Raw genomic sequence first — 144179 nt, forward strand, 5'->3', positions numbered from 1 at the left:
GTCTTAAACGAGGAACCAAGCAGGCTAAAAGGGGTCATGAAATAGCTATAGTGAGCAGAATTAAGGAGAATCCCAAAGTCTTAAATTCTTATATAAGAAGCAAGTGGGTACTAGGGAAAGGATTTGTCCACTAAAGGATAATGAAGGAAGACTGTGTGTCCAACCTGCGAGAATGGGTGAAATTCTGAATGATTACTTTGCATCAGTGTTCACCGATGAGGGGGACATGATGAATGTTGAGATTAGAGACAGAAGTTTGCTTACTCTGGATCACATTGACATAAATAAGGAAGATTTGATGGGTAGGCTAGAGGTTTTTAAGTTGGACGAATCCCCAGGACCGCATTGGATCTATCCCAGGTTGCTGAGGATGGCGAGAGAGTAAATAGCTGGGGCACTGACAGCTATCTTTGTCGCATCTTTAAACACAAGTAAGGTGCCAGAAGACTGGAGGGTTGCTCGTATTGTCCCCTACACAAGAAGGGATATTGCAGGTAACGACAGACCAATGAACCTGACGTCAGTGGTGGGAAAGTTGCTGGAGAAGCCACTGAAGGATAAAGCCTATTTATATTTAGAAAAGAATGGGCTTATCAGTGATAGGCAACATGGTTTTGTGCGGGTCAGATTGTGCCTTACCAACTTAATAGAGTTCTTTGAGGAAGTGACCAAGTTGATACCTGAAGTGCTATATATGTCATATGCATTGACTTTAGTAAGGCATTTGATGAACGAATAGAGAAAGTGAAATCACGTGGCGTGCAGGGTGTTCTAGCTAAGTGGATAAAGAACTGGCTCAGCAACAGGAGACAGAGAGTTGTAGTTGAAGGGATTTTCTCGAAATGGAGAAAGATGACCAGTGGTATTCCAAAGGGATCAGTGCTTGGATCACTGTTTTTTTTTTGTGAGACACAAATGATCTGGAAGTGGGAACCGTTGGTATGATCAGCAAGTTTGCAGATGACATGAAGATTGGTGAAGTAGCAGAAAGCATAGGGGATTGTCAAAGAATACAGGAGAATATAGATAGACTAGAGAGTTGGGTGGAGAAGTGGCAGATGGAGTTCAATCCAGGTAAATGTGAGGTGATGCATTTTGGGAAGTCTAATTCTCGAGCAAATAATACAGTAATTGGAAGAGCCTTGGGAAAAGTTATGACCAGAGAGATCTGGGAGTTCAGCTCCATTGTACCCTGAATATTGCTGTACAGGTGGGTAGAGTGGTCAAGAAGGCATATGGTATGCTTGCCTTCATCGTACAGGGTATTGAGTATAAGACCTGGCAGGTTATGTTAAAATTGTACACGACATTGGTTCGGCCGCATTTAGAATGCTGTGCAAATTTCTGGTTGCCACATTACGAAAAGGATGTGGGCGCCTTGGAGAGGGTGCAGAGAAGGTTTACAAAGATGTTGCCTGATATGGAAGATGCCAGCTATGAAGAGAGGTTGAGTAGGTTAGGTTTGTTTTCATTAGAAAAAAAGAGATTGAGGGGGGAACCTGATTGAGGTTGACAAAATCATGAAGGGTATAGGCAGGGTAGACATAGATAGCTTTCAAGGTAAGAGGGGAAATGTTTAAGTGGGATACACGCAGCTAGAACTTTACACAGAGGGTGGTAGATGCCTGCAACGCGTTGCCAGCAGAGTTAGTGGAGGCAGGCATGGTAGATTAATTTAAGATGCTTTTGGACAGATGCATAAGTAGGTGGGGAACGAGGGATACTTAGGCATTGGGCGATTGGTTTAGACAGTGGATTTGGATCGACCCAGGCTCGCAGGGTCGAAGGGCATGTTGCTGGGATGTAAATTTTCTTTGTTCTTTATCCTTCCAATGGTGGGTGGCGAGGGGGTGGCGGGGGGGGGGGGGGCAGTGTGACACACAATTGTGCACAATATTCCAAGAGTGGCCTAACCAATGTCCTCCACAGCCTCGACATAACCCTCCTTCTCCTATACTCAGAGGATTGGGAAAGTACTCAAAACTTAGAAAAGATAACCGGGAAAGAATGGAGGGACAAACCGTAATTTTGAGGGTCAGATTGGAAGCATCAACGCGTCGGGGCGGGGGTTGGGGATGGGGGAAGAAAGCAGAATGTGGTGGAGACAAGGCCGAGGAAGAACAGAGGATGCAAAACCGTTGCAGCCAGCTTGAAGATGCAATGAGGGATATTGCATGCACTTTTAACTGTTGGGTTTAATTGTGGGGACCCTGTTAATTTTAAAAGTAAAGGCAGAATTCCCAATTTCTGTCCTTCCGTCCCTCCGCATTCGGTAATTAACACACATACCTGAGTTTGCAAAGTCTGCTCTCTCTGGGATCACTCCAGTTGCTACAAGTGAAGAGATTGCCCCCTTCTCTCTCTCTGCCTCCGAGGTCGAGGATTTGCCCAGAGGAGGGAAATTCACTCTGAAACTGACAAAGCCACTTCGCGTTGTGACGTCATAATGGGCCGATGGTCAGGGCGAGGTCAACGGCAGAACCCGCACTACACCTGCTCCGGACGGACGGCCGGCTGGTCTGCACTGCGCCTGCGTTGGCCCTGCACTGTAACAGGAGGAGCGAGCAGTTTGCAAAAACCCCTTCCTTTCAGAGAAATCCTACAATGTGGAAGCAGGTCACTCGGCCCAACGAGTGCACACCCAGACGCACTCCCCTTCCCCTCTGCATTTATCTCTGACTAATGTACCTAACCTACACAACCCGAGACACTTATCGGTAATTTAGCATGGCAAACCCCAATACCTCGCACATGTGTTATTTCATACAACCAATATATCATAACCAGCACAACCTTGGGCACTATGGGTAATTTAGCATGGCCAATTCACCCTAACCTGCACATTCTGGTCAGTATTGATAGTTTCAGAGAGTAGAGTCAATTAAGAAAACGTCTGTTGTAGCATAGAACTTTGTTTCATTGTAGCTGCTTCTCTAGGTCCTCAGCGGTAATATTAAATCAAACTGAAATAAAACCTGAGCTGAGAGAACGGGCCTTTCCACTTTCATTGTACAACTATTTTAAAAAAAAAGGCTTCCCCTGAGTGTCTCTTCACTATTTTGGCACCACTGCCTTTTCAAACCCTTTTGAAAAAACAAAACAAGGACAACATAACAGGTTTCACACTGTAAGTAATCTAATCTAATGTAATAACACTGTTAAAGGGGCAGACTTGTCCCAATAGCATGGAGTCTGGGTTGTTGTTGAGACAGATGTCTTGAAGTTTATTAACAACACTTAATATTGCAAGCCCTCAGGCTGAGACACAGTGTGAGTTCTGTGCTTATTAAATGCATCACAAGAGTATAACATGACATGAGGATGACTGCATGATCACATATTGCACTGTGACTACTGAGGTGAAGGAAAACCCTTTGCAGTGGAATGTCATACATTGTGAGGTGATCCACCTGCCCGAAATGTGCATGTTCTTTCTGAGTCATGCAATGCTACAAGAGACTTCATCATCGTATCTTCAAAACGGAAGGAGACAGAATGCAAGTTTTAATCTTTCAAAATATCCGATGTTCTTCAATGGCCACAGCAGACTGCAGAATATTCCTCTCTTATGGAAGCAGGAATACAAAAGGCAGGAATGCATAGGCTGCTGGGTTTAACATCAGTCACGGTGGTGGGGGGGGGAGGAGGGGGGCGGGAATGGTAGGCCACTCCTGAGTACTACGTGCAGTTTTAGTCTCCTCACTTAAGAAAGCATGCACTGAAACTGGAGGCTGTGCAGAGGACGTTCATTAGTTGATTCCAGGGTTGAGATAGTTGGCTTATGAAGACAGTCCGAGTAAACAGTGATTATATTAATTGGAATTTAGAGGAATGATTTAGGATCTTATGGAAACATATAAATTTATGAAGGGAATAGATAAGACAGGCATAGAGAGGATTTTGCCACTGGTAGGTGAAACTGGGACAAAAGGGCATAGCCTCAAAATTAGGAGGAGCAAGTTTAGGACAGAAGTGTGAAAGAACCTCTTTACCCAGAGGGTTGTGAATCTGGAATTCCTTGCCCAGTGAAGTACTTGAGGCTTCCTCAGTAAATGCGATTAAAGCTAAGATAGATAAGTTTTTAAACAATGACGGAATTAAGGGTTATCGTGAGAGGATTCGTAAGTGGAGCTGAGGCCATGAAAGGATCAGCCACAATACTGAATGGTGGAATTGGCTCGAAGGACCAGACTGCCCATTTCTGCTCCTAGCTCTTATGGAACAGAGGAACCCCTTCTATTCCAGAAGTCTTTCGGCATGGTGCCACATTGATAGTCATCATTTCAAATAAGAGCTCATCTTGTTCAGGTCATTTAACAGTGTGGATTGAACATTGTTGAATGAACAGGAAAGAAAGTCGTCAAAACGTTTAGGGTTGTCAAGAGGTGATGAATGGAATACAATGCAAGGGCTTCAGGTTTTTTCCAATGTCTGTTCACAGTTTTGATGAAGGAAGCATGTGCAAAGGTTTTTAATTTAGTGATGGCCCAAAATTAGGTAGGAAACCGAAGTACAAACAGGGCAAAATGAATACATGAAGTGTTATTGACAGGTCAAGCAGGTTGGGAACATGCTAGTTAGGGGTTTAATGTCCAACTTAGCAGAAGCAATGGAAAAGCAGCACGGAGAGAGGCTGCAAAATCTCAGAAGTACAGAAGGATTCGGGCACATGATAAAGTTAGCACAAAAAGCACCCACAACGGATTAAGGCAGAAAATAAAATACTGTCGTTTGTGGTAAGGGAGTGGAACATAAAGTCAGGATGTTTTTCTCCATTTGTCAGTGGTTTTGGGGAGACCACCAGACTTGGTCTCTTCACTTAAGAAAGGATGTAAATACATCCAAAGTGGTTCAGACCTGATCTGCTCAATTTACAATTGGGGGCAAGGAGATGCCGAATTGGCTTTGCATCGGTTAGAGCTTAGAAGAATCAAATGATCTGATAGAGGTTTACAACATCCCGAGAGGACTTAATGTGAATGTGTGAATTCCTTTGTGCCAGAGCCTAGAAATCAATGGACACAGTTAACAAATAGGTGTCCTCTCATTCAAGGTAGGAGAGTTGTTTTTTTCACAGGAGTTCCCAAGACTTTGAAACTCACTTCTTCAGCGAGCAGCATTGTGGTTAGCACTGCTATCTCCCAGCATCAGCGACGCTGGTTCGGTTTCAGCCTCAGGCGACTGTCAGGGTGGTGTTTGTGCATTTTGCTCCCCCGTGTCTGCGTGGGTTTTCTCCGGGAGAGGCGGGGGGGGGGGGAGCTCTGGCTTTTTCTCATACTCCAAAAAATGTGCGGGTTAGGATGGATTGGCTGTCAGTAATGTAGAGTTACTGGAATGGAATACCGGGGTGGGGCGGTCAGTCTGTGTCATCTCGATGGGCTAAATGGCCTGCTTGCACACAAGAGGGATTCTAGAACTGCCTGGAATCTGTAACTGACCGGATGACACGTGTGCGCTTTCTTCTCACATTGTTTTTATTCAAGCTTGCAGAGTCATTTCCACAAGATGGCAACAAACTCCCCAAATAATAAAATATATCAGTTTTATATCCAGTTGTGTAAATTGAAGAACAGTTTACATATACCAATCAATATTATACACGTGTTTAAGGTTACCAATATTCAATTACAATTAATGGATTTGGATATTTCATTTGTCTTACCTGATTATATTCAACCAACTACAGCATCTAGACACTAGTCTAATTACAGCATTCAATGTCTACAGAGTACTTTTTTAATATCATGTACACTGACTTGTGACCTCCTCATTGTTATCGAAGTTCCTTATTTGTCTCACATCATCAATGTTTTGCTTTGTCGCATGTCTTCCTGGCTTTTTTGCAGTTAGCACCTTATATTCTGACCTGGTCAACATTTTACCCTCCAAATCTATACTGAGAATTTAATGAGAAACATCAGCGTGTGGTGAGTGTATGGAACTCACTACCTTAGTGAGTGGTCGGGGTGAAAAACATTATAATCAAGGGGAAGCAAGCCAACACGAACGAGTGTCACTGTCACCGGATTCACAACACAGTGAAATTAAAACATACAATATCCCTCAAAATGTCTCAACTATTCCGAACCAGACTTGATGAAGAACAGATATTGCACACAAAAGTTGTAATTTGAACAAAAATTAACAATTGTAAATACTGCAAATTTGCTAGGGCAAGGTTAAACAAGATAACTGAATTAATAGCAACGGGTTCAGCATATTGATCATGTCCCCCACTGTCTCATAGACAGAGACTTAAGGCGCAAATTAAAAGAGAAAATTTAAAAAAAGTACCCATGCAATGAAACAGTTTCCAACAATGGTTTGCCAACCCTTTTGGCAATTCTTGGACGATGAGTTATTTATAGGCACATAACTCTATATCAAACTCCGAAGTCATTGCTGAATGTGAACGGACGCCACGAAGTATTCACCTATTTCTTACAACTTGGGACTCATTCCCAGAAAGAGACAATAATTATTTAACTGGATAGAAAAAATACTAGAGTGAAACAGCGATTGCCAAAGCTTCCAAAATCAGCAGCCGGTCAGCAGCAATTTTCCTCTCTTTGTTTAAAAAGCGAATCAACAGTCTCTGTGGCTGGCTGCTTAAAAACAATCCTCTCTCGACTGACTAACTCAACAAAGTGGAGGTGGGTACTGCAGATTTTGGAGGTTAGAGTGCTGCTGGAAAAGCACAACTGGTCAGGCAGCATCTAAGGTGTATGAAAATCAACATTTTGGGCAAAAGCCCAACAAATAATCAGCTGCCACCCTGGACAAGGCAAAACACATTGAGCACATTGAAATCTTGGCGGATAGGTTCTTGATTGTGGATTCAATGTTACAAGGAGAAAGCAGGAGAGTGGGGTTGAGAAATTATCAGCTATGATTGAATGGTGGTATGGTCATAGAGTCAGGGAGATGTTTAGCACAGAAACAAACCTTTTGGTCCAACTCACCCATCCCAACCAGATACCCTAACCTAATCTAGTTCCGTTTGCCAGCAATTAGACCACATCCCTCCCAACTCTTCCTATTCATATGCCTTTTAAACATTATAATTATACCAGCATACACCACTTCCTCTGGCAGTTCATTCCATACACGCACCACTATTTGCGTGAAAATGTTGCGCCCTAAATCCCTTTTACATCTCATTCCTCTCACCAGACGCCTATGCTCCCTAGTTCTGGAAGCCCCCTACCATTGTCTATTTGCCCTATCCATGCCCCTCATGATTTTATAAACCTCCATAAGGTCAACCCTCAGCTTCTGACGCTCCAGTGAAAAAAAAGCCCCAACCTATTCAACATCTCCCTCTAGCTCAAACCCTGCAATCCCCAGCAACATCGTGGAAAATCTTGGTTGATAGAGAAGTCAACGTTTCGAGTGGAACACTTCTTCAGTCCTGAAAAAGGGTCAATACAGGAAACTCTGACTTCTCCACCAGCTGGTGCTGCCTGGCTTGCTGTGTTCTCCCAGCCTCGCACCTGCCTACTTTGGATTCCAACATCTGGAGCTTTCTTTTTGTCTCCAACGACTGGCAGAGCAGACTCGATGGGCCGAATGTCCTAACTTCTGCTCTGCTGGTCTTGTGGTCTCAAGTTTCTGCAGATCGTTTCAGTGGGGACGTGCAGCCTGGGGGCAACGAGCAGCAGCGCCAACTGGAAGCAAAGTGCATAGAACAATAGAATCCTGACAATGTGCAAACAGGCCCTTCGGCCCAACAAGTCCACACTGCCCCTCCGAAAATTAACCTACCCAGACGCGTTCTCCTACCCTATTACCCTACCTTTATCCATAAATGATGCATCACACGTGCACATCCCTGAACAATGCGGGCAATTTAGCTTCGCCAGTTCACCCTAACCTATACATCTTTGGACTGTGGGAGGAAACCAGTGCACTCAAAGGAAAGCCACGCAAACAATAGAGGGAGAACATGCAAACTCCACACAGACATTCAGTCCGAAGGTGGAATCGAGCTGTGTCCCTGAAGCTGTGAGACAGCAGTGCCAGCCGCTGAGTCACTGTGCCACCCCTGAGCACCGTGGCTTCCTACAGAAAACAAAACAAGATGCCCGCCAACTCTCTGACTGCACTCACTGTCAGAATGGGCAGAAGTTTCAATCCTGGGAGAGACCCACAGCAGCGACACCGGTGGAGTCTGATTGTTGGGATCACTGGTTGCCGCTGTGGGTGCCTCCGGACGTTGCAGGGCAACGTTAACATGTGCCCGTACTCGAGGCAGGTGAACAACCTCTTACCAACATGGACCCGCCAATGAATCATCAGGTGATAGGAGTGGGTTAACCCTCCCCATACTCGGGACAGCTGAAGGACCTCTCCCCAATGTGGAGTCACCGGTGGATCAGCAAGTGGGAAGAGAGAGTGAAGCCCATCCCGCGCTTGGGGCACAAGAACAGACTCTCCCCCTTATGCACACACCAGTGCATCTGGAGGTGTAAGCCCTGAGTGAAGCCGTTCCTGCATCTGGAGCAGGAGAAATGGATTTCCCTTGTGGTCCATCAGGTGGGAGGAGTGGTTCAGACTATTGCCGCAAATAGAGTGGGTGAACGGCCAGTCACAAGTGTGGACCCGCCAGTGGGAAGATTGGGTAAAGCCCTTCCTGCACATGGGACAGGTTGACCGCCAATCCCAGTGTGGACCTGCTGGTGGGACAGCAGGCAGGAGGCTTGGGTAAAACCCTTCCTGCACACGGGGCATGTGGACCGCCAGTCCTTGGTGTGGACCCGCCAGTGGGAAACCGGGTGGGAGGCTTGGGAAAGCTCTTCCCACACTCGGTGCAGGAGAACAGTCTCTCCCCAGTGTGATTGCACCCATAAGTCTCCAAGGCAAACGTGGCACGCACGTTGCTCCACTTCCACGGTTAGTCCACGTGGTGGCATTCCTCGGGTTTCTCCATGGCAGTAGCTGCAGCTGCGTGTGCAGGCCCTGCCCGCCGTGAATTCATGTTTCTAGGCCATATGAATGTTTCAGGCTCCACACTCAGTGCGCTGCAACGTTAGACTTTCTCATCCAGTCGTACTGATGCTGAAAACAGAAGGTGTAAGGATGGCAGCTGGCCTTGATGATAGAACATTCATGAGCCAGAATTGTGGTTCATAGTAATTGGTGATAGCTTTTTTTCGTGTTTCAGAGGGGAACAACAAATCTTTTTACTTGAATGTAAGCCCCCATGGCTACTATGTAACGTTTTAAACGTTTGTCTTTACATTTGTAGCCGGGAAAACTTTATAACAAGTTACAGTAAAATGACAACAGGCCACCTCTTCATGTCAAATAAAATAACAACTGATCGTTATTTGTTTTTCATGCGGACTTCACGCCTTTAAGTTATTCTAATGCGCACACCTTTTCCTCTATCTTGATGCGTCATGTCCATTTCCTCGTGCCAGTTGAACTTTTATTTCCCCTGGAAACTGTGTGATAATATTCAATCATGTGGACCATCCTATCAAACCAGGAGCATACATAACATTTTGTGTAACATAGAGGAATGTTTAATGGGAACAGGCATCAGCCATAATCCATTATTTTACACTTTTGTACCTTTCTTCCTACACTTCATTTTATGAAATGTTTCGAACGTGGTCTTTTTCTGGGAAGCTGTTTTTGTTTTCAAAACTAAAGTTGCTCTGCTTTGATGACTAATTGGAGCAATTACTCTTTTATCGGTCAAGTTCAATGCTCTATGTTCTCAGTGTGGCCATGCTGCTATGTTAACAATTTTACGTTGTCTTTTTTTTAGAGGGATCGTAAACGCATAGATTCTGAAATGCCCGGTGATATCTAGTTGAAGAAGCCTTTCAGTTTTAAAACAAACAATGAATGTTGAGTCGTCAGTTCTCCAAGCTCAGCTTTTCCCTGGTTTGGATTGCTTTGATTTTTCTTTAGCAATCTGAGTGTTCAGAACTGTTGGTCACTTGTTAGCTTTGAATCCAAAAGAAACTGCTACACGGAAGAAGGTGTTCCATGCTGAACCGCTCTGACATCTCACTCTCCTGTAATACCCTGTGTTTGGTTTAACCTTTCTTGCCAAGGGGTGCTTATGGGGATTGTTGCAGGAATTTGGAACAACATCAATAAATTGGTGGTCTGTTGAGTTTTTAAATAATTTAGTTAGTCTGTGTCTTTCGGTAAATGTGCAAATAAATTCTGATTCACTTAATACTATGTGGTTTGGCCAGCTGCATCACTCCTCGAACATCTTATCTACACCTGCTTAAAACGACGAGCAAAGTTAGGGCCTAAGCTGCCTTCTTGAAATGTTTTGACATGTTCTGGCCTGATCCATGACATGAGTGAGTGAAATGGCTCATGTCTTTTCCTGAACAGGCTTCTATTCCAACTGAGTATTTCTGAACAACAATTTACAACAGTGTCCTGTGACGTCTTGATCAGTAATTAAACTGAGAACCTATAATTTCACGAAACAATGGGGAAGAAAAACAACAAACAATAAGTGAACCAAGAAAACAAATTGTTTAATAATCTGAATTCGCTCTTACTGTCAGGGCCAAAACGTACTGACGGTAGCAAGCAGATTCCGGATTTTCTTGTTGTCTCCCAAAAGGTGTTTCCTTGAAAGCAATTAAACTCAACGCCCAATATTCTTTTCTGCGAATTCAACAAATTGTTTTGTCTGAAGTACAAGAAATTAACGCAGTGCAATGTTATGCAAGTATTTGCTTTCCAACCTTTGTTCGAAAGAATAGTGTAGTTATTCGATCAGCATTTGTGGAATAAATGATTTGAATATTATTGGAGACTGTGGCAGGGAAGGATGTACCATTCGCTGATAAACTGGTGTGACACTATTACTTTATAGGCAATGATAATCGAGGAAGAAAGAATGAGAAGTTGCCGCGAGGACATTGCACTTTTCACAGCTATAGGTGCTACATGCATCTTTGCTATTAATGAGTCAGTTTTGAAATTATATCGTTGTTATAATGCTGGAAACCGTGACAATGAGTTTGCAGACAAAGAAGACAAAATCCATGTTGTTGATTGGATATTCTGATTTTACCCTGGTTATTGAGGATCAGTATCAACATTGTACCAAACGGACCTTTCCTTGGAGGTGAAGAAGAAGTATAGGTCATGAATTAACATTTCATCGAGATGGTCGACAAAGCAGTGGGAGTTAGGAATGCAAAACTCGATTGCACCTTCTTGCATGTAAAAATCAATGGCAAGGACAACAAAAAAAAATCCCGGAAATGCATGAGAGAATCATATTTAGTTTAAAAATACAACATTCTGCTGGCTTTCGACTTTGGATTTTTATTGAATTCAAATTTCACTACTTTTCATGATGGCATTTAGCCACATGCCAGTACAGTATCATCAAGTCAAGGTTTTGCATTAATTGCTCAGTGACATCATAACTTCTTGGCAGCTGTGTAGTGCCACTTCTGTGTGTCTTCATCGAAATTTCACGTCACATAGCGGGAATGGAGCTCTGTTCATGGACATCCTTGAATGAGTGCACATGCAGTGTTTCGGGATGTCAACACAGACCGCCTTTCATTGATCAGTTATGGATTATGCTCAAACCACCTAACTCGGCAGGAAGGCCCTTATGTCAATAATTTTCTATTGAACAAATGCTAGTTGAACCAATGGGGCTACTTCTTATTTATATTTTATAAATAATAATGAAGCATATCTGATGTCATGGAATGGTCTATGGGCCTCCATCGTGAATGTATGTGCGACTTTTTAAAAGTCAAATATAACTTTTCAAAACAATAAAATTAAATTGTCAGCAACTTTATAAATATGTTTGATTCAATTAGAATCATTCATGTTAAAAAAAATTGACATTAAGTATATATTTCCATGAACTGCAGAGTTCACATTTCTGAAGAAATGCACGGATAACCAAAGAGCCTTATGTCTGCTATTTACTCCTATCCTTGCAGCGATTGGTGTTCGAGGTAAATCAAAGCAGTTAGGCACTGTTTGAGGTAATCACAGTTTTACTGACTCACTGCTGCATATCTTCGTTTCATTTTATAGCGACAGCTTATCTTTTAAAAGAAAAGCAATCACGTACTCGTCTTTAAGTTGACATACTTCCTACTTTTACTGTATCAGTTTTTACTGCTTTAAATGTGCAGGTTTCCAGTTTAAATTTTTTCTTCTTAGTGTTACATGTTCGCCCTTTGCCAGCATGACGTCAACTCTTCTGTACACGGTTTCTTCACATAACTAAGTTGTTTACATTAATGGTATTATCTGCTCTTGTCTCATCGCATTGCATTCCACAAATTGCACAACTGCTTATGTCAGCATATTTTTTTTATTGTTTTATTGTTTATTGCCCATTTAGAATGAGGAATTTGTCACTCGGTATCAACGTGAAAGTGAAGATGCACTGTTAATTACGCGTAAATGGATGTTTTGAAAGTAGCTCCCTATTTGAAATTATTGAATTCATATGTTGTTCCATGAAATTTAAAGTATAATCTTAAAAGCGACATTATCATGCTTAGCGGCAGTGTTTCTGCTTCTCGTCAGTAGATGAGGAAATTACCCTCTACGATTCAGACCTCAAATTCTGCCCCCTGCTGTGGTTCAACTCTGCAGGTTCAACCTGGTTTTACCAGGATATTGCCTGGTATAGTAGGGAAATCATATGAGGAAAGGCTGAGGCAATTGGGGTTGTTTTCATTGGAGAAAAGAAGGTTTAGGGGTGACTTGATAGAGGTGTACAAGATGATTAGTGGTTTAGATAGGGTTGACCGTGAGAACCTTTTTCCACGTATGGAGTCAGCTATTACGCGGGGGCATAGTTTCAAATTAAGGGGTGGTAGGTATAGGACAGATGTTAGGGGTAGGTTCTTAACTCAGTGAGTCGTGAGTTCATGGAATGCCCTGCCAGTAGCTGTTAGGGACTCTCCCTCTTCATGGGCATTTAAGCGGGCATTGGATAGGCATATGGAGGATAGTGGGCTAGTGTAGGTTAGGTGGGCTTGGATCGGCGCAACATCGAGGGCCAAAGGGCCTCTACTGCGCTGTATTTTTGTATGTTCTATGTAGTACGTGACTTCCCAACTGTGCTCCAGGAATAATCATGGAGACGTAACAATCGTAACAGCCACATTTCACATAAAGCTAACGACCCGTTCGTCTTTGTCTGCTTGAATACATTTTCGGGGGGAGAAGTTAACGTTTCGGGTATAATCCTTCTTCGGAATGGTTCTGAAGAAGGGTTTCAACCGAACGCCGACTTCTACACCGCCGGATGCTGCCTGGCCTGCAGTGTTCTTCCAGCCTCCTGCATTCCAAAATCTTCAGATTTTTTAAAACAAATCTCTGAATGCATTTTTGAACGGGTTCATTGCCACATGTTCGTAAGTGAAAAAGTTTGCCTTCCGGACTAGGAGCAGGGTGTTTCAGTCTCGTTTATTTTTTGTTTAATTTCTACAAATATTTGGCATATTCATCATTCTTATTAAGTTTCATGTCACAAATTCAGATCGGTATGTCAAGGATTAATGAACAGGCACAGTGTCAGCAAAGAAACCGCATAGGCTAGGAAAGTGATGGTTTTCGAATGTGTATTGGAGATTGATCTTAAGAAAACTACATAAAATCTGATTGTCTTTTGAATAGGTAGATTTTTATTTGCTATCCCAAACAGTCGTCCTCCTGACCTCCCATCTCCATCACACCAATCCCTAATAAAGCAAGCGGGTACACTTTCCCTCTTTTTCTGTATGCTCACCCTTTTCACTCTGTGTGTGTATGTTACAGCTAATACGGCGGCCATTGCGGTTCTGTCTCAAGGAAGATGCGGTCTCTCGAGATGTGTCACTCGGTCCCTGATGTCGTTGGCAGAATCCGATCTTCTTGTCATTTTTGCCGCCGTGATATTAAACAGGATTTGTGGTATTTACTTCCCAGTCAGTTTCCTTTCTATTACACCGTTATGCGGTTTCAGTGCTATGTTAAACATTGTCGCACTAGGCAGCTCCACCTGGCTAACAGTGGCTTTCACTTTTGATCGATTTATAGCTATTTGTTGCCAGAAGATGAAAGAAAACTGCGGCATATGTAATTGGAGTGGTTTTCATAGTGTGCTGTTTTATATGTTCTTTCCTGTATATCATATATGAACATAATTAACAGTACACCCTGGATTTGCAGCATTAAAATAATATTTTATACGTCATCAGCTTGGGTAGCATATGACCTGATTCTTCATACTTTAACGCCTTGCCTCGCATTCACGCTGATTCTGCTGCTCAATGCTCGGACTGTCAGACACATTTAAGTGGTCAGTCAAGCTCGCAGGAGACTACCGATCCAGAGCAATGGAGGTAACTGTGACCTTGAGATGGAGAACCGCAGAAAGTCTATTGTTTTACTCTTCGCCATCTTAGGGAACTTCATACTCCCATGGATTTGGGTTCTCATAACTTTCCTGTACGTCAGGACTGCGAGAGTCAGTTATTATTCCGGAAACAATTCCAACGAATTAAACTTTATTCTGGAAGAAATCGGAAGCATGTTTCAGCTTTTGAGTTCTTGTATCAACCCACTTTTTATGCTGGAACTCAGAGTAAATTCAGGGCAGACTTGAAGAGTGCCCTCAAATAGCTAAAGAGACTGATGTTAAACTTCAGCAAAAAACTGAAGGTATTCCCTTCTTAATAGAACTTGCTCATGCATCATCTCAGTGGTCCGATTCTCTATTTTTAGTGGGGACCTGTTACGTTAGGGTCATGAGTTTTTGGATATCCATTGAAATGTAGTATCAGATAACAAATGTCAGTGCCATTAAGCCCGTCCGGTCTATTTTGTGGTTCATTTGTATCATGTTTGATTTGTTTCTAAAAAATATTCTGCCATTGGAATTCAACATTGCTTCAAACTCATACGCAATTTTAAAAAAAATGTCAATCTTGTATTTCGAAATTCACTCTGACCATCACAGATATTGCGCCACCTCCAGTTACTCAATGCATTCATGCTATGGTTTATGCTATGGCCAATCTCACACTGTCTCATTCCCATTCTCTACTTTTCACTGTTTGATTAACTCTCTCCCTCGCTCCCTGTCTCTCTCTCTCACACACACAGCCACACACATGTTGTCCCCAGTTTCTCGACCTGATTATTGAAACTTTTGGTTCTACTTCACATTATGTTTCTCTCAGAAGTTTGTTTTACGTATCTGATTTACCGTTTCAGACAGATGGAACATCGTAAACACAAGAGGGGATAGGAAAGCAACAGAAGGATATGCGTCAAGTGCTGGGAAATGGGGTTAGTGTGGGCAGAGATTGTGGATGGCATGGACCAGTTTGGGCCAACAGGCTTGTCTCCGTGCTATAGGACCCTATGGCCAGAATCAAATTCAGTTTCCAACTGCGATGTAATACAGGAGTAAATTGCCGTTATGTTTTCAACTACTTCCGTTCGGGTCTGTGAAGCTGACATTGGGAGAAAAAACGATAAACCAGAATAGAAGGAAATTGACCCATCCTGTTGTGAATTGGGTAATGTCGGAAAATCTCAGTGTTTGCTCTCTCTCTGCCCTATCGAATCCTTCAAATGCGTTTAAAACGCCTTATGTACAACAAAATTAATCAAACGTCCACTGAAAAAAATGTTTCAGTGAATATAGATATGAAATTAAAATCTAACTATGGAGTAAATTAATGTTAACAAATCGCTGACAGATACGTCTCTGAATTTATTGTGTACATCATCCCGAGAGATTGCAGTGTTATAAGAAGACCTGCTAAGTGAGGAAATTACAATATAGGACACAGAATCTGTACCTTGTTCCTGTTGGCACATTGAAGTGAGAATAGAATGATAGGGAGGTTCATTGTTGGTTTAAGAGTTGCTGAGAACTGTATGGTTATAATGTTGTGGTATTGCTGTCAATTCATGGTCAGACACAACCTTTTCAAAGGAATGCATTGCATCTCCGGAGGACTTGTGGGGATGTTCACTGCTGCACCTGGGGATTCTTTATCGATTGTAGAATTTGGGTTGGACCGAAGCATATGGAAGTGGAGAAAAGGAATAGAATACAATAAAGTAGTTCTGGCTTGAAAAGAGAAGTAAGAACACTGAAGAAAATCAAGAAAACTTATTTAGCAGTCAACCCTGCAAACTGACAGATTCATGCAGCTGAACACCAAGGACAAATAGGCATGGTGGAAACTAATCTCGTCACAATACTGTAACAGTTTCTTATAAGTTGTGAGAACGTCTCAATTAATGCTCAGAGCGACATAAGCCTTTCATGTTCGGAAATGTGTGGTGAAAAAAATCATCAGTTTACTGTACTCATCAGAGAAAATATTTTAGTGTCAGGACTAAATATATTTGAGGGTGGAGGAAGAGTGAATTGTTTTGGGTAACATATAGAAATGTGATCTCAAAGATCATGTTACATTTGTGCGTTTTGAGCTCTGATACGGGTGTGTTTATTTGCCTGCGAGTGAGTGATCGTGAAGATGCTGCCTCTTTAAAAAAAGGCTATGTTGTTCTTGTTTTTGTTTCAAGAGGAGTCATAAAGCAGAGTTGCAGATTTATCTGGGAATCGTTACTTTGAATATTGGCAGGGAAGTGGCCACTTCTCCAAGTTCAGTTACTTCGAGTGTTTGAATTTACATTATACCAGGGAGGTGTTTACACGATGTTGCAGAGATTGCAAAAGTTTTATCAGTTGCAAAACAGTCGGTTGGGTTTTCAAATAAGTTATTCTAAATTCTCTTCTAATTTGTTTATAGTACTATCTATTCTCTATCATGCGAATAGATAGCATTATAAAACGACAGGAACGCTAAAATGTAAGTTGTATTATTGAATGTATCGGCAGTCAAGTAAATGAGGCTAAACAGCGATGAAAAGAAGAAAATACAAAAGTTAACTAGAAGATACGGGAACAGGAAATAGGATATTGTTATGGTTCTGTTCGCCGAGTTGGGAATTTGTGTTGCAGACGTTTCGTCCCCTGTCTAGGTGACATCCTCAGTGCTTGAGAACCTCCTGTGAAGCGCTTCTGTGATATTTCCTCCGGCATTTATAGTGATTTGTATATATCACTATAAATTACTATAAATGCCGGAGGAAACACCACAGAAGCGCTTCACAAGAGGCTCCCAAGCACTGAGGATGTCACCTAGACAGAGGACGAAACGTCTGCAACACAAATTCCCAGCTCGGCGAACAGAACCACAACATCGAGCACCCGAGCTACAAATCTTCTCCCAAACGAGGAAATAGGATATTTGAAAACAAACAAATGCATAAAATGTCTGGCACGGACATCATAAGCTGGATAATTAAGAACTGGCAGTGTCATATTAAGGATAAATCAGTTAGCATGCACAGTCTTAAAGTCAAATGCTGTAGGTTCTTGTGGTGCACTGGCAGTGTCTTTTTCGCAGTACCAGGACAGCCTGGGTTCCGGTCCCATCAGATCCTGAAGTGGGATATTATAACTGAATACATCAGTGAGAAATATGTTTGAAGATATAATACTTCAATGACGGCTTTCTGTCCGGAAATGCCAAGATTTACGCTTTTCAACTCTGTGTTCACTTTCACCAAGTCATTTTAAAGACTCTGGCGTCACGGTGCAGTATCATCTTGGTGATTAAGTTAGACATTTCTGCACCCTCTTATGCTGCTCCAAACAGCTATTTCTCCATAATTGCAGAAATGAGTGATACTCCAAGTTGTTCATCATCTCTGATCTTTTCATATGGTAATCGCAAATGCCCTTGTCAAAAAAAACAGCAGAAAAAATGTTGCTCTAAAGGTCTCGAAACAATTTCCAATTCACCAGTTAGAAATTGATTGCATGCACTGCAAATATTTATCTGGGGCATAGACCTCAGGCAGAAATACTTCGTTGACTTAGACTAATGGCATCGAGAATGAATTAGCACACTACTGGAACTCTGAATTGGTGACATTGTCTTAACCAGATATGTGGTGTATCGTGATGGACCAGGAGCAACATGTTTTGAGTATGTTGTCCAGCGCTCATTAATATCAAATAGTTCCCTGAGCCTACAATTTGGATACACTTGCAGTTTTTCTTTCATTTTTAGTCAAGTTATTGTTCCACACGCGTCTTATCGGAGTCTTAATAAGAAATCTTTTGCAATTGGTGTGCTGTTTCCAGAATCAATTTGCCGCTGATTCGGAAGACTTTGTACATAAAAAGCTGCCAATAATTTCCAGATGCATTATTAATTCTGATAGATGGCGGGATAGAAACATTCAGTGTCCTGACAATAGCATCTGTCTGTTTGCGATAGTAACGTATTGGAACCTTCATAAATACTTTCTTTGAGTGTAGGAAAGGCATTTTGTTTGTTTGATGTGTTTAGCTATTCCATCAATAGCATTTGCCCTGCCCATTGCAAGCGTTGGAGTTTATCAATTGCTTTATGAAGATTACCCACTGTGGGGTTTATAAGCAGCAAATAGCTACTCCGTGGGACAAGAGATTTTTTTCACTTTTTAACTCAAGATTGAACCTGATTTCCTGAGAATGTAGTTTTGGAATGAGTGTCTCTCAGTATTTTCTATTTCGCTCGATGCTGTACTTAATAATGCCTGACAGAATCTTAAAAATCGAGTTGAAGAACATTTTCTTGCTTTGGAATCATATTTGATGTTGCATCATAAGTAAGATTGCTGCTTTGAAAGGACAAAAATAAAGCTTGCACTTTCAACTTGTTGCAACAGGTCATGATTAGAAATGCATTCAATGGTGTGCTGGAATTAAGTATGAATTGGAGGTCCTGGTTTTGGTCTGGGATGTGCAAAGTTAAAAACTACACAACACCAGGTTATAGTCCAACAGCTTTATCTGGAAGCACTAGTTTCTGGAGTGCTGCTCCTTCATCATTTGATAGTGGGTTTGCTCCACAACTTTCTGATGAAGGAGCAACACTCCAGAAGCTAGTGCTTCCAGATAAACCTGTTAGACTATAACCTGGTGTTGTGTGATTTTTTTTTAACTTAGGTTAAAGTATAGAGACTGCTGTTCAGCAAGACACATCCGTGGTGCGGTTGCTGACTAGATCCAACTGACGCCTGTATGTAAAAGTTGTAGGGACGCTTCGTGGCATGCTCTTATAAGAAATAATGTGTCTTTAAATTAAGTTTGAAATTTCTTTAAGTTGTCACACCATAGATAAAGGGCCGATAGGATTTGTGCTCCAGAACCTGACCCTCTCCCAGAAAACTGTTCCATCTACCTGACAATATGGGAAATTGTCCAAGTATGTCCTACACATAAAACCGGATAATTAACGGCTCAGCATCTTCTCTCGATCATCAGTGAAATGATGAAAGTTGTCATAAACAACGCTATCAAGTAGCACCTGCTCAGCAATACCCTGCTCTGTTTGGGTTCCGCCAGGGCCACTCAGCTTCTGGCACCATTACAGACTTGGTCCAAACATGGACGAAAGAACTGACGACCACAGGTGATATGAGAGTGACATCCTGGCATCCAGGCCGCACTCAACCCAATGGCCCATCAATTCAGCCTAGCAAAACTGGAAAGAATGGTTATCATGAGGCACATTCTCAGTGTTTAGAGTCATACCTGCCACATCAGACAATTGTCACGTTTGTTGGAGGTCAGTCAAGTCAGTTCCTCTGCAAGAGTTTCTCAGATTAGGTTCCTCGGTCCAACCATCAGCTGCGTCATCAGTGACCTTCCATCCATTTTAAGGTCAGAAGTGGGGATGCTCACTGATGATTGCACAATGCTCCACACCATTCACGACTCCTCAGACACTGAAAAAGTCCGTGTCCAAATGGAACAAGAATTGGACATGATCAAGGCCTGGATTGACAACTGGCAACTAGCATTTGCACCAAAGATAGCCCATCAATGAATCCCCAATCCCGAACATCCTGGAGTGATCATTGATCAGAAACTCAACTGGACTCACGACATAAACGTAGTGGCTACAAGACCAGATCAGAGGCTATGAATACTGCGGCCTAACTCACCTCCAGACTCCTCAACGCCTTTATACCATCTGCAAGGCACACGTCAGGAGTGTGATGTCACACTTCCCACTTGCCTGGATGAGTGCACCCCCAACAACATTAAGGAAGCTTGAAACCAGCCAGGACAAAGCAGCTTCCTTGATTGGCACTGCATCAGGAAGTGGCCACTCCCTCCAAATCCAGTACTCAGTATAAGCAGTAGAAATTATCGACAAGATGCACTGCAGAAATTCACCTAACATCCTCAGATAGCACCTTCAAAACACACGGCCACTTCCACTTCCAAGGATAAGGGCAGCAAACATTTCCGAACACCAACACTTTAAAATTTTCCTTCAAGTCACTCACCATTCTGAGTTGCAAACATGTCAATGTCCCTTTACAGTCACTGCGACAAAATCCTGGAATTCCCTCCCTCTAATGGCATAGTTGGGATAATCTTCTGCAGGTGGACTACAGCAGTTTAAGAAGGTAGCTCACCACCACCTTCTCATGGGTAACGAGGGACGGGCAATAAATGCTTGCCAGGCAGTGAACCCCACATCATACAAAGTGAATAAATAAAAAAGGCTAATCACCAGGCATACAGTGCAGAAGGCTCCTGTGGCTCCACTCACAAGCCGGTTTTCTGTCTGGAATTTAGGAGGGTTTGGCATATCTAGAAAATGCAGAGAGGACTTTCCTTCTGGCATCCAAAACGGGCTGGTCGTACTGGAGGAAGGAAACAAGAAAGATGGAACAGTGGTGATAAGTGATTCATCAGTTAAAGGAGTAGGTCAGCGCTTCTGTGTTTCCAATTTAGTGTGTTGTCCCCCTGATGCTGCTGACTGGTTGTATTGCATCCTGAAGAGAAACAATAATAACGCAGAGGCCATGGCACGCATTAGTGACATAGCTAGTAATAGGGATAAGGCCTTGTATAACCAGTACGGGTAGCTACAATATCAATAAGTAAGATTCTGAAGGTTATAGTCTCAAGATCATACACAATCCCATGGGCTAATGAGCACAGAAATAGGAGGATACAGCAGATGGACGACTGGCCCAAGAATTGGGAGCGTTTTGATTCTAGATCACATGCATCATTTCTGGGGAAGGTGGGTTCTCTCCACGCAGACTAGAAAACTCGAATCAGAATGTGATCAGTTAACAGGTAGGACATGTGCTGTTGCGAGGAGTTTCACGTGTTTCAACAGAGTTCAAACTGAATTACCTCAATAGAAGCACAACATAAATTAGTAAATGAACCAAGGCAAAGCCATTTCAGCTGTGTCATGTCTCAAGCGTCAACGACGTGTATGGATGGCAGAAATATTAGAGCTAAAACAGACTGGTTGAGCATAGATTGACACAGAGAACTGCTTGATGAAATGACGCCCCAGACAAGTTTACACTCCAGCATACAGGGTCACCAGCCAAGGCAGAGGAGAGTACAAACACAGAGCTGGCGTCGCATTATTAGTTATCGATCCAGATACTGCACTAAGGAGGGGTCTATCATTGAAGTACTGTCAAAAGCGGCAGTCACACGGGTAGGAGTATATTATAGGCTCCTAGTCAGTGGCATTTGAGGATCATAAATGTTGCCAATTTATAATAGTTTTAAATTCCAAACTTCGGTAATTAAATCGGAAATTATTCTTTTTCCCCCAATATTAATTACGATCATAACAGTAGAAAGGGTTTAGTGAGGCCAGCTGTACTGAAATGTACATATGACCGCGTTTTGTGCAGATGGTCCTACAAGGAACAATACAGTTTGGACATCAATTTGGGGAATGGAGCTGTGCAGATGTTCGACGTGACAGTAAGGGAAAACGTTATTGATAGTGATCACAACACTATGGTATGGATAAAGGAGATGATTTTCGTAACAGAAATAAAGAGGGTTAACGGGCGGGAAGAGGAAACAATTCAATGCAAAGTTCAGCGTTCTGATCCCCCTATTCAAAACGATGTTCGCAGTTTTTCAATCGATATGCATGTGTTAGCTGGACAAACGTTATTCACCTCCAACCATTCTGAATGGGCATTCACAACAATCAGGGATATCCATCTCTAAAAATGCCCGGCATATTTGACGTGTAACTGAGTCCAAGGGTTTGCCTGGCCGTTCCCACGATGGTGGAGGTATTGCTGGCGGTAGGTTTTATCTTTGTTTTCACTCTGGGCACTGCACCACTGTAATGGAAAATAAACATTTATTGTGAAATCTATAAAAGCATAGGGAAACAAAGAAGTGAGGGCCGGACTTTGCAAAGCATTGCGGACAGATAGAAAAAAATGTAACGTTAAACCGACCTAACAGCAAGACTTACAAGGCCAGTAAGCTACCATATCAACAGTCAAGGAATGAGAAAAACACCTCCATGTACGGAAAGGAACTCGAATGTTCCAGACTCCTGGTCTTGAGGTGTTGATAAGGTGAAGTGAATTATGGTATAAAGGGAATATGTCAAAGCTATCAGGCGTCTTTCAGAGGTTAAAAATAAACTTTTTCTTGGCGCTTGCTAGCGTTTCAGTTAAATCGATTTAATTTTCATGACAGCCACCAACGCAGCAATGTCGATATTCAATACTGACCACCAGACGTAACGTCTTGCCAACAACTTCACCTTGGAAACCCATGGATGCTGCTGCTGGAGTTCAGCCAGTTTCTGCCGAGGATATTTTCTCAGGAGATTCACTCTTGCTCCCCATAGCAATATGCGGTCCTGCACGCTGATGTGACATTGCTGGGTCCCAAAAGTTTCAGTTGCAGTTGTGATGGCCCGATTGTTTCTCCCACTAACTCCAGCTGTTTTAGTTTTGGCAGGGCTTTTTTTTTAATGTGTGTGTGTACACATTCGGATATGGTCAGTGGCGAGTGGACGAATGGACCGAAAGTTTAAAAATATAATGGCCTCTTCCAGGGAGGTGGCACTGACGCTGTATCTGACAGTATAAGGCAGCTCAAGACACTCACAGCAACCAGTTGGCTCCTGGAGGGTCCTGCAACTTGTAATTCTAGGCACTGAGAATAAAGGCCAACAGCTGAATTCGACCAGAAGCTATGGGCGACACAGCTTTGTCTTCTTTACCTCGCACATCAGAAGTTTGTGGTCTGTTGTTATGCCAAGTTTAAGTCCGTAAACATATTGTTGGAAATTTATTACACCAAAGATGACAGCCAAACCTTTTCTATCTCAGCATATTTGAAATTAGCATCAGCCAAACCCAGGTAGCATATGCTGTTGGGTGATCCTCCCCATTGGGACACCTTCAGAATTCCTCACCATCATGCTTACTCCTCCACACACTCCCACGTTTTCGCGTTCAAAACCGCACACATTCCTCACCGTCATTCTCACCTCCACACATACTCGCCCACCATCACGCTCATTCTTCCACAAACTCCCCTGCTGTCACCTCACACTCCCACACATTTCCACACCATGACGCTCACTCGCCCACACATTCATGCAGCATCACAATCACACACCCACACACTCCCCCACCGTCATGGTCACTCGCCAGCACACTGTCCCACCGTCATCCTCACTCACCCATACATTCCCACATCATCACGCTCACTGTTCCCCACACATCCCCAAACTCCCGTGCACACTGCCCCACTGTCATCCTCACCCTCATGGACTCCCCCACTGTCACCCTCACTCACCCCCCCCCCACACACACACACACACACACACACCACCAGCGCCATGGTCACTTCCCCACACAGTCACCCACCGTAATGCTGACTCCCCTGCACATTCACCCACCATCATGCTCACTTCCCCGCACATTTATCCAAAGTCAAGCATACTTCCCCTACCTGCCTACCCATCAACCTCTCTCCCCTCACTTTAGCCAACTGTCATGTTCGGTATGGATTGAGAGAGAACAAGGGTGTTAAGATTACATGTGCCAAGGCCAGGTCCCAATGGATGGAGCGGATTTGAAAACAAGGACAGAGTGACTTAAAAGGAAATCCTGATCTCCGCTCCAAACCCCTCCCCTTCCCAGAGAACCAGAACTTGGAGCTGAATCTAGAACATAGAACATTAATGTGAATTACAGTCCTTCGGCCCTCGATGTCATGGCCATCTGTGAAACCATTCTGAACCCAATCTAACCTAAATTATTTCATTTTCATAAATCTGTTTATCAAACGTCTACTTAAATGCACTGAAAGTTGACTTCTACTGTTATAGACAGCACATTTCACGCCCCTACTACTCTATGAGTCTGCTTGTCTCCAGCTTAGATGCATCAACAGGAAGACAAACAACAATGTAATTCACTTTTGATTGACCATTTTTATTGTTCACAATTGAAGTGATAAATAAATTCAGTGGGATGGTGCCTTTTTTCACTGTCCCTTGACTTTAGAGAAACATTAAATGTGTCCCTGTTGCCTCCTGTGTGATAAGGTTGCATAAACCAGCATTACTCTCTCACTGTTTCAATAGCCACAGGCTGCCTCATTGCTGAAACAATGAACTGAAATGAGAAAAGCATGGATGGATTGATTAATGAGTGAATTTGATTGCTTGATGAATTTTGGTAAAGGGATACTTCAGTACATTCTTCAGCTGCTTTCTGAACTTTGTTTGGGTCACAGCATAAATTGCGGTGTTTGTGCAGCAACTGAGGAGCTGCAGCGTGAATCCCAATTTCCGCATAAAAGGATGGAGATACACAGACCGATAGCCAATCCACTTCATCTGTATCCATATAGAATATACCATTAACGTTGACCATAACAGTATGAAATTGGCCGAGATCACAAACAGTAAAATGATTGACATTCTTCGATTTCTCATTTCTGTGTCACACTGAACACCCTCGTTGGTGGGAGCCCGGAGTCTCCTGCGTGCTCTGCTGGTCACTAAAATGTGTCTGACCGTGAAAACATTGAGCAGCAGAATCAGGAGAAATGGGAGTGCTGGGTTTAGAACGTGGTGGAGGAACCTGATTGCGGCCCAGGCACGAGATTCAAGAACACCAATTCTTCCCTCACAAAACCAGGGGGAGTTCCACATCCCATATCGATCTGAGACCATGAAAAACCAGAAAATATTCTTTAAACAGCTCAGCACAGTTAGTGTTCCCAGAACCACAGCCACTGTTCTCTCACTGCAATATTTCCTTTTCAGCTTGTGGCAACCAATGGCCACAAATCTATCAAAGGTGAAAGCGACGGTGAACCAGACTGAACAGTCAGTGGCTGCATAAAGCAGAACAGCGTGAATATTACACAATGGGATGGACTCCAGGAAATAAAACTGTTCCTTATAAACAATGGGAATGTGTCTCAATATCAGGTCGAGTATAATGACCTGCATATCCGCCACTGCCATGGCCACTAGGTAACGTCTGACACATGGAGACAATCCACAATCTTTATAAAGCAAGACGTAGATCGTCATTACATTAACTGTGAGGAAGGAAAACAAACAAATTATGCATCAGCCTGGGGTCAAAATTCCCAGTTTGATGGAGGGCAGAGAAAGATTTTCAAACATGCCACTGTATTCAACGATGTACTGAAATAATTGGAGTTGAAATAACAAGTGGCATTTTCTGTGTTATTTCGAAAAATGTGATATAAGACAAAATCTACCCTCCCTCCCCAAACACACAGACAAATATGCTGAGAATAAATAGTTTCCAGAAAATTCCCATGCACTCAATCACTCAAGCATAGACACAGGTCACTTCTTTACAGTTCCTAAGACAGAGGTTGAAAACATTGCCGCCCTGAAGGATTCACTCCCAGCTCCTTGAACTCAAACAGAGTTTAGAACTTTCTGTCTTTTAGTCTAACTTGTATGTGACCCTCTATCACAAAGAAAGCTAAATACAGGGAAACTGTATCCACACCTTTAATTGCCTGAGGTGGCTTCAGAAGAGTGCCTTCTTCTCCCTGGAACGGGCTCTCACCCCTTGAGGATCCTATCCTTTGTTCACTTCACAGACGTCCAGCTTTTCACAAATATTATCAGTTAGAGAAAGGTCCAAGAAATGTCGGATATAGAATGTTCTATGGAATGCTGCTTGCAGAATGTTCTGGGAAATGTCATTTCTCGAATATTTTCGGGTATGTCAGTTATTGGATTCTCCAGGCAATTTGGCTATAGCATGTTCGAGGTAATAACGGGTAATAATGCTCCAGTAAATGTCTGTTGTACAATGTTCCACGGAATTCGGGGTATACAATGTTCTGGGGAATGTCCGGTACAGAATGTTCCATGGAATGTTGGGGATACAATGTTCTGGTGACTGTCAGGTATAAAATGTTCTGCAGAAAGTCGACTATGGAATATGATAGAGTCATAAAGACCCACAGCACAAAGGCCCGTCGGCCCATAACTTGTGGTGATTCTCACTCTGACTCACGATGGGAATCTCTCTCTAAAACCAATTCAACTGGCACTTTGTACACAAAAACAATAAGATGAAGACAATATCTCAAATTATTTGATGTAGGATCCTCTTTTACGAACATACAGATGTCATCCTTTACTCTGAGATCTCCCCCACCTCCTTTTCAGTTTTGTATCACACACCCAGCTGTAAAATGTTCTGGTTCTTCAGTTTTCAATATCGATCACCCATGTCACTCTAATGTCATTATAACATTACCAATTACCTCGATGAATGCACTGAATTCCTCTATCTGTTTTGAGAATACAAAGGACATTCAGATGGAGTTTAGTTCATTCAGTTTTTAAACCATTATTACTGATGTATTATCACCTATATTCCTCAATTTGACTGGTCAAGAAGCAGTCTGACAACGTCATACTCACATCATCAGTCCTGATGAGTAATGTTTCATGGAGCTCCATCACGCTCTCGGGGTATATCCTGTCCTACCAGCAGGACAGACCCACCGGTGGTGGAGACGCCATAGTATATTTTCAGGAAAGGCGTTCCACTGGAATTCCCCAATTTTATGAACCGGGAAATCTCATGGCAACAGATCAAAGATGGTGAAGAAAATGTCCTGATGGTGGACATCTCCTGCCCTCCACACACACTCGGTGATAAATCGGTTCCTCTCGATGTTGAAACAATTTGCAAGAAGCAAGAATGCAGAAAGTACTCCGGGTGTGATACTTCAAAGTCCATCCACAGGCCCACCACTGACTGAGAAGGGGAGGTGTCAAATACACTGCAGCCAAACTGTGGGAAATGATGGTTTAACCAACTAGAAGGAAGCATTCTCACCAAACTTCTCAGTGATGTATCTGTCACTAACAGCATCTGCAGGAGCACCCAGCATACAGGCCTCGTGGAGGGAAAGTCTCAGCTTCATACTGAAGATAGTGAAAATTGTATTACATTGAACTACCTCCTGCTTAGTTGGTCACACTTATAAAGGACTGAGCAACTAAAAACTGGACATCCATGAACAACAATCTTCAATGAAGATTATTACTTCTGATCTTCTGTTGGCGAGAGACATAGGTGAAGCAGCTGAAGATGTTTGTATTGATGAAGATACCCTGATGATCACCTGCAGAATAACCGGTACTGAAAAGATTTAGTTGTAAGGATGCTAATTGGAAAACAGTTTATCGGATGAATGTCCTATTCCTTCACACAATGCAACATCCTGATGATATCATGGTTCCATTCATCTTCACAGATAGGTGTTAAAGTCTTTTCTGAAGTGGTGAGTTGCTTCCATTCTCCCATTGTGCCTGTCTGTATGTTCTGATCATTGTGGGGCTTTTGTTGCTGGGTTGTGAAACTGTCCTGAAGGCTTTGAGATCTCTGTCATGTCCATGGGAGCTTGAAAGCATGTTCCATTGTCTGACCCAGTACGTGAGCTGCTCGGGAATTCTGGGTGCCCTGGTACAATTTGGCCAATTTGCCTTTGTGGGCCTATCGTGGGATAGCAAAGCTTTTCCCACAATTCCCTTTTTTGTGCTTAGGGGAGGGACGAGAAGGTGACAATGTATCCAGAGTCGGGGAGATTGTCAGGTGGGGGGTGGGTGCTCCGTATCGGACAGCTAGCTCTTAGCGTCCGAGTCTGGCCCAGCAGAGGCTATCCCGGTGCAGGGATCTGTGCTGGCTGAGTGGTGAGGGGGGCAGAGGATTGCACATAGGTGTTAGTAGCACAGGCAGATGGCCATGGCTAGCACTATAAGGCGGGTAATGATAGCAATGAGGCCTGTCCCCCATGACCCCAGATGGCGATGGCCAGCAAAAAAGAGCATACCTTTAAATTGTGGGTGACAGGTATAGGAGGGATATACGAGGTAGATTATTTTCTCAGGGAGTAATAACGTCGTGGAAGAGCCGGCCTGGACACGTCAACGTTGAGGACATTTATCTGTTAATTAGAAAAATATATGAGTGGTAAAGGAATAGTGTAGGTTAGATGGGCTTTAGAGTGATTTCACAGATCGGCAAAACTTTGAGGGCCGAAGCACCTGTACTGTGCTGTAAGGTTCTATGTTCCATGGTTTTGTTCAACCACATTGTTGGACGACCATAGATTTGACGTTTGGAGTAGCAGAAACGTCAACGGTTTCGATGAGGAGCCGTCGTCGTCTTTGCTGCTCCTCCAATGCTCTCTGACCTGCTCTGCCTTCCAGCTCCACTATTTATTGACTCTGACTTTCAGCATCTGAAGTTCTTCCCATCTCCAGTAGCCGTAAAGTTTCTTTACCAAAGGCCATGTGCGAATCGGCCTCAGTAAAATAATTCCTGATGCTTTATGACTGCCACGAGGGAAATAAAGTTTCATTCCAATTTTTGTCATTCGAATTTAAGTTCTGTCATTGCCTGCATTAGAATTTGAGGCTATGCCTTTTGAGTCACAACCTGTTTCACTGAATTACCCGTCCAGAGACATTATTACTCTGATATAGAGATCATGTTATGAAGTAACTGTAGAAAAAAGAATAAGTTTGTGATAAAAAAAGAGATGTCTCTGGAAGAATGGTTAGAAGACAACTGGAGATGTAAAAAGTGAAATTTACAAAGGGTCGATGATGATTAATTCAGCAACAGCACTGAGGCAGAGCTGGATAAAATGTAGACTTGAGGTTCTGAACAGACTTGTTCCTTCTTATATGTTTGTGACTCAGGAGTTTGAAATTCTTGGAAAGGAAATAGAGTTTGTGACTAAAAGTGAAGTTAATATTTTGTGTCTTTGCCGGATGGTGGAATGCCAAATATCCGTTCCCTCACCCACCTCCTCCGGTCATGTAGGAGGACCGGTATGACACGTGTGGAGATTTTAAAACATCAATGTCCCACCAGCGAGCAAGGAGCAATGTTCAGTGAAGGGCAGTTCTCACTTTAAACTGTCTGCCAAATCCGTTTCTAACTGGTACAATTTAAATGCCGTGGTCCTAAAGCCATTTCCCTGTTGTGATGAGTCAGTACGAATGGAATCCCCGTGGTCTTGGTGGGCAGGAGGGTGGGCCCACAATACGTCGTCTCGACCACCTCCCAGGAAGGACTCATGTAGCCACCCTGCTACACCTCCTCCTGTCGACAGTTCCGACACTGAAACTACTCTGTGATATTTACTGTTGTCCCCATTTGTCCTAACATCGTCAATAATCTTTGCTATATATGTCCAGGTCCCTCTTTACCCCGTCTATAAACGTACAGGCTATTGTATGTTGTCTGTCAAGCAAGCAGAGGGACATTAAGGGGATCAGAATGACTGGATATCGAGAGTGCGTTTACTTCAACGCAAAATGTATACCAGGTAAGACAGGTAAACCAAGGGCACAGATTACTGCATGAAATATGATGTTATTGCTGTTACGGAGACTTAGTTAATTAGGGATAGGACTGGCAGCTGGGACGAAAACACGAACAACAAGTATACGGGTGAATTGCATTGCTGATTAGGAATCACTTCAAAACATTTTTAAGGGAGGACACTTCGCAGGGATTTTACAGTGATGCATTATGGGTGTATCTCAGGAATACGAAGGTTGAAGTCATAATGTTGGGACTTTTCTGTCGAACTCCCAAAGGTCCATGGGAGATAGAGGGGCAGATATCTAGATAGATACGGGTCAGGTGTGAACAAAGCAGTTGAGTTATGATAGGTGATTTCAACGTTCCTATTATTGACTGGGATTCTCTCGGAGACAGGGACTCAGATTGAGAGCAATTTGTTAGATATGTCCAGGAGGTCTTTTTTGGACAGTACGTTGAAAATCCAAACAGCGAGGAGGCAACACTAGACGTGATATTAGGGAATGAGCCAGGACGGTTGATCATTGTTTCAGGAGGAGAGCATTTTTGGCTCAGTGACTATATTTCTAATGATTTTGAGTGATCATGGACGGCGTGGCCGTCGTGTGAGGGTGTTTACATGGGCAAGTGTAAATTACACCCACTTTAGATTGGAACTTGGGAATGTGGATTGGGAGAAGTCATTTGAGGGTACATCTACATCTGGCATGTGGGATGTTTTTGAAGACCAGTTCACTAAAGTGCAGGATAATAACGTCTCTGCAAAATTGAAGAATAGGAATAGGATTCAGGAACTGTGGATAACAAGGGAAATTGTAATCTTAGTCCAAAGGAAAGGGGAAGCATATGATAGGTCGAGAAAGCTACAAACTGAGGAAGTTCTTGAGGAGTATAGAGAAATTAGGAAGGAACTTAAATGTGGAATTAGGAAGACTAAAAGGGGCCATGAAATGTCTTTGTCAGACAGGGTCAAAGAGAATCTTAGGGTTTTAATACATTATTAGAAGAAAGGGCGTAGCAAGGAAAGAATAGGCCCACTTAAGGACAAAGGAGGGAACTTGTGCTTGGAGCCACGGGAATTGGGATAAATCCTTAATGAGTATTTTGTATCAGTATTCATTAAGGAGAATGACATGACTCATGTTAAGGTCAGGGATGACTGAACACTTTAGGGAATGTCAATATAGTGAAGGAAGAAGTTTTGGTATCCTTAATTGTATTAAGATAGACAGGTCCCCAGGACAAGGTAAGATCTATCCCAGGTTACTGCATGAGGCAAGGGAAGAAATAGTTGGGGCAATATCAGTATTTTTCACATCCTTATTGATTACAGATAAGGTTCAAGTGCATTGGAGATTAACCAACGTTGTTTTCTTCGTTAAGAAAAGGAAGCAGAGATAATCTAGAAAATTATAGTCCGGCAATCCTGACGTCTGTGATGGGGAAGCTCTTGGTGTAGATACAGAGGGACAAGGTACATGCACATTTGGAAAAAAATGGATTTGTTAGTGACAGGCCGCATGGTTTTGTCTCACAAACCTACCGAATGTTTGAAGAGGTGACAAGGATTATTAATGAGGGCAAGCCTGCAAGTGTGGTCAACTACGGACTTTATGTATAGCTTTAAATTTTGCAACTGGACGAGCCTCCAAGACTTCTTCTGGCAGCTCATTCCATACACAAACCACACTCACTGCGAAATGGTCTCTATTCACTATATCCTCCCGCTCATGATTTTAAAAACCACTACAAAGACATAAAACTTTAGATATGTTAGTGTGGGTTCTTCATATTGCACCATATAAGATCTTCAGAAGAGTCTATTAATAACAGACATGATGGACCTTTCCATGGTTATGGGAGACCAGAACTAAGAAAACAATTTTAAGAAAACAATGTTTTCCTTTTAACACAGACATTACGAAGTCAGGAACTTTTTGTGCAAAATTTAGGAGAACACACATAAGCATATTTTCAAATTATAAATTGCTCCAACATCGAGGAGGGAACCAGGATGGAGTCATACAATCCAAATACTTTTCAAGGATACCTCACATTGTCCAGTTTTGGATCGGATTAAATTATTGCATGTTTCAGCTAAGAAAAGGAGAAAATATAAACTGCCTGAAAATGAACAGCATGTTCCTCACTCTATTTAATTGTTTCTCCTGACAACAGCATATGCGAGGTGAAAACCCAACACTCAAATGCGTGGCTACAGGGATGGTGCAGGAGGGAGGGATTCCGGTATCTGGATAACTGGGGTTCATTCTGGCGAAGGTGGGACCTCTATAAACAGGATGGTCTCCACCTGAACCTGAGGGGCACCAGTATCCTTGGGGGGAGGTTTGCTGGTGTTCTTGGGCGAGGTTTAAACTAACTCTGCAGGGCATGGGAACCTAGACTGTAGTTTTAGGGTGCAGGACCTGGAGTGTAGGGAGGTTAGGAACATGACATCAATCTCAGAGGAGGGTGCCTGTAAACAGGGAATTGGCTTGAAATGTGTATACTTCAATGCAAGAAGTATACGAAATAAGGTAGGTGAACTTGCAGCGTGGGTTGATACCTGGGATTTCGATGTTGTGGCTATTACGGAGACATGGGTAGAACAGGGACAGAATTGGCTGTTGCAGGTTCCAGGGTTTAAATGTTTTAGTAGGGTCAGAGGTGGTGGTAAAGGAGGGGGAGGTGTGTCATTGCTTGTCAAAGATAGTATTGCAGCGGTGGAGAGGACGATGGATGAAGACTCGCCATCTGAGGTAGTTTGGGCTGTGGTTAGAAATAGGAACGGTGAGGTCACCCTGTTAGGAGTTTTCTACAGGCCTCCTGGTAGTCCTAGAGACGTAGAAGAAAGGATTGCGAGGATGATTCAGGAGAAGAGTGAAAGTAATAGGGTGATTGTTATGGGGAACTTTAACTTTCCAGATATTGACTGGGAAAGCTATAGCTCGAGTTCTTTAGATAGGTCGGTGTTTGTCCAATGTGTGCCGGAGGGTTTCCTGACACAATATGTAGACAGGCCAACAAGAGGTGAGGCCATACTGGATTTGGTTCTGGGTAACGAACCAGGCCAGGTGTTAGAATTGGAGGTAGGTGAGCACTTTGGGGACAGTGACCACAATTCGGTGACTTTTACTCTAGTGATGGAGAGGGATAAGTGTGCACTGCAGGGCAAGAGTTACAGCTGGGGGCAGGGAAATTATGATGCGGTGAGGCAAGACTTCGGATGCGTGGCTTGGAAAAGTAGGCTTCAAGGGAAGGGCGCAATTGATATGTGGAGCTTGTTCAAGCAGCAACTATTGAGTGTCCTTGATAAGTACGTACCTGTCAGGCAGGGAGGAAAGGGTCGTGTGAGGGAGCCGTGGTTTAATAAGGAATTGGAATCCCTTGTTAAAGGGAAGAGGGTGGCCTATGTAAAGATGAGGCGTGAAGGTTCAATTAGTGCGATTGAGAGTTATAAGGTAGCCAGGAAGGATCTGAAGATAGAGCTAAGAGCAGCAAGGAGGGGACATGAAAAGTCTTTAGTTGGTAGGATTAGGGAAAACCCAAAGGCTTTCTCTTTGTATGTCAGGAATAAAAGAATGACTCGGGTAGGAATAGGTCCAGTGAAGGATAGTAGTGGGAAGTTGCGTGTGGAGGCTGAAGAGATTGGGGAGACAGTGAATGAATACTTTTCGTCAGTATTCACTCAGGAACGGGACATTGTTGCCGTTGTGAATACTGAGTCACAATTAATTAGAATGGACGGCATTGAGGTATGTAGGGAAGAGGTGTTGGAAATTCTGGAAAGAGTGAAAATAGATAAGTCCCCTGGGCCTGATGGCATTTATCCTAGGATTCTCTGGGAAGCAAGGGAGGAGATTGCAGAGCCATTGGCCTTGATTTTTATGTCCTCGTTGTCTACAGGAGTAGTGACAGAAGACTGGAGGCTCGCAAATGTGGTTCCCTTGTTCAAGAAGGGGAGTAGGGATAACCCTAGTAACTATAGGCTGGTGATTCTCACTTCTGTTGTGGGCAAAGTCTTAGAGAGAATTGTAAGGGATAGGATTTATGAACATCTGGATAGGAATAATGTGATCAATGAAAGTCAGCATGGTTTTGTGAAGGGCAGGTCGTGCCTCACAAACCTTATTGAATTCTTTGAGAAGGTGACTAAGGAGGTGGACGAGGGTAAAGCGGTAGATGTGGTATATATGGATTTTAGTAAGGCGTTTGATAAGGTTCCCCATAGTAGGCTACTGCAACAAATACGGAGATATGTCATTGAGGGTGAGTTGGAGGTTTGGATTAGGAATTGGCTGGCTGGAAGAAGACAGAGGGTAGTAGTTGATGGTAAATGTTCATCTTGGAGTGCAGTTACTAGCGGTGTTCCACAAGGATCTGTTTTGGGACCATTGCTGTTTGTCATTTTTATAAATGACCTGGAGGAGGGGCTAGAAGGTTGGGTGAGCAAGTTTGCGGATGATATGAAAGTCGGTGGAGTTGTTGACCGTGAGGAAGGATGTGTCAGGTTACAGCGGGATATAAATAAGCTGCAGAGCTGGGCAGAAAGGTGGCAAATGAAGTTCAATGTAGGTAAGTGTGAGGTGATTCACTTTGGTAAGAGTAACAAAAAGATGGGGTTCTGGGCTAATGGTCGGATACTCGGTAGTGTGGATGAGCAGAGGGATCTTGGTGTCCATGTGCATAGATCTCTGAAAGTTGCCACCCAGGTAAATAGTGCGGTGAAGAAGGCATATGGTGTGCTGTCTTTTGTTGGTAGAGAAATTGAGTTCCGGAGTCCTGAGGTCATGTTGCAGTTGTATAAGACTCTGGTGCGGCCGCATCTGGAGTATTGCGTGCAGTTTTGGTCACCATACTATAGGAAGGATGTGGAGGCACTGGAACGGGTGCAGAGGAGGTTTACCAGGATGTTGCCTGGTATGGTAGGACGATCGTATGAGGAAAGGCTGAGGCGCTTGGGGCTGTTTTCATTAGAGAAAAGAAGGTTTTGGGGTGACTTGATAGAGGTGTACAAGATGATTAGGGGTTTCGATAGGGTTGACCATGAGAACCTTTTTCCACGTATGGAGTCAGCTATTACGAGGGGGCATAGTTTTAAATTAAGGGGTGGTAGGTATAGGACAGGTGTTAGGGGTAGCTTCTTTACTCAGCGAGTCATGAGTTCATGGAATGCCCTGCCAATAGCAGTGGTGGACTCTCCCTCTTTATGGGCATTTAAACGGGCATTGGATAGGCATATGGAGGATAGTGGACTAGTGTAGGTTAGGTGGGCTTGGATCGGCGCAACATCGAGGGCCAAAGGGCCTGTACTGCGCTGTATTTTTCTAGGTTCTATGTTCTATGTTCGATCTTTACCACGCGTGGAGGATTCCTGTGGACGATTCATTTGAATGCCCCCACTTCCTTCAGCTAAATCTAACTGTTCCAAGAAAAAAAACCATTGTCAACAGTTTGTGTGAGCAGAATAACCTTAGTGGTGAAATAGCATTTGTAACAATCTCATTTTTCATTTTTGCCATGAGTTTAACTATCATTTGGACAGCGATCTTTGCAGAGTTTACTTTTCTTTGTTTACCTTCAGACTCCGTGTCTCTGTGCGTGACCTTGTGTGTGCATCTGTGCCACTTTGTGTGAGTCTGTGCGTGCATCTGTATGCATGAACTTGTGTGTGACTCTGTGTATGTATGTGTTTGTGTGACTCGATGTATGTCAGTGTGGGACTCTGTGTGTGCGTGTGTTTCTGACTGCGTGAGTGTGTGTTTAATTCAGTGGGTATGTCTCTGCGTCACTTCAAATGTGTCTCTGTGTGCTTGATTGTGCGTCTGCATACGTATTTTATGTGATTTATTGCGTGTGTCTGTGTGCATAAATGTGTATGTGTCTGTGTGTAACTGTGTGTGTCTCTGTGCGTGTGTTTCAGTGCAATCACTCTATTGCCTAATATTTATGGAAGCTTGTCTGTTCATTCAGCTGTAGAGACAGAACCAATGTGTTCACATCACGAGACAGAGAAGGCCTGTGTCATTTTGTGAATACATGAGAGAACAGCACTCGAACACATCATGGATATGTCACTGACTCCTTTTCGGGAAGTTCCAGAATGAAACGAGTTCCCATCATGGACTTTGTCAGCACAGCCCTGTCAATATTTAGACTTGAGTGATGAGCAGAAATGTAATTTCGAAGAACTATTGGGAAAAAAGTGTTAAGATATGGAATTCATGGTAAGACAAGAATAGGTTCTCTACTTAATGCGGGCTTGGAGCACCCACTGAAAAGTGGCGAAGTAGTGACATGAGTATTGGAGAAACTCTCAGCCTCATGAATGAAGTTTGTCCTTGGTAACGATATAGCGTTGTCACAGGTATACGGGTTCCTGTTTTAAAAATTCAGTGGAAAACCAGGAAACTCTGGTATGACAGGAAGTATCTCCCAGTAATTTTCCTGATGGTGTGATATCAAGATCACAAATCTACTCGTTGAAGCAGGAGGGCAAATTAAAGTGTACAGGAAAGGAAGCTGACGTACAATTATCAGAAACCATATGAGATCAAATGGTTGAGAAAAAAAAGTTGCAGAGCACCTTGTTAATTTTAGTTCCGAGTCCATTTAGTTAAGAGTATTTGTCAAATTATAGGGAGCGATTAAATCGAGTGAGGGTGCTGGTATTAAAAGTAGCACAGCACATGATGAAACAGGAAGAATACAAAAAAAAATTGCAACTTTGCAAATAGAGATAAAAATGCTTGTGTTACTTCCAGTGATAGGCGAACCATGAAAAAATAATTAAGAGGGACTTTGCAAGTCGAAAGTAGATTAAATGAGGTGAATTATTTGATAAGAGCAGCAGATAGAAAAAAGTCACACACAGTGTATCATGGAAATATGTTCAAAAGTTACTTAGACAGGGAAGGAAAGCAACAGGAGAATGTGTTATTAGCTATAGAATAGAGCAAAGAACCACGTTCAGATGATTCTTAGTTGGACACTCCTCAATTTAAAGTGGACAATGAGGAAGTTCTCAAAAATTGGATAAATTATTGAATTACCTTCCATAGGAAAATCGAAATGAGCTAAAAGGGTTATAACTATTGCATCGGGAGGTATTTGGAATAAGCTAGGAAATACCAGTCTAATTATGCATGATGCAGATATCAGTAATGGTTTTCCAGTTAGCAATATCCTTATATACATGACCTACTAAAGGGCACCGGTACAAAAAGAGTTTGAACACATGTTCCATCACGATAAAATGGAAGCGTGTTACAGTGATTAAAGCTCACTGGTCGTAATGGTGACAAAACTACTTTGTACCCAACTGTAAATTGTGGACTATCACAAATTCAACGCACTTACAAAGTCTGATTCATACCCGATTCCATGTTTGAAGACTGTATTGAGAAGGTGTAGCAAGGAACCTCTATTTATAAGTTGGACTTACTCCAAAGCTACCAGCATTTATCTTTATCTGAAAGAGTGAACACATGTTTGGCTTTTGTGGACCGAATGGAATACCAATTTAAACTCGTGCAATTTGGTATGGGGGAAAATGTGCCAGCTACATCATTCCAGACTACACAATTGTGTGATGTACATCGATGACCTGGTAAGGTTTGCAACATTTATCAGAATTATTTGATTGACTACGCCAGGCATGCTTGGTATTAAACCTAGCAAAGAGTGAATTTGCCAAAGCGCATGTCATAGTCCTACACCACGTATTGGTCATAAACATATGGCTCAATGGAATGTGAAAAAAGGTTATGGGGGAGGGGGTCCACATACAGTTGATAAAGAGAGCATTGCAACGATTCCTGAGATTAAATCGGCTTCATTGCAAGTTCCTATCGAATTTTAGCAGTATGACTGCTTCATTGACTGACTTACGTAGGAAGTGCAGAAAATTTCAGGGGACGGCCGACTGTCAGAAGGCATTCGACACTGCGAAAGCTGTGTAATCCACTGGTCTAATGTTAGCCATATCAAATTATGCAAAACCATTCAAGGAGGCCATAGTTGAGAGTTGTGTGATTATCGATGCTGTACTCATTAGGGAAGAAAACAACAAGATCGAAAGACTCACCTGATACTTCTCCAGAAAATTGAATATTCATGAATATTCCAGAAGTGGGAAGGAAACATTAGGCTTGAATTTGGCGTAGCACCATAGCAGCATTTATATTGGCAGTAAGGTTTCTGAAATAATAGTATGTGCTCATCATAGCCCATTAAAGTTCTTGGAGAAAGTTCCAGGCTGTTTCGATGGAACTTATTATTGCAGCCTTTAAATTTGAAAATTGTACTTGTGGCAGGACAATAAAATATAACTGCTGACGCACTATTGAGAGTGATGAAGAAAGAGGGAGGCGTTTGGTGGCAGGAATAAACAGATTGAAATAGAATGTAGTAGTGAATGTTTGCACGCTTTGAGGCAAAGAAATAAGTACGTAGTTTAGCAAACGCATCGACTAAGACGGGGGATTGAAAAGCGAGGTTTTCCCTACATATTGATGATTCATTTTCATAAGGTGACGGATTTGATGATGTTGTCATTTTGAAAAGGGCATTTTGTCTTGGGTTTAACTGAAGAGAGATTGAAAACAGAGGTGTAGACTATCTACTTGAAGTAAACAACTTGAAAGGTCTTCCCGCTATTTTTGAAGTTGCAACAATTGAAGCAACCTGAATGGGTGTGCTGGCTCTCACGGATCCATATTTCTGGGTTGTGTTTATTTTTTTCAGTAACATCAGAAGTCTTTGTGGACTCAAAAGGGTTGGACCCATTTTAGCTAAGTGTTTCGTCCTCCCAGATTGGCAAACTACACGTGAAAATTTGTGAGAGAATTTAACTTTTTGCCAAAGAATGGTTTTGGAATGTTGCTATGTTGGTACAGTTAATTCGTAGTAGGTACTGCATGGTTTGTTCTGTTATTGTTTTTCAATGGATAAGTTATTCTAAATATTCTCTTTCCTTTGCTTGTATTTTAACTATAGTGTTTAAATAAATTATGTTTTGCTTAATGTCGAAATGTTGGACCAGTCACATCACATTGGGAACACGCACTTCACATCTACATTTAAAATAAGTTTTAAAAATTCTGTGATACCTTCTAAAATATTTTGGGGGGTCCAGTCCCTAAAACTGAGCGATAAAAAGTAGTGTGAAAACTATTTGGATTGAAGACAAATTATTTGAATCCATTATGAAGCAAATAATAACAAGATATTTGCAAAGACAAACCGCAATCGATCAGAGTCACCATGGTTTTATAAAGGATGAATCATGTTTGAAGTATTTGTTCGTGTCCATTAAAGATGCTACATGCCAAGTGAATAATGGGGGTCCTGCGGTCCTGCAGAAGTAATACATCTGGACTTCAAGACAAAATTGAATAATGTGCTGCACAAAAGATTCATCCACAATATGGGGTTAGAAGTAATTGATCAGCTTAGATAGAGGATTGGTGAGCCAACAAAATGCAGCAAGATGGAATAGTTAGGCCGTTTTATGGTTAGCAACATATGAGTGACACAGAGTTTCAAGCCCCAAGTATTTGCAATGTATTGCATTACATGGATGAGGGGATAGAAAATACTGCGGCCTAAACGTCAGATGACAGTAAAATAACTGGCAAAATCTATATCAATGATGTGGAGTGGTGGAACAGATGTATTGTAACTAATTTGGCGACGATTCTAAGTTAAGCAAGAATTTAAGTTAGGAAAAGAAGGTGCTGAACATGCAAATGGGCATAGTCAGGTAAAGTAATAGAACATAGAACACAGAACATAGAACATACAGTGCAGTACAGGGTATTCGGCCCTCGATGTCGTGCTGACCTGAGAAACAAACCTGACCCCCATCTAACACTACGATTCCGTTATCATCCCTATTTTTATCCAGTGACCACTGAAATGACTTTAATGCTTTTGTCCACTACTGTTGCAGGTACGATATTCCACGCCCTCTGAGTAAAGAACCTACCTCTGACATCTGGCCTATATGTACCATACCACAACTTAGAACTATTTTCCTTCACGCTAGCCATCACGATCAGGGGAAATTGGCTCTCACTACGCACACCTTTGAGTCCTCTGACTATCTTGGATGCATCTGTTAAGTCAGCTCTTAAACGTATTCTCTCCAACGAAAACAGCCTCTGATCTCTCAACAATTCCTCATATGACCTTCCTTCCATATTAGGCAACATCCTGGTAAATCTCCTCTGCACCCTTTCCAATGTTTCCATATTCTTCCCATAAAGCAGCGACGAGAATTGTACACGATGCTCTATGTGTGGCTGCAACAGAGTTTTGTACAGCTGCAGCATGACCTCATAGCTCCGAAACTCAATCCCTCTACTAATAACAGTTAACACATCGCATGCCTTCTTAACAACCCTACCAACCTGAGTACCAACTTTCAGAGATAGATGCAAATGGACACGTGATCACCATGCTCAACCACACTACCAAGAAGCTTACCATTAGCTCAAAACTCTGTATTCCTGTTATTCCTTCCAAAGTGAATCACCTCACACTTTCCAGCATTAAACTCCATTTGCCACCTCTCCGTGCTTCTCCATTTGCCCACTCTGCAGCTTATTTATGTCCCTGTGTAACTTGCACTGTCGTTCGGCACTGTCCACCACTCCACCGAATTTTGCATCATCTGCAATTTTACTAACACAAGCTCCATGCCCTCATCCAGGTCATTTGTAAAAATGACCAACAGTAGTTGCCCCACAAATCATCTTTGGGGTACACCACTGGTAACTGAACTCCAGGATGAGCATTTTTTATCAACCGCCCACTAGCTGTCTTCTTACAGCAAGTTAATTTCTGATCCAAACGACTAAATCACCCTAAATATCATGTCTCCGTATTTTCTACAATAGCCTAAAGCGGGGAATCTTATCAAGCGCTTTCCAGAAATCCATATTTACCACATAAAATCGTTTACCTCATCCATCATTTTGGTCACCTTTGCAAATAAATCAATGAGATTTGTAAGGCACAACCTGCCCTTCGCAAAACCGTGTTGGTTCTCCCTATTCAAATTATTCATTTCTAGATCATTTTAAATCCTATCTCTTATAATCCTTTCCAAAACGTTGCTCACAACAAAAGTAAAGCTCACTGGTTTGTAATTACCAATGTTGCCTTTATTCCCCATTTGAACATTTGCTTTCCTCCACTCTTCTGGCACTGTTTCTGAAGAACATGACGACATAATGATGAAAGCTAAAGGCTCTGCAATCTCCTCACTAGCTTCCTACGTAATCATAGAATAAATCGCATCTAGCCCAGGTGACTTATCTATTTCCGCTCTTTCCAGAATTGCTAACACCCCCTCCTTATGAACCTCCTTCCTGTCTGGTCTAGTAGCCTGAATCTCAGTATACTCCTCGACAACATTGTCATTTTTCCTGTGTGAATACTGACGAAAAATATTCAGTTAGTGCCTCGCCTACCTCTTCAGAAGTCAATGGGTAATAGTTTGGCAGGTAGAATATAACATAAATATAACATATAACCTGTCAATTTCTCTCAGAAAGAAATGAAGGCAGTATGTTACTGAAATTGAGACACATTGCGTTTACCAGAGGGTTCACTCTGTATCGTTAAGATATCAGAAGTGTTGCTTCGCCTCCGTGATGGTCTGCTCCCTGATGTTCATTGCGGCCCATTGTCCTCAAAACACATGCAATGTGTTGTTGTGGTTGGTTGGTGGTAGACAGTGCTGAGGGGGAGGGTGTATCAAGTCGATGGTCTTTATCCGAGGGGCCATGTTTATTCTCCGTAGAGACCCGAAGACGTTGGGACTGGCTGACTGCTTCTAAACGAAGAGACTTTGGCTGCTGCCAGGATAGTGGACATTCATTAATAACACGAACACATGCTTGTTCTTTTCCTTTTGCCACAAGCTATTTCAATGTATATAAGTCATCTTTAGCTCCAAATCAAAATTGATACAATAATAAATATAAATAATGAATAATCAGTAAGAGTTCCAACACAATGACCTTTCACATCATTTCACTCTGAATAATTTCTCCAGCACTGTTCCCTACTCATATTAGTCTCCTTCAATGCTTCCTTCCCTATATAGACTTATCTCCCTAGCATTTCTGGGAAATTATCTGTGTATTCTTCTATTAAGGCAGCAATAAGGTAGTTGTCGAACTGCTCTGTCATTTCCTAGTATCATTATCAGTTGAACTTATTTCAGACTGTTATAACGAAAAGGCTTGAAAAATGTTTCATCTTTTTTTCTTTCAGGCCTCTAGAAGATCCTGTACTCAAACTTCTTTGTTCCTTCCATATTTACTTCTCGTACTTCATTTTCACCCTCTTATACAACATCTTGGACCTTCTTTATTCAATTCTGTCCTGCTCCTAAGTTTCACGCATGCTACTTCCTCAAGTATCTTTATATGGCTTCTCTATGAAGCTAATACCATAATCAATTTCTTTTGTTCGTCATGGTTGGGCCAATATCCATTTTGGGCTATTTGTTCCAAAACAAATGTAACGCTGTTGCAATGTATACATGCATTCCTTAAATACCAACCATTGCCCATCCAATGTTGAGCATGCTAATGAAGTTATGTAGTCTATTTCAGCCAACGCACATGTTTGTGGTTTCCTTTTCTTTAGATTTAGATCATGTTTTTGGATCGAAACACATACGTTTCTATCCCAATGAACAATGATGTCGCATTATGTCACCCTTCCCTAAGCACGTCTCACAACGAGATTTTTAATTAACCCCTCACCATGACTGAAAACCAAATCTAAGATAATCTTTCTTGGTCTAAAACCCAACTTGTGGACACTCCAGAAATTGATTTTCACGGTATTATTAATTATGTGGTTTGCCAGTCTCTATGTAAATTGAAATGATGAGCACTGTACCATCCTAGTTGTATGCATCTCTAATTTCGTGTTATCTCCTACATCATTAGTACTGTTTGGAGACCAAAAAGAACTTCAATGATAGTATTTTGTCCCTGTCACTTCTTATTCGCACGCAGACAGATTCCAATGCAGATTTTTACACCATTGCATCAATTCCAACTTTATAGCACTCCAGGCCCCTCTCTGAAAAATTGTATACATCTTGATATGCTTGTTTTATCAGCCTTTGTTTGCTTTCTACTTTCCTATCTTTCATTTCCATCCGTGTTTCCCTGAATCCGGTCTCCCAGCTTTGGTTCCCATTTCCTTTCCACTCTGGTGTAAATCGTCCCCCACAGTCTGTCCCAGTGTCCCTGCAAGCATGTTGGTACTGTTGCTGCTGTGGTGCAAACTATGTGGATTGTACACATCCTAACTTCCCCTGAGTCATTCCCAGTCCCGAAAAATCGAAATCCCTACCTCTATTTAATCCCTCTAAGCAAACATGCAGCTTGTCTATTCTATTCCTTGGCTCAGTGATCAGGTATTTGCCGCTGGAATGAATGGCCTCTTTCCACGTGAAAAATTAAGTTCTCTTTTTTTTTGTCCTTCATGGTCTGCCGTGTGCGGCAACAACTGAAGGAATCGGAAGTCAATGAATTTTAGCAAGGCCTTCGACAAGGCTCTTCATGACAGACTGGCTAAAATGGTTTGATCACATGGAATGCATGGAAAACTACCTATTTCGCTGGAAGGTAGGAAATAGAGGGTGGCAGTGGGTCTTGCTTTTCGGACAGGAGGCCTTTGACCAGCGGTGGTGGATTCCGTGTTTTGTTTTGTTAGTTATAGAAATGATTTTAATGAGAATACAGGAAGAAAGGTTATAAAGTTTACAGGTGACACCAAAATTGGTGGAGTTCGGACAGGGAATAATGTTATCACAGAGTACAATGGGACCTTGATCAGATGGGCCAAATAGTGACAGTTTAATTCAGAAGAATGTGAGGTGTCACACTTCGAAAAACGTAAATCAGGGCAGAACTTATACGTTTAATGGTTAAATCATGGAAAGTTTTGCCAAACAAAGAGATCTTAGAGTGCAAGTTTATAGTTCCTTGGAGTTGGACAGGTTGTCCAGTAAACAGGGTAATGTAGCAGTCATTTGATATGCTTGACTTTATTGGTTAGGACAATGAATATAAAAGTTAGGAAGTCATGTTGCGTCTGGACAGGGCAATGTTTGAGGCACTTTTGTGTAATTTTGTTCTCCTGCCAAAAAAGGAAGTTGTGAAACTTGATAGGGTTCAGAAAAGATTATAAGGATATTGCCAGGTTCGGAGGGTGTGAGCTAAATGGAGACACTGAACCAGCTGGGGCGATTTTCACTGGAACGTCGGAGGCTGATGGGTAACTTTATAGAGGTTTTTAAAATCATGATGGGCATGGATAGGGCAAAGAGATAGGGCGTGGCACAAGTTAATGGGCACAAGTTAAAGGGGAAAAATTTGAATAAGAAGCCCTAATTCTGTGAAAGAGTCACTCGAGATAAAGCATTAATTCATAACTCTCTTCACAGATGCTGCTTGACCTGCTGAGCTTTCCCAGAAATTTTGTTTTTTGTTTCTGAATCACAGCATCCTCAATTCTTTCGGTTTTTATTAATGGATTGACAGCTTCTTCAGTACCTCTACATCTCAACATCACGGGAAATTATTGAACCACACACCTTCTGGAATCACTCTAAACCGGGAATACAAGGATAGGTCCGACCGCTCCCTTCAGAGGGAGAAAACATTGTACTTAATCATCCATCAAATATATCTTCCATCAACGAGTGGGCGACATTCTGGGAGTTGAAGAATTGTCACCCACTCCTGACTAGCAAGGTCTGGATCATAGAAGCTGAATGAAACTGTGATCCTAACAGCCACTGGCAGCACCGACCTCCACATGGTGTGAAGCTGCAGGCCGTGACACCGCTCCGTGACCAGTTCCTTGTTTTTTTTTCAGGGACCTTCGCACTCTGCTCCTGCGTTAAGTGCAGCTTGGAAAGCTGTTCTTGGAAAGCCTGGGGTGGTAATGGCAGATCGCTTTCCCTACCTGCATTCACTCCCTGGTTTCAGAGATTCCACTCTCTGCAGCTTCTGCTGCATTTCTTGATCGTGGTACAGACCCAGATTAGATTAGATAACTTACAGTGTGGAAACAGGCCTCAAAAGTCTACACCGACCCGCCGAAACGTAACCCACCCAGACCCATTCCCCTACATTACGGGCAATTTAGCATGGCCAATTCACCTGACCTGCAAATTTTTGGAATGTGGGAGGAAACCGGAGCAGACACGGGGAGAATGTGCAAACTCCACACAGAGTCGCCTGAGGCAGAACCCGGGTCTCTGGCACTATGAGGCAGCAGTGCTAACCACTGTGCCACCGTGCCTCACGTAAATGTTGTACCTACAGTCCCCATGCTCCATCCCGAGTTGGGAACCATATACTCCACTCGCCCAAGATGTCTCCGTCATTCACAGCACAACCTTCAGCAAACCATCCACAACACCTCCACTAAACCTTTTAAAAACAGGAGTCAGTCAGAAGCCTCTCAGCTTCAAGCTAGATGTCTGGTTGTTTACAATAATACCCAAGGGTCTTTGATGTTGTACTGACCACACGATCAGCTGAGAGGGACAAACACAGACATTCAGTAAGGCGGCACAGACCAAGTTTCGAAGATGTTAACCAAATCTTTTGAAACCCCCTATCCAACTTGGAGCACCATTTGTGACACGTCAGAATTTGAACAGCCTGACACGAAGCATTTCATGATTTCTGAGCTTCGCAGTGCCAGCATTCGATATACTAGAAACTGAAGAACCAAGGCCAGGGACAGACACAGAGTGACAGGAGATTCACATTTAAGATTCATTTAATTAGCTGAGACATGGTGTGTACATATGGACAAAAGGGAAGGGGTGTGGGACTACTTGGAGCATTCAATCACAAGAAGGAGAAGATCAACAAAGATATTGGCAGATTAGCTGAAATGGTTGGTTTGACCAAATTCTGAAGTTACGTCGCAGAAACAGCCCAAACATATGAACCGTGGACAAAATGACAGTCCAGCCTGGGGAAATATGCAAATTTTGCTCGTGTATTATTCAAAAAAATTGGACGACCTGGCGAGCAAGAGTACAATTGTTAACCTTTGCTAGTTTGTTAGAACTATACTTGCAGTAGATAACTGTCTCAATCGGCGAAATTTGTAGACTATGAAATGGGTGACAGTAAATGGTGATCCCACAACATTTTGTCTCTATTTCATCAGTAAAAGGCAAGGAGCGGTGCGTGTCTCTCACAGTGTGTGTGGGGGTGGGGGCGGGGGGGATGTGGGGTGGTGGGGGAGAGAGTGACAGAGAGACTGTAAAGAGAAAGGTGGAGAGAGAAGGAGAGGGAGAGATTTGGGAAATGGAGCATGACGGTGGTTTACGTGGAAATCGGTGTTTGAGAGGGAATACACATGAGGAAATCAACTTAAAGCTGAACAACCAGCAGAGGCTTGGGAATAGACAAAGCGAAATTGAAGGAGCTTTCATGGATAGATGTGATGTGGTGCTGAGAACATTAAAGTGAATGCATTGCCAGACTCAATAATAATATATGTGAGTGCACAGAGAAATGATAGATGGATGGGATTTGGTTTTGAGTTAGAATACGAGTCATGGAGCATTCAATCAGATTTGCTTCTGCACTTTTGAAGCTGGGGGTGTCAGAAGCAGATTACTGACAACATTAGGACTGCATTTCATAGCTCAATATTCAAATAGCAGATGGGATAAGCCACTGAAGTACATTCTGGAGGTGTCGGTCGTTAAAATTAGGAATGGTCATGTAATTGTGCCAGAAATCATTTCATGCCCAAAGGGATCACCACAGCTGTGATTCGTCTGTTTCAACCTCAGATATTGGCTGAATGAGATTGAGTCAGATGAAGGAAATAGAGATCACAACCAGTGATCTCCATGCTCACAAAATTTAAATAATAAGGGAAGTGATCAAACAATCGTGGTTAACAGCGGAAACTGAATAGGACAACAGAAAGTCTCGCAAGGGACACGGAGAGAGCTAACCCTGCCGCCCTAGAACATCTAGAACAATAACAGCAACAAGGATTGTAGAGTTATGATAATAACCATACTGCAGTTAAATATTGATTGTAGAAGTACTTTCTGGACAGTGAGACTTACCAGGGACACCAACGATAGCCAGGATCGGATAGTATAAATAATGAATAACCGTAAGTGTGTAATAGATCCGCGATGCTAATGACAGCCGGTCATAATACGTCACAATCATCCAAACAGCCCCAGAAAACTTCCTGTTCATTGTTATAACATTCCCGTCTGACGTTCTCAGATTCTGGTCCATTGTTGTAACATTCCAGTCTAGTTTTCTCAGATTATGATGTCTCCTCCCCCTCTGTCTGGAGCTGCTGATCCCTGTTAGTGCTGTCTGTGATGGTCCTGCTCATACAATTTTGATAACACATTGAACGGAGCTCAGTTATCATTAATAGATGGAACCCCCCTCCCCCCCCCCCCCCGCCCCCAATTGGATAAGTCGAATCCATGGAGACAGAAATTAATCACAGTCACAAAACAAACAGGTTCAGTTAACCCCTTCCTTACAACACTCCCTATAAAAGGGAAAATCTACTCAGTCTGGATAGAATGTATGAGGGTTGCTGAGGGATGAGTATATATATCTTTCAATCTTTTTAATTTTTCTTCCTTGATGTGGGAGAAAACTGTACGTACGTATGTGTCCCACCCTGTTCATATTCGAAGACAGGAATGAAATGTCAGACCAGCTACATAAAATGGCTTTGGGAAAATTTTCAGAGATCACAAACTAGGGGTAACAACTTTTATTGCTAATCACTTTGGTTAATGTTGCTTCTTATTTTAAAAACATCAAATCATCATTGAGAGCATTAAGGTTGCTACTCAGCAATACTGGTGGAGTAATTTTGTCCCCATTTCAGTATCAGAGAGGGATAGTATGAGTCCATTCAACCCACACTAACCTATTACCACTTGAAGAGGTAGAAAACTTGAATGTTGGCACATTTTGCAAAGGAAGTCATTCAAAACTTTGGGAATTGTTACTGCAGTTGCACACGTTATTACTGAGAGGACACTTGGAGTATATTGCATTGATTGTGCGAATGTAACTGAGAAGGGAGTGACCTCCGTATGATAGAGTTTACCGGCTGCTCATAATGCATGGACTGCTGTGTCATTTAATGGCTCAGTCCGGTTACAGAGGGAGACCAGAGTTCCTCAAACCTATTACAGAGGGACAGCAGGAGACCATTCAGCCTCTGGAGACTATTACAGAGGGACAGGAGTCGTCCATTCTGCCTCTTGAGCATCTTATGTAGGGAAAAGAGGAGGTATTTCAGCCTCTCGAGCCTGTTACACAGGAACAGGATGAGGCCATTCAGCTTCTCGGATTTGCCATACAAAAGCACAACTAGTCAGTTTGTTGTTCAACTGCAGCGAGGGAAACAAAAAATACTAATATATCATTCAGATTTTGAGACTAGTTTACAGAAACAAGAGAAAGGATTTCAATCAAGAGAAGCTGTAACGGAAGTGACGAGGCCATTCAGTCCCTCAGTCCGATTGCACAGGAGCAGCAGCAGACGAGACAACTATTGGAGCCTGTTACTCAGGAGCAAGAGGAGGATATCTGCTTTCGCAAATCTCGTACACAGGAACAGGAGGCAGTCATTCAATTTCTCGAGAGTGGGAGACAGGAAAATCTGGAGTCTAGTGATCCCCCAGGATCCTGTAACCCAGGAGCAGGAGGGGGTGACTCACTCCCCACCAGTATAGTATATTTGGAGAGAAGGGCAACGGGCTTGTTACAAACAGAAATGTATGTTACAATTGCATGAGCGGGCCATTCAATCCTGATTTCCCATTCAATAACATCATGGCTAACCTAATTTTGACTCCTCATTCCAATTTACAGAGATTCCCCTCTCTGCAGCCTCTGCTCCATTTGCTGGTCATGTTGCCAACTTAGATGCTTTATCTGCAGTTACCATTATTGACTCACAGAGAATGGGAAACGTAATTTTCTGGTCTTATAACGAAGAATGGTACAGCACAGGAACATATTCTATGGTCCTCCAAACCGACGCCAATCTATCTAAAGCTGCCAACTACTTTCTAATTATCTGTATCCCTTTGCTGCCAGTCCACTCATGAATCTGTCTCGATATATCTTAAAAGACGTTATCAATTCCGCCCATGTCACCTCCACTGGCAGCGCATTCGAGGCACTCACAAATCTCTGCGTGGAGAACTTTCCACGTATATCTGCACTAAACTTTTCGCCTCTCAATTTGAACTCGGGACTTAGAGAAAGGGAATCCCCCACTCCGGAAAATATTTCTTGCTATCTACCCTGTTACACTCTCTTGAGTTTGTCGGCCCTAATCGTTGCACCCACCTCCTTTTTTCCAACGAAAATAATCGTAATCTAATCATAACTATCGCACCTTTCCTCCCACCCCCCACCTCCCAAACAATACAAGGCAACATTCAGGCGAAATTCCTCTCTGCACTCTCTCCAAAACATCCACATGCTTTTGGTAATTTGGCAACCCCCAGAACTATATGCAGCATTCCAAATGTGGCCAAACCAAAACCTTACTCAACTGCAACCTGACCAGCCAACTGTTGTATTCATTATGCCTTCTTGTCACGAGACTGCCATTCGTTGCTATATTCAGGGAATAATGGACCCGAATCCCGAGATATCTCTGTACATTAATTTTCCCAGGACTTTTCCATTTACTACAGAGTTGCCTCTGAAATTGCATCTTCCAAACTGCATCACCTAGCATTTGCTTGGATTGAACTGCATCTGCTTTTTCTCTGCCCAATTCTCCAATTTATCTATAATCAGCTGTATTCTCTGACAGTTCCTTATGACACTATCTGATACTCCACCACTTTTAGTGTCTGCAAACTTCCTAATGAGGCAACCTACACATTCCTCCAAATCATTTATGCACATAACAAACAAGACGGTCTCAGCATGGATCCCTGTAGGACACCATTGGTCACAGGTCTCCATTTCGAGAAGCTCCCTTCCATTACTACTCTCTGACACTTGTTGCCGAACCAGTTCTCAATCCATCTAACTAGAACACCCTGTACCTCATGCGACTTCACTTTCTTCATCAGCCTTCCATGGTGAACATTATGAAACGCCGCCCTAAAGTCCACGTATCGGACAGTTACATCCCTTCCCTCATTAATCAACTTTGTCACCTCTTCATAGTAATCTATTGGGTTTTTAGGGCATGACCTTTCCTGCAACAAAACCATGCTGTCTATCAAAGGTAAGCCCATCTTCTTCCAAATAGGTACATACTCTATCCCACAGTATCTTCTCCAATAGCTTCCCTTCCCCTGATGTTAGGTCTGTGATTACCTGGATTATCCCTATTACCGTTCTTAAACAAGGGGAAATATTAGCAATTCTCCTGTCCTCTGGGACCTCCCCGGTTTTCAAGGATGTTGCAAAGATATCTGTTAAACCCTCAGCTATTACCTCTCTTCTTTCAATCAGTATCCTGGGACAGATCCTATTCTGACCTGGGGACTTGTCCACTTTAATGCCTTTTTGAATACACAACACTTCATTCCTCCTTATGTCAACTTTACCTCGAGTAAAGACAGATCTATACATGACCTCAACTCTGCCATGCCCCTATCCTCGAGGGAATACTGATGCAGAGTACTAATTATCAATTTCACCCATTTTCTCTTATTCTACTCATGTCTTTCCTCCTTTTTCCTTGAGTGGGCCAACCCTTTCCGGAGTTACCCTCTTGCTCCTTAAATTTTAATTAAAGGCTTTGGGGTTTTTCCTTCACCTTGCTCACTAAGGATATCTCATGTATGTTCGTACCAGCTTTAAGACAATCTCCAGGAAACCGTCCCCAACGTTTCCAATACTTTCCAAATCCAGAATGAATTCAAACGCCACTCAACTCCAAGTTAAAGCCCTTGCCTGAATTATTAACAGTCGTGTGGATTACTCATGTTCCTGAACACATGGTCAGCAGGGAATGGCTAACTCTGGCGTTCAGTGTTCAGGCACAGAACAAGTTTCAAAGGCGTGTCTCTTAGCTGCTGAAAACCCCATCCCCAACATGCAGCACACCAGGGCACTGGGAAGTAATCAAAAGCGTGAGCCTTTTTTTCTTATCGCTTCTAAGCTCCTTAACAATGGAACCCAATTCTCCAGGGAAAGATGCAGAACAATTATTCACATTACATCTGGGCAGCTATATAATGGACAACAAGTTGCAGAAACATCATTATAAACAAAGGTTTGGGACTAGTTGAAGGAGACACGCTTTAGAGTTGCCAATCACAATAATGAAAACATAAAATAAAACCATTGCCAGAACAGCTGAAATGCGTAGTTGTATCACATTCTTAACCCACCTCACAAATCTAGCCCAGACACCATAAATCCAGATGAAATATATGCTCAGCATGGATAAATTTGCGAGTGTAGTGTACTGCTCAATGCAACCTTGCAAGCTTTCCAGAGGGGAACAATGTACAAACCAGATCTGTACATTGATAGGTAAACCTGGAGCAGTTGTCTTCCCAGCATGTACACCAGTGTACACGACCACAGTGCACTGCTCAGTAACACTGTGTTAGATTGCTGTCCAGAGTGTAAAACGTGCAGCCCATGCTGGAAGATACCGGATGTGCAGCTCCCATTCATTTAGAGCTCAATTGTGCCATGGAAATGGCTGCTGTGGGTATGAATATCACTGTTAGAGAGAGAGGTCAAAGGGATCAGTTTAAATACCCACAAATGGGAGGGATGTTTGATATCGGTAGACGGGGGAGCCTGAGAGACAGTACTATGGAAAGATATGTCCACAGGTTTCAGAATGTTGAAGTGAAGACATTTCTATAACATCTTGAGGTATAGACCAGCTCCCAGGAATGATGGAAGAATGGGATATTGGTGTGAATTCAGGTAGAGTTGTAGAATTATACTGCGTAGAAACAGATCCATTGGTCCAATTCGTTCATGCTGACCAGACATGATAAATTAATCTGGTTCAATGCGGCAACATTTGCACAATAAACCTCTAAACACTTCCTATTCATGTATCCATCAGGATGGCTTATAAATGTTGTAATTATACTATCCTCCACCACTACCTCTGTCAGTTCGCTCCATAGAGACACCTCAGGCGACTGACTGTGTGGAGTTTGCACATTCTCCCCGGGTCCACGTGGGTTTCCTCTGGGTGCTTCCGTTTCCTCCCACAGTCCAAAAATGTGCAGGTTAGGTGAATTGGCCATGCTAAATTGCCCGTAGTGTTAGGGGCAGGGGTAAATGTAGGGGAATGGGTCTGGCCCGTTTGCGCTTCGGCGGGTTGGTGTTGACTTGTTGGGCCTAAGGGCCTGTTTCCACACTGTAAGTAATCTAACCTAATTATAATCTTAGGTCCATTTTATATCATTCCCCTCTCGTTCTAAATGTAGGTCCATTGATTCTGATCTCCCCTACCCGGGGAGCCATAGCCTCTTCAGCTTCCCCCATCGGTCAAACCCTTCAATCCGAGCAACATGCTTATAAATCTTTTCTGACCCCTTCTAAGTTTCACAACATCCTTCTTATAGCATGGACACTGGAACTGAAAGCAGTATTCCAAAAGTGACTTAACCAATGTCGTATACCGCCACACCATGACACCCAACGCCTCTCCTCAACGCACTGACCAAAAAAGGTAGACAAACGAAAAGCTTTCTTCACTATCCTGTATACCTGAGACTCCATTTTTCAGGAATTATGAAACTGCACTCCATGGTATATTTATTCAGTCAATATCCAGGATCTTCCCATTAAGTGTACAAGTTCTGCTGTGATATGCTTTTCGAAAATGCAGCATCTTACATTTATCCACATTAAACTGCCTCAGCCACACCTCAGTCTATTGGTCTATCTGATCAAGATTCCGTTGTAGGCTGTGGTAGCGTTTTTCCCTGTTCACTACGCCTTCAATTTTGCCATCATCTGCCAACTCATTAACCATCTGCTTAATATCCAAATCATTTCCATAAAGGACGAAAAGCAGTGGACCCAGCTTTGATCCTTGTGATACGCCACTGGTCACAGGTCTCTAGTCTGAAATGCAAACCTCCAGCACCCAGACTCCTGTCTTCAGACTAATTTCGTATCGAAGTGGGTAATTCTCCTCGTATTCCTTACGATTTAACTTTTTTTTCACCTGTCTATCATGCATTATTTTGTCAAACACCTTACTGAAGTTCATAAAGACAATATCCACCATTCTGCCTTCAATAATCCTCTTCGTCCCTTCTTCAAACAATTCGGTCAATTCAGTGACACACGATCTCCTGCGCTCAAAGCCGTTATGACGATCACTTAATGGCCCTTGCCACTCAAAATACATCAAAATACCCCTTCAACAACATGCACACTACAGATGAGAGGATCACTGGTTTTTGCTTCCCTGGAATTTTCTCTATCACCTTTCCTAAATAATGCTATCACGTGCCACTGGCCAACTCCAGTCTTCATGCACCTCATCTCTGACTATAGATGGTACAAAGATGATCTCTCAGCAAGGATAACCTACCTCGTCTGTAGGTTCCCAAAAATGCTTGCGGGTATACCTGATCAGGTCTGATGGATTTATCCATTTCTTAAGCTTTAAATGTCCAGTGCAGCATACTCTGCAATATGGACATTTTTACGGATATCGCTATTTATTTCCACAAGTTCTCTTCTATATTCCTGTCCACAGTAAACACTGTTTAGTATGGCACTAATCTCCAGTGGTTCCATACATAGGTGGCCTTGATGATTTTTGATGGGTCCTATACTCTCCCCAGTTACTCTTTTGTCCTTAATGTACTTGCATAATCCCTTTAGATTCTCCTTAACTCTATTTCCCAAAGCTATCTCATATCCCCATTTTCTCGCCTGATACTCCTTTTAAAATTCCCTCTGACCTACTGCCCTGCGAGGGATTCACAGGATCCATGCTGTCTACAACTGACAAATACTTTTTTTTCTTATTTTTGATCGGAACCTCAACTTCCCTCTTTACCTGCGAATATCTGCCCCAATCAACTTTTGAAAGTAGTTGTCCAATGACATTGGAGTTGTCCATCCTCCAATTTGGAAGTTTATTTTTTTTAGGTGCAGTTTACCTTTTTCCATTTCTATTTTTCAACAATTTAAATTCTGATCGCCCGACTCCCAAATTGCTCCCACGCTCACGCCTTTATCCCTTGCTCTGCCTTTTTTCGAAAATGTCAACTTATCGACTTTTCCTATGGATCAGAATTTGCTCTGCAGATTTGTGGGGAGTGGGGTCAGCACAGTCTTCGACTGCACTGAATCTAACAATAATTTGTCTCATTTTAATTTTCATTGAATATGACTGGGGGTCGTCTGCACGACGCTAAGTTAGTTTTTGCTGTTATTGTTTCAAACTCACCTCATTAACTACCTACCCGAACCTATGGTGGCCGTCTCATTTAATGCTAGCTCCATTTACCCATCAATTATGGCTGGAGGTACTGGCCATCGCATGGATACTCCTGGATATTCCATGATCCCTGGCACTGGTGCCATGTTCAAAACAACAATGGGCATATTGCCGAGCTTTCTGAGTTGGAAACTGCTCTGTGCAGTTTGTCCTGAGTCTGTCAAATAAGGGGCAATTGCACTACATTTTGTCGACAGTGGCAGAGAGATCCTGGTGAATGAGCTGGTACAGAGGGAAACCATTCTCTTCCCAGAAGGGTCTACACCACCAGACCCATCGAGCATGGTCTGAGTTCACCACCCAGAACAGTGTAGTATCTGCAGTCTGAAAAAAATGCCCCGCAATACAGGACAAGCATCGATAACCTTCCCCGCTGTATCAGGATAAGTTTCACTGTGTTCCTCAGATGCTGCCTGACCTACTGTGCTTTTCCAGCACGACTCTGTCTTCATGTTGGTCCGACAGAGTGCTTAGTGCCGTGACTGCATGTGAGTTTGTGAATTACATTCGTGAATATCAAGTCGTTAATTCCGGTGAGCTGCTGCTCTCTGAGTGTGGCTGTCGATGACCCCCTAGTGGTCAGAGCGGTCTTGTCAGTTCCAATTTTTTTTAAATGTATGGGAGAGCAGCCAGTGGGTGGAGGTGGTGTGGGGGGGCGTGGAGGGTGTCGTTTCTTGTCTTCTTGGTGTTGCTTGTCCACAAAGCACCTATTGAGGAATCTGTGGGGGTATCCGTTTTAGCAAAGGCAGGTATTCTTCCTCTCCTCGCAGTTCTGGTTTGCTGCGGTGTGTTGCTCTCTTCAACAGGGTCCTAATCCAGCTCCTCTGGCGGGTGGTCGTGCTGTTGTTGTAGTAATTTTGGATCTGATCGCTGTGTGTGTCATATGTGCATTTCTGTTGTGTATTCACCATTCTGTGTCCTTGTAACAATGACATCTCGCAATGGGAGTTGGTTGTTCTCCTCCTTTGTAATAAATTTGATTCCAGTGAAAATGCTGTTTATCTTCTGGGGTGTGTCCTCGATTTCAGTTGTTTTGATTATCATAAAGATGTCGTCCACACACCTGGCCAATAGATTGGATTTGATCTGCAGGACGGCTGTCTGTTCGGAATTTTGCATTCCTGCTTCAGCTATGAGCCCCATAGGTGTCCCAGTGACTTGCACATGTACCTGGCTGTTGAAGATGAAACGCATGGTCAGACACAGTTTTAATGTGGTGCCTTTATTGATGGTCTTATAGTCGGTTTGTCTGTTCTTGTTGTTCAAGAGTTTAGCTATGGTTCTTTAGCTAAAGTTATGTAAATTGGTAAAAAGTGCCATAATGGCGAAGGAGACCATAATCTCACATTTGTCAATTTTCCTGTTTCGATGTTTCCAGAAATTCCTGTGATTAGTATATGGAGGGCGTGGCTCCATTAATGAGGAACCTTCGTTGTAGTTCCTTGGCATGTATGTGCGAAGGCATTCTTAGTAGGGACAGAATGGATCTGAGGGGGGGGGGGTGTCAGGTTTATGTATCTTTGCGAGCCCGTAGAATTGCAGGGTGTTCGTACCTTATGGTTTCAAATTTTGTAAGTTCTTTTTTGTTGTGATTCCATTCCATGGCAAGTTCTGTCCTGTGTTATTTCTGTTAGCTACTACTGCTGTCGGGTCTGATTCGCTCCGTTGGTATGCGTGGTATCTGCGAACAGTTTCTCAGCCTTTGGGATGTCACGTGCTCTGTCTATTACCAGTGTCATTCGGCCCTTGTCAGCTGGTGCTATTACTATGTTTGTGTTCTTTCTCAGTCTTTCAAGGGATTTTCTCTCCTTTGTATTCAAAGTGTTCGTTTATCTTCTTGTTGTCACCGCGGGTGCCATGGTTTGTCTGAGGAGGTGCTGCATTTCATCTTTCACTCCGTTTGTTTTCAATGTGCATTCTGGTGCTGCTAAGAAGGTGGTCTTTGTTGCGTCCCTGTAATTGTAATTGCGTCCTCTCACTAGTACGGCTTTCTCGGTGTCTGATAGTTGTCCCTTTAGTATGTTTCTCACACAAGTGTCTGTTAGTTTGTTTTCTTTGGTTTGTGTTAGATTGGTTACTTTTTCATATCGTGTGGTTCTTTTCTTATATCTGCTTCTGTACTCTCCAATAGTGATGGCCTGTTGGAACTTCGCAGTCCACTACTGATTAGTTAAATTTATTATTAATTACCTTTGGCACATAAATTTATCATTGCTATCTGAGAAATCTGTTGTGGGCATCTGTTATCATGACTTGTATCATCCTGCAGCCATTTTGTCTGGCTGTCTCTTGAGCTTGTAGGTTGGTGATTGTTGTTTTATAATTGATATTGAGTGGTAATATCTGGTCTCTTAAGCATCCGTGAAGAAAGCAGAGATTCTTGTTGGTTGCGCTAAGGTGGTTGGCATCGCTTTCCCATTTTCTTGCTTGTTTGAGTGTATCTCGCTTGCAGATGTTTAAGGTCATCAACAACGAGTTAATGATTGTCTGCGTTCGCCTCCATCTCTCTGTGTGTGACGGGTCTGACAGTCTCTGTGATGTTTGAAATAATACAACACCCGGCTGGCCTGCACATTCTACTGCATCAACAGCGGTGGAGTGTGTCAACCATCAGGGCTTGTGTCTGGGAGGGAGAGAGGGAGGGAAGCAGTTCATAGCAACATCCAAATGACAATGCGCGCGCCCGCACACACACAGACACAGGGAGGATTGCAATTTGACTGAAGCCCGCTCAGAGTGGAGCTTGGTCATGTCGAGAAAATGCAGCTCGATCTGCAATGTGGAAATGATTTCTTCTTGACTATTCGTGATAAAGAATATACAAACAGCATTTCCACTGCAACTTTATCCAAGCGACGCTGAGTGAATGATTTTTCTAAGATGAGATGAATTGCATTGCAGTGTTCTTTATCTTGCAATGTTGTGCAATGTACACTTAGATATTATAAGTGTGAAAGTATTGATAAGTCTTGAAATAGACATGACAGTGGTGGTGATATCTCAGGAACAATATCGCTAGGTCTACGGAAAATGCTCTGTACTCCCAAAGACATCTTTTTATGAACAACGAAACAGACGTGCAATCAGAAAGATTTACCATATTTGACATATATTTAAAAAGAAAGAAATCTGCCTATTGTGCTGTGTTGTGTGGTGGCCAGAAAAGGGAGGCGTTGCACGATTTGAAACACAACAGGAACCGAAAGGGGGATCAAAGGTGGCGATCGGTTTTGATCCCAAATTTAATGAATTTAGACCAAAAACAATAGAGACTGCATTTCACAAAGCTGCAGAAAGAGATACTCACACACGGATGTACGTATACCAACAGACACAATGCATACGGATGTGGTTACTTACAAACGGACATCCAACTGTTGCCTGCATTTCAGTTTTTGATTTTCCTTCTTTCCTCCTCTTCTAAAAACTACCTAATAAAGAGTGGTCATCAAAGGAAGTGGATTTGAGGGGGTTTCGAGCGGTGGTGACGTCATCAAAGACAGCATGGCTACAGAATAGCTAGTCCGGTGAAGACTGGCTTGGGACTCTCACTTCTGTGTGAAGCGGGACCTTGGTGGAAGGCGTGGGTTGCTGTAACCCCGAGTGGACCACTCATGACAACAGTGTAACCCAGAGTGTGTCTCTGACAGTGACGTGGCCTGGGTTGGTCTAGCACAGCGTGAGCCCCTAACAGCGATATGGTTTGGGCTACTGTAGACTGGGTTGGGGACCTTACATGGACATGGTGGGAGTTGGTTTAGCCTGCAGTGGGATTGTGATAGTGGTATGCTGTTGGCTTATGGAGCGGCGAGAGGGCCGCTGGCAGCGTTATGGAATGGGCTGGTGTGAGCCTGGAATGAATCTTTGGCTTCAGTGTGGCATGGGAAGCTGGATACTGGAGTTGGCCCCTGAGTGTGACATGGCATGGGCTACTGTAACCCAGAGTGGGCCGCTGGCAATTACATTGTGTGGGCTGGTGCTGCCCAGAATGGGCCCCTGAGAGCGTCACAGTGTGGGCTGGAGTTGCTCAGTGTGAGAGCCAACAGTGACATGGTGCTAGCTGGTGCTGCCCAGAGTAGAACCGTGAAAGCGACATGGTGTGGGCGTGTGAACCCAGAAAGGGCCAGTGACAGTAACATGATATTGGCTGGTGCAGCCCAAAGTGGGCCACTGACAGTGATAGGGTGTGGGCTCGTGTAGCAAAGAATGAACCCATGAGGGCGATTTCATGTGGTCTGCTGTCATCAAGAGTGGGGCTTGGGCAGTGACTTGGTGTGTGGAGTGGTAAAGCTCGGAGTGGACACTTGACAGCAACATGGAGTGGGCTAGTGTAGCCCGGAGTGAGCTTCTGACAGCGACATGGGGTGGGCTGGTGCACCATACAGGGGAACCCTGACAGCAATATGGCGTGAGCTAGTGTAGTACAGAGAATGCCTCTGTCAGAGGCATAGCGTGGGCTCGTGCAGCCTGGAGGGTCCCACTGAAAGTGACGTGGTTTGTGCTATTGTAGTTTGGAGGAGGATCTGAAGAGTGACATGGTGTTAGCTGGTACAGTCCAGAGTGGGACCCTAAGAGTGACACGGTGTGGGCTGGTCTCACCTAGAATGTGCCCCTGACAGCGACATGGTATTGGCTGGTGCAGCCCAGAATTGGCCGCTGGCTTTTGTACGCTGTGAGCAGGTGTAATCTGGAGTCGGCCCATTAGCGTGAGAGGGGAGACCTGACAGTGACATGTTGTGCTCTGGTGCAGCTTGGAGTGAGCCACTGACAGTGACATGGCGTGGGCTGATGTAGCACAGGGTAGGCCTCGTTCAGTGACAGAACATGATGGGGGAATGGGAACACACTTTAAGTGTGAGGGAGGGAGGAGAGAACATGTCAATCAGAATGTAGTGGGAATGGAGAGAGGTGAGAGAAAGAGAGAGAGACCAATAATAAGTATACTATTTTCGATATTGGTGAGACGGGGGCAATTTACCTGGATTAAGCAAAGGAGTACAGGTCTCCGGCACTCAGCTTGTTCCTGTTGCTCAGAAGGGAAAGGGGAGAGTAGTACAGCATTAGACACTGGGGACTCCATAGTTGGGGGGCAGATAGGAGATTCTGTGGAAACGAGAGAGACTCGTGTTTGGAGTGTTGCCTCTCAGGTGGCAGGGTCTGTGATGTCTCTCATCATGTTTTAGGGGTCCTTAAGATGGGGGAGGGGAGCAGCCAAATGTCGTTATACACATAGGCACCAACAATATAGAAAGTAAAGGGATGGGTTGTAATGCAAAATGCAACGAGCTAGTGTGGAACCTTAGAGCTGGAATAAACATAGTTGTTATCTCTATTTTGTTACCCGTGCCATGTGCTATGGAGGAGAACAATAGCGAGAGAGCATTTGAACACGCGGCTCCAGGGATAATGCAGGAGGGAGGGAAGCGAATGCCTAGACAATTGGGGCTCATTCTAGAGCATCTGGGAGCTTTACTAACGGAATAGTCTACACCTGAACTAGAGTGGTAATAATATCCTGGGGGAAATGTGCTAATGCTCTTTGGTAGGGGTTAACCTAACTCAGCAGGGTGAATGAGAACCAGAATTGTAGCTCCAGTGTACTGTAGGTTGATTAATGAGGTCATGAATAAGGCTTCAAGATCGCAGGAATTCACGGGCAGGAAGGTGGCTTGAAGTGTATTTACTTCAATGCCAGGAGCATCCGGAATTAGGTGGGTGAACTTGCATCATGGGTTGATAAATGGGACTTCAATGTTGTGGCCATTTTCGAGACAAGGATGGAGCAGAGACAGAAATGGTTGCTGCTGATTCCGGAATTTAGATGTTTCGGTAAGAACAGGGAAGATTTTACAACAGAAGGAGATGCGGCATTGTTAGTCAAAGACTAGAATAGGCAGAAAGTAAATTTGATGATGACTCATCCACTGAGGTAATATGGGCTGAAATTCGAAACAGGAATGTAGGGGTCACCTTGATGCAAGTTTCTTATAAGCCTCCGAAAAGTTCCAGAGACGTAGAGAAAAGGATTGCAAAGATAATACTGGATAGAAGCAAAAGTAACAGGGTAGATGTTATTGGAGTCTTTAACTTTCCAAATATTGACTGAAACGTCATATAGTCCGAGAGCTTTAGATAGCCAATGTGGGTTGAATGGTTTCCTGACACAGAATATAGATAGACCAACAAGAAGCGAGGCCACATTGCACTTTTTACTGGGTGATGAACCAAGCCAGAATTTAGATTTGGATAGAGGAGCACAATTGGATTAAGTTTACATTGGAGATGGAAATGTATGGCCACAAACCGCAGAACAAAAGTTATAGCTGCAAGAAAATAAAATATGATGCCATTAGGCAAGATTTACGATGCATATGATGGGAAAGAGAGCTGCAGGGCAAAAGCACAATTGAAATGTGAAGTTTGCTAAACCATGACATACTGCATCTCCCTGATAAGTATGTACCTGAAACCCAGGGAGGAATTAGTCGAGCTCTTGTCATGTTGAAGAAATGGGCTTTCATAAAGATGAGGCATAAAGGCTCAGTTGGGACGCTTGAGTGTTTCAAGTTAGCCAGAAAGGACCGAAACAGAGAGCTAAAAAACACCCAAAAGCGAACATGAGAATCTTTGGCAGGAAGGATCAAGGAAACGCTTAAGTGTTCTATAGGTCTGTCAGGAATAAAAGAGTGCCTAGAGAATGATAAGGACCAAACAAGGACAGTCGTGGGAAGTTGTGTGTGGAGTCCGAACAGATAGGTGAGGCGCAAAATGAATATTTTTCATCACTATTCCCATAGGAAAAAGACAATGCTATCGAGGAGAACGCTGATATCTCGGCAAATAGACGAGATGGGAATGAGGCTAATCAGGAAGACGTGTTAGAAATTGTGGGAAGTTTGAAACGATGTAGAACGCCTGGGACGAATGTGATTTATCCTAGGATTCTCATGAAGCTAGGGAGGAGATTGCAGAGCATTTGGCTTTCATCTTTATGTTTTAATTGTTGACAGGAAAAGTGTCAGAAGACTGCAGGACAGACAATGTCCCCTTGATCAAAAAGGGGAGTAGAGACAACTCTGGTCATTATAGAGCAGTGAGCCTTACTTTGGTTGTGGGTAAATTGTTGGAAATGATCGTAAGAGATAAAATTTATAATCTTGTCAGAAGAAATAATTTCATTAGGGATAGTCAACACAGTTTTGTGAAGGGTAGTCCACTCCTCACAAACCTCATTGAGTTCCTTGACTTGGTGACAAAACAGGTTGATGAGCGTAAAGCAGTTGATATGGTGTATATGGATTTCAATCAGCCATTTTATTAGGTTCCCCACGGTAGGCTATTGCAGCCAATATGAGGGCAGGGGATTGAGGGTAATGTAGCTGTTTGGATCAGAAGTTGGTTAGCTGAAAGGAGACAGAAGCTGGTGGTTGATAAGAAATGTTCATCCTGGAGTTTATTTAATATTGGTGTACCACAAGGATCTCTTTTGGGACCACTGCTGTTTGTCATTATTATAAATGACCTGGATGAGTGCGTAGAAGGATGGCTTAGTAAATTTGCGAATGACAGTAAGGTTGGTAGAGTTGTGGATAGTGCTGAAGGATGTTGCAGGTTTCAGAGGGACGAAGACAAGCTGCAGAGTTGGGCTGAGAGGTGGGAAATGGTGGGTAATACGGAGAAGTGCAAGGTGATTCACTTTGAAGGACCAGCAAGAATAAAGATGTCCATGTATGTAGATCCGTGAAAGTTGCCACGCAGGTTGATAGGGTTGTTAAGAAGCCACACGGGCTGGCCAGTTTTAGTGTAAGAGGTATTGAGTTTCGGAGACACAAGGTCATCTTGCAGTAGTGTAAAACTCTTCTGCGACCGCGCTTGAAGTATTGCATACTGTTTGGTCACCAAATTTTCGGAAACATATGGAAGCTTTGGAGAGGTTTCAGAGGAGGTTTACCACCATGTCACCTGGTAAGGAGGGATGGCTGAGGGACTTGAGGCCATTCTCGTTAGAGAGAAGAAGGTTGACAGGTGGCTTATTGAGACAAAAAAGGTAATCAGAGAGTTAGGTAGGGTGGACAGTGAGAGCTTTTTTCCTCCAATGGTGATGGCTAGCACGAGAGGACATAACTTCAAATTGAGGGGTGACAGATGTCAGACTTAGTTTATATACTCAGAAAGTAGTAAGGGCTGGAATGCACTGCCTGCAACTGTAGTAGACTCGCAAAGATTAAGGGTATTTCAATGGTCATTGGATAGATATATAGATGAAAATGGCATAGTGTAGGATAGATGGGCTTCAGATTGGTTCCACAGGTCGGCATAACATCGGGGGCCAAAGGGCCTGTACGGCACTGTAATGTTCCATGTTCTACTATGACTCGTCTGGGAAACATTAACTGCATCATTGTGCAGTCCAAGCCAGTAAAAATGTTTTTATGTTTTAATTTGTGTTTTCCTCACTCCGAAATGACCCTCAAGTGGTAGCTCGTGCACAACTCACAACACATCCTTTCTGTCCCTCACAGGGAATACAATAAAATGAACTTTTACTCATTTCTTAGAACATAGAATATAGAACAATACAGCACAGAACAGGCCCTTCGGCCCACGATGTTGTGCCGATCATTTGTCCTAGCTTAAGCACCCATCCATGTACCTATCCAATTGCCACTTAAAGGTCACCAAAGATTCTGACTCTACCACTCCCACAGGCAGCGCATTCCATGCCCCCACCACTCTCTGGGTAAAGAACCCACCCCTGAAATCTCCCCTATACCTTCCACCCTTCACCTTAAATTTATGTCCCCTTGTAACACTCTGTTATCCCCGGGGAAAAAGTTTCTGACTGTCTACTCTATCTCTTCCTCTGATCATCTTATAAACCTCGATCAAGTCACCCCTCATCCTTCGCCGTTCCAATGAGAAAAGGCCTAGCATTCTCAACCTATACGAGGACGACCTGTTCTCCATTCCAGGCAACATCCTGGTAAATCTTCTCTGCACCCTCTCCAAAGCTTCCACGTCTTTCCTAAAGTGAGGCGACCAGAACTGCACACAGTACTCCAAATGTGACCTAACCAAAGTCCTGTACAGTTGCAACATCACTTCACGACTCTTGAATTCAATCCCTCCGCTAATGAACGCTAATACACCATAGGCCTTCTTACAAGCTCTATCCACCTGAGTGGCAACTTTCAAAGACCTATGAACATAGACCCCAAGATCCCTCTGTTCCTCCACCTCACTAAGAACCCTACCGTTAACCCTGTATTCCGCATTCTTATTTGTCTTTCCAAAATGGACAACCTCACACTTGGCAGGGTTGAACTCCATCTGCCACTCCTCAGCCCAGCACTGCATCATATCCAAGTCCCTTTGCAGCCGACAAGAGCCCTCCTCACTATCCACAACTCCACCAATCTTCGTATCATCTGCAAATTTACTGACCCACCCTTCGACTCCCTCATCCAAGTCATTAATAAAAATTACGAACAGCAGAGGACCCAGAACTGATCCCTGCGGAACTCCACTTGTAACTGGGCTCCAGGCTGATTATTTACCATCTACCAGCACTCTCTGACTTCGACCGGTTAGCCAGTTTTTCGATCCAATTGGCCACATTTCCCTCTATCCCATGCCTCCTGACTTTCCGCATAAGCCTACCATGGGAACCTTATCAAATGCCTTACTAAAATCCATGTACACGACATCCACTGCTCTACCCTCATCCACATGTTTGGTCACCTCCTCAAAGAATTCAATCAGACTTGTAAGGCAAGACCTACCCTTCACAAATCCGTGCTGGCTGCCCCAATCAAGCAGTGCCTTTCCAGATACTCATAAATCCTATCCCTCAGTACCCTTTCCATTACTTTACCTACCACCGAAGTAAGACTAACTGGCCTGTAATTCCCGGGGTTATCCCTATTCCCTTTTTTGAACGGGGCACAACATTCGCCACTCTCCAGTCCCCTGGTACCACCCCCGTTGACAGTGAAGATGAAAAGATCATTGCCAAAGGTACTGCAATTTCCTCTCTTGCTTCCCACATAATCCTCGGATATATCCCATCGGGCCCGGGGGACTTGTCTATCCTCAAGTTGTTCAAAATGTCCAACACATCTTCCTTCCTAACATGTATCTCCTCTAGCTTACCAGTCCGTTTCACACTCTCCTCTTCAACAATACGGTTCCTCTCATTCTTAAATACTGAAGAAAAGTACTCATTCAAGACCTCTCCTATCTCTCCCGACTCAATACACAGTCTCCCACTACTGTCCTTGATCGGACCTACCCTCGTTCTCGTCATTCTCATGTTTCTCACATACGCATAAAATGCCTTTGGGTTATCCTTGATCCTATCCGCCAGAGATTTTTCATGCCCTCTCTTGGCTCTCCTAATCCCTTTCTTCAGCTCCCTTCTGGCTATCCTGTATCCCTCCACTGCTCTGTCTGAACCCTGTTTCCTCAACCTTATGTAAGCCTCCTTCTTCCTCTTTACAAGACATTCAACCTCCCTCGTCAACCAAGGTTCCTCACACGACCATTTCTTTCCTGACTGACCGATACATACATATCAAGGACACGTCGTATCTGTTCCTTGAAAAAGTTCCACATTTCCACGACATTCTTCCCCGACATGCTATGCTCCCAACTTATGCTTCTCAGATCCTGTCTTACAGCATCGTAATTCCCCTTCCCCCAATTGTAAAACCTACCCTGTTGCACGCACCTATCTCTCTCCATAACCAAGGTGAAAGTCACAGAATTGTGGTCACCATCACCAAACTGTTCACCCACTAACAAGCCCATCACTTGTCCCAGTTCATTACCGAGTACCAAATCCAATATGGCCTCCCCTCTGGTCGGACAATCTACATACTGTGTTAGAAAAGCTTCCTGGACACACTGAACAAACACCGCCCCTTCAATTTACTTGATCTAAAGAGCTTCCAATCAATATTTGGGAAGTTGAAATCGCCCATGACTACTACCCTGTGGCTTTGCACCTTTCCAAAATCTGTTTCCCAATCTGTTTCTCCACATCTCTGCTGCTATTGGGGGGCCTATAGTAAACATCCAACAAGGTGACTGCACCTTTCCTATTTCTGACTTCAGCCCATACTACCTCTAAAGGCAGATCCCCCTCGAACTGCCTTTCTGCAGCTGTTATACCATTTCTAATTAGCAACGCCACCCCCCCCCCTCCTTTTTTACCACCCTCCCTAATCTTACTGAAACATCTGTAACCAGGAACCTCCAACAACCATTCCTGTCCCTCTTCTATCCACGTTTCCGTGATGGCCACAACATCGTAGTCCCAGAAGTTCACCGACCTTATTTCTGATACTCCTTGCGTTGAAGTATACGCACTTGAACCCATCTCTGTGTCCGCTTTCTCTTATCTGCCTGAATATGTGATTGCGTCCATTTTCTCATTTAGACATCAATTTTAAGGCAATAATATTCAGGAATACATTTGGAGTCCTTCTCTGTACATGCCATTTGATACAACTGTTTTCACTTTTCATGGTGCTGCTGTACGTCAAATTATTCATCTGAGCTAAAGATGTCAACTATTTGTTTCTGCTTTCTCTCAGCCGTCTGGTCAAGCAGGGTCTCTGCTAATTTCATATCAACTTTCGTATCTGTACTCTTTGATCTCTCATGTTTCAACTGGTGACTTTGTGACCTCATTACCACACAGTCACGAAAAATCCAAGGATGTATGTCCTGCAATTGTTCAGTTGCCTGAGCTTTCATTCGTGTTTCAAGTTCCGTCGCTAGCACTCCTACTGGTTAAATGGCTAGACTGTTAGCAAGGACAAATTGTATTCCTGAAGCTGACAGTTTGTCCAGTACTCCTACCACTACTTCCCCACTCTTGTCTGAACTCTAACCGCACATAATATATTTGAGCACCTTTGTCTCACCGTGAATTCCCATTACCAGTACCTTTTCTGGCAATAGTTCTTCAGACGTACATGTCTCCTCATCTTTCAGCATCACAGACTGAGAGGATCCTGTGTCTCTTATTATTATAATCTCTTTACCTGCTGCTCCTGGCCTGTACAAATAAACTTTAACTTCGCAAGTATGTATTTTTAAGAAGGTCCTCCTTAATCAACCTCGATCAGCTTGTACATTTTGGTGCAACTTTGTAGCCTCCACTGTGCTTTCTGCTACTGTTCCTTATACATGCACTTAAGATGGCTTTCTTCACCTCCTCATACCCCGCAGTGATAGTGATTTGAGAACCTCACCAGTTCTACCTACAAGTTTTGATTGGATCAACAAAACCCACATGGTCACTGGCCACTGCATTTGCTTCGCCACTTTTTCAAAGGAGATGAAAAAAACTTCCACATCTTACTCACCAAACTTAGGCAATTCTTGAATATTTTTAAACAGTTTCGCAACAGGTGGTTAATGGAAATGTTCATTTTGGCGTTGAGTTACCAATGATGTGTCGCACGGATCTGCTTTGGCCACTGCTGTTTGTCATTATCATAAATGACATGGACGAGGGCATTGATGGATGGATGAGTAAATTTGCAGATGACACTAAAATCGGTGGAGTTGTGTCCAATGCAGAAGGATGTTGCAGATTACAGAAGGGCTGCATAGCTGGACTAAGAGGTAGTAAATGCAGTTTGAAGTGGAGAAGTGTGAGGTAATGAACTTTTGAAGAAGTAACAGGAATAGAGTGTACTAGACTAATGTTAACATTCTTGGCAGTGTGTATGAGCAGAGAGATCTCAGTGTCCATTGGAATAGATCCCTTAAAGATGCAACCCAGGTTGATAGGATTGTTAAGAAGGTATGTGGTGTGTTAGCTTTTATTGTTAAAGCGATTGAATTTTGGAGCCATGCGGATATCTTGCAGCTGTACAAAACTCTAGTTCTGCCACATTTGGAGTATTGCATACACTTCTGTTCACCACATTATGTGAAGATGTGGACGCTTTGGAAGGGGTGCAGAGGAGATTTAACAGGATGTTGTCTGGTATGGAGGAAAGATCTTTGAGGAGAAGTTGAGGGACTTGAAGCTGTCTTCGTTAGAGAGAAGCAAGTAAAAAAGGTGACTCAATAAAAACATTCAAGATGATCAGAGGATTACGTAGGGTCAACAGTGAAAGACTTTTTCCTCGGATGATGATGGCTAGCACGAGGGGACAGAGCTTTAAATTGACGTGATAGATATAGGGCAAATTTTAGATTTAGTTCCTTTACTCAGATCGTAGTAAGGGCGTGGAATGCCTTGCCTGCAACAATAATTGCCTTGCCAACTTTAAGTGCATTTCAATGGTTACTGGATAAATATATGGAAATAATGGAATAGTGCAGGTTAGATGGACTTCAGATTGGGTTCACAGTTTGGCACAATTCCAAAGGGTCTGTATTGCGTTGTATTGTTCTATGTTCTACATACACGACACGTCGGTTCGTCGCATTGCCTCGAGGTTGGCAAAAACAATAAATTCAAACTCAGTTGGGTTTTCGCATCCTGAGACATAACTTAAACTACTGGTTAATTTCGAATTGTTGTGTAAAAAGCATCCAACGCCCAGGTATCATTTTCAAAGCCAAACACTACAAATTTCAATTCTCCAGTACACTCAGAGACTGCTTGCTAGATACATGAGAGGTGCTTGGAAACAATCAGTGCAAAACAGCATTCACTTTCATAACACTATCACCACATAGAATCGTAGAATAGAGAAGATGCCCATCGCGTCTGCACTGCCAAGCACTGATCCAACTGTTTTATAAAGTTTCTGAGGTTACCTGCCTCAACCTCCCTCCAAGGTAGTGCATTCTAGATGCATACCACCCTCTGTACAAAAAAAGATGCATACCACCAATTCTCTCTTAACGTCTTGCCTTTTAGTTTACAAGTATGTCCCCTTGTTCTTGATCCTCTAAATAAGGGAAACAGCTGCTGTATACTCAACTTCTCTATACGCGCTCTTATACACCTCCACGAGGTTCTCCCTCAAACTTCCTTGGTCAAACGAAAAGACCAAGCAAGACACCTCCCTTCATAGTTTGAGGTCTTCCTTGTTTTGACACTTCTGAATTGCATTGTCTCACATTCATCGGTGTTAAATTTCATTAGCAATTGATCCTTCTATCAGAACCATCTGTCAAAATCCTCTCGTAACTTGATGCTTTCCTCCTCACTGTGAACCAACGAGCTAACCTTTGTATCATACACAACACTATTTATATTCTTATCATGAGCCTCAGGTTCATGAGCCATTAGCACAAATACTGGGAAAAGTGGGATCTACAGAAAGGGGATTGTCTCCATCTGAACTGCAATGGGACAGGTGTTCTTGCCAACTCAAAAACTGGATAAGTAGCCAGGATTTTAAACTGAATTGTGGGGCAAGGGATACCATTTTAAAAAAAAGGTGGGCGGCACGGTGGCACAGTGGTTAGCACTGCTGCCTCACAGCGCCAGAGACCTGGGTTCAATTCCCGACTCAGGCGACTGACTGTGTGGAGTTTGCACGTTCTCACTGTGTCGGCGTGGGTTTCCTCCGGGTGCTCCGGTTTCCTCCCACAGTCCAAAGATGTGCAGGTCAGGTGAATTGGCCATGCTAAATTGCCCGTAGTGTTAGGTAAGGGGTAAATGTTGGGGTGGGTTGTGCTTCGGCGGGGCGATGTGGACTTGTTGGGCCGAAGGGCCTGTTTACACACTGTAAGTAATGTAATCATCCCAGACATTCTCACCATCATCATTTATGAATATCACAATCAAACCATGTTCTTCCTATTCTCCAGATGTTATTCACCAAAGATGAATTGATCAGTCCAATCTTAACTTTTTTCCTTATTTTAGTGAATTTATAGAATGATGCAGTTGAGGGTTTTTTTTATAGAAGAGCCAAAAGTAACATTTGGGATATGGGGCAGAATTTACCTTTCATACTCTGCCCTCTGCATGTTTTATTCATAAGGCTTGTACGTCATTAATGGTGGACTCGATTGTGACACGTTGTACTGAACATTTCATGTGGACCTGAAACACGCTGTTTGTAACATTTTCATTTGCAGGTTAGGCACAGATTCATTCATTAGCTTTGTTTGAAAGTGCAAGAGTGATGAGGATAAAGATTCAATTAAATTCAAAATTATAGACACTCTATAAAGGATCAAATCATATTTTCATCTCTACCTTAAATTGGAAGTTTGCAATTGGGACAAGCACTTACTGTTCCTTATATTGTAAAAGAAAGTTTGAAACAAAAACGAGGCAATGCACTACAGGAGCAAAGCATGTCATCTTCACTTGAGTTGATACAGAAAAGCAGAATGAATGGACAATGTTAACAAGAATAAAGTGTAAGAAAAACAGATCAGAAATCTTTTCTTAATTTTTTGTTTCACCGCTGATCAATTTCTCTTCTCCAAATACACATTTTTCCATGTCACTGATATGTCATCTCCCACACTTCCTCTTTCCTACTTTTTCCTTCCACTCCTACTTCCCTTGACATGCCCCTTCCGCTGTTACATCCCCGTCCACTGACCAACAATTCACACTCCACTTCTGTCACACCACTTCCCGTTTACTCACACATTCCCGACTATCCCTTTCCCTTTTTGCTCTCCAGGTGTTTGACGGAAGCTGCTGCTTTCTCTATTGCTATAGGCATCACTGAATGATGAGGCTTGAACAAGCATTGTCCAATAGGAAGAGCGAATAGCGTGTTTACCGCTGTCTGATGCACCATGAACGGGATGATATATTCCCCAAAGTACATTACGGAGCTTCTTTCTATCCCTGTGTCACAGCGCTTAACTAAACAGCCTCATCACAAATATAACAAACGCCTCATAACAAAATTGGAGGTGCTTGCATCAATTTTCTTTTAAACATAATGAGTCAGTGAGCACATTGTTCAAACAAACAATGTTCTTGTCTTCTGCTCTTTGTCATTTTAGCTGATGCCCCATTGTCAACTGAGTTGAGATCAGAGTTACTTCCCTTGCCATTAATGTCGTACATGACTGAGTATGGTATCAAGGATACTGAACAAAATTTTGATCAATATTAATCTTCAACTGATATAAATTAGAATAAAAACGACTTTCTCTAACAGCAAACATTAAACCAGCAGGATCACCAATCCCTGCTCATTGTCTTCCATAACACTCTCCATCCCGATTAATTTGCTGTTCCTTCACTGTTATTTGCGAAAACATTTCGAATTCCATTACAAACAGCTCTGTGTGTACTTGCACTAATTCAACAGAATAGGGTCGAGAATGCAATAATCCAGTGGTAATGGGGATGACAAGTAAACTCTGCCCCTGCTAGTGCTTTCCAAAACCCATGGAAGATTATGCCCTGTTAAAAATGCCAATAGACTTTATGTTTTCATAGTTTGGTCTAAAGTCTGAAAAAGATAAGGCCTTGCTAGTTGCACGTAACCTCATCGACCTCAGCAGCATGATATGACATTAAAGTAACAAGCCTCAGAATTTTTATTCATTTACTTTCACAGGATTGATCGTGCAATGCCAACGCCACTGAGTTCAATATTTCCATGGCAAGTTATCACAATACAACATGTCATCGATATTAGGGACATTTCATACAGGACACTTTATGATTTTTCATTTAATGCCCTTAACCAAATTCTTGTGGATCCATCTGCAATGGTCGCTCCGATGTTCGAGATTCAGGTCAAATAATGTTTTACAGACCAGAAAGTGAAGGGAATTGGAGAAACTCAGCAGGTCTGACAGCATTGGAGGAATTAACTTTTTGGAGTCCAGTATTCCTTTTTTACACAACACGTTCACATCAGTCTCGATACGTTACCACTATTTCACTCTACAGATGTTTCCAATCTGATGCATATCACACTGAGCTGCCTTAACGACTTTACGTTTGAATGAAATTTCGAGTTGGTACTCTGATTACACAATATGTAGCACCATTTGAGACTCCACAGGCACAAAGAAATCTCTGGCCTAACACTGTAAAAGATCAGCCACATGGAACACATTTTATGTAACAGAACATCTCAACATCCTTCAGGAGAGTTTGCAAAATAAACATTGGGCACCGACACATTGAATGGTATTCCCTTGAATGCCGAAAATTTGGATTGCAGGGCAAGCTTTGAACAAATATTAAAATGGAGAGAGGCAGACTGGTTGAGGGATGGAATATCAGAAATTCCTGCTCAGGCAAGGCCATAGTGGAATAATGAGAGTCTGTGATGCTAAAGAGGGCAGAATGAGTGGAACACAGGTATCTCAGAGTGAGGGAGTGCAGGTAACAGAGGCAGGGAGCAACGGAGTCCAAGGTGCAGATATCACAGAGAGTTACAGACTGATCAAGAGGGATTTTTGCTTTTTTTATCTGGAGAAAATTTCCTATTCATAGAAGCAGTAGCTTAGTGGGATTATCAGCAGACTATTAAACCAGAGACCCAGGTAATGTTCGGAGGATCTGGTTATGAATTCCATATGACAGAAGATGCAATTTGACTTTGGAATTTGATGGCGGCATTACCTTACACTGAAAGACTGAAGAGACTCAGCTTGTATACCCTTGAGTTTAGAAGACTGAGAGGGGATCTGATTGAGACATATAAGATTATGAAAGGATTGGACACTCTGGCAGCAGGAAACATGTTTCCGCTGATGGGTGAGTGCCGAACCAGAGGACACAGCTTAAAAATAAGGGGTAGACCAATTAAGACAGAGATGAGGAGAAACTTCTTCACCCAGAGAGTGGTGGCTGTGTGGAATGCTCTGCCCCAGAGAGCATTGGAGGCCCAGTCTCTCGATTCATTTAAGAAAGAGTTGGATCGAGCTCTCAAAAATAGTGGAATCAAGGGTTATGGAGGTAAGGCAGGAAGAGGATACTGATTAGGAATGATCAGCCATGATCATATTGAATGGCGGTGCAGGCTCGAAGGACTGAATGGCCTGCCCCTGCACCTATTGTCTATTGTCTATTGACTTAAATGAAAATCTGGAATTAAAAGACTAACTATGACCTGTTTGATTGTGACAGGGACCTATCTGATGACAGCAAGAACTGTTAACAATATCAGTCAATGGGAGGCGGTTGGATGCTCGGCAATTGAGTGGGAAAATGGTCAAGAGTCGAGTGGTTGGTACTCATGGACACGAGGAGCTCCCAGGGTAGGAGAAAGTTGACTATTCAGGACTCAGACAAGGTGGAACCTCAGAGACAGTTTCAGGGAAAGGAGGGACATGGAAGAGACACCTGCTCAGATTATCTCAATTTGAATGACAAAGAAGCTCAATGAGCTCCTTACTACAAGTTCGAGGAGAGAGAAAGGTGAACTTTTCAAAAGGAACTGCGAAGGACACTAGAAAGTGTTAGTAAGCTGGGTGTTTACCTCAAATTTGATATAATTGACTTTTTGTCCCATTATAAACATCTGAAACCAAGCTAGAATTTCCACAAGGTCAATTGAGGAAGACTACAATGAATCAAATTGGATGCTGGATATGATTAACAGCAAATTCCAACTCCTTCAGTGATGGAAGTTACACAGGCAGTTATGTAGTTAACGTGGTGTTGTAATGCATACCCAGTATCATATAACAGGCCTCCAGTAACAGATAATGATAGTGCGTTGTGACAGGTTAGCCGAGTCACTGGTACATGAGCTCATGCTGAAGATGATGAGATGGTAATGTGATAGGTTAAGTGTAATGGAGGGAACCGGTGTGGCAGACGGTGATTAGAAAGATAAAGCAAGCCAGCATGACGGGCTATGCTAATGTTATCCAATAAGCGCTGGAAGAACAACTGTATAAGTTGCAGGAGAACAAAGAGCCTGTGGGCAGCCAGGGAAGACACTTAGCTGGCTCCCACAGCTTTGATTTTGCAAGATTAAAGTTTAATTTAGTGAAGGATTTTCTGTGTCTCCTGGTAATTCTTTATAAAACATTGAGTGATTCTTCCACAACACAGTCAGAGGGAGATCACTTCAATGAGTACTTACAAGTTAGAAATAGGTTTTATATAGTGTGTTTAACATAAAGTGCATTTATTTCACTGTCATCCCGAACAGTTATCCATTCAACTGAGCTGGAGTTCATTAACTTCAGTGGAAACCTGTCCCAGTGGATATCATTTTGTTATCAATTACAAAACTAATTAAGTTCTTTGACATAGCTCCATATCAGGTGGGACTTGAAACAAAATCTTCTGGCTGAGACTATAAAGCAGGGAGATGTCCACAGTAAAAACCAGGCACTGTCATTTCTCATGAATACGCTGGTGTTTCAGCAGACTGGATTTCACAATGTATCTCTTCCCACAGTCTGTGCCTCTACCTTCTGAGAGATCGCTGTTGTTTTAACACGTTGGATTTATGAGAAAACCTTTCCCATTGTGTGAGCAGGTGAATGGTCACTCCCCAGTGTGGATCCGTTGGTGTTTAATGAGGTTGGACGATGGCTTGCACCCACACCCACAGTGAGAGCACATGGTCTCTCGTCACTGTGAGCATGTTGTTGGGATATCAATGCCCCAGAGTTTTTAAAACACCTCCCACATTCTGAGCATTTCAAAGATCTGTTCTCTGTGTGAAGTTGCTGGGGTTTCAGCAAGGTGGATGATCGAGTGAACCCTTTCCCATCCTTGGAACAGATGAATGACCTTTCTCCGCTGTGGCTGTATTTATACTGTGACAGGGCAGATGATCTGCTGAAGATTTGGGACGAGAAGGGATTCCCGTACTTCTCGTACGTCCCCGACCACCAAGGTAATACTTAAAGGTCCCTTTTCTTACCTTGGTCTGTGCACAAGAGATACCTGGTTGAATCCGCGCGTCCGTATCCCGTGGCAATACCTGGCAACCACTACCGTTGCCTATCCCGGTCACTTGCCTGACCGAACTTCCTGCCCCATGTTTGTGCACCTTGTCCCGCAGCAATTCCCCGGATAGATCCACCTGGCAACAGTGACAACTGCTACCTACCCTGGTTGATCGGGTTCGCATAACCCGGTCGCCCAGAAGCCCGGTTCCCCGGATATATCCAACAGGCAGCCACCCGGATACATCCACCTGGCAACGGTAACAACCGCTACCTACCCTGGTTGATGTGTTCGCCTAACCCGGTCGCCCAGAACCCCAGTTCCCCGGATACCCGGATACATCTGACTGGCAGCAACTGCCGCTGCCGGCCTCCCGGATATATCCACCTGGCAATAGTATCTACGGCTACCCACCCTGGCTGACCGGATTCGCCTATTCCAGTTGCCAGCACCCCGGGTCCCCGGATATATCAGACTGGCAGCAACTACTCCTGCCGACCCCGGTCGCCCAGAATAATCTTTTAAGACTTTCTTACCCAGGTCTTGTGCACACAAGAGTCACCCGACCGAACCTGTCGCGTCTGCCCATCTTGTTTCCAGGGTCTCTCAGTCCGGATCACGCTCGCCCAAAGCCGCCGCGGCAACAAGGGGAAACTAGAGATCGCCGAAATCAGCGAGGTGCACCTTCTCCGTTTCTCCAAAAATGCCGAGTGACCAGAGCTTGGGATCCCAGAACGAGCCCCCAAATCTGTTAGAAACAAATTTAATAAAATTTAGACGAGACCACCTAAACTGGAAACAAGACAATTTATTCTACGATCTTGCAAGAAAGGGCATCAAATGCAGAAACAATTGAGCAAATTAGAACTCAGGTTAGTGTACAGTTATACCCTATGAGCTGAGTGAGGTCATCCCTCCAGACTCCTAATTACCCAATCTCTCTTACTGTACCATACCACTGCCCAGCTGCGCTCCACCCTTATTACTTCCCCCTTCCCCAGGTTGGCAACCTTCCTCTCTGTAAGTGCTGACACACACATTATTTTTTCGACAGTACATCAAGATCTGGTTTAACATCTTGTATCAATTCTGCTGGTACACTCCATTTCTGCTGGTACATTCCATCCTCGGACATTTCATTAACTTGTATCATTTTGTATAGCCCAAGCATTTCCGTTGTCTCAGCTTTTTGCTGAAAACATAATTTTTAAAAAGAACTTATTTGCTATAATAATTAATATTTATTTAACCACAATTATACACTGAAAAGTAGAGATACTCTTCCCTAAATACCTGCAGAGTTAATAGTTCTCTTGCTGTACCCCTTTTCTGTATGTTTTTTCTATATCTGCAAAAACAACACTTTTCCCCATTTCTAACAAGCTCAAACTAAGTCTCATTCAATCTGTTCTGTGCCTGTGGAAAGGATGTTCTCTGTTTTGACAGGGTTAACATACCTTCTGTTTGTTAGAAGCAGCTGGTCACACTTAGTTTTGTACTGAGGAAATATGACTTTGTCTTCGTCATTTAAATATTTGCTTGGCGGAACACAGAAGATTTTTCACCTCTAAATCAATATAAGCCACGTTAGGCAAGATTAAACAGATCAGTGTGGCAGACAGTTAATAATCATTTGGGTATTTTTAAACCTGGCAATTCAAACAGAACCAGGTTTCAATTCTACTCTTTCCCCGAGTTGCACACGTCTCCTTTTCTTTTAATTGCAACTTTCTGACAATTCGGTGAGATCCAGAACTAACATCTGCACACCTCCAAGAATGGGAATTCCCGAAGCAGCTGCTATGCTGACATACACCAACAGCAAGCTGCCAATACACTAAGTGTTGATGGAAAGAACAAGGGACGCTATGTCTAATGTTTTACTCGAAACGTCAAGTCTGTTCACTCTAATACGTATCCTTTATAAGATTGTCACAAAATTATGGTCTGTACTTCCATTCTTCACTGCCCAACATCAACAAACAGCATGAAACAGAAGCCAAACATTTAATTCCCTCAGTGTTTAGGGGATTGCAAACCCCAAGAATGTCCCACAGCAGCTTCTTCCCGCTCTGTCTCCCTCAGCAGGCCCCCACACAGCCCGAGAAAGGCCTCTCTGTTCCCCCCAGCCCGCTCACTCCAAGTTCCGGGACCAGTTCCTGCTCCGCTCGGCCTCTTACAAATAGCCCCCGGTTCTCCCTGAACTCACCCCGAATCAATCCCGGTCTCGGAGCCCCCTCTGTGTCCCAGGCTCCCATCCCGATGTGCTCTGGAAGGAGCCTGCTGTTCCCTCGCTTCCCTGGGCGCTGATCTCTCCATTGCGGTCTGTTTCAAACAAACCTCTTGCACTCACTGAGTAAATGCTCCTCAATGGCAGCGCTGGGGGAGGAGCAGTCAGCTATGGGGAAGGGGCAGCATCGCGCATGCGCTGCTTCAGGATGCAGGAATAAATCATTCGCATTAAATCGACAGTGATAGCAGCTGTGCTAAACCCCAGACCCAGTATTGGGGATTAGGGTCAAAGCACAAATATTACTTCCAAAACAAAAGAAGAGACTAAATAAGCGTGGATTGTTTTCTCTCGAGCTGGGAAGCATAAATGAGGGCTCATGATTTTGGTGTAAAATGTTATGAGGCGTATGGACAGGGTGAATAAAGAGAAGCTGTTTCCCGTGTTTGAAGATCAATCACAAGTGGTGATTGGGTTAGGATATGGTAAGGGTAAGGACTCTCACTATGATGGAGTGTAAGGGGTAAAGATATAGAGGCTATTGTGGGTGCAGACTCGATGACTGAAGTGTTTTTCTGTGCTGTATGAATATATCTGTGTCAGCTGTTGCTCTGCGTATCTCAGAGTATAGTTATTAATCTGTACATGTCAGTCTCTGGTTTATTACTGCATTTATCATACGCCACATGTCAAAGCTTTTGTACTGTGTATGTGAGAATCTAGTTATCAACCTACAACTTTCATACAGCCTTTCATACACTCTGATCAGATACCCGAGACTGACCAAATCTCATTTGTTAGCATTTGACACATTTCCCTTTATATCCTTCCTGTTCATTTACCCATCCAGGTTACTTTTAAATGTTGTAATTGTTCCCAACCTTCATCAAATCCTCTGGAAGCTCATTCCATATGGACATCACCCCCTGCATGAAAGGTTGTCCCTTAGGTCATTTCAAATCTTTGCCCTCTCACCTTAAACCTATGCCCTCTATGCTCCACCACTCGAGGAGAAAGACCTTGGCTTTTCATTCTATCGATGCCCCTCATGATTTTATAAGCAGCTGTAAAAATCACCCTCAGCTTCCGATCCTCCACAGAAGAAAAAGCCCCAGCCTATTCAGCCTCTCCTGATAGTTCAAACCCTCTAGTCCTGGTAACATCTCTGTCAATATTTTTTGCACCCTCTTAAGATTAACAACATTTTTCCTATAGCCGCGTGACCAGAATTGTATGCAGTCCGCTAAAACTACCCTAACCAATGTCCTGTGCAGCCCTAACATGATATCCCAGCTCCTAAACTCGATATGCTTACTAAAGAAGGCAAGCATGCCAAACTCCTTTTTTCCACAATCTGTTATACCTGCCACTCCACTTTCAACCAGCAATTCATATGCACCTGTAGGTCTTATTGTTTGGCAACACTCGCCAGGCTCCTACCATTAACTGTGTAAGTCCTGCCCTATTTTGAGCAATGAGAATATATGTGTAACTATCATTCACTCCCTGTCAGCCTCTGCAATGTGAATATGTGAGAGCAGCTTCGTCAGTTTCTGCTGTGTGACTGTGAGAGTGAAGTCCTTAATCTGTACGAACCACTTTCTACTCTTGCGTACCAATTTGGCTTAATTCTCTGGCAGCCACTAATATTCTCCGTGACTGCGGTTTATTCCGTGAGAGAAGGAATGAGATGTTTAATTAACATATAGGGATGGTTTTGAAATGTGAAATAAAGAGATTAATTGCAGATTGCAGTTCTTGGCGCTTGGTTTTGTTTCTGCCAGTTCGTCAGGTCCAGAAAAAAAAGGTAGAAAGAAACAGATGGGATTCGGCAAATGAATGAGCGAAAGAGATTGTCTGAAGTATACATTTGTAACCTAATTAACAGGTATTGGTGGATTCTCCTCTGAACAACGTCCTCATTCTTATACAGCATTCTTTTATGCAAAACATACTCCGTTACTTGTGAATCGGCGGGCTTTTCAAATTGGAAAGAAAGCTGGTTAGCATTTGGCGCTGGCTTCGAGAGAAGAGAACGTGCCCTCTCTTCTCTGCCTCTTGGGAACATATTAAACACCAGTGAATCTATTTTTCAGTTTACTGCTATTTGCTCAAGTTACTCTCTATTTGATTATTCCGGGAGCTACAAGCCCCAGTTGGCGTGTAAGCCCTGAGTTTCATCATTGGGAAACAAAATAAGTTCCCTTTCTCTTACAGACCCACGTGTAGATACATTACACACTGATTTCTCAACTTACAAAACTCCGCGGAATTCTGTTGGGTTGCAGAATGTTGTAAATGGGGCTTTCTGCTTCTGTTAGAAGCTTTCAAAATGAACCGAGATCAAACCAGAACAGTGGCCGGACTGGAATAGTTAATGTGGAGCTTTTGCAACAAGGGAGTACGATATTAAAATAATATCTAAAGGCGGTGTTCGTTATTAATGCGCTCCTGGCGAAGAACGTTCATGTAATCCTGACAGGGCTGAATGAGGGCATTCGGCCCATCGAGTCTGAACCTCCCCTCCAAAGAGCATCTCGGATCCTTCAAACAGCCTATGGGCTCACTTCTCCTAAAGAGAGACTGTGTGAACTGTACTTTTATAATCTAAAAGCAAATTAACGATGAATTACGAAAGCATTATTTTCTATAAAACTCCCTTCTCTCATCTCCATCTCGGCGGGATGCCCAAATCTGAACGAAAACGGATGATGATTTCCCGCCTGCCTTCTCAGCAATGATCAGATAGTAGTCATGATTCGGAGATGCCTGTGTTGGACTGGGGTGTACAAAGTTAAAAATCACACAACACCAAGTTATACTCCAACAGGTTTAATTGAAAGCAGTAGCTTTCGGAGCGCTGCTCCTTCATGGCAACCACGTGATGAAGGGGCTTCGCTTTGAAAGTTAGTGCTTCCAATTAAACCTGTTGGACTACAACCTGGTGTTGTGTGATTTTTAACAATGATCATATAGTTACAGCTGGTGGGAACGCCAAGGGAGATAATTAGGAGAGAGGGTCTTTAATCCGGAATACTCCACTACCTTCGTAGATGATGTACAAATTTCATTGCAATATGTATTCTTTTCACTGCCGCTGAATGGGAATAACTCCCCGGCTATGCATTACTCACTGATGTTTAACATGCTCGCTTTCTCTCTCGGAATAAAAAAGACTGTGTCGAAAAATTGACTCACTGGTGAGTCAATGTTTTTGAAGATGCAAATTAGGAAAGGGAGTAAGGTATGATCGTTTGGAATATATTTTTGTAATGGCAAAAACAAATCACCGAATAAGAATTCACACATTCTCCTCTGGCATTTTGGCGGGCTTTTCAATTCGAAATAAAAGCGGCCGATCTCTTGGCGCCAAATCTTCTCTCGCACCTTCTGCACAGCAAGCCATGTTAACATCACGATAAACAATGAGGAGAGAGGGCTTTTGTTGGGGGAATTCCTAATTATGTAGTAAAATTACAAATCTCTAATATCGTATTATAATAAATTCTGCGATCACCAAAGACCTCGGTCGCTGTATTTTCATTGTCGCTGACTGACTCCAAATCAATACTTTACTCAATCCCCATTTACTTGTTCCTTTCATAATAACAATACTAATGCAACCCATCGTTTCCTGCTCTCTCTGGATGGTTTAGTGGCTCTGAAAAGAGCCGTTGTGTTTCTCTCTCTCTCTCGGGGTGCATGTGCCGGGCCGGCCAGGCTCCGTTTAGGCTCCCCGCGGATCCGGCGGGCCAGCTGGATATCTTTGGGCATGATGGTGACCCGCTTGGCGTGGATGGCGCACAGGTTGGTGTCCTCAAACAACCCCACCAGGTAAGCCTCGCTGGCCTCCTGCAGGGCCATCACCGCCGAGCTCTGGAAGCGCAGGTCGGTCTTGAAGTCCTGAGCGATCTCTCGCACCAAGCGCTAGAAGGGCAGTTTGCGGATCAGCAGCTCGGTGGATTTCTGGTAGCGGCGGATCTCCCGCAGAGCCACCGTGCCGGGCCTGTAGCGATGAGGCTTCTTCACTCCGCCCGTGGCCGGAGCGCTCTTGCGGGCCGCTTTGGTCGCCAGCTGTTTGCGGGGAGCTTTCCCTCCGGTGGATTTGCGCGCTGTCTGCTTGGTCCTGGCCATTCTCTCCAACTCTCTGTAACACACACACAGGCTGCTGCTGTCAATGCTGAGGCTGCGGCGGTGCTGCCTGTTTTCGGGAATAGAGAGCCCGCCCTAGAGCTGGGATTGGATACAGCCCTGTCCCTCAGCCCACAGAGAAACAGCTCCGGAAGGCACAGAAAAGGCAGGAAAAGAATTGTTGGAATCTGATTGGGTAACGTGAAATGACAGTTGGTCAGTTTGAAAATTCCCGCCGAATTCACCCTCACAAAACTTGAGATTAAATTAACCATTAAAACGCAAAACATCACCCGTCTGCAACGAAGATAAAAAGTAATATTTTATAGTAATTATTTAAAACCGAGTTAGCTGTCAGCGCGGACAGGAGGCGGAATCATTGCCTGATCTGTCTGTAACAGGCAGGAGGAAAGGCGGGGTTTAAAACAGCCCAGGCAAACTGAACAACCGAACTTGTACCGGCCGTGAATCAATCTAAATAACCCCGCCGATTTAAGCATCTTAACATCAGTGTACACCGATAAAAGGACAGATCACTTTCGCTTTGGCCTTGCCTTTAGCCGGTTTGCTGAGGGGTTTGGGGGTTTTAGGGCCCTTGGCCTTTTTCACCTTCTTCACGGGAGTCCGTTTCTTTGGCGCTGTTTTGCTCACCACTTTCTTTGGCGGTGCCGTCTTCTTGCCACTCGCTTTCTTGGCTGGGGATTTCTTGACTGTCGCTTTCTTGGCCGGGGATTTCTTCGCTGTCGCCTTCTTGGCCGGTGATTTCTTCACGGCCGGTTTTTTGGCGGCCGCTGATGTTCCCGCCTTCTTTCCCGCTTTTGCCTTGACTGGATTCTTTGGGAGTTTGAAGGAGCCGGAGACGCCATGGCCCTTGACCAGAACAAGGGAGCCGTTCGCCAGGCACCTCCTGATACTCATCTTGATCTGTGCCTTTCGCTTCTCTCGATCCCGCTTCTCTCCAGCCCCTTCTTTACAGCGGACAGAGAACCCCCTTTGCGATCCTTCATATCCCCGACAACCTTCAGAATCAGCTCTCCCAACCCGGGACCGGGTGTTTTTTTCCTGGGAGCCGCTGCCTTCTTCTTGGGAGCCTTGGCTTTGGTGGGAGCGGATGCTGGAGGAGCCGTTTCGGCGGCTGCACTGTCGCTCATGTTGAGAACTCTGCGCTGAATCTCTCTCTGGGTCGGTCTGAACTGGGTCAGCAATGAAGCTGCTGGGGGCGGCACTGAGCAACTTCAAGGCAGCGAGCGGACGGCGCAGGGACAACCCGCCGTCAGCTCCCTGCTCTTGCTGCCTCTCTGTGTTTCTCTAACGGCCTAAACTCTCCGATTGCTCTGAAATTCCGCATCTCCAGAGAGCCAGGCTCGATCGCTCCTCACCCTGACACTGGAAGGTTTACGGCCGAAAATTTTTCACTCGAATTGACGGCTCCGTTGTCGAGTTAAACGCACTTTGCTGCTGCACTGATCGCGGTTTCTGAGCTGAACGGTGACATTGTCGCTACTTTTAGACCGAAATCTTGAAACTTACAAATATATTGATTTGAATTCTACCTTTGGGGTTTAGAAGGGGAGCAGAGGGATAACCTGAATTGTAAATATTTTTGAGTTATGTAAGAGAGACTTGGAAATATCATAATATTCGCGGACACACAAACACAGTTACGTTAAACTCACCGTCCGCCCTTTTCCGACAGTCTCTCTGACACAATATTCACACTCACACAGTCACACGCCAGAAATATCACCAAATGTAAGTGTGGAAGGATAGAATTTCAGTCTTTGCTCCGGTATCCAGGGAGTTACTTGTAGTTTTTCTCCTCAGTAACTGTTATACTCTCATCAGCTCTATTGTTTACATCCTCAAAGATGGCCAGTCGGTTTGTCAAGCTTAGAAGACAGAAGTGTGCACTGGAATAGGCCCTTCATGTTCATGCTATCTCGAGCAGATCCTGAATACTGTTTTGTCAAATGCTTCACAATTGAAGCTTTCATTTTGATTTTTCTCTGCAGGCTGACTGGTCTATACTTCACAATTTTATACCTACCTCCCTTTTCCATTGGATTGCTTACACTAGCTCGCCCCCAATCTGTGTAAATTATTGCAGAGTTTATAGAATATTGGAACATGACCACCACCGCATCCAGGCAAAAGTGAGGAATGCAGATGCTGGAAACCAGAGTTTAGATCAGAGTAGTGCTGGAAAAGCAGAGCAGGTCAGGAAGCATCCGAGGAGCAGGAAAATCGATGTTTCGGACAAAAGCCCTTCACCAGGAATCACCACTGCATCCAGTACAACTCAGCCCATTACATTAAATACTCTGTGACGTAGATGATCAAGACCTGGTTTTCCCAACCTTCAATCCTACCCACTGTCCCAACATCATTTCTCAAATAATACTGATTTGGTTCAGTTTTTCCCTCTCAGTAAACTCCCCATTACTACTGTATTAGTTGTTGAACAGTTGAACATTTGTGAACAGAGAACAACATTATGTTAGAGATTTTTGAGACGTTTTTGTTCCCCATTTTAAACTCTGCTTTTTAATGTTGTAAGTGACAACATTACAACCTTTTTCTCCCTTTACACATTTATTTTTGCTTCAACAGTTATTTTTTCTTTCATGGCTTCTGCAACATTACTGTTTTCTTCATTTGCTCTTTGTTAGTCAAATCCCTTTTCCCTGCCATTGGCTGAATTTAGATCTGTTTGCAGCCTTCACATCTTTCACTACATATCTTCCCAAATTTTAAGCCTTTCCTTTGAACCAAAAATTATCTTGAATAGCCGTTTCAAGTTTCACAACATCCTTTCCATAGGAGAGAAACCAGAATTGCACATAATATTCCAAAAGTGGCTTAACCAATGTTCTGTACACTCACAATGTATTCATACTCAAAGCTGTGACCAGTAAGGGAAAACATATAAATGCCTTTTTTACTATCCATCTAACTATAACTCTACTTTCAAGTAACAATGAATCTGCATTCCAACGTCTCTTAGTTCAGCAACACTCCACAGGACCTTAATATTAAGTGTGTAAGTCCTGCCCTGATTTGCCTTTGCAAATTGTTGCACCTCATATTGATTTAAATTGAACTCAATATGCCACTCCTGGGTCCAATCGCCCAACTGATAGAGGTCCTGCTGTATTCTGAGGTAGCCTTCTTTGCAGCCCACTACACCTCCAATTTTTGTGGAATCTGCAAACCTATTAACAATAGGTGCAACTTCACATCCAAATCATTCATAATAATGTGGAGGTGCTAGTGTTGGACCGAGGTGTGCAAAGTTAAAAATGACACAACACCAGGTTATAGTCCAACAGGTTTATTTGGAAGTACAAGCATTCAGAGCATCGACACCTGACGGAGGAGCAGCACTCTGAAAGCTTGTACTTCCAAATAAACCTGTTGGGACGATAACCTGGTGTTGTCATTTTTTAACTAAAATCATTTATATAAATGATGAAAAGCAGTGGACCCAGCAGTGATTCTTGTAGCACATCACTTGTCACAGGCCTCCAGTCTGAAAAGCATCCCTCCACCACCACCCTCTGTCTTCTACCTTCAAACAAGTTCTGTATCCAAATGGTGAGTTCTCCCTGCATTCCATGTGATCGAATCTTGCTAATCAATTTCCCATGGGGAAAGTACCTTGTCAAATGTCTTACTGAAGGCCATTTAGATCACATCCACTACTGTGCCTTTATCAGTCTTCTTCCTTACCAATTCAAAAAAACTTAGTTGAGTTAGTGATACATGACTTCCCACGCAGAAAGCCATGTTGACTACCCCTAAAATAATCCTGGCCTTTCAAAAAGATGTAAATCCTGTCTCTCAGAATCGTCTCAACTGTGTGCCTACTGTTGATGTTACGCTCACTGTTCAGTAGTTCCCTGGTTTTGCCTTACCACCATTCTTAAACAGTGGCACCACGTTGGCCAACCTCCAGTCTTTTTGCACCTCAACTGTGAGTATTGATGGTACAAATATCTCAGCAAGGGGCCCAACAATCACTTCCCTAGCTTATCACGTGTTCTATGATACACTTGATCAGGTGCTCGTGCTTTATATAACTTTTATGTTTAAAAACATCCAGCAGCACCTCCTCTGTATTATGAACATTTTTCAAGATGTCACCATCTATTTCCCACATTCTACATCTTCCATTTCCTTCTCCTCAGTAAGCACTTTTGCTTAGTATCTCCCACATTTCCTGTTGTTCCACACATAGGCTGCCCTGCTAATCTTTGCTGGGCCCTTTTGTCCTTCATGTATTCATAAAATCTGTTTAAATTCTCCTTTACAATATTTGCCAAGATAACTTATGTCTCATTTTTGCCCTCCTGATTTCCATCTTAAGTTTTTCCCTATTGCCTTTATACTCTTTGAAGGATTCAGTCAACCTCTACTGTATTTAACTAATATATGCTTCCTTCTCATTCGGACCAAAACCTCAACTTCTTTTCTCACCCAGCATTTCCTACACTTACCAGTCATGCCTTTCATTCTAACAGGAACATACTGTCTCTGGACCCTCGTTTCCTCATTGTTGAAGGCTTCCCATTTTCCAGCCATCCCGTTGCCTGTGAATATCTGCCCTCAGTCAACTTTTGAAGGTTTTTTTAGATTAGATTACTTACAGTGTGGAAACAGGCCCTTCGGCCCAACAAGTCCACACCGACCCGTTGAAGCGCAACCCACCCAGACCCATTCCCCTACATTTACCCCTTCATCTAACACTACGGGCAATTTAACTTGGCCAATTCACCTAACCTGCACATTTTTGGACTGTGGGAGGAAACCGGAGCACCCGGAGGAAACTCACGCAGACACAGGGAGAACGTGCAAACTCCACACAGAGAGTCACCTGAGGCGGGAATTGAACCCGGGTCTCTGGCGCTGTGAGGCAGCAGTGCTAACCACTGTGTCACCGTGCCGCCCACTAAGGTTCTTGCATTATACTCTCAAAATTGGCCTTCTTCCAAATTAGAAATGTAACATTGAGATCTGGTATATCCTTTTCAACAACAGTACTAAATAATGGTCACTGGCCCCAAAATGCTCCCCCACTGACATATAATTATATCCCAAGTGTAGGTCAAGTTTTGCACCTTGGCTAGAATCAGGAAATGTTCTTGTGCACACTTAAGGAATTCCTCTTTGTTGAAACCATTAACAAAATGGCAGTCCCAATCTATGTTTGGAATGTTAAAATCCATCACCATAACCACACCAGTATTCTTGCAGATCTAAGATCTCCTTACAAATGTATTTCTCAATTTCCTCATGACTTTTGGAGTGTCTACAGGTCCAATCCCAATAAGATGATCAAACCCTTTCTTATTTCTCAGTTTCACCCAAGTAATTCCCAGGAAAATCCTCCCTAAGTATATCTGTAAACGTATCTCTTAGCAAACACGTCACTCCCCATTTTCTCTTACTGCCCGCCTCCCCCAATCCTTTGATTCCTGGAACATTAAGCTGCAGTTGTGTCCATCCCCGAACCATGTCTCTGTAATTGCTATGATATCCCATTTTCCTAACCATTTCCTGGGATCATCCTTCTTCCCTGTTAGGCCTCTTGTATTGCAATAAACACAGTTTTATTGATGAATCCGAAGTCATTCTCTGCTATGTTCCTGCCTGCCCTGACTGTTTGACTTGTCAACTATACCAGTCTCAGATCGATCCCTTTCCTCACTATCTCCCTGGTTCCTGCCCCCACACCTTACTAGTTTAATCCGTCCCCAATAGCTCCAGGAAATGTCCCTGCCAGTATATTAGACCCCTTCCAATTCAGCTTTTTATACAAGTCACGTCTTCCCCAGAAGTGATTCCAATGATCCAAAAATGTGAACCCTTCTCCCCTGCACCAGCTCCTGAGTTGGGCATTACCTTACTCTATCATCCTACTCTCCTACCCTCACTCGCTCGGAGCAGTGGGAGTAATCTACTTATTACTACCAGAGAGGACCTCCTTTCTAAATTCTTGCCTCTTCCTTTTTCTTCCTTTGGAATCTAATCCTTTCCCCTTCCTATGTAATTAGTTCCAGTGTTTACTCTGGCTGGTCCCTCTCGCTTTTGTGAATATCGTGCACTCTCTCCAAGATATCCTTGATCCTGGCACCAAGGAGGCAACACACTATTCTGATTTCTCGCTGTCGGCCGGAGAGACGTCTGTCTGACAAAGAGATTCGAGTTTTGTAATTTGTAAAAGGAGGACCTTCCAAATCGCGACTACTTCCATCTAAACGAATTAGGGAAGCTTATGTAGGGGAACAACGCCTTGATATCGGACAAGTTCCCCTCCAAGGCAGTCACCATGCTGATTTGGAAAAAAAACCGCTTTCTTTCACTGTCACTGGATCAAGATCCTGGAATTCCCTGTTCATGGCATTGTGGGCAGCACATGGACAACAGCTGTTCCAGAAGGTGGCTCACCACCGCCTTCTCAAAGGGATGGAGAATAAATGATAGGCTCAGACAGCGACATCCACGTTCCAGGAGTGAATAAACAAAAACAGCTGGGGTCTCTCATTGTGGCATACAATACATTACAAGGTTTCTGTCTGCAGCATACATGACACTAAAATCTGTCATCCACGATAAACTAAATCGAGTGCCACCTGGTCTGACTTTTGCACAGGCCTCTTGACCCAGAAATAAGATCTGACACTGTGATTCAAGACTCTCTCCATCAGTTATTTTCTGCCTTCATAAGAATGGTCCACTTATTCCATCTCTCTATATGATACTTTGGGCAAGGAATTAATATTTGTGGTTGAGGGTCACCAGGATTAAATACCACAGTTAACATTCGATCTGACCATATGTTGTCGAATGGGGGAGCACTGGGGATGGGTTGAGTGGTCGCCAGTTTCTCTGCCCCCTGATCAGGTTGTGAGAGAGCCGGAGGGAGGAGTTATTAACATGACCCGGGAATGAGCACCATTAGAACATAGAACATAGAACAATACAGCACAGAACAGGCCCTTCGGCCCACGATGTTGTGCCGAATCTCTAACCTAGATTAAGTACCCATCCATGTACCTATCCAAATGCCGCTTAAAGGTCGCCAATGATTCCGACTCTACCACTCCCACGGGCAGCGCGTTCCATGCCCCCACCACTCTCTGGGCAAAGAATCCACCCCTGACATCTCCCCTATACCTTCCACCCTTCACCTTAAATTTATGTCCCCTTGTAACACTCTGTTGTACCCGGGGAAAAAAGTTTCTGACTGTCTACTCTATCTATTCCTCTGATCATCTTATAAACCTCTATCAAGTCACCCCTCATCCTTGGCCGTTCCAACGAGAAAAGGCCGAGAACTCTCAAACTATCCTCGTACGACTTCCTCTCCATTCGAGGCAACATCCTGGTAAATCTTCTCTGCACCCTCTCCAAAGCTTCCACATCTTTCCTAAAGTGAGGCGACCAGAACTGCACACAGTACTCCAACTGTGGCCTAACCAAAGTCCTGTACAGCTGCAACATCACTTCACGACTCTTGAATTCAATCCCTCTGCTAATGAACGATAATACTCCATAGGCCTTCTTACAAACTCTATCCACCTGAGTGGCAACCTTCAAAGATCTATGTACATAGACCCCTCTGTTCCTCCACCTGACTTAGAACCCTACCATTAACCCTGTATTCCGCATTCTTATTTGTTCTTCCAAAATGGACAACCTCACACTTGGCAGGTATGAACTCCATCTGCCACTCCTCAGCCCAGCTCTGCATCATATCTAAGTCCCTCTGCAGCCGACAACAGCCCTCCTCACTGTCCACAACTCCACCTATCTTCGTATCATCTGCAAATTTACTGACACACCCTTCGACTCCCTCATCTAAGTCATTAATAAAAATTACAAACAGCAGAGGATCCAGAACTGATCCCTGCGGAACTCCACTTGTAACTGGGCTCCAGGCTGAATATTTACCATCTACCACCACTCTCTGCCTTCGACCGGTTAGCCAGTTTTCTATCCAATTGGCCAAATTTCCCTCTATCCCATGCCTCCTGACTTTCCGCATAAGCCTACCATGGGGAACCTTATCAAATGCCTTACTAAAATCCATGTACACTACATCCACTGCTCTACCCTCATCCACATGCTTGGTCACCTCCTCGAAGAATTCAGTAAGACTTGTAAGGCAAGACCTACCCTTCACAAATCCGTGCTGGAGCTTCATAACGGGAGAATGTCCCAGCTTGAAACGTTCTCTGCCCTTTCCCCCACCGCCCCAGTTCCTTTGGTCAAACTGGGAGAAAAGGGAATTAAGGAAATGACCAATTGATGTTTGTTTCTGGGTGGCATTCGAAAAAGCAGCACATGCGCAATGACTGTTCCTGACCAGAGGAGCGCATGCGTGAGGCCCTCCCCCAGCGCTGCCATTGAGGAGCATTTACTCAGTGAGTGCAAGAGGTTTGTTTGAAACAGACCGCAATGGAGAGATCAGCGCCCAGGGAAGCGAGGGAACAGCAGGCTCCTTCCAGCAGCACATCGGGATGGGAGCCTGGGACACAGAGGGGGCTCCGAGACCGGGATTGATTCGGGGTGAGTTCAGGGAGAACCGGGGGCTGTTTGTAAGAGGCCGAGCGGAGCAGGAACTGGTCCCGGAACTTGGAGTGAGCGGGCTGGGGGGAAGAGAGAGGCCTTTCTTGGGCTGTGTGGAGCCCTGCTGAGGGAGACAGAGCGGGAAGAACCTGCTGTGGGACAGTCTTGTGGGATTTAATCCCCTAAACACTGATGGGAATTCATTGTTTGGCTTCTATTTCACGCTGGAAATGTGTTGCTGGAAAAGCGCAGCAGGTCAGGCAGCATCCAGGGAACAGGAGAATCGACGTTTCAGGCATAAGCCCTTCTTCAGGAAACTTCAGATTCCTGAAGAAGGGCTTATGCCCGAAACGTCGATTCTCCTGTTCCCTGGATGCTGCATGACCTGCTGCGCTTTTCCAGCAACACATTTCCAGCTCTGATCTCCAGCATCTGCAGACCTCACTTTCTCCTTCTATTTCACGCTGTTTGTTGCGAATAGACATTTAAATAAAGGACAGTAGAATCAGATGTGATAATCCTGTGAAGGGTAAATATAGCAGGCACCGGATAAATGTCTCCAACTATGTGAAATCGTTCCCAGTATTTGTTTTTCAACAGTTAGCACATCAGTGATAGCTTGACTTTGAACTGTGGAATCATTACATCTGTGGAGCTGTGCACATGTTGCTTAGTTTATTTTTATCTCAGTAAAATGTTTTGGAAATCGAGAAACAGAAAAAGATTGGAAGGAGCTCAAGGCTCGAGTGGAACCAGGATCAGCTCTGTTCACCTCACCCTGTTCAAAAACAAAAAATTATAATGATCATGACCTGAATTGATTATTTGATGTCTTCCTACTCAGCTGCTAGTGATGTACCGGAGCTCTCTCTTTTGTCTTTCTCCAGGCAAATATTTGATGGATCAATCCAAGGGTGACCAGCTGCTTCTCACACCCAGCAGGTATGTTACCACTGTCAGAGAGGAGAAGGTCCTTTCCTCTGTCTGAATGGATTGAGTCAGATGCACATTGAGCTCCATTTCCAGAAGTATACATTCAATCTAAGAGTTAAACACAACTGACGATATATAAATCGATAATATTTTGCCCTGTTCTCAGTGCTTAGCACCTCAGTGATAGCTAATTCCATTATTCAAAGCTAATTATCATTCATAAGATGAGAAGCAGGTTAGACTGTATGCTTATAATAAATATGTATTTATGAGCTGCATTAAATTCTTATGTAGATTTGGCATTTTTAAAGTTACAATCAATTAGAACAAACCGTTCATGGTGTTACATGGCTATAACAAATATATATAAATATGAAGTGTATATTTGAGTGCAGATATAGTAGCAATGTTGGACAACTGAGCAGGACAAAATTATTCTTTTGATAAACAGTTGTCCTGTACAAAGACAATAATCAAACAATGTAAATTTCAAATGAAGCTCTTGTCAAGCCTGATCGACAGAGGATGCTTAATGCTCATTCACATATGTACATACACATCTGTGCCTGTCTCTGTCTTTCTCATTCTCACTCTCAGCCTGGTGTTGATGAAAACACACTTTATGCACCTTTCCATTCTGGTTGAGGGCCTGAGTAATGCAGAAGCATTTCCAGATTTTTTAAATGTATGAAACACTGATTGATAAGACATTAAACCCACCTCATAAAGTGTATCAGATCAAAACATGCAGAACTGGAATCACATAAAGACATATAGACCACTCTTCAAGGTGATACAGATTGGCAGCACAACAGAAAACTCACTCACACTCAGCCAGTTAATGGTAAAAGGGGAAAAAAATGCAATTTCGGCCCACAACTACTTCCAGCTATGGACGGTCATAAATTGACTGACCTAATTATTAATCGCTTCAGAAGATGTTAGTATTAGTTACATTATTGCAGTGCCCAGCAGCAACTGCCAAAGGCTACTGCACACAAAATGTAAAAAGAAAACTGAGATTAAATACAATAAAATTCAGATTCTTGGCAAAGATAAGTATTGAAACAACATTAATCCCTCAATCACACAGGTTTATCAAATATTATTGGGGTTTATCCTACACCCTGCTGAAATAAACACCACTGAACAAAGAAAGAGAATGGCATCCGTATACGCAACTTGTCACTGTTGCACACAGAGCAAAACTGGCACGATAGGTATTCAAAGGCCGATAACTGCAGAACTAATCTCAAATTGGCATTTACACCGAGACATTGGCAGTGAGTGAATGAAGATTAGAATCCCAACAATTCGTGGAAACTCGTATGGAGAACAGATAAAGAATAGAATGTCCCAGTGCAGACACAACAGGCTGAATGGTTGTGTCATAAATCACAAAATGCATAAGGGATTAAGGCCCAATTTCAACACCCTAAACACTATCATCACAGATTGAATCACCGTCAAAGATTTTCTTTTTTCTAATTCATTCATGGGATGGGGGCATTTATTGCCCATCCCTAACTACCCATGCAGCTACATTGATGTGGGTGTGGAGTCACATGCAGGCCAGACAAGGGAAGGATGGCAGTTTCCTTCATGGACATTACTTGAACCAGATGTGTTTTTCTGGCAATCAACAATAGATTCATGGACATCATTAGACTCTTAGAATATTATTGGCTGCCAGAGAATTGAGCAATTTTGGTATATAACAGTTGAAAGTGACTGGAACTCATTGAGAACTTAAGTCTCACAGTCACACAGCAGAAACTGGCATGTATAGATCAATTCCTAAATTCATACATGGACAGCAGAAAGTGACATGTATACTTCAAATCCTAAACTCTCGTATGGACACAACCAAAACTGACAGGCATCGATTGATGTCTGCTCTCACATATTCACATTGCAGCAAATACAATGGAGAGAACAATAATCATGCACACACACACGACAGGTATGTCGTATGATAACTAGACTAACACATTCGCATAGCAAAACCTGACAGGTACAATATGATAAATGAATTTACACATTTATAAACAAGAAATTGATAGATGCAAATTAATAACTGCACTCTCAGATGCACAGAGCAGAATCTGACAGGGACAGGTTGGTTAATAACTCACACATGCAGGTGGCAGTAAATTCCAGAGAAAGATTGATAACTACACTCTCATATTCATAAAGCAAAAACTGACAGGAATAGATTGATTATTCTCCCAATTTCAAATCACATAAATTGACATGTACACTTTGATAACGACTCTCACATATTCACAGAGAAGAAACTGACAGGCAGAGATTGATAACAAAACAAACATTAGTGGAAAATTCACAGGTCTGGCAGCATTTCAGTCTAGTAACCAGTCTTCAGAACTGATGGTGGCAAAGATAATGCACACAATGTGGTCTCCTCAATGTTGGGGAAACTGAGTAGATTGGGTGTCCACTGTGCAGAGTACCTACATTCTGTCCAGACAAAATGTTCCCTCGCCAAGATCTCTGTCTCAGGCTTGCTGCAGTCTCCAGTGAAGCTCAGTGCAAGCTGGAAGAAGGGCACCTCAACAGCCTTCTGGACTCAATATGGAGTTCATCAGCCAAAGGGCTTGAACTCTCCCATGTCATTACCCAAAACCCCATATATCCAGCCTTATTAACATAAAATCTGCAATTATACACCACCAATTGTTAGCCACGAACAGGCCCTATTATTAATAGGCTATTCACCCACTTAGTCTGGCAGTTATCCACTCCTTTGTCTGTCCTACTGTTCTTCTCTTTCTTTGGACTCTATCTCGATCTATCTTTTACTCGTCAGCCTTCCACCCATCCTATCTTCTGTATAAAAACTAATATTTTCCTAGCTGCCCCCAGAAAATACAGATGTTTGAAAACACCACCCAACAAACTCAAGAACAGCTTCTCTGCTGTTATCAGACATTTGAATGGGCTGCTCAAATTTTAGGGCGTAAGTGGGTACTGTAGATGCTGGAGATTAGTCGAGATTAGAGTGGTGCTGGAAAAGAACAGCAGGTCAGGCAGTATCCAAGGAGCAGGAAAATTCGGACATTCCTGATGAAAGGTTTTTGCCTGAAACATCGTTTTTCCTGCTGCTCGGATACTGCTTGATCTGCTGTGCTTTTCCAGCACCAATCTAATCTCGCTCAAATTTTAATGTTAAGCTCTCTCTCTCTCTTTGCAGCTTTTATACTGTATTGCAGATTCTGTTGTATTACCCTGATGCATTTTGTGTGATATTATCTGCTTGTAAAGTGCACAAAGCAATACTTTCCATTGTATCTCAGTGCATGTTACAATAATAAATCAGATCAAATCAAATGGATAACTACACTCAGAGCAGAATCTGAGAGGTACAGGTTGATAACTACAGTCACACAAACTGACAGGAAAAGATGAATAAATACACTCAAACACTGACATTACAGAGCCTGACAGGGAAAGATTGATAACTAAACTCTCACATTCACAAAGCAGAAACTGATAGCGACAGGTGAAAACTCAGCTCTCACATTCATATAGTAGAAACTGGAAGGATTGACACAAACATATTCACCAGGCAGAAACTGACAGCTACACATTGACAACTATATTTATGTATTCACACAGCAGAGTCTGAAAGATACAGATTGACAGTTACACTCACTTTGACAAAGAAGAAAATGACAGGTAGAGAATGATAACTGTACTCCCACATTCACATCGCTGACACTGACAACTACAGTTTGATTAATACACCCACATTCACAGAGCAGAAGCTGATGGCTACTGATCAATAACTGTATTCACATATTGACAGGATAGAAACTGACAGGGACAGATTGGTATTTACATTGTCATATCGACATAGTAGAAACAGATTTACAATGACACTCTGGTGTCAAATAGCAAAACCTGACAGATACTGTTTGATAATTGCTCTCCCATATTGATACAGCTTAAACTAACAGTTAGAGATGAATATCCACATTCTCACAGAATAAACTGATGGGTACAAATTGATGACTGCATTTCATATTCATACAGCAGAAACTGACAGGTAGAGACTAATATCGAAACTCGCATTCTCATAGCTGAAACTGACAGGTATACTGTCAGACACACAGCAGAAACTGTTAGGGATAGATTGGTAAAGCAAACACGCACATTTGCAGGGCAGAAACAGACAGGTATATATAGATAACTAAACTCGCATATCCACATCGGAGAAACACATCGGGACTGATACTATTTATTAAAAATGTATGAAATGTACTTATGAACCAGTCCCTGGCAGTTTCCTCTATGTGGATACACAAGTTCAGTTATCAATCTGCCCGTGTAAATTTATTCTATGTGAATGTATGAGTGTAGTTATCAGTCTGTCCCTGTTTGTCTCTGTGATGAGAAAATGTAAATATATTTACCAGAGAGTGACAGGGATAGATTGATAACTGCATTCACATGCATATTTACAGTTTGATAATTGCACTCAGATATTCACAGAGCAGCATTTAACAGGTACATCTTGATAATTGTCCTCACACATTCACTGAGCAGGAACTGACAGCTATGGATAAATAAGGAATCTTTCATATCCAGGAACGCACTTGCATTAAATTATCACATTTGTAGAGGTGCTGGTTGGTATCTGGTTCTCAGTGAATTGGTATAGATTTTCTTCATACAGTCACCAAAAAGCAGGTCAGGCCAAGAATAGAATCAGCCCTGTGGTCCTGTTGGAATTGTTGTCTTGAAGGAAAAACAGCCTAATGATTATTAAATTATTACATTGACTTAATGTTGATTTACAAACGATGTCTCTTCTGTCTTCCTCCAGGTAATTACTTGAAGGACCAAGACAGTGTAATATGTCCTTAGTACAAAGCCAAGTGTGATCAGTTCCTTCTAACAAACAGCAGGTATGTTACCACAGTCAGATTGAATAACATTCTTTCCATAGTTACAGAGCAGATTGAATTAGACACACATTGATTCAATTTCCAGAGAGAAATTTTCAAATCAAGAGTCAAATATCATGGAGGAATTACATTTTTTTTTCCATTACAGTGACCCTCCTGATTTTATAAACCTCTATAAGGTCACCTCTCAGCCTCCAACACTCCATGGCAAACAGGCCCAGCCTCTTCAGCCTCTCCCTTTCACTCAAACACTCCAACCCTGGCAACAATCAGGTAAATCTTTTCTGAATGTTTCAAGTTTCACAACATCCATCCAATAGGAAGGAGACCAGAATTGCACACAATATTCCAAAAGTGGCTCAACCAATTACCTGCACAGCTGTAACGTTCTTCTTCATTATCCTATCGACCGGCGACTCCACTTTCAAGGAACTATGAACGTGCACTCCATGGTCTCTTTGTTCAGCAATACTCCCCGGGACCTTACCATTCAGTGTATAACCCCTGCTTTGATGTGCCTTTCCAAAGTGAAGCGCCTCAAACTTATCTGAATTAAACTCCATCTGCCACTGGTCAGCCCAGTGGCCCATCTGATCATGATCCTGTTGTAATCTGAGAGAACCTTCTTTGCTGTCCACTACATCGCCAATTTTTGTGTCATCTGCAAACCTTTATGTTCACATTCAAATCATTTATAAAAATAAGGAAAAGCAGTGAACCCAGCACCGATCCTTGTGGCACACAGCTGATCACAATCTCCAGTCTGAAAGGTAGCCCTCCACAACCACCTTCTATCTTCCATGTTCAAGTGAATTCTGTGTCCAAATTGCTAGTTCACCCCCCTGATTTTCATGTGATCTAACTTTGCTAACCAGTCTACAATGAGGAAACTTGTCAAACATCTTACTGAAGTCCATATTGATCACATACACTACTCTACCCTCATCAATCTTCGAGTCAAAGAGATGTACTGCACAGAAACAGACCCTTCGGTCCAAATCATCCAAGCCAACCAGATATCCCAACCCAAACTAGTCCCACCTGCCAGCACTCGGCCCATATCCCTCCAAACCCTTGCTGTTCATATATGCATTCAGACGCTTTTTAAAAGTTGCAGTTGTACTAGCCTCCACCACATCCTCTGGCAGCTCATTCCATACATGTACCATACATGTGGAAACCTTGCCACTTAGGTTTCTTTTATATATTTTCCATCTCATCCTAAACCTATGGCCACTACTTCTGGACTCCCCCACCCCAGGGAACATAACTTGTCTATTTATTCTATCCATGTCCCTCATAATTTTATAAACCTCTACAAGGTCACCCCTCAGTCTCTGATCTCCAGGGAAAACAGCCCCAGCCTATTCAACTTCTCCCTGTAACTCAAATCCTCCAACCATGGCAATATCCATGTAAATCCTTCATGAACCCTTTGAAGTTTCACAACATCCTTCTGATAGGAAGGAAACCAGAATTGTATGCAATATTCCAACAGCGGTCTAACCAATGTCCTGTATAGCTGCAACATGTACTCAATTCTCTGACCAATAAAGAAAAGCATATCGAACGCCTTCTTCAATATCCCATCTAGCTGTGACCCTACTTTCAAGGAACTATGCATGTGCACTCCGAAGTCTCTTTGTTCAACAACACTCCCTAGGACCTTACCATTAAGTGTATCAGTCCTACTAAGATTTGCTTTCCCAAAACACAGCACCTCGCATTTATCTGAATTAAACTCCATCTGCCACTCCTCAGCCATTGGCCCATCTGATCAAATCCTGTTGGTAATCTGAGGTAACCTTCTTCGCTGTCCACTACACTTCCAATTTTGGTGTCTTACCTCCATTACCCACATCCAAATCACTTATGAAAATGATGAAAAGTAGTGGACCCAGCACCGATCCTTGTTTCACTCCACTGGTCCAATGCCTCCAGTCTTAAAAAACCCCGAAGAAGGGCTGATGGCCGAAACGTCGATTCTCCTGTTCCCTGGATGCTGCCTGACCTGCTGCGTTTTTCCAGCAACACATTTTCAGCTCTGATCTCCAGCATCTGCAGACCTCACTTTCTCCCCTCAAAACAACCCTCCACTAAGGTCCTCTGTCTTTTACCTTTGAGCCAGTTCTGTATCTAAAATGGCTCGTTCTCCCAGTATTCCATGAGATCTAACCTTGCTAACCAGTCTTCCATGTGGAAATCCTCTTTGTTACTTCCGAAACCTCAATGGAGTTCGTGAGTCATGGTTTTCCACGCACAAAACGATGTTCACTGTCCAGAATCAGTCCTTGCCTTTCAAAATGCATGTAAATTCTGTCCCTCAGGATTCCCTCCACCATCTTGCCCAACACAGATGGCAGGCTTACCAGCCTAAAGGTCCCTGACCTTTCCTTGCCACCTTTCTTAAATAGTGGCACCACGTTAGCCAAACTTTAGTTTTCCTGCGTCTCACCTGTAACTATCAATGATAAAAAATATCTTGGCAAGGGACACAGCAATCACTTCCGTATCCTCCCACAGAGTTCTAGGGTATGCCTGATCAGGTCCTGGGGATTTATCCACTTTTGTGCATTTTAAGACATCCAGGACTACTTTGTGTAATATAGACATCATTTAGGATGGCACCATCTATTTCCCCACATTCTATAATCTCCATGTGCTTCTCCACATTAAACAGTGAAGCAAAATACTCATTTAATATCTCCCCCATCTTCTGTGGCTCCACACAAAGGCCTTCTTGCTGATCTTTGAGGGACCCTAATCTCTCCCTCGTTACACTTTTGTCCTTAAATGTGTTCATAAAATCCCTTGGGATGCTCCTTAACCATATTTGCCAAAGCTAACTCATGTCCCCTTTTTGCCATCCTAATTTCCCTCTTAAGTATACTCCTACTGCCTTTTCCTCTTCTAAGGACTCACTCGATCTCTGCTATCTATACCTGACATTTGCTTCCTTCTTTCTCTAGACCAAAACCTCAATTTCTCCATTATCCAGCATTCCCTAAACATTCCGGACTTGCTGTTCACTCTAACAGGAACAGACTGTCACTGGACTCTCGTTATCTCATTTTGAAGGTTTCCCATTTTCCAGCCATCACTTTACCTGTGAACATCTGTTACTAATCAGCTTTTGGAAGTTCTTACCTAATATTGTCAAGCCCATTGACATTTACACCATTTTTCAAGAAGTTTAGACTGAATTGTTATCTGAAATATATGCCCATTAAGGCATTAAATTTACATTTAATGTGACTTTTTTAGAGTTAAAGTCAAGATGGAAAAGCAAATCAGACCGTAACATCATTTCAAAAAGCATATATAACATGGATGTTAAATACAGAGATAGAAGCAAACCAGACAAAAGTCACCAATGTACAGGATGCAACAGTGTTATTAAGTTTATTAGTGTTTGGGCAGGCAGAGTTAACCCTTTAATGAATAGTTGTCACAAATAGTGACATGACCATTAAATAATGTGAATGCCAAACACCCATTGTGCCCCAAGCCTGACAAATAAAACTACGGATGCTAGAGTCTGGAAACAAAAGGAGAAATTGCTGGGAAAAAACTCTGTCTGGCAGCATGTGTGAAGAGAAAGCAGAGTTAATGTTTTCGGACCAGTAACTGTTATTCAGAACTGAGCTTCTCCAGGAATTTCTGTTTTTATTCCTGACAATATAGAATAATTACTGCAGGCACACACATCAGACACATACACACACACAGCAACTGACTTAATTCAGAATTAGTTCAAAATACAAACACAATGGCTGCAGAGCAGGACTAACAGTTAAGGAGTTCCATATGTATTGCAGGCAACAGGAAATGATCCAATCGAGATGAATATCACTCTCACATGGAGTCATTGTGGTCTGCAGCAGTCAGAAACATCCAGCTAACAACTCTACTCCCATTCAGACAGCATCCCATTTCCATCAATGTATCATGGTGGCAGAGGAGCTGCCATTCCCACCTTTAGCACAACATCATTCTCCATTTCTCCAACTTGCAGGAACAGATTTTCTTTATGACTCTATCTTCATCAAAAAGGCTTCTTGTGCCATTGTTTCGTAGTAACTTTCATTTTCTACAATGAAATTCCTATGAAGTCTGATATAAGACACAAGAACACTCAATACCCTTTTCTCAAATACTCAATGTGATCACATAATCGTAATTTGAAACAATGGAGTAGGAAAGATTTAGTGAGATAATAGAACATAGAACATGACAGTGCAGTATACTATTGCATTTAAATGTCCATACAATTGGTGAGTCTACTACAGTTCCAGGCAGAACGTTCCATGCCTCTACTACTCTGAGTAAAGAAACTACCTCTGACATCTGTCTTATATTTATCGTCCCTCAATTTAAAGTGATGTCCACTGGTGCTAGCCATCACCATCGGAGGAGTAAGGCTCTCACTGCCCACACTATCTAACCCTCTGATTATTTTGTGTGTCTCTGTGAAGTCACTTCTCAACCTTCTTCTCTCTAATGAAGCCTCATGTCCCTCAACCTTTCTTCATAAGGCATTCCCTCCAGACCAGGCAACGGCCCAGTAAATCATCTATGAACCCTTTCCAAAGCTTCCACATCCTTACTGTGATGTGGGGACAAGAACTGGATGCAACTTTCCAAGTGCGGCCACACCAGAGTTTTGTAGAGCTGCAGCATGACCTCATGGTTCCAAAATTCAATCCCTCTCCCAATAAAAGCTAACCACCGTATGCCTTCTTAACAACCCTATCAACCTGGGTGGCAGCTTTCAAGGATCTATGTACATGTACACAGAGATCTCTCTGCTCATCTACACTACCAAGAACATTACCATTAGACCAGTACTCCTTCCAAAGTGAATCATCTCAAACGTTTCCACATTAAACTCCATTTGCCACCTCTCAGCCCAACTCTGCAGCTTATCTATGTACCTGTGTAACCTGCAACATCCTTCAGCATTGTCCGCAACTCCACTGACGTTAGTATCATCCACAAATTTGCAAATCCATCTTTCTACACCCTCACCCAAAACAGATCCTTGTGGTACACCACTAGTAACTGAACTCCAGGAATGAACATTTCCCATCAGCTACCACCCTCTGTCTTCTTTCAGCTCACCAATTTCTGAACCAAACCGCTAAATCACCCTCAATCCCATGCCTCCATATTTTGTGCAATAGCCTACAGTTGGGAACCTTACTGAAAACATCTAATCAAACACTTTACTGAAATCCATATACACTGCATCAACTGCTTTACCCTCTTCCACCTGTTTGGTCACCTTCTCAAAGAACTCAATAAGGTTTGTGAGGCATGACCGACCCTTCACAAACCATATTGGCTATTCCTAATCAACTTATTTCTATTGAGATGATTATAAATCCTGTCTATTCTAGCCTTTTCCAACATTTTATCCACAACCGAAGAAAGGCTCACTGATCTGTAATTACCAGGGTGGACTCTATTCCCCTTCTTGAACAAACGGACAACATTTGCTATCTTCCGGTCTTCTGGCAATATTCCTGTAGACTATGACGACATAAAGATCAAAGCCCAAGGCTCTGCAATCTACTCCCTGGCTTCCCAGAGAATCCTAGAATAAATCCCATCTGGCCCAGGGGGTTATCTATTTACACACTTTCCAGAATTGCTAAATGTCCTCCTTGTGAACCTATCTCCCATCTAGTCTAGTAGCCTGTAACTCAGTATTCTCGTCGACAACATTGTCTTTTTCCAGTGTGAATACCGATTTTAAAAAGTATTCATTTTGCACTTCTCCTATCTCCTAGGACTCCATGCACAACTTCCCACTCCTGTCCATGATTGACCCGAATCTAATTCTAGTCATTCTTTTGTTCCTGATATAGCTATAGAAAGCTTTAGGATTTTCTTTGATCCTGTCTGCCAAAGACTTCTCTTGTCCCCTCCTGGCTCCTTTTAGTTCTCTCTTTAGGTCATTCCTGGCTAGCTTGTAACTCTGAGCGCCCTAACTGTGCCTTCACATCTCATCGTAACATAAGCTTTCTTCCTCTTGACAAGAGATCAACTTCCTTAGTAAACCACGGCTCCCTCACTCATCCACTTCCTCCCTGCCTGACAGGTACATAGTAATCAAGGACACGCAGTAGCTGTTCCTTGAATAAGCTCCACATTTCAATTGTGCCTATCCCCTGCAGTTTCCTTTCCCATCCTATTCATCATAAATCTCACCTAATTGCATCATAATTTTCCCCCAGTTATAAATCTTGCCCTGCAGTACATACCTATCCCTTTCCTTCACTAAAGTAAACATAACTGAATTGTGGTCACTCTCACCAAAGTGCTCACCTACCTCCAAATCTAACATCTGGCCGGGTTCATTACCCAGTACCAAAATCCATTGTGGCCTGTCTACATACTGTGTCAGGAAACCGTTTTGCACACATTGGACAAAAAACTGATCCATCTGAAGTACTCAAATTATAGTATTTCCATTCAATACTTTGAAAGTTAAAGTCCTCCATAACAACTACCCTGTTACACTCACTCCTATCCAGAATCATCTTTCAAGCCTTTCCTCCACATTTCTGGAACTATTCTGAGGCCTATAGAAAACTCCTAACAGGGTGACCTTTCCTCTCCTGTTTCTAACCTCAGCCCAGATGAGTCCTCAAACATCCTTTCTGCCACCATAATACTGTCCTTGACTAACAATGCCACACCTCCCCCTCTTCTACTATCTTCTTTGTTCTTACGGAAATATAAAAATCCCAGAATCTATGACAACCATTCCTGTCCCTGCTCGATCCATGTCTCCAAAATGGCAAACCCATGCTTCAAGTTCACCACCTTATTCCGGATGCTCCTGATGTTGAAGTAGACACACTTCAAACCACCTTCGTGCTTGCCAGTGCTCACATGCAACATTGAAGCGATATGTCTGACCTTACTATGCTTAACCCCTGGACACAGTAACCACAATTTAGGTTCCTATCCCCCTACTGAATTCATTTAAACCCTCCCGAGGAGCATTAGCAAACTTCCCCCAGGATATTCGTACTACTTTGCTTCAGGTATAGACCACCATGTTTGTAGAAGTCTCACCTCCCCAATTATCCAGGTATCCGAAATGCTCCCTCCCACACTATCCCTTTCATCACGTGTTCAACCTCTCTCTCTCTCTCTCTCTCTCTCTGCACTTCCCCCTCCCACCCAAGATCTGAGACATCTTGAACCCTTGCACCTGGGAGGCAACACGCCAACCATGAGTCTCTCTTGTTCCCACAGAACTTCCTAACTATGGAGAACCCAATGACAAATGCACTCTTCCACCCCCCCCCCCAAGCAACGGGGACAGACTCTGTGCCAGAGACCCACTGATAAGTTCTCTTCCCCCCCCACCCCCCCCCCCAGCCCATCAACAGTATCCAAAACAGTATATTTGTTCTTAAGGGGAATGGCCACAGGGGCTCCCTGCACTGTCTGCTGATTCCCTTTCTGTCCCCCGACTGTAACCCATTGGCCATTTTACTTGTACTTAAGGTGTGACTATGTCTTGGTAACTCCCCACAAGATAACGCAGATTACTAAAGCTGCTCATTTTGCTTTTTACGAGAAGAATTCAAAAGTTTCATTCTTCAAAAAATTTAGTTTGGTTCTTCCAATTTCCACCACTGCATGAGAGAAAATCATTACTTCCTCCTCCTCTCTGTAGAGCCACACAAGTGTCCCAATGATGGTGAGTACCATCACAATACAGTGCAGGGTAATTAACACCTACCTTTACTTCAACAGTCTTCAAGTAATTATATCACTGTGCACTGACAAAAAAAATACTCATTCTGACCTTGATCATGTAGGTCAGTGGGCCAAGAAGTGACAGATACAGATACATTTAGATACATGTGAGGTGTTAGATTTTGATTAAGACAAACCAGGGCAGAACTTATACACTTAATGGTGGGGCCTTGGCAAGTGTTGCTGAACAAAGAGACCGAGGGTTGCAGCTTGAACCCTTGCACCTGGGAGATTTTCTTGAAAGTAGAGCCACAGGTAGACAGGACGGTGAAGAAAGCGTTTGGCAAGCTTTCCTTCATTCGTCAGAACATTTCGTGTAGGAGTTGGGATGTCATCTGGTGGCTGTACAGGACATTAAGTGATGCCATTTTTATGAGATTGCATACAACGCTCATCACCCTTCTCCAGGAAGGATGTTGTTAAACTTTAGATGCTGCAGAAAAGAGTTACAAGGATGTTATAGCGATATAGAGTCATACAGCATAGAAACAGACCCTTCAGCCTACCATGTCCATGATGTCCAACAAACACCAAAAACTGCATTCATCCTATTTATCTGCACTTGGCCAAGAGCTGACTATGCCCTGGTTTCATTAGGTCATATCCTAATGCTGCTTAAATGCTGTGAGAGTATTCCATCACACTCTCAGGCAGCATATTACAAACTTTACCCACCAGCTAGGTCAAAATATTTTTCTCAGATATCCTCTAAACTGCTTTCTCCACAACTTCAACTTTTACCCTCTGGTCTTAGGCACATCTACTAACGGGAGAAAGATTCTCACAATCTACTCTGTCTGCATCTTGCATAATTTAGTATATCTCAGTCAGATCCTCCCTCAATGTCCTCTGCTCCAAGCAAACCAAACCCAGCTCATACGGTCTCCCCTTTTAACAGAGACTTTCTAACCCACTGCATCCTCTCCAGTCAATCCCATCGTTCTAATTGTGTGGCAATCAGAACTGCACACAGTATTTGATCTGTTTTATAAATGTGGAATAAGACTTCCTTGCTCTTATATTTGACAGCTCCGGGAAGCATTCTGTATGCCGCCTTCAGCAGCCTGTCTGCCTGTGCTGACCACTTCTGTGATCTATAGACTTGTACACCAAGGTACCTTTGTTCCTCAGTATTCCCTCGGGACCAATCCTTCATTGTGTAATTCTTTCCCTTATTAGACTTCCCAAAATACATTACCTCACATTTATCAGGATTAAATTCCATCTGTCATTGCAGTGCCCAAAGTCCTCATACTGTAGCCTGAGACCATCCCCCTCACTGTCAACAACACCACCAACTTTCATGTCATAGAGCAAAGAACAATACAGCACAGAACAGGCCCTTTGCACACCAAGACTGCACTGAAACATTTAATACTTCCACATGAAAAAGTCATCTGCAGGCATACTAATTATACATTCACATCCAATTGTTAATATGTACATAACAAGCAGCAAGGGTCCCAGCACTGATCTCTGTGATACACCACTGGTCACAGGCTTCCAATCACAAACACAACCTTCCACCATCATAGTTTGCATCCTGTCTGCAAGCTCATTTCAGATCCAGTTTGCTTAAGACTCCAAGTGCCAATCTTGGACCAGTCTTTTATATGGGACTTTGTCAAAGGCTGTCGGGGTGGCCTGTACCAGGCCAGATAGAGTAGCCCATGTCTGTTAACACAAACTGGTATGTAAGTGTAAAGTAGAATTAAACAGCAGGTTGTGAAACAGAATGGCAGGCAGAATCTAAGCTTTACAGCCCACTCACACAATAAGGTAAAATGATACCATTGATGAAGCCACTCCAAGGACCCAGCCTGTTCCAATTTGAAACAGTTCTGACAAGCAGACCGAAGGTCCGGTAAATGAGTAACTCCAGCCACATTAAATGAAAGGGTAATTGTCCCAGTTACTGAACAGACACCAGGTGCTAGTTGCAGCCCATTAATGCCCAAAACAGCTAAAGGTATCTTAAAGTATGTAGTTTCTTGAAATAAGTTGGAATATTAAGAATTAGGTTCTCGTAAAGAGACGTAGCATCATCTCGATAGTTTCCAGCATGAAAAATAGGTGCATAATACTAAAGCATAAAGGGGAAAAGAAGCATTTAAACCTGGAAGTGAAGGTTAGTTACTTTAGGTAATGACTTCTCTTATGCCCCGATCACAATAGATTGCTCACAGCCCATTAATCACAAAGTGCTAACAGTTGGGGCAAATAAATTACTTCACACTTTGTAACTAGCTTTTTATAATAAAACTTAAAATTACAAGTCTATGGCAAGTAAGTCAAAACAAACTGTCCTTTGTTTTTTCTTCATATATTCCCCACTGTCCTAATTATATCAGAGGAGTAATTGAACTTGATAAAATGGAATACAATGAATAACAGCATTCAAACTGTCCTGAGAGACAAGCTAGCCTGAGAGAAACCTGAAGGTGTATCGCACATAACTTTGGAATAAGAATGAATAGGATGCATAGAAAGATCACAAAGCCAAGAGATTACAATGTCCGCTAAACTCTGAGAGGTCAGGGGATCCTGGGGCAGTCCATAGAAATGCCCATCATTGATTAGGTATCTCATTGAATAGGATATGCAAAGTAAGAGAGAGGAACATCGTAATAAAGTTGTATGTGATTGTTATCAGAAAGTTTATTAAAAATATTGCTTTTTATTGTAAAATCAGAGTGTGTCATAGACCTCTGTTCTGAGGCCAGTCTCGGAGGACAGTCTTTTGTCCTCTCGGAGGCCGTCTGCCTGCACTAACCTCCTACCACTTGCCTGAATACTGCCTGCCTGCTGAGTCTTTCATCCCCGGTTGGGGGTTATGCTCCGACAAAGGCCTGACTGAAGTGCATGTAAACCACATCATCTGCTCTACTCTCATCAGTATGCTTCATTGCCAGGACTGGGGGTTTTGAGTTATAGCGAAAGGCTGAACAGGCTGTTGCTTTGTTCCCTGGACAGTCGGAGAATGAGGTGTGACCTTTGTACAGGTTGTGAAAATCATGATAGACATGATAGGGTGATAGCCAAGGTCTTTTTCCGAGTATGAGTGCGTGCAAAAATAGAGGGCACAGGTTTAATTTGAGGAGAAAGGATTTAAAAAGGGGTTAGTTTATCACATAGAGGGTGGTGCTTGTGTGGAATGAGCTACCAGAGGAAGTGGAGATGGTAGGTACAATTACAACCTTTTATAGGCACCTGGATATGTACAAGAATAGGAACAGTTTAGAGGGATATGCACCAAGTGCTGGCGAATGGGACTAGCCATGGTGTTCAGGTGCCAGCATTGCACTGGGGTGGACAATGTTACAAATCACACAACACCAGTTTCTCAGACAACAGGTTTATTTGAAAGCACTAGCTTTCAGTGCACTGCTCCTTCATCGCTCTGAAAGCTGGTGCTCCCACATAAACCTGTTGTACTATAACCTGGTGTCGTGAGATCTTAATTTAAATGGGACTAGGTCATATCAGGATCTCTGGTCAGCAACAACAGCTTGGACCAAAGGATCTGTTTCTGTGCTGTAAAACTGTGTGACTCTCTGATGGCCACACCTTGATTATTCCCAGTTAGACTCCGCACTATCAGAGTTGCAAAAGTCCATTGCTTTTACCTCCTTGACTCTAAAGAACAGCACAGAACCAGCACATTGTATTCAGGTTTCACTTGTCTGTGAATCCTACAGATACAGTCAAAGAAAATAAGATCTTTCCCATTCACTTCAGGAAACATGAACTGAAAACTCTCTCCTTTGCTAACCGGCTGTTCACTTGACAGCAAACATTTAAACTGCTCAGTAACACAATGCAGGAAGATTGAAGCAGGATTAATCGAGTGTGGGCATCCTTCCTGTATCATAACAACTGTTTCTTTCAAAAATCTTTGACACAGTGGCTCAGTAGTTAGCACTGTTGCCTCACAGCATCAGAGTCCCGGGTTCGATTGCAACTTCGGGTGACTATCTGTGTGGAGTTTGCACATTCTCCCTGTGTCTGCGTGGGTTTCCTCCGGGTGCTCCGGTTTCCTCCCACAGTCCAAAGATGTGCAGGTCAGGTGAATTGGCCATGCTTAAGTTGTCAATTAGGTGCATAGTTCAGAGGGAAACGATGTTTGGGTGGGTTACTCTTCGGAGGGTCGGTGTGGACCTGTTGGGCTGAAGGGCCTGTTTCCACACTGTAGGTTATCTAATCTAATCTAAATATCAATGCATGTACACAACAGCACGCGTAGTCAACATTAAATGTTAGTTGAAAAATGTGATGCTGGAAAAACACATCAGGCCAGGCAGCATCCGAGGAGCAGGAGAATCGACGTTTCGGGCATAAGCCCTTTAGGAATCCTGAAGAAGGGCTTATGCCTGAAACGTCGATTCTCCTGCTCCTCGGATGCTGCCTGGCCTGATGTGTTTTTCCAGCATCACATTTTTCAACTCTGGTCTTCAGCACCTGCAGTCCTCACTTTCTCCTAATTAAATGTTAGTTTCCAAGTTCCTCACTAGTCAATATGGCTCTCATCTGTTCACAGTCTGTCACATCTGAGCAGAGTTTTGAAGGACAATAAGCTGTATTCACAGGCCTATTGAATAGCACAGACTGACAGGTAGAGAATACTTCCCAAATACACAAACCGTATAAGTAAATGGAAGAAACAAGATGAGTTCTGCACTCACAGAACTTACCATCGAATAAAAGTTGTGGAAATTATCCAAACTGCTTTAGAGTGTGAGAGACTGACAATAGTCTAAAAAGTCTCATTTTCATTTACAGTACATAGAATTTCTCCAGTATAGATAGAGGTCATTCAGCCCATCGGCCTGCAACAACTCGCCAAAGCACATCCCACCCAGATATAGACCCCACCCTACCCCCATAACCACATCTTTACCATAGTTAACCCACCTAGTCTGAGCATTGCTGAATATTGCAGGGCAATTTACAATGACTAATCCAGCTAACTTGCACATGTTTGGACTGTGAAAGGAAACTAGAGCACCAAGAGGGAACTGTTATGAAGATGTAGGTGTACTGTACCTTTAAGAAAGTTATCAGCCAGTAGAACTATCGGACATCACCAAGTGTTCCGAAAAAAGACAAAGTAACATTTAGTCAAAGAACCCAAGTAGCTGTTTGCCTGGAGACAAAAACATTTGAATTCAACCAAATGTTTGAATCCCGAAAATATCAAATTCCAATCCAGTCTGAATTGAGTATATTAACAATCTTAAAAGCCAATGATACATGTGAAGCTCTGGAGGTATAAGACTGGGTAAAATTGAACAGTTAGGAGGCGAATTGCCAAGCCACCAAGCATGTAAAAAGACTCCCTGAAAATTAGCTCTCTGAAAGGTACTTTATCGATCAGTGACCTGTGAAGCACAATCTTCAAGAAGAACAAAAGACAACCCGAATACAGAAAAGTACCAAAAGCTGCCTGGTTTTGAGATAAACTGTTTTGTTTTGTAAATCTTTATCAGGACTTCTCTCGGACGAGTATTATAGAAGATAGGTTAGAGGAAGGAGTTGTAAATACTTGTTAGTTAATCACTCTCTGTTATATTTTAATAAATAAAGCTGTTAATCTTTATTTTAATTGGTTCTAGGCCTGTCACATTTTCACAGATTACTGCATGGGATAAATCTTTTCAGTGTTGCTGGTTTTAAATTAGCAAAGGGGTTTACCCCATGTCGTATCAAAACCAATGCAGACATGGGGAACATGTCTGTGTGCAATTTGCACAATGAGCCAAGGCTGGAATTGAAACTGGGTCCCTGCACCAGTGTGCCACCATGTTACCCTGACATGGATGGCAATAGATAAAATCTTATTCATGTTGAGCAACAGAGACTTGAAGTAAAAACTGCTCCTGCAGTTTCTGGCAAGTGTCATGTTAAACAGAGCCAAATATTATAAGTATACTCATTTACTCACAGCACACACACTGAAAGGTACTTTCAAATGCACTCATCCATTCATTTAGTTGAAACTGTCAGGTACAGATTGAAAACTGCACTCAAACATTCACATTGGAGAAACTGACAGGTATAGATTTAAAACAAAGTTCTCATATTCTTTAGAAAAACATTTTGATAACACTCATATTCTCAGAGCTGATAAAAATGTCACTGACTTCTCATTTTTCTTATTGCCTTCTGCGTTGAGACATTTAAACTGGCACAAGCCTGAAAGAAATTAATAACTAGTGTATATACCCTGCAATTGCTTGACAAATGGAAGGCATCACTCAGCTTTCACTTTATCTCTAACTTACTGTGTGCTCGCAGATCACATACTGACAGATTCAATTGTGACATAACAGGGATGGAGTAAAAAAAATCATTTGATCTGAACGTTAGAAATATTGAGATATTTGCTGTCTCACATGCCAGTGATTGACAGGAACTGAGTAAAAACAAGATTAGAAACAACAAACTGGCAGTTACAGAATGAAATACGGAGTCAGATGCAAAACAATGAATTGTTAGGATACAATGCAGCTATCCACTGGTGAGAAACTGACATGAACAGTGTGACATCAGCAGTAACATTGTTATTGCCAGTTTCTGCAATGTACAAGATATTGTCCCTTACCAAATGCTGCAGTTATAAATACAAACTTACTGTCAATGCGCAGAAGCTGATATTCAAAGGATATGGGTGTGGAGGGGAAGGAGCCCTGCCTGAGACTGTCCAAAGTGGTGTTTGGTCACACTCAAAATTGTAGATACTAAATGAGAAACATTCTTATGTCAATGACTGACACCTCCAGAGTAAAAACAACAGATTACACTTCAGAAGGTTTGAGTTACGGTCCAGTAACATACTGACATGTAAAGACTGTGAAATAGGGTAAACAAAAATGCTTTATCTCCCAGAAATTGATAGACACGGATTGGAGGAACATTTCCAAGTGGCAGGCAAATGGTGTAAAGTGTTACCGCTTCCATCAGTGTTTGGTGGATACAGAATAAACCTGTCTTGAAGTAACACTAATTGACTGTTACACAGAGGACCAGAGCCTCAATGGACAGGTGTTGAATTCATGCCAAATGTCTAAATAAGGATTCGATAGATACAAAGTTAAAGAGACACATATATAACATGCTAACGGTTGCTGGTTAACAGGCATTCGTATGAGACTGAGAAATGTTCTCAATCCCTGAGTGAAAGTTCAATACTCTTAAATAAAAACTGCAGCAACGTGGTTCTGATACACTGTAGTTACTTGCAAAGCACACAGTTACAGATCGGTCTCTGGGCCCACAGTTCGCAATCAAGTTCTCAGAAATATATTAATCCCACAGTAAAGACAGAGACTTTCAACCCGTGACTCAAGAAAAGTTTTAAATAGGGACTTTCTTTCATCTCTCTCCAACTCCATCAACTCCAAACCTAGAAAACAGTCACATTCTTAGAATCCCTACAGTGTAGAATTAGGCACTTCGGCCCAACAAGTCCACACTGATCCTCCGAAGAATAATCTACCCAGACCCATTCCCCATTATTCTGCATTTACCCCTGATTGATGCACCCAACCGACACATCCCGGAACATTACGGGCAGTTAGCATGGCCAATCACCTCCCTGCACGTCTTTGAATTGTGAGAGAAAAACTGAGCACCCGGAGGAAACCCACTCAGACACGGGGAGAATGTGCAAATTCCACACAGTCAGTCGCCCAAAACTGGAATCGAAGCAGGGTCCCTGGCGGGTGAGGCAGCAGTGCTAACCACTGAGAATGGCGGGAAGCTGTGTTAATTCCAGCGCAGACAGAGGACCAGAAACAGACATGCGGAACTAGAAACACACCCTTCCACTCCCACATCATCACAACAAGGAACAAAAGGAAACTGAGCCAATACCACAGTCACTTTCTGTGTCACAGACATGAAACAAATCTCGCTCAGTCAGACTGACAGGAACAGAATCACCATCCACTGCACATTTCGTTGCAGATTCTGACAGATCCACATTGGATCCCACTTTACCCAATCACAGAGACTGAGTGTGTGGGAACGATTCCTTGTAAACTACCCAATCAGAAACCAGGCTTTCCCCCATCCCTCATTAGCATTGATGACGTCGTCAGGCTATAAAAAGGGAGCTCCGAGCCCGCTTTCCCTTATTCTGTGTCTGAGAGTGAGCGGCGCTATGGCTGATGAGAAGAAAGCACAGCAAGCCTCCAAGAAGGGCGCGAAGAAAATCATCAAGAAGGCGCCAGCGAAGGGCGGCAAGAAGAGGAAGCGTTCCAGGAAAGAAAGTTACTCCATCTATATCTACAAAGTGATGAAACAGGTTCACCCCGACACCGGCATCTCCTCCAAGGCCATGAGCATCATGAACTCGTTCGTCAACGATATTTTCGAGCGCATCGCGGGGGAGGCTTCCCGCCTGGCCCATTACAACAAGCGCAGCACCATCAGCTCCCGGGAGATCCAGACCGCCGTGCGGCTGCTGCTGCCCGGGGAGCTGGCCAAGCACGCCGTGTCGGAGGGTACAAAGGCGGTGACCAAGTACACCAGCTCCAAGTGAAGGACCGCATTGTACTGAGACAAACACATCCACAACCCAAAGGCTCTTTTAAGAGCCACCTGCAACTTCCCAGTGAGAGCTGAATCCTTTTTTTTAAGTTTGGTTAGTTTTAGTTTACATATGATTCGTCACAAGATAATTTTATTTCTAGTGCTATATTTGTTTATATAAGAGCTTTGCAAACTAATGAGATATGGCGGGGGGAAGATAGCAGAAACAGCCTCTTCTCTGTCTGTGGAGAGTGGGCCGATTAAACGTCAGTGAGTCATTTTTTATCTTGTTTATTTAACGTTGGTAAAAGCCCTGGTAGAATGTCAATACTTATTTTCACACCTTGCAAACAACCACCTAATGAAGGAGTAGCGCTCCGAAAGCTAGTGCTTCCAAATCAGCCTGTTAGACTATAACCTGGTGTTATGTGATTTTTAACTTGGCAAACAATACATACTTGTCCACATCTTTCATCGCATGCATTTTACCATCTGATTTTTAAAAAATATTTGCAATGCGCGGGTATAATCTGATTTTTCAAAATACAAAAACTTTCTGCTGTCAGTGAGAGGTTTTCAAAGGGAACCGAGAGAACACCAAAACAGCTGCCGGATTGAAATGTGATGATTTTGCTGAATCTGAGAGCGAGAGCAATAAGGGAGGACAGCTTTAAAATATCGTCTAAACACCGTGTTCGTAATCGACACTGAGCCGGAAGAATGTTGTGTGCTGCTGTATCAGCATGCCGGGGTGTTATTGAAATGTGAAGTGAGAAGTCAAGTGCGGACTGCAGTGTTTGGCTTGTATCGTTTCAGCTTCTTAAGGCTTAGAAAATTACCCACTCAAGATCAGAAATGGACGGATACCGGTCGGCAAATGAGGGAGAGACAGATCGAGTGAAATATACATTTTTAAACTAAAAGTAAATTAAGACACGACTATTTTATAAAAACTTCCTCCGTTTTTGTACTTCATTTTTCAATATAAAACACACTCCTTTGTTTGTAAATTGGCGGGCATTTCAAATTGGAGAAAAGCGGTTGATAATTTAGCGCCAGTACTTTCCGCCCTCCACCCCGTGCCCCCTCCGGATTCGGGAATGAGGCAGATATCTGATTGGGAATTGGAACAACATTAGGACGGGCTGGACAATGGGACCAATCAGAAACGGCCGCCCCACCATTCCTCCCGAAGGTATAAGAGGCCGCAATGTGGGCGGAGTGCAGCATTCTCTCTGAAAGTGGTGGTGAAAATGTCTGGAAGAGGAAAGGGCAGTGGGAAAGCTCGCTCCAAGGCGAAGTCTCGGTCGTCCCGGGCTGGCCTGCAGTTCCCGGTGGGCCGTGTTCACAGGCTCCTGAGAAAGGGTAACTATGCTGAGCGTGTGGGTGCCGGAGCGCCGGTCTATCTGGCTGCGGTGCTGGAGTATCTGACGGCTGAGATCCTGGAGCTGGCCGGCAACGCGGCCCGGGACAACAAGAAGACCCGCATCATCCCCAGGCACCTGCAGCTGGCCGTGCGCAACGACGAGGAGCTCAACAAGCTGCTGGGAGGGGTGACCATCGCTCAGGGCGGGGTGCTGCCTAATATCCAGGCCGTGCTGCTGCCCAAGAAATCCGCCGCTGCTGGATCTGCTAAAAAGTGAAGAGAGTATTCTTGAATCTGACAACCCAAAGGCTCTTTTAAGAGCCACTCACAGCATCTGTAAAAGGAGCTACACTGTCATCTCTGTCAGGTTTATTTTACTTTTAACGTGGATAAGCTTGAACTTTGAACCTGAGATCGGTCAATTACTATTGCCTTGTTGTTGAATACTTGTGGTTTGGAGATACTGATGTTGGACTGGGGTGTATAAAATTAAAAACCAGGTTTATTTGTATGCACTAGTTTTCATCACGTGCTTGTAGAATGTAAGATCGTAAGGTTCCGTAATTTAGACACTGTCCCCATGACTTGTCCTACCTGCCTATCTTCTTTTCCACCTACCCACTCCACCCTCTCCTCCCTAACCTATCACCTTCATCCCCTCCCCCACTCACCTATTGTACTCCATGCTACTTTCTCCCCACCCCCCTCTTGCTTATCTCTCCACGCTTCAGGCTCTCTACCTTTATTCCTGATGAAGGGCTTTTGCCCGAAATGTCGATTTCGCTGCTCCTTGGGTGCTGCCTGAACTGCTGTGCTCTTCCAGCACCACTAATCCAGAATCCGTGATTTAGATGTTTCAGTAAGATCAAAGAAATTGGCAAAAGAGATGGGGGTGGGTAGTATGCGTTGGGATTAGAAACAGGAATGGAGAGGTCACACTGGGAGTTATCTATAGGCCTCTCATTAGTTTCAGAGATTTAAAGGAAAGGATAGTAAAGATGATTCTCAATAACAGCAAGAGTGACAGTAGTTGTTATGGAGGACTTCAATTTCCCAAATATTGACTGGGAATACTATCGTTCAAGTACTTTAGATGGGTTAGTTTTTGTCCATTGTGTGCAAAAGGGTCTTCTGCCACAGTATGTAGACAGGTCAACAGGGGACAAAACCACATTGGATTTGGTACTGGGTCATGAACCTGGCCAGGTGTTAGATTTGGAAGTAGCTGAGCACTTTGGTAATGATCACACTTCGGTTATGTTTAGCGATGGAATACGTATACACCAGAGGGCAAGAGCTACAGCTGGGGGGAAGCCACTTACAATGTGATTAGACAAGATTTAGTATGCATAGCATGGGGAAGGAAACTGCAAGGGATAGGCACATTAGAAATGTGGAGCTTCTTCAAGGAACAGCTACTCTGTGCCCTTGATAAGTATGTAACTGTCAGGCAGGGATGAAATTGTCGAGTCCATCAACCTTGGTTTACTAAGGAAGTTGAACTGCTTGTCAAGAGGAAGAAGGCAGCTTATGTTCGATGAGAAGTGAAGGCTCAGTTCAGGCAATTGAGTGTTACAAGGTAACGAGGAAAGAACTAAAAAGAGAGCTAAGATGAGTGAGGAGGGGGCCTGAGAAGTTGTTGGTGGGTAGGATCAGGGAAAGCCCTAAAGACTTGTACAGGCATATAAGGGATAAAAGAATCACTAGTCAGTTTAGGGCCAATCAAGAACAGTAGTAGGAGTTGTGTGTGGAGTCAGAGGAAATAAGGGAAACGCTAAATAATCATTTTTTCGTCAGTATTCACACTGGAAAATGACAATTTTGTCAAGGAGAATGCTGAGAAACATTTGCAAGACGAGTTGGGATCCAGTTTCATAAGGAGGAGGTACTAGAAATTTTGAAAAGTGTGAAAATACATAAATGCCTTGAGCCAGATGGGATTTATCGTAGGATTCTCTTGGAAGCCACGGAGGAGATTGCCGAGAGTTTGACTTTGATCTTTGTCATCATTGTCTACAATAATAGCACCAGAAGACTGGAGATAGCAAATGGTGTTCCCTTGTTCAAGAAGGAGAGTAGAGTAGACACCACCCTGGTAATTACAGACCAGTGACCCTTAGTTTGGTTGTCAGCAAAGTGTTGGTAAAGGCTAGAAGAGATAGGACTTTTAATTATCTTGAAAGGAATATGTTGGTTAGGGATAGTCAACACGGTTTTGTGAAGGTAAGTTGTGCCTCACAAACCTTGAGAAGGTGACCATACGGGTGGATGAGGGGATGTGTATGTGGCTTTTGATAAGGCGTTTGCTAAGGTAGCCACTGCGGAGGCATAGGATTTAGGGCAATTTAATGGTTTCAATCAGAAATTGGCTAGCTGAAAGACAACAGAGGATGGTGGTTGATGGGAAATGTTCAAGATCCTGTTTGTAATCTGAGGGTAAACTTCTTCGCTGCTCACGACACCTCCAATTTTATTTTCATCTGCAAACTCACTTACTGTACCTCTTATGCTCGCATCCAAATTATTTATGTAAATGACAAAAAGTAGAGGACCCAGCACATATCCTTGTGGCACTCCACTGGTCACAAGCCTCCAGTCTGAAAAACAACCTTCCACCATCACCCTCTGTCTTCTGTCTTTGAGCCAGTTCTTTATTCAAATGGCTCGTTCTCCCTGTATTCAGTGATATCCAACTTCGCTAATCATTCTCCCATGGGGAACCTTGTTGAACACCTTACTGAAGTCCATACTACTGCTCTGCCCTCATCAATCCTCTTTGTTACTTCCTCAAAAAACTCAATCAAGTTTGTGAGACATGATTTCCCATGCACAAAGCCACGTTGACTATCCCTAATCAGTCCTTGCCTTCCCAAGTACATGTCCATCCTGTCTCTCAGGATTTCCTCCAACAACTTGCCTACCACCAACATCAGGCTCACTGGCCTATAGGACACTGGCTTGTCCTTACCACCCTTGTTAAACAGTGGTACCACGTGAGCCAACCTCCAGTCTTCTGGCACGTCACCTGTGACTATAGATGATACAAATTTCTCAGTAAGAGACCCCAGCAATCATTTCTCTGGCTTCCCACCGAGTTCTAGGGTACACCTGATCAGGTCCTGGACATTTATCCACCTTTACCCATTACAAGACATCCAGCACTTCCTCCTCTGTAATATAGACATTTTGCAAGATGTCACCAAACCAATTCCCTACCTTTTCCACACTAAATACCGATGCAAAATACTAATTTAGTATCACCTCCATTTTCTGCGTCTCCACACAATTGCTGAGAAGTGGTTGGCAGATGGAATTTAATTCAGATAAATGTGAGGTGCTGCATTTTGGGAAAGCAAATGTTAGCAGGACTTATACACTTCATGGTAAGGTCCTAGGGAGTGTTGCTGAACAAAGAGACCTTGGAATGCAGGTTCATAGCTCCTTGAAAATGGAGTTGCAGGTGGAAAGGACAGTGAAGAAGGCGTTTGATATGTTTTCCTTTATTGGTCAGAATATTGAGTACAGGAGTTTTGAGGTCATGTTGCAGTTGTACAGGACATTGGTTCGGGCACTGTTGGAATATTGTGTGCAAGTCTGGTCCCCTTCCTATCGAAAAAATGTTGTGAAAATTGAAAGGGTTCAGAAAAGATTTACAAGAAGTTGCCAGGGTTGGAGGATTTGAGCTATACGCAGAGGCTGAACAGGCTGGGGCTGTTTTCCCTGGAGAGTCGGAGGCTGAGAGGTGATCTTATAGAGGTTCACAAAATCATGAGGGGCATGGATAGGGTAAATAGTCAAAGCCTCTTTCCTGGGGTCGGAGAGTCCAGAACTAGAGGGCATAGGTTTAGGGTGAGAGGGGAAATATATAAAAGGGACCAAAGGGGCAACGTTTTCATACAGAGAGTGGTAAGTGTATGGAATGAGCTGCCAGAGGAAGTTATGGAGGCTGGTACAATTGCAGCATTTAACAGGCATTTGGATGGGTCTACGAAGGCCAGTGTGCTTCCAATTAAACCCGTTCGACTATAACCTGGTGTTGTACAACTTTTAACCTTTTTACAGCCTTTTTTACAGCCTTTTTCATCATTCCTGATGAAGTGCTCATGCCCAAAACGTCAACTCTCTTGCTCCTCAGATCCTGCCTGACCTTCAGTGCTTTTCCAGAACTACACTTTTTGACTTTGACCTGCAGTCCTCATTTTCTCCACATCCAAATGTATTATCATTTAAACAATGCAGCTAATTTCTACCCTTTTTTTCCCGCAGCAAAGGCTATAACTTCACATTGTAAAATTGCAATTGCCATGTGTTTGCCAATTGAGACACAGACCTGGTCCAACTTCCCTAGAGTCTGTCCCCTACCTGGATTTCCTTTCCTTTCAGTTCCTGCAAGTTAACAATTGAATCCCAGAATGATAAAAAGAAATGGAAAAAAGGGGTTGAGAAAAGAGAATGCGGTATTCACAGGTGTTTGCACAAAGGAAGGAAGTTGCAGTCCGGTGTGAGCCTCAATCTTAATTGACAGAGAGGAGCAGCAAGGACAAGTGGAGCAAACAAAAGCAAGACAAGTGGTATATTAACAAGAGGAATTGAGTTCAGAAGTGGGGATGTCTTCCTGTAGTTAGGACGTCATTGAATATATTCAAAGCTGTATTCATCTGATTTTTGAACAACAAAGAATCGATGCTTCAGTTAGAGTCACTCAGCACAGAAACAGACCTTTCAGTCCAACGTGTCCATGCTGACTATTGTCTCAGACCAAATTAGTCCCACGTACCAGTGTTCTGCGGCTCCTGGTGAACTTCTGCATTCATGCACTACAGGTTATCTCTGATTGGCAGGAGGATTAGACTCTTTCTGATACTCCATTGGTCCATGGAGGGAAGGTCGCTTGATGTTTCAGTGGAGAATGAGGAGCATGCGTCGGATTTCACTGACATCGGTGAATATGCACAATATGCGATTGAAGACGCTGGTGTTATCGACAGTTTTTAAATGTCCAAATGCCAATAGCAGAAAAAAAATGGCTGAACCCAAAATCCAACCCCCCTACAGAGAGTCAATATTTTATTCCTTTGCATATTATCTGCCTGTTTAACTTTTGTACGTCTTTTTCCCCAGGGTAGAGGAGGTCCAAAACTGGAGGGGCATTGGTTGAGAGTGAAAGGGGAAAAAAATTAAAAGGAACCTAAGGGGTGACGTTTTCACACAGAGGGTGGTACGTTTTTGGACTGAGCTGCCAGTAGAATTGGTGGAGGCTTTCAACATTTAAAAGGCATCTGGATGGATATATGAATAAGAACGGTTGAGAGGGATACGGGCCAAATGTAGGCAAATGGGACTAAATTAATTTAAGAAAGCTGATCGGCACGGAACGAAATGTTGGTTTCCATTCTCCTCAACCCTCTGACACTGTTTCAACATATCAAGAACCACTTTCACAAGACTAAGAATAGACCATTCACCCCTTCCAGCCTGTCCTCAACTGTGTGGCCTAAGGGCATATTTCAAAGCAAGTTTCAGAAAGATGTCTGCAGCTTTCCAAAATAATTGAACACGCTTTCAGACTTTAGAAATGTTTCTGAAGATATCTTAGATTTTCTCAGTTTGAAGTATCAGCAACCTCTCATGCACCCCTGTCTCCCAGGTAGAGTCATTACCTTCCTCTCGCTCTTTCTCTCTCTCTCTCTCTCTCTCTCTTTTCTTAGAAGGGCTTGATGCACCAATAAAAGAAGCCTTGAGGCATGAGAAAGGGGAGACGACAGTTATGGGATAAGGGAGAGGGAATGGACGGAGGTGGAGGTTGGGGGGTGGGAGAGAAAGACTTGGGGGACAGAGGGTGGTGGGGAAGAGAAACCTGGGGGGAACAGAGGGTGGTGGGGAAGAGAAACACTGGGGGGACAGAGGGTGGTGGGGAAAAGAAAGACTGGTGGTGGGAAAGAGAATGACGGGCAGAGAGAATTGGTGTTTGCAGAGTGTGAGGAGAGAGAGAATAGGGGAGGGCAAAGGGTGGGGGGAAGAGAGAGAAAATGGACAGGAGGACACAGGAGGGGGGCAAAGAGAAAGACTGGGAAGACAGATGGTAGGGGAAGAAAATGGGCAGCAGAGAGAGAGAATGTGGGCAAAGAATTGGGGGGTACAGAGTGTAAGGAGAGAGAGAGAATGGACAGAGGGTGGGGGAAGAGACAGCACAAATTGCATCTTCCCCAGGACTGGTGTCAGTGTCCCATGAACTGGTATCCACTCCTCCCACAGCAGACGTGGGGCAATCATTTCTCAATATAGCATCATATAATCTATGCAGGCCATTTGGCCCATCCAATTCACAGCCACCTTCTGAACAGCATCCCATCAATACCCTAAATGCTTACCCTCCAGCCCTGCAATTTCCTATGGCAAATCCACCCTAACTCTGCTCATCCCTGGGCACTTCAACACAGCCAATCCACCCTACACTGCACATCTTTGAACTGTGGGAGGAAACCAGAGCACCCAGAGGTAACCTGTGCAGACACAGTGGATAGAACATGCCAAAGTGCACACAGACAGGTGCCTCAGGGTGGAATCAAACTCAGGTCCCTGGCACTGTCAGGCAGCAGTGATAACCGCTGAGCCACCGTGCCGCCCAGAGCTTTGAGGCTCTGCTTTGTCTTTTCAGCTCCTAACTTCTCATGTGCCCTCAGCAGAGGATACCTCCTCCTGACATTGTTGGACGATACCACAGGAACCTCCCTTTTCCATTTTTCAAGCACTGAGCTCATGGATTCCTGAATCTTGTGCCAGAAAGATACTGATGCCATCTGGCCTCCTGCTGCCAACTGCAGAGAACAGAGACAATCCCTGTCACTATTCTGTCCCTTAACTATTCTGTCCCTTATCTCCCCCTGCCCAACACTGTTCTTACTCCCACCAACAGCCAGTTACCTCTTTCACCCTGCAATTCTCTCTCAGATCTCCTCTACCTGCCTGACTCATACTCACACCCTCCTGATCCTATCCACTGACCCAATCAAAAGGCTCTGTGCAGTGGGAAATGGCCATCTCCCAGAATAAATGGTCCGGTTAACTTTCCCCATTTCTCCCCAAAGTGCCTGCAGCCTGACTTCCAGCTCCATCTCTCTGAGCTGAAGGTCCTCCTGCATGTGCTTGTAGCATCCAGAGCCTCCCACCTTCTGCAAATTGAAAGACATGTCCCACCCTGCCCTCTCCACTGTGTTATGTAACTGCTTAATCATTTGTAGTGCCTGAGCAGAGGCTGATAGCCAAGTTCAGAACCCATGAGGATGGCTTCAGCTGGGACCTTGGGTTCATGTCACATCACAGATGACCTCACTACACTATACACTTTCTCACACACACACTCACGCAGATCCTCTCTCATACACATGTTCTGTCTCAGATAGACACACACATACACCACCCACACCCACACACAGGTTTACACTCCATCATGCACACACTAGACTAAGCATGCACGGACGCAAACATACTCACTCTCGCACCCACATTCTCTTTTTCTCTTTCTCTCACATGCATGTACACACACATGAAAGTCGATGGGATGAATTTGCATTTACTGAGTTGTATTTTGCTCAAAACGTAAAAATCTGCAGGCAGTCAACGCATGCAGTCAGTCCATGTAATATTTTTAAAGTTCCTACTTTTGAAGTAGAACCAGTCTGACTCAAGATTGGGATTCACACGGACTGAAACCTGACACCTTTAATGCATTGTCCGAGCTGAGATGGCACTTTTAAAAAAATAAAACCTTAAGTTACGTTGAGACTTGTAGGAAGTTCTGGGGATTACATATTAATGAACCAAAACCTGCAACCCATTCTAAAAGATGAAAGACTTAACAGCAATCTAGGTTTGTTCAATATATCATTTCAGTTGCATGAAACTATAATCTTTTGCTGTAAATTCTGTGTCTTATAATCCTGCTTCACAGCTACCCGATGAAGAGTCAGTGCTCCGAAAGCTAGTGCTCCCAAATAAACCTGTTGGACTATAACCTGGTTGTGTTGCGTGATTTTTAACTTTATCCACCCCAGCCCAACACAAGCTCCTCCACTTTATTTCTCGTGAACACAGCCCAAACCTTCAAGTGCTGCCAGTAAACTTTACAATGCTGATGAAACAATGCTGTATCCGCATTCCTGAAACAATTACAATTTCTAACGATACTAGCTACTCATTCACTGCTCCTTCTGATATTGGAAACTTACTGCTGGAGACTGAAAGAAATGAGCAGCTTTAAAAGGAATACCTATTAGATCCCAGAGATTTCAATGTCTGAGTATGACGGGAAGTTCAGGTAACCTTTATTGTGACCCAATTTTGTTCCTGCTTCAGATCTCCCCAGCAAAAAGGTGTACAAAAAGTAGCTTTAATTTTTAAACAGCTCAAGATCAAAGTGCACACACTCCCCACCCCTTTATGGTTTGTCAGCTCAGAAATGTCAACCTATACACTGTATCCAAGTAAGTTTCTCCCCCTCTCCTTTTCTTGAGGTGGCGGATGGGAGGGTGCAGTCAAGAGTCTACCACACTGCTGTGGGTCTGGAGTCACGCATAGGCTAGACTGAGTAAAGAATGCAGCTGGGATGACTGAGTGAATCCAATCCACAATCACAGTTTCCTTCCCTTAAAAGGGAATGAGTGAATTAGATGTTTTTTCTTCTCCAAAATTGTTTTCATCATTCGATTCAGAACTGCAGATTTCTGCCCAAATTCCAACTCTACCATCTTGCGCTGTGGGATTTTAACTCGGAAATTCCCAGAGCTGGGTCGACTGTCTAGCCAATGTACGGCACGAGGCCATTACTCCTTCAATCCCTCTGTGATGGCACGTGAACTCACTGGTGCGTCCGCAGGTTGGAGGAGTGGATAAAGCCCTTCCCACTTAGAGCAGGTGAGCGGGCTGTCCCTGGTGTGGACCCGCTGGTGGGTCAGTAGGCCGCAATAATTGATGGATCCCTTTCTGCACTCAGACAGGTGAAAGGCCTCGCCCCAGTATGGACCCGCTGGTGTATCCGCAGGTTGCCCACCTGACTGAATCCTTTCACACACACGGAACAGGTGAATGGCCTTTCTCCGGTGTGGACCTGCTGGTGGGTCAGCAGGGTGAAGGAATCACCCTGCTGACCTGCTCACCCTTCCCACACTGAGAGCCGGTGAATGGCCTCTCCCAAGTATGGACCCGCTGATGGGTCATCAGCTTACTCGAGTAAGTGAACCCCTTCCTGCACTCAGGGCAGCTGAAGGGCTTCTCCCGGATTGGAATGACTGGTGTGCCAGCAGGCCGGAAGAGTTGCTGAAGGTCTTCCCGTACTCGGGACAGCTGAAGGGCTTCTCCCCGGAGTGGACTGACTGGTGGGCCAGCAGGCTGGAGGAGCGGTTAAAGGTCTTACCGCACTCTGGGCAGGAGAATGGCCTCTCCCTGGTGTGGAGCTCCTGGTGCCTCATCAGGTTGGAGTAGCGGGTAAAGTCCTTCCCGCACTTGGAGCAGGAGAATGGCCTCTCATCGGTGTGGACCCGCTGATGCTTCAGCAAGGTGGAGGAATCGGTGAAGGCCTTCCCGCATTCGGGGCAGCTAAAGGGCCTCTCCCCAGTGTGGACCCGCCAGTGGGGCAGCAGGTGGGAGGAGCGGGTAAATCCCTTCTCACACTCAGGGCAAGAGAATGGCCTTTCTCCGTTGTGGACCTGTCGGTGAACCCAGAGGGTAGACGCATGTGAAAAGCCCTTCCCACACTCGGGGCCTTTCCCCGGTGTGACTGTGTCGATGACTTTCCAGGGTAGACGGGACACGAAAGCCTTTCCCGCAGTCTCCACACTTCCATGGTTTCCCCACGGGCCGGGATTCCTCAGGTTTCTCCATGGCTGAAGCTTCAGCTGTACACAAACTCGTGTACAGCCCCTTCCCTCCTTGAATTCCACTTTCCAGGCTGTATAAAAGTTTCAGGTTTCACACTCAGTGTGCTGCAACACTGGGCTCTCTCATCCCTCTGATGCTGAAAACTTACTGAAACAGGAACCAAAAAAGCTTTGCTCCATCTCGCAGGATCATAGTCTTAAATCGTTGCAATACCGATGGGTTGGAGTAACTTGCAGACATTGAAGTGAAAGTGAGAACTGCAGACGCTGGAGAGAGAGAGTCCAAAAGTGCGTTTCTGGAAAAGCACAGCAGTTCAGGCAGCATCCACAGAGGAGGGGAGTCATAAGCCTTTCATCTGTTCATTTTGAAACATCCACCTTTAGATCTTCAAATACTCTGTAAGAAGAGATTACAAAACTCATCACTATCAGTTCAAAGTAGAAATTTAGAAAAAGCAATTCCAATTTCTCTGGAACATTCTTTTCTTTTGTTATTCTGAAACATTGAAAGCACCATCCCACGCTCTCTTTCTCCCGCCCTGTTCTCACTCCACTCTAAATAATTCTCCTGAAGGTGCTGATTCAGGATCTTACAGGGGCAGAAAAGCAAAAATGTCAAGACTGGTATCTCTTTGAATTTTAGATAACTCCACCTGAAAAGTAAATATCTTTCACAACATTGGGATACTGCTGAGATTGAGCAGGCTTGATTTTGGGAGGCAAAAACAAGTGTGTAAATTCAGGATGAATCTGCAGTGCAGATTCTTGAGAAACAACTGTACACAAAATAGTTAACATCCCCGGGAAGGGGGTTGGGGTGGGTGAATAAGACATCAATGCATTGACACTGACAACAGGGAGAAACTGAACATACAAATGTGCCAAACGTTAGTGGCAAGCCAAAGTCGTAGAGATATCCTAACCTAATCTAGTCCCATTGGCCCACATCCCTCTAAACCATTCCTTTTCATATACCTATCCAGATGCCTATTAAATGTCATAATTGTACTAGCATCCACGACTTCCTCAGGCAGCTGATTCTTCACATAGACCACCCTCTGAACGAAAATGTTGCCCCGAGGTCACTTTTAAAACTCCCACCCCCGCCATCACCCTCAACGTATTATCCTCTACTTCTGGACTCCACCACCAGGATGGAGGATTTGAGCTACAGGGAGAGGCTGAATAGCTGGGGCTGTTTTCCCTGGAAAGTTGAAGGCTGAGGGGTGACCTCATAGGCGTTTATAAAATCATGAGGGTCATGGATAGGATAAGTAGACAAAGTATTTTCCCCTGAGGTGTAAGAGTCCAAAACTCGAGAGCATAGATTTATGGTGAGCGGGGAATGATATAAAAGGGACCTAAGGGTCAACATTTTCACACAGAGAGTGATGAATGTGTGGAATGAGCTGCCAGAGGAAGTACTGGAGGCTGGTACAATTGCAACATTTAAAAGGCATTTGGATGGGTACATGAATCGGAAAGGTTTAGAGGGAAAAGGGTCAAGTGCTGGCAAATGGGACTAGATTCGGTTGGAATAACTGTTCAGCATGGACTAGTAGGACTGAAGGGTCTGTTTACATGCTGTACATCTCTATGACTCTAAATGTCTCTCCTGTCACCCCCCAGCCTTCGGTGCACTAGGGAAAATAACCTCAGCATATTCGCCACCAGAACCTCAAACCGTGGAGACATCCTTGTATATATTTTCTGAACTCTTTCAAGTTACACAACATCCTGTCCGGGAGCAATGGGAGAGCGAAGGTGACGTGAGACCAGGAGGGTGCAGGGAATGTAAGGACACTGTTTAAATTCTTACTTTCGGAGCCCGCAGCCTTTTTCCTGTTCGGGAGCAGCAGGAGACAGAGCAAAGGTGACGTGGAGACAAGGAGAGTGCCGGGAAGGTAAGGACTTAGTATGTATTTTGGGCAGCGGCTAAACCCGAGATACTACACGTGTAGTATCTCCCTTCCGCACCACCCACCCTCCGCTAACCAGAAGAAAAAACACTCTGTAAGGTAGGATTTTATTTTCTCTTTCTTTTATTTCATATATTTAAGTGCATTGTTTGGTTTTAGTTAGTTGATTTAAAGCTAAGGCTTACAATGGCAGGGGACCTCAGACCCGTGGCATGTGCCTCTTGCTTGGTGTGGGAGCTCAGGCAAGTGGCTGATGTTCTGGACTCTTGCAAGAAGTGTGTCCAGCTGTAGCCTTTATTTGACCGCATGATGGCTCTGAAGCTGCGGATGGACTCAATGTGGAGCGTCCACAATACTGAGGAGATCGTGGATAGCACGTTTAGTGAACTGGTCACACGGTAGGTTAGAATTGCTGAGGGAGACAGTGAATGGGTGACCAAAAGGCAGAAAAAGAGGAGGAAGGCAGTGCAGGTGTACCCTGCGGTCATCTCTCTCCAAAACAGGTGTACCGTTTTGGATACTGTTGAGGGAGATGGCTCACCAGGGGAGGGCAGCAGTTGCCAAGATCATGGCACGTGGCGAGGAAAAGACACATAAGGCCATAGTATTAGGGGATGCAATTGTAAGGGGAGTAGATTGGCGGTTCTATGACCGAAAATGGGACTCCTGGATAGTACGTTGCCTCCCAGGTGCTCGGGTCAGGGACGTCACCGATCGGCTGCAGAGCATTCTAAAAGGGGGGGGGGGGGGGGTGAATAGCCAGTTGTTTTGGTGCGTACAGGCACCAACAATCTAAGTAAAAAACGAGATGAGGTCCTGAATGCAGAATTCAGGGAGGTAAGAGAGAAGTTAAAAAGGAGGACCACAAAAGTAGTGATCTCGGGATTGCTACCAATGCCACTGTTAGCCAGCGTAGAAATGAAAGAATAGGCAGGATGAACACGTGGCTTGGGGGATGGTGTAGGATGGAAGGGTTTAGATTTGGGACTGGTTCAGGGGAAGGTGGGACTACTACAAATTGGACGGTCGACATCTAAACCAGACTGGAACCACTGCCCTTGGGAAGATTTTGCTACTGTGGTTGGGGAGGTTTTAAACTAATGTGTCAGGGAGCAGGGAACCAGAAGAGAAGACAGCGAGGTAGAAACTGGAGACTGTAAGGATCATGGAGATAGCATGAATTAGGGGAAGAGTAGGCAGAGAGCAGATGAACGCAAAATAACTTGTGGCCTGAAGTACATGTACTTCAATGCAAGGAGTACAGTGGGTAAGGCAGATGAACTTAGGACTTGGATTGGTACCTGGGAGTATGGTATTATTGCAATCAGAGATTTGTTTGAGGGAAGGGCATGATTGGCAACTAAATGTTCCAGGATATAGATGCAGGGAGGGAAGTAAAAAGGTGTGTGTTGGGGGGGTGGGGTGTCGCGAGAGGAGTTACATTGCTGGTGAGGGATGATATCACGGCTATGCGAAAGGAGGACACTATGGGGGACTTGGGTAGTGAGGCATTGTGGGTGGAGCTGAGAAATAATAAGGTTGCAGTTACATTGTTGGGCCTCCCAGCAGTTAGCGTGAGGTAGAAGAACAAATAGGTAAATAGATTATAGAAAGATGTAAAGGCAACAGGGTGGTGGTGATGGGAGATTTTTCCCCACATTGACTGGGATACACTTTGTGTCAGAAGTCTGGATGGGGCAGAATTTTTAAGAAGCATCCAGGAGAGTTTTCTAGAGCAATATGTCAATAGTCCGACGAGGGAAGGGGCCATTTTGGACCTGGTGTTGTGGAATGAGCCAAGCCAGGTGGGAGAAGTTACGTTGGGGGGTTTCTTTGGGAATAGTGACCACAATTCTGTAAGTTTTATAATACTCGTAGACAAATATGAGAGTGGGCAAGGCCAATTACATCAAAATTAGGCAGGAGCTGGGAAATGGGGATTGGACACAGCTAATTGAACGGAATTCCACATTTGATATATGGTAGGCTTTCAAAGATAGGTGAAAGATAGTGCAGGATAGGCATGTCCCGTTGAAAATAAAAGATAGGAAAGGCAAGATTCGTGAACTGTGGATGACAGGAGAAATCGTATGACTAGCCAAGAGGAAAAGGGAAGCGGACAGAAAGTCCAAGCAGCTAAGAACAGAACGGGCCCTGGAGGAATATCGGGAGACTAGGACCTGTCTTAAACGAGAAACCAAGCAGGCTAAAAGGGGTCATGAAATAGCTATAGTGAGCAGAATTAAGGAGAATCCCAAAGTCTTAAATTCTTATATAAGAAGCAAGTGGGTACTAGGGAAAGGATTTGTCCACTAAAGGATAATGAAGGAAGACTGTGTGTCCAAGCTGCGAGAATGGGTGAAATTCTGAATGATTTCTTTGCATCAGTGTTCACCGATGAGGGGGACATGATGAATGTTGAGATTAGAGACAGAAGTTTGCTTACTCTGGATCACATTGACATAAATAAGGAAGATTTGTTGGGTAGGCTAGAGGGTTTAAGTTGGACGAATCCCCAGGACCGCATTGGATCTATCCCAGGTTGCTGAGGATGGCGAGAGCGTAAATAGCTGGGGCACTGACAGCTATCTTTGTCGCATCTTTAAACACAAGTAAGGTGCCAGAAGACTGGAGGGTTGCTCGTATTGTCCCCTATACAAGAAGGGATATTGCAGGTAACTACAGACCAATGAACCTGACGTCAGTGGTGGGAAAGTTGCTGGAGAAGCTACTGAAGGAGAAAGCCTATTTATATTTAGAAAAGAATGGGCTTATCAGTGATAGGCAACATGGTTTTGTGCGGGTCAGATTGTGCCTTACCAACTTAATAGAGTTCTTTGAGGAAGTGACCAAGTTGATACCTGAAGTGCTATATATGTCATATGCATTGACTTTAGTAAGGCATTTGATGAACGAATAGAGAAAGTGAAATCACGTGGCGTGCAGGGTGTTCTAGCTAAGTGGATAAAGAACTGGCTCAGCAACAGGAGACAGAGAGTTGTAGTTGAAGGGATTTTCTCGAAATGGAGAAAGATGACCAGTGGTGTTCCAAAGGGATCAGTGCTTGGATCACTGTTTTTTTTTGTGAGACACAAATGATCTGGAAGTGGGAACCGTTGGTATGATCAGCAAGTTTGCAGATGACATGAAGATTGGTGAAGTAGCAGAAAGCATAGGGGATTGTCAAAGAATACAGGAGAATATAGATAGACTAGAGAGTTGGGTGGAGAAGTGGCAGATGGAGTTCAATCCAGGTAAATGTGAGGTGATGCATTTTGGGAAGTCTAATTCTCGAGCAAATAATACAGTAATTGGAAGAGCCTTGGGAAAAGTTATGACCAGAGAGATCTGGGAGTTCAGCTCCATTGTACCCTGAATATTGCTGTACAGGTGGGTAGAGTGGTCAAGAAGGCATATGGTATGCTTGCCTTCATCGTACAGGGTATTGAGTATAAGACCTGGCAGGTTATGTTAAAATTGTACACGACATTGGTTCGGCCCCATTTAGAATGCTGTGCAAATTTCTGGTTGCCACATTACGAAATGGATGTGGGCGCCTTGGAGAGGGTGCAGAGAAGGTTTACAAGGATGTTGCCTGATATGGAAGGTGCCAGCTATGAAGAGAGGTTGAGTAGGTTAGGTTTGTTTTCATTAGAAAAAAAGAGATTGAGGGGGGAACCTGATTGAGGTTGACAAAATCATGAAGGGTATAGGCAGGGAAGACATAGACAGCTTTCAAGGTAAGAGGGGAAATGTTTAAGTGGGATACACGCAGCTAGAACTTTACACAGAGGGTGGTAGATGCCTGCAACGCGTTGCCAGCAGAGTTAGTGGAGGCAGGCATGATAGATTAATTTAAGATGCTTTTGGACAGATGCATGAGTAGGTGGGGAACGAGGGATACTTAGGCATTGGGCGATTGGTTTAGACAGTGGATTTGGATCGACCCAGGCTCGCAGGGTCGAAGGGCATGTTGCTGGGATGTAAATTTTCTTTGTTCTTTATCCTTCCAATGGTGGGTGGCGAGGGGGCGGGGGGGGGGGGGGCAGGGGGGGGGGGGCAGTGTGACACACAATTGTGCACAATATTCAAGAGTGGCCTAACCAATGTCCTCCACAGCCTCGACATAACCCTCCTTCTCCTATACTCAGAGGATTGGGAAAGTACTCAAAACTTAGAAAAGATAACCGGGAAAGAATGGAGGGACAAACCGTAATTTTGAGGGTCAGATTGGAAGCATCAACGCGTCGGGGCAGGGGTTGGGGATGGGGGAAGAAAGCAGAATGTGGTGGAGACAAGGCCGAGGAAGAACAGAGGATGCAAAACCGTTGCAGCCAGCTTGAAGATGCAATGAGGGATATTGCATGCACTTTTAACTGTTGGGTTTAATTGTGGGGACCCTGTTAATTTTAAAAGTAAAGGCAGAATTCCCAATTTCTGTCCTTCCGTCCCTCCGCATTCGGGTAATTAACACACATACCTGAGTTTGCAAAGTCTGCTCTCTCTCTGGGATCACTCCAGTTGCTACAAGTGAAGAGATTGCCCCCTTCTCTCTCTCTGCCTCCGAGGTCGAGGATTTGCCCAGAGGAGGGAAATTCACTCTGAAAATGACAAAGCCACTTCGCGTTGTGACGTCATAATGGGCCGATGGTCAGGGCGAGGTCAATGGCAGAACCCGCACTACACCTGCTCCGGACGGACGGACGGCTGGTGTGCACTGCGCCTGCGTTGCCCTGCACTATAACAGGAGGAGCGAGCAGTTTGCAAAAACCCCTTCCTTTCAGAGAATTCCTACAATGTGGAAGCAGGTCACTCGGCCTAACGAGTGCACACCCAGACGCACTCCCCTTCCCCTCTGCATTTATCTCTGACTAATGTACCTAACCTACACAACCCGAGACACTTATCGGTAATTTAGCATGGCAAACCCCAATACCTCGCACATGTGTTATTTCATACAACCAATATATCATAACCAGCACAACCTTGGGCACTATGGGTAATTTAGCATGGCCAATTCACCCTAACCTGCACATTCTGGTCAGTATTGATAGTTTCAGAGAGTAGAGTCAATTAAGAAAACGTCTGTTGTAGCATAGAACTTTGTTTCATTGTAGCTGCTTCTCTAGGTCCACAGCGGTAATATTAAATCAAACTGAAATAAAACCTGAGCTGAGAGAACGGGCCTTTCCACTTTCATTATACAACTATTTTTAAAAAAAAGGCTTCCCCTGAGTGTCTCTTCACTATTTTGGCACCACTGCCTTTTCAAACCCTTTTGAAAAAACAAAACAAGGACAACATACCAGTTTTCAAACTGTAGGTAATCTCATCTAATCTAATAACACCGTTAAAGGGGCAGAATTGTCCCAATGGCATGGAGTCTGGGTTGTTGTTGAGACAGATGTCTTGAAGTTTATTAACAACACTCAATATTGCAAGCCCTCAGGCTGAGATACAGTGTGAGTTCTGTGCTGATTAAATGCATCACATGAGTATAACATGACATGAGGATGACTGCATGATCACATATTGCACTGTGACTACTGAGGTGAAGGAAAACCCTTTGCAGTGGAATGTCATACATTGTGAGGTGATCCACCTGCCCGAAATGTGCATGTTCTTTCTGAGTCATGCAATGCTACAAGAGACTTCATCATCGTATCTTCAAAACGGAAGGAGACAGAATACAAGTTTTAATCTTTCGGAGTTAGAACAAACAGAGTTGTTGTCTCTGGTTTGTTACCCGTGCCACGTGATAGAGATTCGAGGAATAGGGAGAGAGAACACTTAAATGCGTGGCTTCAGGGATGATGCAGGAGGGAGGGGTTCCAGTTTTTGGATAACTGGGGTTCTTTCTGGGGACGGTGGGACCTCTATAAACAGGATGGTCTACACCTGAACCTGAGGGGAACCAGTATCCTTGGGGGGAGGTTTGCTAGTGCTCTTGGGGGGGGTTTAAACTAACTCGGCAGGGGCATGGGAACCCAGATTGTAGCTTCAGGGTGCAGGGCCTGGAGTGTAGGGAGGTGAGGAACATGGCATCAATTTCCAAGGAGGGTGCCTGTAAACAGGGAAGTGGCTTGAAGTGTGTATACTTCAATGCAAGAAGTATACGAAATAAGGTAGGTGAACTTGCAGCGTGGGTTGGTACCTGGGACTTCGATGTTGTGGCTATTACGGAGACATGGCTAGAACAGGGACAGGATTGGCTGTTGCAGGTTCCGGGATTTAAATGTTTTAGTAGGGTCAGAGGTGAGGGTAAAAGAGGGGGAGGTGTGGCATTGCTTGTCAAAGATAGTATTACAGCGGTGGAAAGGACGATGGATGAGGACATGCCATCTGAGGTAGTTTGGGCTGAGGTTAGGAATAGGAAAGGTGAGGTCACCCTGTTAGGAGTCTTTTACAGGCCTCCTAATAGTCCTAGAATCATTGAAGAAAGGATTGGGAAGGTGATTCAGGAGATGAGTGACAGTAATAGGGTGGTTGTTATGGGGGACTTTAACTTTCCTGATATTGATTGGGAAAGCTATAGCTCAAGTTCGTTAGATGGGTCAGTGTTTGTTCAATGTGTGCAGGAGAGTTTCCTGACACAATATGTAGACAGGCCAACAAGAGGTGAGGCCATACTGGATTTGGTTCTGGGTAACGAACCAGGCCAGGTGTTAGAATTAAAGGTAGGTGAGCACTTTGGGGATAGTGACCATAATTCGGTGATTTTTACACTCGTGATGGAGAGGGATAAGTGTGTACTACAGGGCAAGAGTTATAGTTGGGGTAAGGGAAATTATGATGCGGTGAGGCATGACTTAGGATGTGTGGCTTGGAAAAGTAGACTCCAAGGCAAGAGTGTAAAGGATATGTGGAACTTGTTCAAGGGGCAACTATTGAGTGTCCTTGATAATTATGTACCTGTCAGGCAGGAAGGAAAGGGTCGTGCGAGGGAGCCGTGGTTTAATAAGGAATTGGAATCCCTTGTTAAATGGAAGAGGGCGGCCTATCTCAAGATGAGACGTGAAGGTTCAATTGGGGCGATTGAGAGTTATTGGGTAGCCAGGAAGGACCTGAAGAGAGAGCTAAAAGCAGCAAGGAGGGGACATGAAAGGTCCTTAGTCGATAGGATTAGGGAAAACCCTAAGGCTTTCTATAGGTATGTTAGGAATAAAAGAATGACTAGGGTAGGAATAGGTCCAGTCAAGGATAGTAGTGGGAAGTTGCGTGTGGAGGCGGAAGAGATTGGGGAGACACTGAATGAATACTTTTCTTCAGTATTTACTCAGGAACAGGGCATTGTTGTAGATGAGAATACTGAGTCACAAATAAGTAGAATGGATGGCTTTGAGGTATGTAGAGAAGAGGTGTTGGAAATCCTGGAAAAGGTGAAAATAGATAAGTCCCCTGGGCCTGATGGCATTTATCCTAGGATTCTCTGGGAAGCAAGGGAGGAGATTGCAGAGCCATTGGCCTTGATTTTTATGTCCTCTTTGTCTACAGGAGTAGTCCCAGAAGACTGGAGGATAGCAAATGTGGTTCCCTTGTTCAAAAAGGGGAGTAGGGATAGCCCTAGTAACTATAGGCCGGTGAGTCTCACTTCTGTTGTGGGCAAAGTCTTAGAGAGAATTGTAAGGGATAGGATTTATGCACATCTGGATAGGAATAATGTGATCAAGGATAGTCAGCATGGTTTTGTGAAGGGCAAGTCGTGCCTCACAAACCTTATTGAATTCTTTGAAAAGGTGACGAAGGAGGTTGATGAGGGGAAAGCGGTAGATGTGGTATATATGGATTTTAGTAAGGCGTTTGATAAGGTTCCCCATGGTAGGCTACTGCAGAAAATACGGAGATATGGCATTGAGGGTGAATTGGAGGTTTGGATTAGGAATTGGCTGGATGGAAGAAGACAGAGGATAGTAGTTGATGGCAAAGTTTCTTCATGGAGTGCCGTCACTAGCGGTGTTCCGCAAGGATCTGTTTTGGGACCATTGCTGTTTGTCATTTTTATAAATGACCTGGAAGAGGGGTTAGAAGGTTGGGTGAGCAAGTTTGCGGATGATACGAAAGTCGGAGGAGTTGTTGACAGTGAGGAAGCATGTGGCAGGTTACAGCAGGATATAGAGAAGCTGCAGAGCTGGGCACAAAGGTGGCAGATGGAATTCAATGTAGCTAAGTGCGAGGTGATTCACTTTGGGAAGAATAACAAAAAGATGGGGTACTGGGCTAATGGTCGGATACTTGGTAGTGTGGATGAACAGAGGGATCTTGGTGTCCATGTACACAGATCTCTGAAAGTTGCCACCCAAGTAAATAGTGCGGTGAGGAAGGCATATGGCGTACTGGCTTTTATTGGTAGAGGAATTGAGTTCCGGAGTCCTGAGGTCATGATGCAGTTGTATAAGACTCTGGTACGGCCGCATCTGGAATATTGTGTGCAGTTTTGGTCGCCATACTATAGGAAGGATGTGGAGGCATTGGAACGGGTGCAGAGGAGGTTTACCAGGATGTTGCCTGGTATGGAAGGAAAATCGTATGAGGAAAGACTGAGGCACTTGGGGCTGTTTTCACTAGAGAAAAGAAGGTTTAGGGGTGACTTGATTGAGGTGTACAAGATGATTAGGGGGTTAGATAGGGTAGACAGTATGGACCTTTTCCCGCGTATGGAGTCGGGTATTACAAGGGGGCATAGCTTTAAATTAAGGGGGGGTAGATATAGGACTGATGTTAGGGGTAGGTTCTTCACTCAGCGAGTCGTTAGTTCATGGAATGCCCTGCCAGTAACAGTGGTGGACTCTCCCTCTTTATGGGCATTTAAGAGGGCATTGGATAGGTATATGGAGGATAGTGGGTTAGTGTAGTTTAGGTGGGCTTGGATCGGCGCAACATCGAGGGCCCGAGGGCCTGTACTGCGCTGTATTCTTCTATGTTCTATGTTCTATGTTCTAAATATCCGATGTTCTTCAATGGCCACAGCAGACTGCAGAATATTCCTATCTTATGGAAGCAGGAATACAAAAGGCAGGAATGCATAGGCTGCTGGGTTTAACATCAGTCACGGTGGTGGGGGGGCGGGCGGGGGGGGAAAATGGGGGGGGGGGGGGGAATGGTAGGCCACTCCTGAGTACTGCGTGCAGTTTTAGTCTCCTCACTTAAGAAAGCATGCACTGAAACTGGAGGCTGTGCAGAGGACGTTCATTAGTTGATTTCAGAGTTGAGATAGTTGGCTTATGAAGACAGTCTGAGTAAACAGTGATTATATTAATTGGAATTTAGAGTTAGGATCTTATGGAAACATATAAATTTATGAGGGAATAGATAAGACAGGCATAGAGAGGATTTTGCCACAGGTAGGTGAAACTGGGACAAAAGGGCATAGCCTCAAAATTAGGAGGAGCAAGTTTAGGACAGAATTGTGAAAGAACCTCTTTACCCAGAGGGTTGTGAATCTGGAATTCCTTGCCCAGTGAAGTACTTGAGGCTTCCTCAGTAAATGCGATTAAAGCTAAGATAGATAAGTTTTTAAACAATGACGGAATTAAGGGTTATCGTGAGAGGATTCGTAAGTGGAGCTGAGGCCATGAAAGGATCAGCCACAATACTGAATGGTGGAATTGGCTCGAAGGACCAGACTGCCCATTTCTGCTCCTAGCTCTTATGGAACAGAGGAACCCCTTCTATTCCAGAAGTCTTTCGGCATGGTGCCACATTGATAGTCATCATTTCAAATAAGAGCTCATCTTGTTCAGGTCATTTAACAGTGTGGATAGAACATTGTTGAATGAACAGGAAAGAAAGTCGTCAAAACGTTTAGGGTTGTCAAGAGGTGATGAATGGAATACAATGCAAGGGCTTCAGGTTTTTTCCAATGTCTGTTCACAGTTTTGATGAAGGAAGCATGTGCAACGGTTTTTTAATTTAGTGATGGCCCAAAACTAGGTAGGAAACCGAAGTACAAACAGGGCAAAATGAATACATGAAGTGTTATTGACAGGTCAAGCAGGTTGGGAACATGCTAGTTAGGGGTTTAATGTCCAACTTAGCAGAAGCAATGGAAAAGCAGCACGGAGAGAGTCTGCAAAATCTCAGAAGTACAGAAGGATTCGGGCACATGATAAAGTTAGCACAAAAGGCACCCACAACGGATTAAGGCAGAAAATAAAATACTGTCGTTTGTGGTAAGGGAGTGGAACATAAAGTCAGGATGTTTTTCTCCATTTGTCAGTGGTTTTGGGGAGACCACTAGACTTGGTCTCTTCACTTAAGAAAGGATGTAAATACATCCAATGTGGTTCAGACTTGATCTGCTCAATTTACAATTGGGGGCAAGGAGATGCCGAATTGGCTTTGCATCGGTTAGAGCTTAGAAGAATCAAATGATCTGATAGAGGTTTACAACATCCCGAGAGGACTTAATGTGAATGTGTGAATCCCTTTGTGCCAGAGCCTAGAAATCAATGGACACAGTTAACAAATAAGTGTAGGAGAGTTGTTTTTTTCACAGGAGTTCCCAAGACTTTGAAACTCACTTCTTCAGCGAGCAGCATTGTGGTGAGCACTGCTATCTCCCAGCATCAGCGACGCTGGTTCGGTTTCAGCCTCAGGCGACTGTCAGGGTGGTGTTTGTGCATTTTGCTCCCCCGTGTCTGCGTGGGTTTTCTCCGGGGGGGGGGGGGGGGTGCTCTGGCTTTTTCTCATACTACAAAAAAAGTGCGGGTTAGGATGGATTAGCTGTCAGTAATGTAGAGTTACAGGACTGGAATACCGGGGTGGGGCGGTCAGTCAGTGTCAACTCGATGGGCTAAATGGCCTGCTTGCACACCATAGGGATTCTAGAACTGCCTGGAATCTGTAACTGACCGGATGACACGTGTGCGCTTTCTTCTCACATTGTTTTTATTCAAGCTTGCAGAGTCATTTCCACAAGATGGCAACAAACTCCCCAAATAATAAAATATATCAGTTTTATATCCAGTTGTGTAAATTGAAGAACAGTTTACATATACCAATCAATATTATACACGTGTTTTAAGGTTACCAATATTCAATTACAATTAATGGATTTGGATATTTCATTTGTCTTACCTGATTATATTCAACCAACTACAGCATCTAGACACTAGTCTAATTACAGCCTTCAATGTCTACAGAGTACTTTTTTAATATCATGTCCACTGACTTGTGACCTCCTCATTGTTATCGAAGTTCCTTATTTGTCTCACATCATCAATGTTTTGCTTTGTCGCACGTCTTCCTGGCTTTTTTGCAGTGAGCACCTTATATTCTGACCTGGTCAACATTTTACCCTCCAAATCTATACTGAGAATTTAATGAGAAACATCAGCGTGTGGTGAGTGTATGGAACTCACTACCATAGTGAGTGGTCGGGGTGAAAGGCATTATAATCAAGGGGAAGCAAGCCAACACGAACGAGTGTCACTGTCACCGGATTCACAACACAGTGAAATTAAAACATACAATATCCCTCAAAATGTCTCAACTATTCCGAACCAGACTTGATGAAGAACAGGTATTGCACACAAAAATTGTAATTTGAACAAAAATTAACAATTGTAAATACTGCAAATTTACTAGGGCAAGGTTAAACAAGATAACTGAATTAATAGCAACGGGTTCAGCATATTGATCATGTCCCCCACTGTCTCATAGACAGAGACTTAAGGCGCAAATTAAAAGAGAAAATTAAAAAAAAAATACCCATGCAATGAAACAGTTTCCAACAATGGTTTGCCAACCCTTTTGGCAATTCTTGGACGATGAGTTATTTATAGGCACATAACTCTATATCAAACTCCGAAGTCATTGCTGAATGTGAACGGACGCCACGAAGTATTCACCTATTTCTTACAACTTGGGACTCATTCCCAGAAAGAGACAATAATTATTTAACTGGATAGAAAAAATACTAGAGTGAAACAGCGATTGCCAAAGCTTCCAAAATCAGCAGCCGGTCAGCAGCAATTTTCCTCTCTTTGTTTAAAAAGCGAATCAACAGTCTCTGTGGCTGGCTGCTTAAAAACAATCCTCTCTCGACTGACTAACTCAACAAGGTGGAGGTGGGTACTGCAGATTTTGGAGATTAGAGTGCTGCTGGAAAAGCACAACTGGTCAGGCAGCATCTAAGGTGCATGAAAATCAACATTTTGGGCAAAAGCCCAACAAATAATCAGCTGCCACCCTGGACAAGGCAAAACACATTGAGTACATTGAAATCTTGGCGGATAGGTTCTTGATTGTGGATTCAATGTTACAAGGAGAAAGCAGGAGATTGGGGTTGAGAAATTATCAGCTATGATTGAATGGTGGTATGGTCATAGAGTCAGGGAGATGTTTAGCACAGAAACAAACCTTTTGGTCCAACTCACCCATCCCAACCAGATACCCTAACCTAATCTAGTTCCGTTTGCCAGCAATTAGACCACATCCCTCCCAACTCTTCCTATTCATATGCCTTTTAAACATTATAATTATACCAGCATACACCACTTCCTCTGGCAGTTCATTCCATACACGCACCACTATTTGCGTGAAAATGTTGCGCCCTAAATCCCTTTTACATCTCATTCTTCTCACCAGACGCCTATGCTCCCTAGTTCTGGAAGCCCCCTACCATTGTCTATTTGCCCTATCCATGCCCCTCATGATTTTATAAACCTCCATAAGGTCAACCCTCAGCTTCTGACGCTCCAGTGAAAAAAAAGCCCCAACCTATTCAACATCTCCCTCTAGCTCAAACCCTGCAATCCCCAGCAACATCGTGGAAAATCTTCGTTGATAGAGAAGTCAACGTTTCGGGTGGAACACTTCTTCAGTCCTGAAAAAGGGTCACTACAGGAAACTCTGACTTCTCCACCAGCTGGTGCTGCCTGGCTTGCTGTGTTCTCCCAGCCTCGCACCTGCCTACTTTGGATTCCAACATCTGGAGCTTTCTTTTTGTCTCCAACGACTGGCAGAGCAGACTCGATGGGCCGAATGTCCTAACTTCTGCTCTGCTGGTCTTGTGGTCTCAAGTTTCTGCAGATCGTTTCAGTGGGGACGTGCAGCCTGGGGGCAACGAGCAGCAGCGCCAACTGGAAGCAAAGTGCATAGAACAATAGAATCCTGACAATGTGCAAACAGGCCCTTTGGCCCAACAAGTCCACACTGCCCCTCCGAAAATTAACCTACCCAGACGCGTTCTCCTACCCTATTACCCTACCTTTATCCATAAATGATGCATCACACGTGCACATCCCTGAACAATGCGGGCAATTTAGCTTCGCCAGTTCACCCTAACCTATACATCTTTGGACTGTGGGAGGAAACCAGTGCACTCAAAGGAAAGCCACGCAAACAATAGAGGGAGAACATGCAAACTCCACACAGACATTCAGTCCGAAGGTGGAATCGAGCTGTGTCCCTGAAGCTGTGAGACAGCAGTGCCAGCCGCTGAGTCACTGTGCCACCCCTGAGCACCGTGGCTTCCTACAGAAAACAAAACAAGATGCCCGCCAACTCTCTGACTGCACCCACTGTCAGAATGGGCAGAAGTTTCAATCCTGGGAGAGACCCACAGCAGCGACACCGGTGGAGTCTGATTGTTGGGATCACTGGTTGCCGCTGTGGGGGCCTCCGGACGTTGCAGGGCAACGTTAACATGTGCCCGTACTCGAGGCAGGTGAACAACCTCTTACCAACATGGACCCGCCAATGAATCATCAGGTGATAGGAGTGGGTTAACCCTCCCCATACTCGGGGCAGCTGAAGGACCTCTCCCCAATGTGGAGTCACCGGTGGATCAGCAAGTGGGAAGAGAGAGTGAAGCCCGTCCCGCGCTTGGGGCACAAGAACAGACTCTCCCCCTTCTGCACACACCAGTGCATCTGGAGGTGTAAGGCCTGAGTGAAGCCGTTCCTGCATCTGGAGCAGGAGAAATGGATTTCCCTTGTGGACCCACTAGTGGGCCATCAGGTGGGAGGAGTGGTTCAGACTATTGCCGCAAATAGAGTGGGTGAACGGCCAGTCACAAGTGTGGACCCGCCAGTGGGAAGATTGGGTAAAGCCCTTCCTGCACATGGGACAGGTTGACCGCCAATCCCAGTGTGGACCTGCTGGTGGGACAGCAGGCAGGAGGCTTGGGTAAAACCCTTCCTGCACACGGGGCATGTGGACCGCCAGTCCTTGGTGTGGACCCGCCAGTGGGAAACCGGGTGGGAGGCTTGGGAAAGCTCTTCCCACACTCGGTGCAGGAGAACAGTCTCTCCCCAGTGTGATTGCACCCATAGGTCTCCAAGGCAAACGTGGCACGCACGTTGCTCCACTTCCACGGTTAGTCCACGTGGTGGCATTCCTCGGGTTTCTCCATGGCAGTAGCTGCAGCTGCGTGTGCAGGCCCTGCCCGCCGTGAATTCATGTTTCTAGGCCATATGAATGTTTCAGGCTCCACACTCAATGCGCTGCAACGTTAGACTTTCTCATCCAGTCGTACTGATGCTGAAAACAGAAGGTGTAAGGATGGCAGCTGGCCTTGATGATAGAACATTCATGAGCCAGAATTGTGGTTCATAGTAATTGGTGATAGCTTTTTTTCGTGTTTCAGAGGAGAACAACAAATCTTTTTACTTGAATGTAAGCCCCCATGGCTACTATGTAACGTTTTAAACGTTTGTCTTTACATTTGTAGCCGGGAAAACTTTATAACGAGTTACAGTAAAATGACAACAGGCCACCTCTTCATGTCAAATAAAATAACAACTGATCGTTATTTGTTTTTCATACGGACTTCACGCCTTTAAGTTATTCTAATGCGCACACCTTTTCCTCTATCTTGATGCGTCATGTCCATTTCCTCGTGCCAGTTGAACTTTTATTTCCCCTGGAAACTGTGTGATAATATTCAATCATGTGGACCATCCTATCAAACCGGGAGCATACATAACATTTTGTGTAACATAGAGGAATTCTTTAATGGGAACAGGCATCAGCCATAATCCATTATTTTACACTTTTGTACCTTTCTTCCTACACTTCATTTTATGAAATGTTTCGAACGTGGTCTTTTTCTGGGAAGCTGTTTTTGTTTTCAAAACTAAAGTTACTCTGCTTTGATGACTAATTGGAGCAATTACTCTTTTATCGGTCAAGTTCAATGCTCTATGTTCTCAGTGTGGCCATGCTGCTATGTTAACAATTTTACGTTGTCTTTTTTTTAGAGGGATCGTAAACGCATAGATTCTGAAATGCCCGGTGATATCTAGTTGAAGAAGCCTTTCAGTTTTAAAACAAACAATGAATGTTGAGTCGTCAGTTCTCCAAGCTCAGCTTTTCCCTGGTTTGGATTGCTTTGATTTTTCTTTAGCAATCTGAGTGTTCAGAACTGTTGGTCACTTGTTAGCTTTGAATCCAAAAGAAACTGCTACACGGAAGAAGGTGTTCCATGCTGAACTGCTCTGACATCTCACTCTCCTGTAATATCCTGTGTTTGGTTTAACCTTTCTTGCCAAGGGGTGCTTATGGGGATTGTTGCAGGAATTTGGAACAACATCAATAAATTGGTGGTCTGTTGAGTTTTTAAATAATTTAGTTAGTCTGTGTCTTTCGGTAAATGTGCAAATAAATTCTGATTCACTTAATACTATGTGGTTTGGCCAGCTGCATCACTCCTCGAACATCTACTCTACACCTGCTTAAAACGACGAGCAAAGTTTGGGCCTAAGCTGCCTTCTTGAAATGTTTTGACATGTTCTGGCCTGATCCATGACATGAGTGAGTGAAATGGCTCATGTCTTTTCCTGAACAGGCTTCTATTCCAACTGAGTATTTCTGAACAACATTTTACAACAGTGTCCTGTGACGTCTTGATCAGTAATTAAACTGAGAACCTATAATTTCACGAAACAATGGGGAAGAAAAACAACAAACAATAAGTGAACCAAGAAAACAAATTGTTTAATAAACTGAATTCGCTCTTACTGTCAGGGCCAAAACGTACTGACGGTAGCAAGCAGATTCCGGATTTTCTTGTTGTCTCCCAAAAGGTGTTTCCTTGAAAGCAATTAAACTCAACGCCCAATATTCTTTTCTGCGAATTCAACAAATTGTTTTGTCTGAAGTACAAGAAATTAACGCAGTGCAATGTTATGCAAGTATTTGCTTTCCAACATTTGTTTGAAAGAATAGTGTAGTTATTCGATCAGCATTTGTGGAATAAATGATTTGAATATTATTGGAGACTGTGGCAGGGAAGGATGTACTATTCGCTGATAAACTGGTGTGACACTATTACTTTATAGGCAATGAGAATCGAGGAAGAAAGAATGAGAAGTAGCCGCGAGGACATTGCACTTTTCACAGCTATAGGTGCTACATGCATCTTTGCTATTAATGAGTCAGTTTTGAAATTATATCGTTGTTATAATGCTGGAAACCGTGACAATGAGTTTGCAGACAAAGAAGACAAAATCCATGTTGTCGATTGGATATTCTGATTTTACCATGGTTATTGAGGATCAGTATCAACATTGTACCAAACGGACCTTTCCTTGGAGGTGAAGAAGAAGTATAGGTCATGAATTAACATTTCGTCTAGATGGTCGACAAAGCAGTGGGAGTTAGGAATGCAAAACTCGATTGCACCTTCTTGCATGTAAAAATCAATGGCAAGAACAACAAAAAAAAAATCCCGGAAATGCATGAGAGAATCATATTTAGTTTAAAAACACAACATTCTGCTGGCTTTCGACTTTGGATTTTTATTGAATTCAAATTTCACTACTTTTCATGATGGCATTTAGCCACATGCCAGTACAGTATCATCAAGTCAAGGTTTTGCATTAATTGCTCAGTGACATCATAACTTCTTGGCAGCTGTGTAGTGCCACTTCTGTGTGTCTTCATCGAAATTTCACGTCACATAGCGGGAATGGAGCTCTGTTCATGGACATCCTTGAATGAGTGCACATGCAGTGTTTCGGGATGTCAACACAGACCGCCTTTCATTGATCAGTTATGGATTATGCTCAAACCACCTAACTCGGCAGGAAGGCCCTTATGTCAATAATTTTCTATTGAACAAATGCTAGTTGAACTAATGGGGCTACTTCTTATTTATATTTTATAAATAATAATGAAGCATATCTGATGTCATGGAATGGTCTATGGGCCTCCATCGTGAATGTATGTGCGACTTTTTAAAAGTCAAATATAACTTTTCAAAACAATAAAATTAAATTGTCAGCAACTTTATAAATATGTTTGATTCAATTAGAATTAGATTAGATTAGATTACATTACAGCGTGGAAACAGGCCCTTCAGCCTAAGAAGTCCACACCGCCCCGCCAAAGCGCAATCCACCCATACCCCTACATTTACCCTTTACCTAACACTACGGGCAATTTAACATGGCCAATTCACCTGACCTGCACATCTTTTGGACTGTAGGAGGAAACCGCAGCACCCGGAGGAAACCCACGCAGACACGGGGAGAACGTGCAAACTCCACACAGTCAGTCGCCTGAGGCGGGAATTGAACCCGGGTCTCTGGCGCTGTGAGGCAGCAGTGCTGACCACTGTGCCACCGTGCCGCCCACAAATATTGAGTCATTCCCACGTAGAGTGCAGGTCAGGAGGCAGTGGGGCGATTGAGAACATGGCACAGAGTAAGCTAGGATGCACACAGACACGGAGAATGTACAAATTCCACACAGTCACCCGAGGCTGCAATTGAACCTAGGACCCTTCATGAATCCTAGGACATGAATCATTCATGTTAAAAAAAATTGACATTAAGTATATATTTCCATGAACTGCAGAGTTCACATTTCTGAAGAAATGCACGGATAACCAAAGAGCCTTATGTCTGCTATTTACTCCTATGCTTGCAGCGATTGGTGTTCGAGGTAAATCAAAGCAGTTAGCCACTGTTTGAGGTAATCACAGTTTTACTGACTCACTGCTGCATATCTTCGTTTCATTTTATAGCGACAGCTTATCTTTTAAAAGAAAAGCAATCACGTACTCGTCTTTAAGTTGACATACTTCCTACTTTTACTGTATCAGTTTTTACTGCTTTAAATGTACAGGTTTCCAGTTTAAATTTTTTCTTCTTAGTTCCATGTTCGCCCTTTACCAGCATGACGTCAACTCTTCTGTCCACGGTTTCTTCACATAACTAAGTTGTTTACATTAATGGTATTATCTGCTCTTGTCTCATCGCATTGCATTCCACAAATTGCACAACTGCTTATGTCAGCATATTTTTTTATTGTTTTATTGTTTATTGCCCATTTAGAATGAGGAATTTGTCACTCGGTATCAACGTGGAAGTGAAGATGCACTATTAATTACGCGTCAATGGATGTTTTGAAAGTAGCTCCCTATTTGAAATTATTGAATTCATATGTTGTTCCATGAAATTTAAAGTATAATCCTAAAAGCGACATTATCATGCTTAGCGGCAGTGTTTCTGCTTCTCGTCAGTAGATGAGGAAATTACCCTCTACGATTCAGACCTCAAATTCTGCCCCCTCCAGTGGTTCAACTCTGCAGGTTCATCCTGGTTTTACCAGGATGTTGCCTGGTATAGTAGGGAGATCGTATGAGGAAAGGCTGAGGCACTTGGGGTTGTTTTCATTGGAGAAAAGAAGGTTTAGGGGTGACTTGATAGAGGTGTACAAGATGATTAGGGGTTTAGATAGGGTTGACCGTGAGAACCTTTTTCCACGTATGGAATCAGCTATTACGAGGGGGCATAGCTTTAAATTAAGGGGTGGTAGGTATAGGACAGATGTTAGGGGTAGGTTCTTTACTCAGTGAGTCGTGAGTTCATGGAATGCCCTGCCAGTAGCAGTGGTGGACTCTCCCTCTTTATGGGCATTTGAGCAGGCATTGGATAGGCATATGGAGGATAGTGTAGGTTAGGTGGGCTTAGATCGGCGCAACATCGAGGCCAAAGGGCCTGTACCGCGCTGTATTCTTGTATGTTCTATGTAGTATGTGACTTCCCAACTGTGCTCCAGGAATAATCATGGAGACTTAACAATCGTAACAGCCACATTTCACATAAAGCTAACGACCCGTTCGTCTTTGTCTGCTTGAATACATTTTCGGGGGGAGAAGTTAACGTTTCGGGTATAATCCTTCTTCGGAATGGTTCTGAAGAAGGGTTTCAACCGAACGCCGACTTCTACACCGCCTGATGCTGCCTGGCCTGCAGTGTTCTTCCAGCCTGGCCTGCAGTGTTCTTCCAGCCTCCTGCATTCCAAAATCTTCAGATTTTTTAAAACAAATCTCTGAATGCATTTTTGAACGGGTTCATTGCCACATGTTCGTAAGTGAAAACGTTTGCCTTCCGGATTAGGAGCAGGGTGTTTCAGTCTCGCTTATTTATTGTTTAATTTCTACAAATATTTGGCATATTCATCATTCTTATTAAGTTTCATGTCACTAATTCAGATCGGTATGTCAAGGATTAATGAACAGGCACAGTGTCAGCAAAGAAACCGCATAGGCTAGGAAAGTGATGGTTTTCGAATGTGTACTGGAGATTGATCTTAAGAAAACTACATAAAATCTGATTGTCTTTTGAATAGGTAGATTTTTATTTGCTATCCCAAACAGTCGTCCTCCTGACCTCCCATCTCCATCACACCAATCCCTAATAAAGCAAGCGGGTACACTTTCCCTCTTTTTCTGTATGCTCACCCTTTTCACTCTGTGTGTGTATGTTACAGCTAATACGGCGGCCATTGCGGTTCTGTCTCAAGGAAGATGCGGTCTCTCGAGATGTGTCACTCGGTACCTGATG

General features: G+C 43.6%; 3 protein-coding genes and 2 pseudogenes across 3 annotated transcripts; 2 read left to right on the forward strand and 3 right to left on the reverse strand.

Moving 5' to 3' along the window:
- Positions 1-24554: 24554 nt before the first annotated feature.
- LOC148135436 (putative G protein-coupled receptor 139) lies at positions 24555-55491 on the reverse strand. The gene is made up of 3 exons (XM_087984598.1): positions 55206-55491; positions 46907-47182; positions 24555-25462 (listed from the first exon to the last, which is right to left on the reverse strand). Exons 1-3 carry the CDS (start codon positions 55489-55491, stop codon positions 24555-24557), a joined length of 1470 nt encoding a protein of 489 aa, XP_087840724.1.
- Positions 55492-79949: 24458 nt separating this feature from the next.
- Positions 79950-80483, reverse strand: LOC122544566 (histone H3-like; annotated as a pseudogene).
- Positions 80484-80987: 504 nt separating this feature from the next.
- Positions 80988-81631, reverse strand: LOC122544499 (histone H1-like; annotated as a pseudogene).
- Positions 81632-110708: 29077 nt separating this feature from the next.
- On the forward strand, positions 110709-112333 carry LOC122547888 (histone H2B type 1-O-like). The gene has a single exon (XM_087984911.1). The coding sequence runs from the start codon at positions 110778-110780 to the stop codon at positions 111231-111233; it is 456 nt and encodes a 151-aa protein (XP_087841037.1). The 5' UTR covers positions 110709-110777; the 3' UTR covers positions 111234-112333.
- A 137-nt stretch (positions 112334-112470) lies between these two features.
- Positions 112471-112991, forward strand: LOC122546361 (histone H2A-like). Its single transcript, XM_043685097.2, has one exon. The coding sequence runs from the start codon at positions 112477-112479 to the stop codon at positions 112864-112866; it is 390 nt and encodes a 129-aa protein (XP_043541032.2). The 5' UTR covers positions 112471-112476; the 3' UTR covers positions 112867-112991.
- Positions 112992-144179: the final 31188 nt, after the last annotated feature.

The sequence above is a fragment of the Chiloscyllium plagiosum genome, unplaced genomic scaffold, assembly GCF_037043375.1.
Source record: "Chiloscyllium plagiosum isolate Xiang-an unplaced genomic scaffold, Cpla_swu_hap1 HiC_scaffold_49, whole genome shotgun sequence".
Classification (NCBI taxonomy): Eukaryota; Metazoa; Chordata; class Chondrichthyes; order Orectolobiformes; family Hemiscylliidae; genus Chiloscyllium; species Chiloscyllium plagiosum.

Coding starts and splice junctions, on each gene's coding strand:
- LOC148135436 (XM_087984598.1), bottom strand. CDS start 55,491: ATGCGTTTCATCTTCAACAGCCAGGTACATGTGCAAGTCACTGGGACA. Junction 47,183..55,205: donor TGTTACAAGGACACAGAATG/GTGAATACACAA, acceptor TTGTATGAGCAG/GACCATCACAGACAGCACTA. Junction 25,463..46,906: donor GGCTATCGTTGGTGTCCCTG/GTAAGTCTCACT, acceptor CCTTCCTCACAG/TTAATGTAATGACGATCTAC.
- LOC122546361 (XM_043685097.2), top strand. CDS start 112,477: ATGTCTGGAAGAGGAAAGGGCAGTGGGAAAGCTCGCTCCAAGGCGAAG.
- LOC122547888 (XM_087984911.1), top strand. CDS start 110,778: ATGACGTCGTCAGGCTATAAAAAGGGAGCTCCGAGCCCGCTTTCCCTT.